Source organism: Taudactylus pleione, unplaced genomic scaffold (assembly GCF_031769625.1).
Source record: "Taudactylus pleione unplaced genomic scaffold, aTauple2 ptg001096l, whole genome shotgun sequence".
NCBI lineage: Eukaryota > Metazoa > Chordata > Amphibia > Anura > Myobatrachidae > Taudactylus > Taudactylus pleione.
Window position 1 is genome coordinate 706,801 of NW_028285497.1, and position 144,179 is coordinate 850,979.

At 48.0% G+C, this 144,179-nt stretch overlaps 2 protein-coding genes across 5 annotated transcripts; both read right to left on the reverse strand.

Annotated features, from left to right (window-relative positions):
- Positions 1 to 18,612: 18,612 nt before the first annotated feature.
- MST1R (macrophage stimulating 1 receptor) lies at positions 18,613 to 89,972 on the reverse strand. Its single transcript, XM_088461782.1, has 22 exons — positions 89,839 to 89,972; positions 66,972 to 67,895; positions 65,717 to 66,062; positions 64,123 to 64,311; positions 63,821 to 63,943; positions 63,571 to 63,741; positions 49,276 to 49,454; positions 49,058 to 49,196; positions 41,510 to 41,649; positions 40,267 to 40,434; positions 38,398 to 38,476; positions 37,766 to 37,990; positions 33,161 to 33,307; positions 30,600 to 30,759; positions 30,424 to 30,510; positions 30,050 to 30,247; positions 26,936 to 27,016; positions 22,816 to 22,997; positions 21,135 to 21,244; positions 20,616 to 20,781; positions 20,300 to 20,436; positions 18,613 to 19,901 (listed from the first exon to the last, which is right to left on the reverse strand). Exons 2-22 carry the CDS (start codon positions 67,841 to 67,843, stop codon positions 19,658 to 19,660), a joined length of 4,143 nt encoding a protein of 1,380 aa, XP_088317908.1. The 5' UTR covers positions 67,844 to 67,895; positions 89,839 to 89,972; the 3' UTR covers positions 18,613 to 19,657.
- Positions 89,973 to 116,622: 26,650 nt separating this feature from the next.
- MON1A (MON1 vesicular trafficking associated A) lies at positions 116,623 to 143,691 on the reverse strand. 4 transcript variants are annotated; one of them, XM_088461779.1, is made up of 7 exons: positions 143,665 to 143,691; positions 141,637 to 141,763; positions 125,267 to 125,389; positions 124,730 to 125,182; positions 122,162 to 122,927; positions 119,023 to 119,170; positions 116,623 to 118,741 (listed from the first exon to the last, which is right to left on the reverse strand). In XM_088461779.1, exons 3-7 carry the CDS (start codon positions 125,382 to 125,384, stop codon positions 118,601 to 118,603), a joined length of 1,626 nt encoding a protein of 541 aa, XP_088317905.1. In that variant the 5' UTR covers positions 125,385 to 125,389; positions 141,637 to 141,763; positions 143,665 to 143,691; the 3' UTR covers positions 116,623 to 118,600. The 4 variants fall into 4 exon arrangements, with proteins under 4 accessions (XP_088317905.1, XP_088317904.1, XP_088317906.1 ...); XM_088461778.1 differs by lacking the exon at positions 143,665 to 143,691 and adding an exon at positions 143,565 to 143,639; XM_088461780.1 differs by lacking the exon at positions 143,665 to 143,691 and adding an exon at positions 143,565 to 143,639 and having other exon boundaries at positions 141,614 to 141,763.
- Positions 143,692 to 144,179: the final 488 nt, after the last annotated feature.

Below are 144,179 nucleotides of genomic sequence, written 5' to 3' on the forward strand. Positions count from 1 at the left end.
CATCCCTGCACGCCCTCATCCCTGCACTTCCTCATCCCTGCGCGCTCTCATCCCTGCGCACCCTCACCCCTGCACCTCCTCACCCCTGCACCTCCTCATTCCTGCACCTCCTCATCCCTGCACCTCCTCATTCCTGCACGCCCTCATCCCTGCACCTCCTCATTCCTGCACGCCCTCATCCCTGCACCTCCTCATCCCTGCGTGCCCTCATCCCTGCACCTCCTCATCCCTGCACCTCCTCATCCCTGCACCTCCTCATCCCTGCACCTCCTCATCCCTGCACGCCCTCGTCCCTGCACTTCCTCATCCCTGCACCTTCTCATCCCTGCACTTCCTCATCCCTGCACTTCCTCATCCCTGCGCGCTCTCATCCCTGCGCACCCTCACCCCTGCACCTCCTCATTCCTGCACCTCCTCATTCCTGCACCTCCTCATTCCTGCGCGCCCTCATCCCTCCATGCCCTCACCCCTGCACGCCCTCATCCCTGCACGCCCTCATCCCTGCACCTCCTCATCCCTGCACGCCCTCATCCCTGCACGCCCTCATCCCTGCACCTCCTCATTCCTGCGCGCCCTCACCCCTGCACCTCCTCATCCCTGCACCTCCTCACCCCTGCACCTCCTCATCCCTGCACGCCCTCATCCCTGCACCTCCTCATCCCTGCACGCCCTCATCCCTGCACGCCCTCATCCCTGCGTGCCCTCATCCCTGCGTGCCCTCATCCCTGCACCTCCTCATCCCTGCACCTCCTCATCCCTGCACCTCCTCATCCCTGCACGCCCTCGTCCCTGCACTTCCTCATCCCTGCACCTTCTCATCCCTGCACTTCCTCATCCCTGCACTTCCTCATCCCTGCGCGCTCTCATCCCTGCGCACCCTCACCCCTGCACCTCCTCATTCCTGCACCTCCTCATTCCTGCACCTCCTCATTCCTGCGCGCCCTCATCCCTCCATGCCCTCACCCCTGCACGCCCTCATCCCTGCACGCCCTCATCCCTGCACCTCCTCATCCCTGCACGCCCTCATCCCTGCACCTCCTCATTCCTGCGCGCCCTCACCCCTGCACCTCCTTATCCCTGCACCTCCTCACCCCTGCACCTCCTCATCCCTGCACCTCCTCACCCCTGCACCTCCTCACCCCTGCACCTCCTCATCCCTGCACGCCCTCATCCCTGCACCTCCTCATCCCTGCACGCCCTCATCCCTGCACGCCCTCATCCCTGCACGCCCTCATCCCTGCACCTCCTCATCCCTGCACCTCCTCACCCCTGCACCTCCTCTTCCCTGCACCTCCTCTTCCCTGCACGCCCTCACCCCTGCACCTCCTCATCCCTGCACCTCCTCACCCCTGCACCTCCTCATCCCTGCACGCCCTCACCCCTGCACCTCCTCATCCCTGCACGCCCTCATCCCTGCACCTCCTCACCCCTGCACCTCCTCACCCCTGCACCTCCTCATCCCTGCACCTCCTCACCCCTGCATGCCCTCAAAACTGACAAGCCCCATTGCCGCACAGTAACAGCCACTCAGCCCTATGTAAGAAGCGACCAACTCAAAATTGCTAATCAGTGTCGTCATAATCTATCAAGTGGAAGTAGCGGCACAGAAGTGGGACGGCTCAGACCATCAACAGCGCGGCACGGGACGTATGGCATATATACGGAGGAACGTAGCGAGATCTCATAGACGTAGTACCAGCTCCATCTCTCAGCAGCTGCAGTGTGACGTAAGACGGTTCTGCTCTCCTGTTTATCACTAACGATCTGGCTAATTGACATTCTGTTGCTTGAGCGTTTGCCATATTCCATTACGTAACCCAAGCCCGCAAGCTTTCCCCACGTCCTCAGATATATATGTGTTTTAGCATAAATGCTCTCTAATCAGCGAACGTTACGGCACACTTTATATTTGTGTCTGGGCAAGTTCCCAGCTCCCAGTGGGAATAACGCTGTAAATTTAGCCTCAGGCTTGAGGTGTCCCTGTAGGCCACAGTTTGTTGTCACATCAACTACTACAAAATGTGACATTGCGTTTTCCTGCGGTCGGATCTGCCTTCCCTCCCTCAGGAAGCACAGGCGTCTTCTCTGCGAGAACTGAAAGAACTTAGAGATGAAAGATAAATAAAACTTCTCAGACAGCAGAGGACCAAGAGAAACAAATGGAGGTCACGCTATGTAGTAATCTGCAGATTGTGCAGACATCGTGGTCATGGCGCTTCAACACCTACAGTAAGCTAAGGCGGCCATTCAGCTGGTATTTCACCTTTGGACCTGGAACCAATAATAAATCTACAGTAACAGCAGAGCCCACAAGTGCTGATCCCTCCGAGTTATCAAATCAAACAGAAACCCAGCTCCCAGCAGATCCCTACATCCCTGAGGACCAATAGGATCAGCTGTGACAGCTGAGCGAGAGCGGAAGCTGGGAACACAGGGGAGACAAATGGAGGTCACGGTACAACCGATGCAGTATAATATACGCTCACACACACCCCCCCCCCCCCCACACTGGTTTCTACATCTACACTATTAGCACTTTTCTAATAAATATTTGTTCCTTGTTGGTTTAGGAACTGCACTAATTATACTTATTGTTTATGTGTGTGCGCCCCAACGACTCCCACTGCCCGGGAGATGGGACAGACAGCTTAGGATGAGGACCCAGCCGGCCGACAGGAATGGGGTAAGTAGGGGAGCGGGGAAAGGGGGGGCAATGCAGTATAGAAGGGTTGGACGATAGAGCAGACAGTACTGCCCCTTATACACAGTGCCTCTAGTAGTAATACCCCTTACATGCAATGCCCAGGGCTGGCTCTAGGTGTGTTCGACCAGTGCGGTCGCACAGGGGTACCACCCGTAGAGGGCGCACCCCTCCACAGCATCCCGACAGTACCGTCCCGCTGTTCCACCCATGGGCCGAAGTGGCCACGGGTGGTCAAATCGGGAGGCTGGGGACGCCCGCTGCCTCAGCTGTGCCGGACCTCTGGAGTGTGAATGGATGCAGCGCGCCTCATCCATTCACTGACGGGAGAGGGCTGGGGAAAGCCCAGCCAGTAACAGGCACGCCTCCAAATAACATCATGTAGGGGGCGTGACCTATGGTAATTAGGCCATTCCCCCAATTTCTGGTACCGGCGCCTTATTAAGGGCCGACACAGGGTGCTCTGACCCCTGGAGCCTGCCTAGCCCCTTACACATAATACCCATAGTATTACACCTTATATATGTCGTGCCCCCACTATGGTGTAGTGTGAGGGGAGATGGCGGGAGGTGCAGCGTGTGAGGGGAGTTGACGGGTGGTGCAGCATGTGAGGGGAGTTGACGGGTGGTGCAGCATGTGAGGGGAGTTGGGGGGAGGTGCAGCATGTGAGGGGAGTTGACGGGTGGTGCAGCATGTGAGGGGAGTTGACGGGTGGTGCAGCATGTGAGGGGAGTTGGGGGGAGGTGCAGCGTGTGAGGAGAGTTGGCGGGAGGTGCAGCGTGTGAGGGGAGTTGGGGGGAGGTGCAGCGTGTGAGGGGAGTTGGGGGGAGGTGCAGCATGTGAGGGGAGTTGGGGGGAGGTACAGCATGTGAGGGGAGTTGGGGGAGGTGCAGCGTGTGAGGGGTGTTGGGGGGAGGTGCAGCGTGTGAGGTGAGTTGGCGGGAGGTGCAGCGTGTGGGTGGTGTTGAGGGAGGTGCAGCGTGTGAGGGGAGTTGGCGGGAGGTGCAGCGTGTGAGGAGAGTTGGGGGAGGTGCAGCGTGTGAGGAGAGTTGGGGGAGGTGCAGCGTGTGAGTGGAGTTGGCGGGAGGTGCAGCGTGTGAGGGGAGTTGGCGGGAGGTGCAGCGTGTGAGGGGAGTTGGCGGGAGGTGCAGCGTGTGAGGGGAATTGGGGGAGGTGCAGCGTGTGAGGGGAGTGACGGGAGGTGCAGCGTGTGAGCGGAGTTGGCGGGAGGTGCACCGTGTGAGGGGAGTGACGGGAGGTGCAGCGTGTGAGGGGAGTTGGTGGGAGGTGCAGCGTGTGAGGGGTGTTGGGGGTAGGTGTACCGTGTGAGGGGAGTGATGGGAGGTGTAGCATGTGAGGGGAGTGACGGGAGGTGCAGCGTGTGAGGGAAGTTGGTAGGATGTGCAGCGTGTGAGGGGAGTTGGCGGGAGGTGCAGCGTGTGAGGCGAGTTGGGGGGAGGTGCAGCGTGTGAGGGGAGTTGGGGGAGGTGTACCGTGTGAGGGGAGTGACGGGAGGTGTAGCGTGTGAGGGGAGTTGGGGGGAGGTGCAGCGTGTGAGGGGAGTTGGGGGGAGGTGCAGCGTGTGAGGGGTGTTAGGGGGAGGTGTAGCGTGTGAGGAGAGTTGGGGGGAGGTGCAGTGTGTGAGGAGAGTTGGCAGGATGTGCAGCTTGTGAGGGGAGTGACGGGAGGTGTAGCGTGTGAGGGGAGTTGGGGGGAGGTGTAGCATGTGAGGGGAGTGACGGGAGGTGCAGTGTGTGAGGAGATTTGGCAGGATGTGCAGCGTGTGAGGGGAGTGATGGGAGGTGTAGCGTGTGAGGGGAGTTGGGGGGAGGTGCAGCGTGTGAGGGGAGTTGGGAGGTGCAGCGTGTGGGCGGAGTGACGGGAGGTGCAGCGTGTGAGGAGAGTTGGCAGGATGTGCAGCGTGTGAGGGGAGTTGGCGGGAGGTGCAGCGTATGGGCGGAGTTGGCGGGAGGTGCAGCGTGTGAGGGGAGTTGGCGGGAGGTGCAGCGTGTGAGGGGAGTTGGGGGGAGGTGTAGCGTGTGAGGGGAGTGACGGGAGGTGCAGTGTGTGAGGAGAGTTGGCAGGATGTGCAGCTTGTGAGGGGAGTGACGGGAGGTGTAGCGTGTGAGGGGAGTTGGGGGGAGGTGTAGCATGTGAGGGGAGTGACGGGAGGTGCAGTGTGTGAGGAGATTTGGCAGGATGTGCAGCGTGTGAGGGGAGTGATGGGAAGTGTAGCGTGTGAGGGGAGTTGGGGGGAGGTGCAGCGTGTGAGGGGAGTTGGGAGGTGCAGCGTGTGGGCGGAGTTGGCGGGAGGTGCAGCATGTGAGGAGAGTTGGCAGGATGTGCAGCGTGTGAGGGGAGTTGGCGGGAGGTGCAGCGTATGGGCGGAGTTGGCGGGAGGTGCAGCGTGTGAGGGGAGTTGGCGGGAGGTGCAGCGTGTGAGGGGAGTTGGCGGGAGGTGCAGCGTGTGAGGGGAGTTGGCGGGAGGTGTAGCGTGTGAGGTGGTTAGCGGCAGGTGTACCGTGTGAGGGGAGTTGGCGGGAGGTGTACCATGTGAGGGGAGGTGTAGCATGTGAGGGGGTTGGCGGGAGGTGTACCGTGTGAGGGGAGTTGGCGGGAGGTGTAGCTTGTGAGGGGAGGGAAGATGCCATGGACGTCCTGGGGGAGGCGGCAGCCATGTAAAAGAGCTTAAGGCTGCCACCCCCCAGGTGAAGGTGCAGAACAATAGTATATTAAAACAAACAGGCAGGGATCCCCGGCCTGGGCTGACTAGCAGTCAGGATTGATGCTTTGGCCAGGGGACCCGGTGAAAGGGCTCCCCTGGCTGTTGCATTAACCCCCCACTAGAAAAAGTCTGGTGCTGGTTCTGGATTTTTTCCCCCTGTATTTCCAGGAAGGGCGCAGAGCCCAGTGCTGGTTGCGCTGAATACGGGAGACCCCTATGTCATTTGTCCCTCATATTTTGGCAACCAGGACAGGTTCTGAATAGCCCAGTGCTGGTTGTGCTTAATACGGGGGACCCCTACGTCATTTGTCCTCATCACTCTGTTCTCCCAAACCGTATCTCTGTCTCTCCTGCATCTGCACCTCTGATTTACACCCATCTGCATCACTTTGGCTCCTTCCCACCAGTGCTGCTTAATCTTTCCCCCCTCTCCATGTACATCTGCCCCCATCCACACTGCTGTGTCTCTTTGCCCCATCCACTCCACTCTTATCCCATCTGTGCAGCTCTATCTTCTGCTCAGACCTCAGTTGCATAGACTGCATGTGTGTATTCCAATGAGCACACAATTAGCAGCTCCACCATTTTGTGAATGACAGCAATCTCACTCTGTGAGAGTGCTGAATCTGCAGTTAACCACAGGGTGTGGTGTCATGGCATACCATATCTGTATTACACAAGGAACACGTCCTTTCGGAATTTCATTGCTTTTTGAAGTTTGAGTGGCAGAAATTCTATAGGTTTTGTGATATTTCAGATCAAGTCTAAAAAACCTTAATGGGACATGTGAAACCTTAAGGTGTTTTGTCTAAAATATAATTATATATATATATCATATTGTGCTTCAGACTTTAGGGAAGTATCAATGAGGGCAAAATAATAGGGCCAGATAGATGAAATTAAAGGAGAAATGGAAAAAGTGAGAGCATGAGACAAATAACGGTTTATTTTTTACCAAGAACCACTGCTCAGTACATTGTATAATTACTTCTAATTATTTCCCTGGAAGGTACATGGTGAGTATAACTAGTATGTACCTTAGTTATCTAATAACTAACCATTTATACCTGCTGGAAAAATCCACCGAAGGGATCTGAGTATTTTTATTCTGTCCTGTTACTGAGCCACAAGTCCTGTGAGTGTGCGCCACCTGCTGGAGACTTAGGGGTAGCACTGCAGCAGCTAAGCCACCAGACCCTCCTCACACACCAGCATACTATCATTATTATTAAACTTAATTATTTTAGGTAAAATGTTATATAAATAAACTATAAATAATTAACTAATTTACATCAATCCCTGCTCCAGGTACGTAGCGAGATGGGAACACTACCAGGTACTAAACGACCTCCCTTCCTATAAGAAGACACCAATGTGGGGAAACTACTGAGGGAGAGATTTGGAAACTAAAACAATTATCAGCTTGTGCTGCTGAATGCGCCTGTGCGGCTGAATGCGTCTGTGATAGGCTTGTTAGTAAATGGAGACAATTTCATAATCACCCACAATAAGATATTGGAACATCTCTGTGATCTCCAACATTTCAATATAGTGCAAGAACCACAAGTCCCAGAATACAAATTGCAGCATCCCCTCTATAATGGGAAAATAAACCAATAATTGCACTCAGCAACTTTATCTTCATGGTAAAAGGCCAGAGTTCATACAGTAAGATACATGTCACAACTCTTGTACAAATGAAATGTATGATCTAGAAATAGGGGGAGAACTTATGAGGGGCCAGTTTTCCCAGTGGGTCTGAAATCGCCGGCAATTTTACATCAAGATCTCTAGCAATGTGCTTGGATTTCACCCCCTAAATCATCAGCAGTTTAAGCAGAGCCAATAAGGAGGCAATTGGGGCCCGGATTAAGAGGTTGGGGTAAGAAGACATGTATCGCTGGCCATCACCTGCTGCATTGTCTCTAGGCATCAGAGGAGCTCAGCACAGGCTGGTCAGAGGAGCTCAACACCGGTGGGTCAAATGAGCATGTGCTGAGCCTTGATTGGAGGAGCTCAGCACAGGCTGATCAGAGGAGCATGTGCAGAGTCCTGATTGGAGGAGCTCAGCACAGGCTATTCAGAGTTCAGAGTAGGCTGATTGGAGGAGCTCAGCACAGGCTAGTCAGAGCTCAGAGCAGGCTGATTGGAGGAGCTCATGTGTGCCTCTACCCCTCTTCCCATGTCTGCCTCTACCCCCCTTCCCATGTGTGCCAGCATTTACATGTGCACCCTTGACCCCACAATTACTCTTTAGCCACTAGGGGGCATATTCAATTACCCGCGGGACTTCTCCCGTGAGTAATTGAGGGGTGAAAGTCTTGCGGCGCGGGGTTAAGCTATTCAATAGAATAGCTTTTTCCCCGCGTCAAAAAACAGGACTTCCACGCGAGAACACACTGATTCCGCGAGAATTGCGGAATCTGTGTTATTCATGCTCGCGCGAGGCCGAATAGGGCGGCCTCACGCTGATTTTACCTCGCACCTACATGAGGTGCAAGGTAAAATCAAACAGCAGAGGACTCGCACGCGGGGTCTCAGGGACACCCGCGCGTGGAATCCCCGCTAAATGAATCCCGTCCAGCGCGCTAATTAGCCGTGGGGTAAACCCCACGGCTAATTGAATATGCCCCTAGGTGTGTGTTTCCTGAGCACCTCTCCTCTGTCTTCCTTAATTGTTATGCTGCCAACTTTCTGATCCCCCATGCTCCCATGTGTATGTCTCTATCACCCCCCCTGACTCGGTCTCTCCCTTTCTGTTTGTCTCTCTGGCACCAATTGTGTGTACATCTTTCCCTCCATGTGTGCCTCTGCCCTCCACTCACTATCCCAATGTTTGCCTCTGCTGCTCCCCTTCCCGTGTGTGCCTCTATCCCACCCCTTCCCATGTTTTCATCTACCCTCACCCTCCCATGTGTGCCTCTGCCCTCCCTATCTTCCCATGTGTGCTACTGCCCCTCCCCTTCTCCTTCCCATGTGGCCTCTGACCTCTCCTTCCCATGTGTGCCTGAGCCATCCATTTCACGTGTGCCTCTCTCCTCCATGTGTGCCTCTGCCATGCCTTTCACATGTATCTCTGCCCATCCCTATCCATGTATGCCTCTGCCTGAGCCATGTGTGCCTTTGCCCTGCCCTCCCCATGTGTGCCTCTGCCATCCCTTTCATGTGTGCCTAGGACCCTCCATATGTGTGCCTCTGACCTCCCCTTCTCATGTGTGCCTGACCCTCCCCATGTGTGCCTCTGACCTTCTCCATCTCATGTGTGCCTGACCCTCCCTTCTCATGTGTGCCTTTGACCCTCCCTTCTCATGTGTGCCTCTGACCTCCCCTCCCCATGTGTGCCTCTGACCCTCCCCATGTGTGCCGATCTGTCTCCACTTTGAGCATAATTTTGTATGTACTTTATGCCCTCCCACCTACTCCTCTTCTGTTGGTATCTGACAATCAGACAGAACTGAATAAAGGAAGGCAGGTAAGCACAATCAGACAGAACTGAATAAAGGAAGGCAGGTAAGCACAATCACACAGAACTGAATAAAGGAAGGCAGGTAAGCACAATCAGGCAGAACTGAATAAAGGAAGACAGGTAAGCACAATCAGACAGAACTGAATAAAGGAAGGCAGGTAAGCACAATCAGACAGAACTGAATAAAGGAAGGCAGGTAAGCACAATCAGACAGAACTGAATAAAGGAAGGCAGGTAAGCACAATCAGCCAGATCTGAATAAAGGAAGACAGGTAAGCACAATCACACAGAACTGAATAAAGGCAGGTAAGCACAATCAGCCAGATCTGAATAAAGGAAGGCAGGTAAGCACAATCAGACAGAACTGAATAAAGGAAGGCAGGTAAGCACAATCAGACAGAACTGAATAAAGGAAGGCAGGTAAGCACAATCACACAGAACTGAATAAAGGCAGGTAAGCACAATCAGCCAGATCTGAATAAAGGAAGGCAGGTAAGCACAATCAGACAGAACTGAATAAAGGAAGGCAGGTAAGCACAATCAGGCAGAACTGAATAAAGGAAGACAGGTAAGCACAATCAGACAGAACTGAATAAAGGAAGGCAGGTAAGCACAATCAGACAGAACTGAATAAAGGAAGGCAGGTAAGCACAATCAGACAGATCTGAATAAAGGAAGGCAGGTAAGCACAATCAGACAGAACTGAATAAAGGAAGGCAGGTAAGCACAATCAGACAGAACTGAATAAAGGAAGGCAGGTAAGCACAATCACACAGAACTGAATAAAGGCAGGTAAGCACAATCAGACAGAACTGAATAAAGGAAGGCAGGTAAGCACAATCATAAATGATTTAATGAAAATAAATGCTGAGTTATTGAAAAGAAAACGCTTGATAAAGTCTTATTATATAAGCTCAATACCCTATTAGCAAAGACGCTAATGAGGTTTAGAGACGCTGGCGGTCAGAAATTCCTAATTGAGGAGACATACATTAAAAGGTTGATATAGCAATAGGATAAAGGCTGAATCACTGCCAAAACAGGTTTGGGGGCCGCTGTAGGTATCTTACCTATGGCCCTATGAGGTCTAAATCTGGGTTTAAGGCAAACCGCAGTTTATGGAAAACCGTTGCCGGTCTAGAAGGGGGTGAGGGCACCTAGTGATGCCTGGGAAAAAGCAAAGTATCCTGGTACTGATATATGTCAGCGTTATAAAGAAAACGCAATGTTTAAAAAAACTCATTTGTGCCCTCATCAAATAATAGCCCATACCAGTGCCCACTTAGTAAGAATAACTATTGTATGTGCCCCTTTCCTTTATTAAAAATTTTTAGTGCACTTTTATTTTTATTAGTACCCCTTATTAATTAAAAATAAAATTAGTGCCTAGTTTATTTTTAATAATATTCTTTCTCCTGTTAACACAGTAATATCGAATGTAGCCCCATATATTCTATAATGTAATGTTTATTACTTACCTTTGGGTTAAAGAGAAGATAAAACCCCTAGTACAATCGAAGTGGACCATTCGGTAAACCATCAAGTTGCAAATGAGTGAAGCTTTGGCAAGGTTGTCTACACTGTAGAAGTGTAGTGGTCTCCGCTCCTAATTGGCTACCCAAGTAGGTGGGCTTGCCAAAGAAACCCCAGTATATGCTCCCAGTATTGTGACATTTGGTGGCAGCTCTGTCAACCAGTTCTGGTTAGGTAAATCAGGAGGAATCGCTGAGCAGCATACACAATGTGGTTCTGGGCCTCTGGTACACAGCCACCATTCTCTATAGCTCACTGTATAAATCACACAGCCACCATTCTCTATAGCTCACTGTATAAATCACACAGCCACCATTCTCTATAGCTCACTGTATAAATCACACAGCCACCATTCTCTATAGCTCACTGTATAAATCACACAGCCACCATTCTCTATGCCTCTCTGTATAAATCACACAGCCAACATTCTCTATAGCTCACTGTATAAATCACACAGCCACCATTCTCTATAGCTCACTGTATAAATCACACAGCCACCATTCTCTATAGCTCACTGTATAAATCACACAGCCACCATTCTCTATAGCTCACTGTATAAATCACACAGCCACCATTCTCTATAGCTCACTGTATAAATCACACAGCCACCATTCTCTATAGCTCACTGTATAAATCACACAGCCACCATTCTCTATAGCTCACTGTATAAATCACACAGCCACCATTCTCTATGCCTCTCTGTATAAATCACACAGCCAACATTCTCTATAGCTCACTGTATAAATCACACCGCCACCATTCTCTATAGCTCACTGTATAAATCACACAGCCACCATTCTCTATAGCTCACTGTATAAATCACACAGCCACCATTCTCTATAGCTCACTGTATAAATCACACAGCCACCATTCTCTATAGCTCACTGTATAAATCACACAGCCACCATTCTCTATAGCTCACTGTATAAATCACACAGCCACCATTCTCTATAGCTCACTGTATAAATCACACAGCCACCATTCTCTATAGCTCACTGTATAAATCACACAGCCACCATTCTCTATAGCTCACTGTATAAATCACACAGCCACCATTCTCTATAGCTCACTGTATAAATCACACAGCCACCATTCTCTATAGCTCACTTTATAAATCACACAGCCACCATTCTCTATAGCTCACTGTATAAATCACACAGCCACCATTCTCTATAGCTCACTGTATAAATCACACAGCCACCATTCTCTATGCCTCTCTGTATAAATCACACAGCCACCATTCTCTATGCCTCTGTATAAATCACACAGCCACCATTCTCTATAGCTCACTGTATAAATCACACAGCCACCATTCTCTATAGCTCACTGTATAAATCACACAGCCACCATTCTCTATAGCTCACTGTATAAATCACACAGCCACCATTCTCTATGCCTCTCTGTATAAATCACACAGCCACCATTCTCTATAGCTCACTGTATAAATCACACAGCCACCATTCTCTATAGCTCACTGTTTAAATCACACAGCCACCATTCTCTATAGCTCACTGTATAAATCACACAGCCACCATTCTCTATGCCTCTCTGTATATAGCGCACATCCACCATTCTCTATGCCTCTCTGTATATAGCGCACAGCCACCATTCTCTGTGCCTCTCTGTATATAGCGCACATCCACCATTCTCTAGGCCTCTCTGTATAGATCACACAGCCACCATTCTCTATAGCTCTCTATATAAATCACAAAGCCACCATCTGTATAAATCACACAGCCGCCATTCTCTGTGCCTCTCTGTATAAATCACACAGCCACCATTCTCTGTGCCTCTCTGTATAAATCACACAGCCACCATTCTCTGTGCCTCTCTTTATAGATCACACAGCCACCATTCTCTATGCCCCTCTGTATAGATCACACAGCCACCATTCTCTATGCCCCTCTGTATAGATCACACAGCCACCATTCTCTATGCCCCTCTGTATAGATCACACAGCCACCATTCTCTGTGCCTCTCTGTATAGATCACACAGCCACCATTCTCTGTGCCTCTCTGTATAAATCACACAGCCACCATTCTCTGTGCCTCTCTGTATAAATCACACAGCCACCATTCTCTGTGCCCCTCTGTATAAATCACACAGCCACCATTCTCTGTGCCTCTCTGTATAAATCACACAGCCACCATTCTCTGTGCCTCTCTGTATAAATCACACAGCCACCATTCTCTGTGCCTCTCTTTATAGATCACACAGCCACCATTCTCTATGCCCCTCTGTATAAATCACACAGCCACCATTCTCTGTGCCTCTCTGTATAAATCACACAGCCACCATTCTCTGTGCCTCTCTGTACATAGCGCACAGCCACCATTCTCTATGTCTCTCTGTACATAGTGCACATCCACCATTCTCTGTGCCCCTCTGTATAAATCACACAGCCACCATTCTCTATGCCTCTCTGTACATAGCGCACATCCACCATTCTCTGTGCCCCTCTGTATAAATCACACAGCCACCATTCTCTATGCCCCTCTGTATAAATCACACAGCCACCATTCTCTGTGCCTCTCTGTATAAATCACACAGCCACCATTCTCTGTGCCTCTCTGTATATAGCGCACAGCCACCATTCTCTGTGCCTCTCTTTATAGATCACACAGCCACCATTCTCTGTGCCTCTCTTTATAGATCACACAGCCACCATTCTCTATGCCCCTCTGTATAGATCACACAGCCACCATTCTCTATGCCCCTCTGTATAGATCACACAGCCACCATTCTCTATGCCCCTCTGTATAGATCACACAGCCACCATTCTCTATGCTTCTCTGTATAAATCACACAGCCACCATTCTCTGTGCCTCTCTGTATATAGCTCACATCCACCATTCTCTGTGCCTCTCTGTACATAGCGCACATCCACCATTCTCTGTGCCTCTCTGTATATAGCGCACAGCCACCATTCTCTGTGCCTCTCTGTATATAGCGCACATCCACCATTCTCTGTGCCTCGCTCTCTATATTGCACAAATACCTAACACCGAGCCCTTTTCCCGCAGCAAACGCACGTTAATGTTAAGAAAGAAAATCTCTTTATTTACACATCTTTCCCGCGTCTCAACATGAGGGCAAGAAAGTATTTTAACCAAAGTAAATCTATATAAAAATATTCTCTGGTAACCAAGTCCGATATATACACACTCGGCCATATACAATTCAAGTATTAGCACAGCGGAGGGCGCACAACGCGTTCCTCCAGCATCATTTATATTGTGCTCACTGGAAATTCCTTAGAATGGAGATAAGAATATAAACCACAGGGGGACCTGCAGCCGACGAGCGGGGAATGAAAGCGCATCGTGTAATGAGCACAATGGAACGTATTCTCAGATACATCCGGCTACAGACACAGGCCCAGAGATGAAAGATAGACTGAAGGTTACATTTTCCTTTTCTCTCTTCCCAGCCGGTTTCTGACTGCAGTACTGTCCGAGAGAGAGGGAGAGAGAGAGAGACACAGAGAAAGAGGGAGACAGAGAGAGACCGCTGCAGTACTGTCCGAGAGAGAGGGAGAGGGAGAGAGAGAGAGACACAGAGAGGGAGACAGAGAGACCGCTGCAGTACTGTCCGAGAGAGAGGGAGAGGGAGAGAGAGAGAGACACAGAGAGAGAGGGAGACAGAGAGAGACCGCTGCAGTACTGTCCGAGAGAGAGGGAGAGGGAGAGAGAGAGAGACACAGAGAGGGAGACAGAGAGACCGCTGCAGTACTGTCCGAGAGAGAAGGAGAGGGAGAGAGAGAGAGACACAGAGAGAGAGGGAGACAGAGAGACCGCTGCAGTACTGTACGAGGGAGAGGGAGAGAGAGAGAGACACAGAGAGGGAGACAGAGAGACCGCTGCAGTACTGTCCGAGAGAGAGGGAGAGAGAGACACACAGAGAGAGAGCGAGACAGAGAGAGACCGCTGCAGTACTGTCCGAGAGAGAGGGAGAGGGAGAGAGAGAGAGACACAGAGAGGGAGACAGAGAGACCGCTGCAGTACTGTCCGAGAGAGAGGGAGAGAGAGACACATAGAGAGAGAGCGAGACAGAGAGAGACCGCTGCAGTACTGTCCGAGAGAGAGGGAGAGAGAGACAGAGAGAGACCGCTGCAGTACTGTCCGAGAGAGAGGGAGAGAGCTGCAGTACTGTCCGAGAGAGAGAGAGCTGCAGTACTGTCTGAGAGAGAGGGAGAGGGAGAGAGCTGCAGTACTGTCCGAGAGAGAGGGAGAGAGAGACCGCTGCAGTACTGTCCCATAAAGAGAGAGAGAGTGCTGCAGTACTGTCCCATAAAGAGAGAGAGAGCTGCAGTACTGTCCGAGAGAGAGGGAGAGGGAGAGAGAGAGCTGCAGTACTGTCCGAGAGAGAGGGAGAGGGAGACCGCTGCAGTACTGTCCCATAAAGAGGGAGAGAGCTGCAGTACTGTCCGAGAGAGAGGGAGAGAGAGCTGCAGTACTGTCCGAGAGAGAGGGAGAGAGAGAGACCGCTGCAGTACTGTCCCATAAAGAGAGAGAGAGCGCTGCAGTACTGTCCCATAAAGAGAGAGAGAGCTGCAGTACTGTCCGAGAGAGAGGGAGAGAGAGCTGCACTACTGTCCGAGGGAGAGGGAGAGAGAGCTGCAGTACTGTCCGAGGGAGAGGGGGAGAGAGAGAGCTGCAGTACTGTCCGAGGGAGAGAGAGAGCTGCAGTACTGTCCGAGAGAGAGGGAGAGAGAGAGGGAGAGAGAGAGCTGCAGTACTGTCCGAGAGAGAGGGAGAGGGAGAGAGAGCTGCAGTACTGTCCGAGAGAGAGAGGGAGAGGAAGAGAGAGACACAGAGAGAGAGCGAGACAGAGAGAGACCGCTGCAGTACTGTCCCATAGAGAGAGAGAGAGCACTGAAGTACTGTACGAGAGAGAGAGCTGCAGTACTGTCCGAGAGAGAGAGCGCTGCAGTACTGTCCCTTAAAGAGAGAGAGCGCTGCAGTACTGTACCATAAAGAGATAGAGAGAGAGCGCTGCAGTTCTGTCCGAGAGAGAGATAGAGAGAGCGCTGCAGTACTGTCCCAAAAAGAGAGAGAGAGCGCTGCAGTACTGTCCCATAAAGAGAGAGAGAGCGCTGCAGTACTGTCCCATAAAGAGAGATAGAGAGAGAGCGCTGCAGTACTGTCCAAGAGAGGGAGAGGGAGAGAGAGCGCTGCAGTACTGTCCGAGAGAGAGGCAGGAGAGAGAGAAAGGAGAGAGAGCTGCAGCACTGTCCCATAGAGAGAGAGAAAAAGAACTGCAGTACTGTCCCAGAGAAAGAGAGAGAGGAGAGAGGGCTTCAGTACTGTCCGAGAGAGAGGGAGAGCTGCAGTACAGTCTAGGGGACCTAGCATCAAATCCAAATATAACAGCATACTTACAAGCTGCACGCAGGGAAGTCAGGCATTTTGTTCAGCCTTTCTATGCTAGAGAAAATAGAGACATCACTGAGCAAGAGGCTTCTGGTGGCTCATGCCTCAGCAATTTCTCAAGCTCCTAGGAAATACGATAGGCTGCATTATCATGACTATTGGAACATCCCACAAAATGCCTCAATAGTGTACAGTTTGTGCCATTTAGTTCACTGTAAAAAGTATAAAACTAAAACTGAGCTGATCTGTAATGTTCAGTCAGTTAAAATTTTAACATATTAAAAAATATCTTTGTGAGCGTTTACCTATGAGCAGGGGAACAATACTCCCCCGAGGTCAGAAAGAATAGGAAGCATTACTGCTAGATTCCCCTGTAGCCAATACCTGCACAGTCCTGCCTGGTGTCTGCTTCCTATAGGCTCCCAATATCATTGCTGCTAGATTCCCCTGTAGCCAATACCTGCACAGTCCTGCCTGGTGTCTGCTTCCTATAGGCTCCCAATATCATTGCTGCTAGATTCCCCTGTAGCCACTACCTGCACAGTCCTGCCTGGTGTCTGCTTCCTATAGGCTCCCAATATCATTGCTGCTAGATTCCCCTGTAGCCAGTACCTGCACAGTCCTGCCTGGTGTCTGCTTCCTATAGGCTCCCAATATCATTGCTGATAGATTTATAGCCACTACCTGCACAGACCTGCCTGGTGTCTGCTTCCTATAGGCTCCCAATATCATTGCTGCTAGATTCCCCTGTAGCCACTACCTGCACAGTCCTGCCTGGTGTCTGCTTCCTATAGGCTCCCAATATCATTGCTGCTAGATTCCCCTGTAGCCACTACCTGCACAGTCCTGCCTGGTGTCTGCTTCCTATAGGCTCCCAATATCATTACTGCTAGATTCCCCTGTAGCCAATACCTGCACAGACCTGCCTGGTGTCTGCTTCCTATAGGCTCCCAATATCATTGCTGCTAGATTCCCCTGTAGCCAATACCTGCACAGTCCTGCCTGGTGTCTGCTTCCTATAGGCTCCCAATATCATTGCTGCTAGATTCCCCTGTAGCCAATACCTGCACAGTCCTGCCTGGTGTCTGCTTCCTATAGGCTCCCAATATCATTGCTGCTAGATTCCCCTGTAGCCAATACCTGCACAGTCCTGCCTGGTGTCTGCTTCCTATAGGCTCCCAATAACATTGCTGCTAGATTCCCCTGTAGCCAGTACCTGCACAGTCCTGCCTGGTGTCTGCTTCCTATAGGCTCCCAATATCATTGCTGCTAGATTCCCCTGTAGCCACTACCTGCACAGTCCTGCCTGGTGTCTGCTTCCTATAGGCTCCCAATATCATTACTGCTAGATTCCCCTGTAGCCAATACCTGCACAGTCCTGCCTGGTGTCTGCTTCCTATAGGCTCCCAATATCATTGCTGCTAGATTCCCCTGTAGCCAATACCTGCACAGTCCTGCCTGGTGTCTGCTTCCTATAGGCTCCCAATAACATTGCTGCTAGATTCCCCTGTAGCCAGTACCTGCACAGTCCTGCCTGGTGTCTGCTTCCTATAGGCTCCCAATATCATTGCTGCTAGATTCCCCTGTAGCCACTACCTGCACAGTCCTGCCTGGTGTCTGCTTCCTATAGGCTCCCAATATCATTGCTGCTAGATTCCCCTGTAGCCAATACCTGCACAGTCCTGCCTGGTGTCTGCTTCCTATAGGCTCCCAATATCATTGCTGCTAGATTCCCCTGTAGCCACTACCTGCACAGTCCTGCCTGGTGTCTGCTTCCTATAGGCTCCCAATATCATTGCTGCTAGATTCCCCTGTAGCCAATACCTGCACAGTCCTGCCTGGTGTCTGCTTCCTATAGGCTCCCAATATCATTGCTGCTAGATTCCCCTGTAGCCACTACCTGCACAGTCCTGCCTGGTGTCTGCTTCCTATAGGCTCCCAATATCATTGCTGCTAGATTCCCCTGTAGCCAGTACCTGCACAGTCCTGCCTGGTGTCTGCTTCCTATAGGCTCCCAATATCATTGCTGATAGATTTATAGCCACTACCTGCACAGACCTGCCTGGTGTCTGCTTCCTATAGGCTCCCAATATCATTGCTGCTAGATTCCCCTGTAGCCACTACCTGCACAGTCCTGCCTGGTGTCTGCTTCCTATAGGCTCCCAATATCATTGCTGCTAGATTCCCATGTAGCCACTACCTGCACAGTCCTGCCTGGTGTCTGCTTCCTATAGGCTCCCAATATCATTGCTAATAGATTTATAGCCACTACCTGCACAGTCCTGCCTGGTGTCTGCTTCCTATAGGCTCCCAATATCATTGCTGCTAGATTCCCCTGTAGCCACTACCTGCACAGTCCTGCCTGGTGTCTGCTTCCTATAGGCTCCCAATATCATTGCTGCTAGATTCCCCTGTAGCCACTACCTGCACAGTCCTGCCTGGTGTCTGCTTCCTATAGGCTCCCAATATCATTGCTGCTAGATTCCCCTGTAGCCACTACCTGCACAGTCCTGCCTGGTGTCTGCTTCCTATAGGCACCCAATATCATTGCTGCTAGATTCCCCTGTAGCCACTACCTGCACAGTCCTGCCTGGTGTCTGCTTCCTATAGGCTCCCAATAACATTGCTGCTAGATTCCCCTGTAGCCACTACCTGCACAGTCCTGCCTGGTGTCTGCTTCCTATAGGCTCCCAATATCATTGCTGCTAGATTCCCCTGTAGCCACTACCTGCACAGTCCTGCCTGGTGTCTGCTTCCTATAGGCTCCCAATATCATTACTGCTAGATTCCCCTGTAGCCACTACCTTCACAGACCTGCCTGGTGTCTGCTTCCTATAGGCTCCCAATATCATTGCTGCTAGATTCCCCTGTAGCCACTACCTGCACAGTCCTGCCTGGTGTCTGCTTCCTATAGGCTCCCAATATCATTACTGCTAGATTCCCCTGTAGCCACTACCTGCACAGTCCTGCCTGGTGTCTGCTTCCTATAGGCACCCAATATCATTGCTGCTAGATTCCCCTGTAGCCACTACCTGCACAGACCTGCCTGGTGTCTGCTTCCTATAGGCTCCCAATATCATTACTGCTAGATTCCCCTGTAGCCACTACCTGCACAGACCTGCCTGGTGTCTGCTTCCTATAGGCTCCCAATATCATTGCTGCTAGATTCCCCTGTAGCCACTACCTGCACAGTCCTGCCTGGTGTCTGCTTCCTATAGGCTCCCAATATCATTGCTGCTAGATTCCCCTGTAGCCACTACCTGCACAGTCCTGCCTGGTGTCTGCTTCCTATAGGCTCCCAATATCATTGCTGCTAGATTCCCCTGAAGCCACTACCTGCACAGTCCTGCCTGGTGTCTGCTTCCTATAGGCTCCCAATATCATTGCTGCTAGATTCCCCTGTAACCACTACCTGCACAGTCCTGCCTGGTGTCTGCTTCCTAAAGGCTCCCAATATCATTGCTGCTAGATTCCCCAGTAGCCACCACCTGCACAGTCCTGCCTGGTGTCTGCTTCCTATAGGCTCCCAATAACATTGCTGCTAGATTCCCCTGTAGCCACCACCTGCACAGTCCTGCCTGGTGTCTGCTTCCTATAGGCTCCCAATATCATTGCTGCTAGATTCCCCTGTAGCCACCACCTGCACAGTCCTGCCTGGTGTCTGCTTCCTATAGGCTCCCAATATCATTGCGTTATGTCCTCTAGCTGTGACGATGGGGACAGTACAAGCTCAGGGGATCTCATCGTGTCCAGAACAAGGGGCCGAGGAATAAAACATGGGCTGGCCATTTCCAAGCTGTCCGTGTCCCTGTGTAATACTTAGCGCCAGTTCTGTGCCCATGTTCACAGGACGAGACCCTCACAATGTTCCCTTAGACTCCTCCTCATCGGAGGTTGCGGACTCGTCCTCCAGCTCATCCTCAGAAGCTGGGGGCGCGGGTGGGAAGGGCTGGTCCTGATCCAGGTTTATGTAAGTAATATTCAGATTGATGTAGTGATCTCCCCATAGGGAGTTGGCGATGACCTCCATCTCACTGACCAGCTGGGTGAAGGACGGACGCTCCTCAGGATGAGGCTTCCAGCTTTGCAGCATGAGAGTATAGCTGTGGGAACATATAGATCATGGATTATGGAACATTTATGTGAAGCTCAGACATCAGTCTGTCTGTCTGCCTGTATGTACTCTGGGAGAGCTCCTGTAATGCTGCCAATAATGGATGTGAGGCATGCCTCCTGGGCAGTCCTCAGGTTTAGAGTGTATCTGATTCCTAGTTCATTTACCCTATTATTTAATGGTATTTCCTAATTTCCTCACATTGTTTCCTTCATGTCCCCTAATCTACAACAAGTTGGCTGGAAAATACTGTCCTTCATTTTCTGCTGCCTTATGAAATGTACTTTGCAGAGAGGTGATTGGAGCAATGCTGCCCCATAGTGGTCATTACTGTTATAGCACAGTGGTATATAGCAGAATGGCACAGATCATGGTATGCAAACTCACAGTGGGTCCGGGCAGTACTCGGGCTGGGGGAGACGTCGTCCCCTGGACAGGTATCGAGCAATGTCATAGGGATCCACATCTGGATAAGGAGGGGCCCCTCGGGTCATCAGCTCCCACAACAACACCCCAAAAGACCACTGAGGAGAAAGTTATATAAGTGAGTAATTAATGTTTAATCTGATTAACGTTAATTTACATCTCTGTAACCAATTCAGACATCACGGGAAGCCGATTCCTCACAACTCTCTAGGTCACCCACTGACCCATCTCCTATTAATTATAAATCTGAATGTCCGTCAGCCCCCCGTCATCTCACCACGTCGCTCTTTGTGGTGAATTTCTGGGTCTGCAGGCTCTCCAGTGCCATCCACTTGACGGGTAGCCGGGTGTTTTTATGACGCCGGACACTATAATACTCCTTATCGAACACATCTCGGGCCAGACCGAAGTCTGCCACCTTCACCTGGAAGGTCTCATCGAGCCTGAAAGACAAAGAGTCACAGCGATTGATCAAATGGCGACACATTACGGAGGCTGGAACACGCTTAGGGGCTGACACTGGCGGGCACTTTGCACCTAATATGGGGAGTAATGCAGGAATACAGTCAGGGAACCTGGGAGCGCACATAAGACAGATTCTCACTGCAGTATAAGATGGAGACAGCTCCCAAAAAGACCCAACCTACAGCGAGCGGTGCCAAGTATACTGTAATCTGCACATGGCTCTGCGCAAATGTCCAGAATAGCGATAGACATCCAGCATGTGGCTGTCACATCTACCCATGCAGCGCTATATAACGGGGGAATACCCAACATTATCCCTGTGGGTACTCACATGCAGTTCCGGGCAGCCAAATCCCTGTGCACAAACTTCATCTGTGCCAGATACTCCATCCCGCGGGAGACCTGCAGACCAAACCCAACCAGGTCCTTCACTGTGGGGTTCTGCAGCAGAGAGAGGGACACAGGATGTGTGTAAGTATCACCGTTACATTTGTTATTCCCTGACTGACACCGGTGCACACTGACGGCCAGAGTCCAGGTCTAAGTAAGACATGAATATAGCGAAATGCTTCTATAAGCTCCTCCTACCCCATAGTGCCAGCTTTGCAAGGAATGGCATTGTAGTGACTGTTCATGATGTCGGAGCTTGAGAAGAATACATTTCTGAGGGCTCAGCACCCATTGCAAGGAATGGCATTGTAGTGACTGTTCATGATGTCCGAGCTTTGAGAAGAATACATTTCTGAGGGCTCAGCACCCATTGCTGGGAAAGGTATTGTAGTGACTGTTCATGATGTCCGAGCTTTGAGAAGAATACATTTCTGAGGGCTCAGCACCCATTGCAGGGAAAGGCATTGTAGTGACTGTTCATGATGTCCGAGCTTTGAGAAGAAGACATTCTGAGGGCTCAGCACCCATTGCTGGGAATGGCATTGTAGTGAATGTTTATGATGTCCGGGCTTTGAGAAGAAGACATTTCTGAGGGCTCAGTAACCATTGCTGGGAATGGCATTGTAGTGACTGTTCATGATGTCCGGGCTTTGAGAGGAATACATTTCTGAGGGCTCAGCACCCATTGCTGGGAATGGCATTGTAGTGACTGTTCATGATGTCCGAGCTTTGAGAAGAATACATTTCTGAGGGCTCAGCACCCATTGCTGGGAAAGGCATTGTAGTGACTGTTCATGATGTCCGAGCTTTGAGAAGAAGACATTTCTGAGGGCTCAGCACCCATTGCAGGGAATGGCATTGTAGTGACTGTTCACGATGTCCGAGCTTTGAGAAGAATACATTTCTGAGGGCTCAGCACCCATTGCAAGGAATGGCATTGTAGTGACTGTTCATGATGTCCGAGCTTGAGAAGAATACATTTCTGAGGGCTCAGTACCCATTGCTGGGAAAAGCATTGTAGTGACTGTTCATGATGTCCAAGGTTTGAGAAGAATACATTTCTGAGGGCTCAGCACCCATTGCTGGGAATGGCATTGTAGTGACTGTTCATGATGTCCGAGCTTTGAGAAGAAGACATTTCTGAGGGCTCAGCACCCATTGCTGGGAATGGCATTGTAGTGACTGTTCATGATGTCCGAGCTTTGAGAAGAATACATTTCTGAGGGCTGAGCACCCATTGCTGGGAATGGCTTTGCTGATGCTGTTACTTGTTTACTAGTTTTTTTCTTAAGCCAATTCAACACCAGAGTCTGTACCTGCTATAGGTGCTATAGGGAGAATGTGTGCAACACCCCTATGCAATGGTGGAGAGGAGGCCTGAGCTACAGGGAGCACCCATAATGGGCCCCTGTTCTCCTGATGGGTCCAGGGTGAATGCTTCTCTCTCCCATTAAGTAAAGCAGTCCAGGCTGTGCGTGTGCTGTCAGCAGGGCAATGAGAACAGTCATGTTGGCTACGATTATTGCGTACTGTACACAGGTGGATCTATAGGCCGGAATTAATATAATCTAATATATAGAAGATAGTGTTATAGGATGAAGGGACCAGCTCTATAGACTCACCCTGTCCTCACTGCGTATGAAATGTCGCAGGTCCCCATGTGACATGTACGGGAGGACGACCAAGGGTAGACCTTCTTTTGGTAGGAAAATCCCAATGAGAGAGAGCACGTGGTGGTGGTGGAAGCTCTTCATCAGGATCCCTTCCCGTAAAAACTCCTCAACCTCCTCAACATCCGTAATCCCTGCAAGACAAACATTCACTCAGAGAGACCCCTCCAACAGCGCTGCAGCTTCTAAAGAGTATAATTCACCATCACCCATGTCCTCGCCGATGCCCCTTCAGCAAGTAATTCCCAAACCATGGCAAAGGTATTTCCAACAGGAACGTCCCCTCAGAAATTGACTCAATGGAGGTCGGTATGACCAAAATTACCGATATCGTTATCGTTTTCTTACACCAGAAATGTGAACAATTATCTCTTTCCCTACAGAGTCTCTTTCTATGTGATCATACGGACGTGCCATTTGCTCTGTGTACTAATAATGATCTCTTTCTGTGTGATCATACGGACGTGCTGTGTGTACTAATAATGATCTCTCTATGTGATCATACAGACGTGCTGTGTACTAATAATGATCTCATTCTATGTGATCATATGGACGTGCTGTGTGTACTAATAATGATCTTTCTATGTGATCATACAGACGTGCCGTGTACTAATAATGATCTCTTTCTATGTGATCATACGGACATGCTGTGTGTACTAATAATGATCTCTCTCTATGTGATCATACAGATGTGCTGTGTGCACTAATAATGATCTCTCTATGTGATCATACGGACGTGCCGTGTGTACTAATAATGATCTCTTTCTATGTGATCATACGGTCGTGCCGTGTGTACTAATAATGATCTCTGTCTATGTGATCATACGGTCGTGCCGTGTGTACTAATAATGATCTCTGTCTATGTGATCATACAGACGTGCCGTGTGTACTAATAATGATCTCTGTCTATGTGATCATACGGACGTGCTGTGTGTACTAATAATGATCTCTGTCTATGTGATCATATGGACGTGCTGTGTGTACTAATAATGATCTCTCTCTATGTGATCATCCGGACGTGCTGTGTGTACTAATAATGATCTTTCTATGTGATCATACAGACGTGCCGTGTACTAATAATGATCTCTTTCTATGTGATCATACAGATGTGCTGTGTGTACTAATAATGATCTCTCTCTATGTGATCATACGGACGTGCTGTGGGTACTAATAATGATCTCTTTCTATGTGATCATACGGACGTGCCGTGTGTACTAATAATGATCTCTTTCTATGTGATCATACGGACGTGCCGTGTGTACTAATAATGATCTCTGTCTATGTGATCATACGGACGTGCCGTGTGTACTAATAATGATCTCTCTCTATGTGATCATACGGACGTGCTGTGTGTACTAATAATGATCTCTGTCTATGAGATCATACAGACGTGCTGTGTGTACTAATAATGATCTCTGTCTATGAGATCATACAGACGTGCTGTGTGTACTAATAATGATCTCTGTCTATGTGATCATACGGACGTGCTGTGTGTACTAATAATGATCTCTGTCTATGTGATCATACGGACGTGCTGTGTGTACTAATAATGATCTCTGTCTATGTGATCATATGGACGTGCTGTGTGTACTAATAATGATCTCTCTCTATGTGATCATCCGGACGTGCTGTGTGTACTAATAATGATCTTTCTATGTGATCATACAGACGTGCCGTGTACTAATAATGATCTCTTTCTATGTGATCATACAGATGTGCTGTGTGTACTAATAATGATCTCTCTCTATGTGATCATACGGACGTGCTGTGGGTACTAATAATGATCTCTTTCTATGTGATCATACGGACGTGCCGTGTGTACTAATAATGATCTCTTTCTATGTGATCATACGGACGTGCCGTGTGTACTAATAATGATCTCTGTCTATGTGATCATACGGACGTGCCGTGTGTACTAATAATGATCTCTCTCTATGTGATCATACGGACGTGCTGTGTGTACTAATAATGATCTCTGTCTATGTGATCATACGGACGTGCTGTGTGTACTAATAATGATCTCTGTCTATGAGATCATACAGACGTGCTGTGTGTACTAATAATGATCTCTGTCTATGAGATCATACAGACGTGCTGTGTGTACTAATAATGATCTCTGTCTATGTGATCATACGGACGTGCTGTGTGTACTAATAATGATCTCTGTCTATGAGATCATACAGACGTGCTGTGTGTACTAATAATGATCTCTGTCTATGTGATCATACGGACGTGCTGTGTGTACTAATAATGATCTCTGTCTATGAGATCATACAGACGTGCTGTGTGTACTAATAATGATCTCTGTCTATGTGATCATACGGACGTGCTGTGTACTAATAATGATCTCTCTCTATGTGATCATACGGACATGCTGTGTGTACTAATAATGATCTCTGTCTATGTGATCATACGGACGTGCCGTGTGTACTAATAATGATCTCTGTCTATGTGATCATACGGTCGTGCCGTGTGTACTAATAATGATCTCTCTCTATGTGATCATACGGTCGTGCCGTGTGTACTAATAATGATCTCTCTCTATGTGATCATACGGTCGTGCCGTGTGTACTAATAATGATCTCTCTCTATGTGATCATACGGACGTGCTCTGTGTACTAATAATGATCTCTCTCTATGAGATCATACAGACATGCTGTGTGTACTAATAATGATCTCTGTCTATGTGATCATACGGTCGTGCCGTGTGTACTAATAATGATCTCTGTCTATGTGATCATACGGTCGTGCCGTGTGTACTAATAATGATCTCTGTCTATGTGATCATACAGTCGTGCCGTGTGTACTAATAATGATCTCTGTCTATGTGATCATACGGACGTGCCGTGTGTACTAATAATGATCTCTCTCTATGTGATCATACGGACATGCTGTGTGTACTAATAATGATCTCTGTCTATGTGATCATACGGACGTGCTGTGTGTACTAATAATGATCTCTGTCTATGTGATCATACGGTCGTGCCGTGTGTACTAATAATGATCTCTCTCTATGTGATCATACGGTCGTGCCGTGTGTACTAATAATGATCTCTCTCTATGTGATCATACGGACGTGCTCTGTGTACTAATAATGAGCTCTCTCTATGAGATCATACAGACATGCTGTGTGTACTAATAATGATCTCTGTCTATGTGATCATACGGTCGTGCCGTGTGTACTAATAATGATCTCTGTCTATGTGATCATACGGTCGTGCCGTGTGTACTAATAATGATCTCTGTCTATGTGATCATACGGTCGTGCCGTGTGTACTAATAATGATCTCTGTCTATGTGATCATACGGACGTGCCGTGTGTACTAATAATGATCTCTGTCTATGTGATCATACGGTCGTGCCGTGTGTACTAATAATGATCTCTCTCTATGAGATCATACAGACGTGCTGTGTGTACTAATAATGATCTCTGTCTATGTGATCATACGGACGTGCCGTGTGTACTAATAATGATCTCTCTCTATGAGATCATACAGACGTGCCGTGTGTACTAATAATGATCTCTCTCTATGTGATCATACGGACGTGCCGTGTGTACCAATAATGATCTCTCTCTATGAGATCATACAGACATGCTGTGTGTACTAATAATGATCTCTCTCTATGTGATCATACGGACGTGCTGTGTGTACTAATAGTGATCTCTGTCTATGTGATCATACGGACGTGCCGTGTGTACTAATAATGATCTCTCTCTATGTGATCATACGGACGTGCCGTGTGTACTAATAATGATCTCTCTCTATGTGATCATACAGACATGCCGTGTGCTGTGTGTACTAATAATGATCTCTTTGTACAGGTTAGCAGTATATTTAATAATAACTATTAAATTTTATTTCCCCCCGCACGTCAGTAGAAATAAGAAGTATATTCAGATCAGTGCAGGTAATTCTGAATATCCGTATTAGAATGCTCAGGGGGAATTATAGCGACAATTTCCCATCATGCCCCGGGAGCAGAGGGTTCCCTCAATATCGGGCACCTCAGCTACATGGTTCTAAGCTGGTAAACGCTGCCTGTCTACGGTAACAGACGGTTATGTTCTTACGGTTGAGGGATTTGACAGCGCAGTGTATCTGCCGCTCGTCGTCATCTATGTACGTTCCGTGGTAAACGCTTCCGAAGTGACCTGTCAGGGAGGAGAATGAGAAGTCACACAAACCAGACTGGGGATAGAACTGGCGCTCTAACAGACACCTCAGTACCCATCCGGGCACAAGTGTGGTGTTCCCATCTCCGCTCGCTGTGTGCCCATCTCCCTGCATGCTGTATAACCCCATCCCCGCTCGCTGTGTGCCCATCTCCCCGCATGCTGTATAACCGCATCCCCGCTCGCTGTGTGCCCATCTCCCTGCATGCTGTATAACCGCATCCCCGCTCGCTGTGTGCCCATCTCCCCGCATGCTGTATAACCGCATCCTCGCTCGCTATGTGCCCATCTCCCCGCATGCTGTATAACCCCATCCCCGCTCGCTGTGTGCCCATCTCCCTGCATGCTGTATAACCGCATCCCCGCTCGCTGTGTGCCCATCTTCCTGCATGCTGTATAACCCCATCCCCGCTCGCTGTGTGCCCATCTCCCTGCATGCTGTATAACCACATCCCCGCTCGCTATGTGCCCATCTCCCTGCATGCTGTATAACCCCATCCCCGCTCCCTGTGTGCCCATCTCCCCGCATGCTGTATAACCCCATCTCCGCTCGCTGTGTGCCGATCTCCCTGCATACTGTATAATTCCATCCCCGCTCGCTGTGTGCCCATCTCCCCGCATGCTGTATAACCGCATCCTCGCTCGCTATGTGCCCATCTCCCCGCATGCTGTATAACCCCATCCCCGCTCGCTGTGTGCCCATCTCCCTGCATGCTGTATAACCGCATCCCCGCTCGCTGTGTGCCCATCTTCCTGCATGCTGTATAACCCCATCCCCGCTCGCTGTGTGCCCATCTCCCTGCATGCTGTATAACCACATCCCCGCTCGCTATGTGCCCATCTCCCTGCATGCTGTATAACCCCATCCCCGCTCCCTGTGTGCCCATCTCCCCGCATGCTGTATAACCCCATCCCCGCTCGCTGTGTGCCCATCTCCCTGCATGCTGTATAACCGCATCCCCGCTCGCTGTGTGCCCATCTCCCCGCATGCTGTATAACCGCATCCTCGCTCGCTATGTGCCCATCTCCCCGCATGCTGTATAACCCCATCCCCGCTCGCTGTGTGCCCATCTCCCTGCATGCTGTATAACCGCATCCCCGCTCGCTGTGTGCCCATCTTCCTGCATGCTGTATAACCCCATCCCCGCTCGCTGTGTGCCCATCTCCCTGCATGCTGTATAACCACATCCCCGCTCGCTATGTGCCCATCTCCCTGCATGCTGTATAACCCCATCCCCGCTCCCTGTGTGCCCATCTCCCCGCATGCTGTATAACCCCATCTCCGCTCGCTGTGTGCCGATCTCCCTGCATACTGTATAATTCCATCCCCGCTCGCTGTGTGCCCATCTCCCCGCATGCTGTATAACCGCATCCTCGCTCGCTATGTGCCCATCTCCCCGCATGCTGTATAACCCCATCCCCGCTCGCTGTGTGCCCATCTCCCTGCATGCTGTATAACCGCATCCCCGCTCGCTGTGTGCCCATCTTCCTGCATGCTGTATAACCCCATCCCCGCTCGCTGTGTGCCCATCTCCCTGCATGCTGTATAACCACATCCCCGCTCGCTATGTGCCCATCTCCCCGCATGCTGTATAACCCCATCTCCGCTCGCTGTGTGCCGATCTCCCTGCATACTGTATAATTCCATCCCCGCTCGCTGTGTGCCCATCTCCCCGCATGCTGTATAACCGCATCCCCGCTCGCTGTGTGCCCATCTCCCTGCATGCTGTATAACCGCATCCCCGCTCGCTGTGTGCCCATCTCCCCGCATGCTGTATAACCGCATCCTCGCTCGCTATGTGCCCATCTCCCTGCATGCTGTATAACCCCATCCCCGCTCGCTGTGTGCCCATCTCCCTGCATGCTGTATAACCGCATCCCCGCTCGCTGTGTGCCGATCTCCCTGCATGCTGTATAATTCCATCCCCGCTCGCTGTGTGCCCATCTCCCTGCATACTGTATAACCTGGCACAAAAACAGACAAATCTCAGGTGCACAACTCCAAATTATTAATAATATATAAATGCAATAAAATTTTGCAATCAATAGAGGTTTTTAGCATAATCTTGGCCAAGGTTATGGGCCTACCCACCATATCCAGGTAACCTCTTTCAGGTAGGTTCCTAACATGCTACGATTCAAATCCAGACCGCAGGATACCCCCAAACTAGCCCAGCTAAGTCAACCCAGGGCACCGCCATAGTAAGAAAAGTGCAGTGTGAAAGAGATAGTTAGGAGCAGCTACTGCTGCATATAAAGAATGAAAATAAAAAGTGAGGTACATATATAATAAACACACAGTGAAGGGTTAAAATGTGTTATAAAAGAAAAATGTGTTATAATGCGGTGCCCTGAAACAGATCAACCAAAGGCAATCCAGGGGGACCCACGCCCCAAAAATGAACCAAAGTTGCACTACAGCATATAACTTGTAGGACTTACCTAGAATTGTGCCTAATACAGTGTGCATATACATTACCATACTCCATGCTTTTAAACCAATAAGGTAGGGGTGCTAATTCAGACTGAGGGCGTCTCCTTTCCCTCAGGTGTGCAATAAAGCACATTAAATGGAGTATATGGGAAAGATTTCTGGACTGCACACCCTAAATATATATATAATGGGAGGTGCTACCTGATGAGACTAATTGCAGGCACAGAAACAGACAAATCTCAGGTGCACAACTCCTAATTATTAATAATATATAAATACAATAACATTTTGCAATCAATAGAGGTTTTTAGCATAATCTTGGCCAAGGTTATAGGCCTCCCTGTGCTCCTGTTGATAAGTTCCTGCATTCAGACAATAAACATCTATTTGGAAAATCCCCGTCTCCTTCAGTTCTGATTCGACTCCCTCTACATCCCATCTCCCAGAAGTATCTGCAGGCTATTGCACCTTAATGAGATGTATCGTTCAATCTTGTATTTGTTAGGCTAGGTCTTTGGTTTTGTTCTAGATACAATTGGGTTCTAGACTCTGTGTAATGTGACCATGTGAGACCCGACCTTTCCCGATTATCCGGTCACGGTGTGTAGTCAGACGGCTGTCCGGGATCAGGACGTCCTTCACTTCGTCCAACAGTTCTGGTCGTAGATTGTCCAGTAAGCTGGTGAGGAGAAGTGGCATGGAACTTGTCCCAATGCTGCCGCCAGAATAAATTCCACCGCGGAGGGACAATCCCCCGGAACTACTGCTAGGGACATCTGTAAGGGCAGAAAATGCCCAGTGTTACTTAGGCCACTGGATGGCACAGAGCTGGCTGTGGAGCCAGTGTCAGGCAGAAGAGCAGAGAGAGAAGAAGAAGATGAGGCCCTGAGGAACACTGGGAGGTACAATGAATAGAAGGATTTGGTGATGAAATAAAATATTGGCCTCTTACAAGACTCTCTGTAGTCACCAAAGTGAACGTGGATGGGTGACAAGACGGGGTCTCTGTTATTCACCAGTAATTCCAAATTCTCCGTTACTGAAAACAAGAGAGAGACTGGTTATACAAAGGTGCTTTCTGGTCACCTCCCTCCTGTGCTTACGGTTCTATGAGGGACACGATCTTACCCTTTCTCTTCTTAGGTTTATATTTTCTCAGGACGATGAAGATTAAAACGGCACAAACCAACAGGGCCGCCACAGTTCCCAAAACTATGCCCACGACAGGATCCAGCAAATTGACTATGACCACATGGCCCAGCTCGGTGCAGAACCCATCTACACACACCTTAGAACAAGGGAGGTTCATGGTAAGTACATCTGAGGACAATGCAATAAACCTGCACTAGGCAGAAGGTATATACACCTGAGGACAAGGTAATGCAATTACCAGCATTAGGCAGAAGGTATATACACCTGTGGACAAGGTAATGCAATAAGCCAGCACTAGGCAGAGGGTATATACACCTGAGGACAAGGTAATACAATACGCCAGCACTAGGCAGAGGGTATATACACCTGAGGACAAAGTAATGCATTACGCCAGCACTAGACAGAGGGTATATACACCTGAGGACAAGGTAATACAATACGCCAGCACTAGGCAGAGGGTATATACACCAGAGGACAAGGTAATGCAATATGCCAGCATTAGGCAGGGAGTATATACACCTAAGGAGAAATAATATATTGAAACAAACTATCATAAACACGGAACAAGTGAAGACGAGGCTGATGAAGGAACGGAGACAGATGGTAGAGGAGAGCTTGCTCCTGACAGCCTACAGCATAGAGGAAGAAGGTGATGCTGAGACTGGACAGGGCATTCGTGCCAGACATAGGAGCCAGCTCTGTGGGTACCCCCCTATTTGTGCTGCCACTCATTCCTATGCATGCCATTTTTCAGTCATATGGCTGTAGTAATGAGTATGTGGGGGCAAGAATGGCTATAATAATGAGCTGTGTGTTCAGAGAGGGGGCTTGCTCAGGCGAGGATGGGTGCAGGACACAACAAGTCTGGGAGGTGGGGGCAAGAATCGGATATCAGAGATGAAGGAGGAGATAGTGGAAGAAAGGAGAGGGAGGAGATAGTGGGAGAAAGGAGAGGGAGGAGATAGTGGGGGAAAGGAGAGGGAGGAGATAGTGGGGGAAAGGAGAGGGAGGAGATAGTGGGGGAAAGGAGAGGGAGGAGATATTGGAAGATAAAAAGAAGGGTTGTAGTAATGTACACAGTGAGAAAGTTAATATTTAGGATGAAGTATCGTAGAGACTGATGTGCAGAGGACACGAAAGCAGTGAGTTGGAGAGTGAGGGAGGAGAGTTACTGATACTCAGTAGGGAGATGAGCTCTGTTTTTTTTATAATAAGTTTTAAATAGTGTTGGTTTACGCAAGTGCAGATGGCAAAGAAGCAATTAGTCACATGGGATAATAGAGACTGTTCAGTGCCCCTCGCATAGAGGTGGTAGAGGAGGATGATGGGTATTAGTTTACACAGAGATAAGGTATACAGAGAAGGCAGAGGGAGAAGAACAGAGCATTGCAGGGAAAGCCAAAGGATGAAGGGGTCAGCAGGAGAAGTGGGTGGTTATCTGTATGGCAAACGGCCGGGAGGTCCAGCAGGAGGAGCAAGGAGAAGTGACCCTTATCTCTGAGTAGATGTTGGTCAGTTAGTGAGGGCAGTGCCAGCGGGTGTAACGGGAGAAAACCCTTATTGCAGAGGGTCAGAGAGAACGTGGGTCAGGCAGTTGTATAAAAGTCACTCAAGTATTTTGGAAGCAAATGGGAAAAGAGCAATGGGGTGAGGGCAGAGAGAGCAACAGGGGCACGAGATGGCACCGTGAGTAAATCAGATGTGAGTGTGAGTGTGTGCTGCAGACAGGGACGGCGGGGGAGTGTGCCAGTGCAGGGGCAGCTGGGAGAGGGGAGCTTAGTGCAGGGGAAGTCAGGGCAGGAGGGAAGCTACAAGCACACATGTACTGATACCACGTGCGCACAGGATGACATGTACTGATACCACGTGTGCCCGGGATGACATGTACTGATATCACGTGTGCACAGGATGACATGTACTGATACCACGTGTGCACAGGATGACGTGTGCACAGGATGACATGCACTGATAGCACGTGTGCACAGGATGACATGCACTGATAGCACGTGTGCACAGGATGACATGTACTGATAGCACGTGTGCACAGGATGACATGTACTGATACCACGTGTGCACAGGATGACATGTACTGATACCACGTGTGCACAGGATGACATGTACTGATACCACGTGTGCACAGGATGACATGTACTGATACCACGTGTGCACAGGATGACATGTACTGATACCACGTGTGCACAGGATGACATGCACCGATAGCACGTGTGCACAGGATGACATGCACCGATAGCACGTGTGCACAGGATGACATGCACCGATAGCACGTGTGCACAGGATGACATGCACCGATAGCACGTGTGCACAGGATGACATGCACTGATAGCACGTGTGCACAGGATGACATGCACTGATAGCACGTGTGCACAGGATGACATGTACTGATACCACGTGTGCACAGGATGACATGTACTGATACCACGTGTGCACAGGATGACATGCTGTAATTACATGGTCTCTGGTGGATGGAACATGTGTCAGACATGTAGGAATACTCCCCCAGTATACATGTTCTGTACCTGCACCACAGCGCCTTGCTTCGGTATAACAATGTTGTCGGTAATCCTGCAGGTGATTTCATTCTGCAACACTTTAGGGCCACACTCTCTGCCCCCGATGGTCATGGAGACATTAAAACATTTGCTTGCTAAGTCCAGGCGTTTATGCTACAGGGGTAAAATCACAAAATTAGTCCTCAGACCAATGTATGAGAACCGTCGCACAGCGTTCCCTATAGCCATTAGTGACAATTATTCTGTATATGAGGACGGAAATGTTGCAGCGATCAGATTGTAACAGCTAAATGGTCTGTGCGTTGCGGTGAAGTCACAGAACCATGGCGCTTTGTGTCCGCCTTGCATTACATTTATCTAGCGGGCGCAATCATTTTTCGCTTTAAGATAAGTTGGAAAATGTCAGAATAACAGATTAATGCTATTTACGGGCATATTTGATAAACGGCAATAATTATATTTTTTTTAAATGCTGCAATAATAACAAAATCCCTCAGATCCAGATAGACGAGATTTCCACCATGAGACAATGAATAAATCAGTCACTAGGATGTACACAGGACGCAGATTTGGTAGAAAAATAGGCGAAAATTGAACAACAAAGCATGGAAACAGCGTTTGTGCGCCCACACGCAAGAATAACGCCTAATTTCCGATAAGTCAACTGTAGCAGGTGCAAAAGGTACAGCCATGGCCAAAAGTTATGAGAATGACACAAGTATTGGTTATCAGAAAGTCTGCTGCTTCAGTGTTGTTAGACCCATTTGTCAGATGTTACTATGGTATACTGAGGTAACATTACAGCATTACATAAGTGTCAGATGTTACTATGGTATACTGAGGTAACATTACAGCATTACATAAGTGTCAGATGCTACTATGGTATACTGAGGTAACATTACAGCATTACATAAGTGTCAGATGTTACTATGGTATACTGAGGTAACATTACAGCATTACATAAGTGTCAGATGTTACTATGGTATACTGAGGTAACATTACAGCATTACATAAGTGTCAGATGTTACTATGGTATACTGAGGTAACATTACAGCATTACATAAGTGTCAGGTGTTACTATGGTATACTGAGGTAACATTACAGCATTACATAAGTGTCAGATGTTACTATGGTATACTGAGGTAACATTACAGCATTACATAAGTGTCAGATGTTACTATGGTATACTGAGGTAATATTAGAGCATTACATAAGTGTCAGATGTTACTATGGTATACTGAGGTAGCATTACATAAGTGTCAGATGTTACCATGGTATACTGAGGTAACATTACAGCATTACATAAGTGTCAGATGTTACTATGGTATACTGAGGTAACATTACAGCATGACATAAGTGTCAGATGTTATTATGGTATACTGAGGTCACATTACAGCATAACATAAGTGTCAGATGTTACTATGGTATACTGAGGTAACATTACAGCATTACATAAGTGTCAGATGTTACTATGGTATACTGAGGTAACATTACAGCATTACATAAGTGTCAGATGTTACTATGGTATACTGAGGTAACATTACAGCATGACATAAGTGTCAGATGTTACTATGGTATACTGAGGTAACATTACAGCATGACATAAGTGTCAGATGTTACTATGGTATACTGAGGTAACATTACATAAGTGTCAGATGTTACTATGGTATACTGAGGTAACATTACAGCATTACATAAGTGTCAGATGTTACTATGGTATACTGAGGTAACATTACAGCATTACATAAGTGTCAGATGTTACTATGGTATACTGAGGTAACATTACAGCATTACATAAGTGTCAGATGTTACTATGGTATACTGAGGTAACAATACAGCATGACATAAGTGTCAGATGTTACTATGGTATACTGAGGTAACATTACAGCATGACATAAGTGTCAGATGTTACTATGGTATACTGAGGTAACATTACAGCATGACATAAGTGTCAGATGTTACTATGGTATACTGAGGTAACATTACATAAGTGTCAGATGTTACTATGGTATACTGAGGTAACATTACAGCATGACATAAGTTTCAGATGTTACTCTGGTATACTGAGGTAACATTACAGCATGACATAAGTGTCAGATGTTACTGTGGTATACTGAGGTAACATTACAGCATTACATAAGTGTCAGATGTTACTATGGTATACTGAGGTAACATTACAGCATGACATAAGTGTCAGATGTTACTATGGTATACTGAGGTAACATTACAGCATGACATAAGTGTCAGATGTTACTATGGTATACTGAGGTAACATTACAGCATTACATAAGTGTCAAAGGCTTTTATTGACAATTACATTAAGTGATGGACGCCCATTCTTGCCTAATCAATGCTTGGAGTTTGTCAGAATTTGTGGGGTTTTGTTTGTGCACCCGCCTCTTGAGGATTTGACCACAAGTTCTCAATGGGATTAAGGTCTGGGGAGTTTCCTGGCCATGGACTCAAAATTGCGATGTTTTGTTCCTCGAGTCACTTAGTTATCACTTTTGCCTTATGGCAAGGTGCTCCATCATGCTGGAAAAGGCATTGTGTTCATCACCGAACTGTTCTTGGATGGTTGGGAGAAGTTGCTCTTGGAGAATGTTTTGGTACCATTCTTTATTCATGGCTGTGTTCTTAGGCAAAATTGTGAGTGATCCCTCTCCCTTGGCTGAGAAGTAACCCCACACATGAATGGTCTCAAGATGCTTTACTGTTGGCATGACACAGGACTGATGGTAGCGATCACCTTTCCTTCTCCGGACAAGCGTTTTTCCAGATGCCCCAAACAATCTGAAAGGGGATTCATCAGAGAAAATAACTTTACCCCAGTCCTCAGCAGTCCAATCCCTGTACCTTTTGCAGAATATCAGTCTGTCCCTGATGTTTTCCTGGAGAGAAGTTGCTTCTTTACTGCCCTTCTTGACACCAGAAGACTCCAAAAGTCTTCGCCTCACTGTGCGTGAAGATGCATTCACACCTGCCTGCTGCCATTCCTGAGCAAGCTCTGCACTGGTGATGCCCCGATCCCGCAGCTGAATCAACTTTAGGAAACGGTCCTGGCACTTGCTGAACATTCTTGGGCGCCCTGAAGCCTTCTTCACAACTATCGAACCTCTCTCCTTGAAGTTCTTGGTGATCTGATAAATAGTTGATTAGGTGCAATCTTACTAGTAGCAATATCCTTGCTTGTGAAGCCTTTTTTGTGCAAAGCAATGATGACTGCATGCGTTTCCTTACAGGTAACCATGGTTAACAAAGGAAGAATAATGATTTCAAGCTCCACCCTCCTCCAGCTTCCAGTCTGTTATTCTAACTCAATCAGCATGACAGAGTGATCTCCAGCCTTGTCCTCGTCAACACTCTCACCTGTGTTACGAGAGAAATCACTGACATGTCGTCAGCTGGTTCTTTGGTGGCAGGGCTGAAATGCAGTGGAAATGTTGTTTTGGGGATTACGGTCATTGTCATGGCAAAGAGGAACTTTGTAATTAATTGTAATTCATCTGATCACTCTACATGACATTCTGGAGTAAACGCAAATTGTCATCATAAACACTGAAGCAGCAGACCTTGTGACAACCAATACTTGTGTCATTCTCAGAACCTGTATCCATGGTTGTACATCTTACAGTAGGTATATCCTACATGTGTGCCTGAGCCACACAGTGGAGCCTATTCTGGGTGCAGGTGTGTGCACCAAAATCCCCCCTGACCAGGTGTAGCGCAGACACCACACTCATTATAGAGAAGCCCCATCTGTGAATAGTCAGGAATCTCAGTAACCTCCACTATATGCAGAGAAAGCAGAGTGTAAGCTATTGCTCTCTGTTAGCAGTCATTGTATGTACGAGGCAGCTCCAGTGTCCTTCAACAGGATTTACTGACAGGACATGGTGTGCGCCCATAATGCCCCTTATACTGGTCTACATAGAGAGTTTATAAGCCGCGCTTTCCTATGGTAACAGATGCCAGCGCCCAGCCCCCTCCTGAAGTAACAAGACGGCCCAAGACTTCTAGCTGCTTCCACACTACGGAAAAGTATTTTCTTCATTTGTGAAATAACGTTACAGATTTCTTGCTGTTTACGGATTTAGTATTAAAAAATTGTAATAAAAAAGTTGCCTGTCCTGCACCCGATTAGCTGGAGCCAATCAGAGCTCAGGACAAGGTAACAAACGTCCCCCAGCACCTGGATAACCCAATTACAGGGGCTCACGATTTCAGTGACTTTACCATTGGCAATTTTTCCCATAGATTCCATCAGTAGCAAAGGCCGAAGGCCGTTCCTGACCCTCATCACTCAGGGACCCTGCACGGTCCCTGCTTCCCTCACAGTGTCAGGGTCTCTGATCCCCTCTGTCTGCCCTTCCCAGGTACCGGGTCACCAATTGCTCCTCACATGACAGGATCACATTTTGGTGTCTCATGGTTTCACTCTGTGGTTTTTTTACCCCTCTAATATCTGTTTGATCCCATTTTATATTTAATATTCCTTTGTTTGTTTATCCAGTTGTATTCCCCTTGTACAGCGCTACGATCACATTGTGGCAGATTATAGGACAATAACCTCCCTCACTATACAAAGCGCTCACACCCCCATCGTCTTACATGCGCCTCGATCTCAGTCTCCCCTTTCTTCAGCGTGAATCGCTTTTGCTCATTTTCAAAAGGAATAACGTCATAGTTCGGGATATAATCAAAGTTTTTAGGAGTGGTGTACATATATCCGTCCAGTTGCAGACTCAGCGTCCTCGGTAATCTGTCTCGCTCAGTACTATATAACGCTGGCGTGCCGCAGACAATGCGATCTGAGGAGAAGACCCCGTCACAGACCTGGGAGACAGAGGAGGTTTATTGAAAATATATATTTATTATACAGATTTACGGGCACTATGCAGACAAAACTACAAATCTGGGGGTGGGGGGGGACCAGGGTTACATTTGGGGGGATCCGGAGAAATGGGTGGAGTAGCAGACCAGGGTTGGCCGGTAATACTTAAAAAATGCTAAATGACATTAAGGAGGGGGGGGCCTGGAAAAGCGGACGCTGCGTAAGTTAAATTATTGCACCTGTCGGCCTGGACTCAACACGTGTCTCCTGCAATAAAGGCCCTGTCATCCCTGCTCTCTGGGGGCAATGTACATGGCCTAAAAAGCCATTAAATGATGTATGTAGGGGACCGGTGATCACTATAGAGTTAATTGAAAGATTTAAAGCAGACGGACAAAGGAGTACCGACCTTCTTCATGCCTTTATATGAAACCGTTATACTGGACACTGAATCCAGGTTGGACCCCTGAATGGTGATGGAGGATCCGCTGTAGGAGAGAAGGAGTAAATATGAGTCGCTTTGCTCCTGCTGGAAGAACAAGTGAGAGTTCCCCATCCGTCTGGGATTCTCACAACTTTTGTTTTCACTACTGAAGTCTGATCCACGTGTCTGACCCAACCAGTCCAGACATCTCCTGATCTTAGGGCCTGATTCAGACCCACTCGTGAGCGGCTGTCCGCTCGCAAGTGGGTCGATGGTGCGCATGCGCGAGACGCGACGAGCGAAGGACTTTCCTTCGCTCGTTGTGTCTGATCAAAGGGGGCGTGCTGTCGATGTTGATTGACAGCACGCCCCCTTTGGTGGGCGTGCCGGGGGCATGCCTGCCAGACAGAGGCGTTCCCAAGGGAACGCCTACCGTCAGAAGCCGGCCCCACTGACATCACTAGTGATGTCAGTGGGAGTGATTTTGGCTCTGATAGAGCCAAAATCACTCCGGGCCTTGCGGTTGAGAAACTCAACCGCAGGCTTCGGCTCGCAGTGGCGATGGTCGCGATGGTCAAGACCATCGCGACCATCATCCTGCACGCTCGTATAGGCTGTGGGTGGTGACCCACAGCTATACGAGCGTCCAGGAGGACGCTCCATAATTATGGAGGTGGGCCCTGATTCAGAGCGAGCGCTCTGGTCAGAGCGTCCGGCTCTGAATCAGGGCCTTAATCCCTTCTAAGGGAACTTCTCATGGTCCAACGTCTCTAGAACAATCTCCAGGGTCAGATCAACCTCCTCACCTGACCCGAAGGCCCATCGCGGCCCAACCATCTGTACAGAATTTCCTGTAGGATATTTACACTAGAACTTTGTCTAAATATAAAAACAAAAATCTGTGCAGCGATGAAACACAAGAAGCTAAAATAAAAAGTTTAACAGAGATAAATGAATGGAGGTTATAAGCTGGTGATGGAGCGATGCCTGTACCCACTGGTGCCCAATATCTTTGGTGCACTGGTTGATGTTATGCTGCTATTGGTGCCTATGAAACACAACAATTGGTACATATCTATTGTCTCGTCCTACTCCGTTATATGATTGCGTACACAGTCCAGCAGTTTCCGACACCAGCTTCTGAGCCACGTAAGTCCCCAGGATATGGCACTGAGCGCAGCGTGTCAGAGCCCGTTCTGTGCGACGTGCGCTCATTGCATCTGTCCCCCCCAGTACAAAGGGATATATGGCCTGATTCAGACCCGGTCGCAAGCGCTGAGTGCTCGCAACCGGGTCGATGGTGGCCCAGAGCGCATGCGCACGACGGAGCCGGCTCGATCGTGCGCAATCCATCGCTCTGGGTCTCGCACCAAAGGGGGTGTGCTGTCGATGTTGAGTGACAGCACGCCCCCTTTGGTGGGCGGGTCGGGGGGGTGGCTGCCCAGACGGAGGCGTTCCCATGAGAACGCCTACCATCTGGGGGCGGCCCCACTGACATCGCAAGTGATGTCAGTGGGAGAGATTTCGGCTCTGTTTGAGCCGAAAGCTCTCTGGGGCTTGCGGCCAGGAGACCCTACCACAAGGGTCTCGTCGCAAGCCCGATGGTTGTGATGGTCTTGACCACCGCGACCATCATCATGGCCACTCTCATTAGCTGTGGGTGGCAACCAACAGCAATGCGAGCGGCCAGGAGGCCGCTCCATTAAAAAAATAAAAAAAGACGCCCTGATTCAGAGGGAGCGCTCTGTCAGAGCGTCCGGGTCTCAATCAGGGCCATAGACCTGACGTAGACATCAGTACGGTCAGATACTGACACACTAAAGCCCCAAAACCCCCAGCAAGTACGTTTCTCACCGAAACAAGCCGCACAGGGGCTGGATGCTGTCAACCCGGGGGTCAGGTTTGTAAATGAACGGTTGGGGGTAGTAAGTCTGGACTCCATCCAACCACAAGCTGATATTCGTGGGTCCAAGGGAACTGGCCGAGGGTGAAACACAGCAAAGGTCGCCTTTGGGACAAGACCTGAGGGAAAGAGACAGAGGTTTAGGTCTAGACACCAATAAAGTCACATAGACCTACCGAGCAACCCCAAATAGAGCCTCCGACACCTCACCACCCAAATATGATCTTCCCCTCCACCACTTATAGGGCCTGATCCATGACGGTTCCCCATATGCGACTGCCCATACGACAGATCATTTGTATGCGTCTGAATGGCCAGCCCCCAGCGCACTTCACCATGCGTGCATTCAGAAACGCAACTGCGACTTAGGGCCAGGTTCAGTTAGCGCCGAAATTGTTAAATTTTCACCCCCCAAAAAATGAAAACAGACGTTTTTTGCCAAAAAACAGAAGAGACGTTTTCACCATCTCAGACCAGGTGAAAAAAAAAATCCCTATTTTTGACTTAAAACGTGGGGATTTCTTTCAGAACCCTTTGGACACCCCCCATCCCCCTAATGATAAAGTACCCCAAAAATGTTTCACACGTTGCATACTTTGGCGAAAAATGACCGGTCAAATTTTTAGAGCAAAAAAAAAATATGTTGAAAATGGGTTTAACGTATTGGGTCTGGTTTTTCGGGGGGCGGTATGGATGCGTCAAGTACTTTAAACATTGCACCTGGCTGCAGCAGGTGCTTTTTTAACGGTTATTAAAATTGCGCTTTCACGTCACAAAATATACTTGCACCCATTTAACGTACCCCCAATTTACGTGGAACAGTAATTTTCTGGGGAAAAAAATAGCTTTCTATAATTTTTTTATGTTTTTCTGTATACACAAGTTACTGCCAACCGACGCAAGTCCCCAAAATACTTTGATTACAGCCAATCGTACACTTCTAAAATAATTTCCGGTGTATGTCAGCCTTTTTTTGGGGTACAGAGGCAATTTCCTAACTTTTTCGCTTATTCTTTTTTGCCTGTTTTTTGGCAAAAATCGTCCGATTTCACCCCTAATTGAATCCGGCCCGTAGTAGGAACACAATCAGGATGCACGCACAATAAAAGCAACATCGCTCAACTCTGTGAACATTGCAACAGTTTCAGAATAAGGCCTGTAACTACTACCGAATACCAAACCACAAGTCCTCACTCATAGTCCATCCTGCATTCCAAGTCTCCTAAATACACCTGCTGGGTCTCTCCCGCAACCAGATTGCGTCCTCTCAGCGTCAGTCTAGATCCTCCAACCAAAGGTCCAAAAGACGGAGACACGGACATGAGAACTGGCTCCTGTGAGGAAACATAGATGAGGCGCCGTCAGGGACAGCGCAAGCTCCGCGTCTGTCCTACGTTATTAGTAGATCTGTGTGTAGCGCGTATCACGCCGTGTCATCTAAAAGATTAGTCTCGGACGCTCATCTCCTGCCCAGATACAGCATCAGGGCCCTAATATACAGTTACTTATACACTGCAAACAACAACAAACTAATTCTAATTGTAATGTCTATAATTACTGTATCGTGTGCCCTGATCATGTCCCATTATAGCTATATACCTGCGTTCCCTGATCATGTCCCATTATAGCTATATACCTGCGTTCCCTGATCATGTCCCATTATAGCTATATACCTGCCTGCCCTGATCATGTCCCATTATAGCTATATACCTGCGTTCCCTGATCATGTCCCATTATAGCTATATACCTGTGTGCCCTGATCATGTCCCATTATAGCTATATAACTGTGTGCCCTGATCATGTCCCATTATAGCTATATACCTGCGTACCCTGATCATGTCCCATTATAGCTATATACCTGTGTGCCCTGATCATGTCCCATTATAGCTATATACCTGCCTGCCCTGCACTCTCCCATTATAGCTATATACCTGTGTGCCCTGATCATGTCCCATTATAGCTATATACCTGCGTGCCCTGATCATGTCCCATTATAGTTATATACCTGCGTTCCCTGATCATGTCCCATTATAGCTATATACCTGCGTTCCCTGATCATGTCCCATTATAGCTATATACCTGCGTGCCCTGATCATGTCCCATTATAGCTATATACCTGCGTGCCCTGATCATGTCCCATTATAGCTATATACCTGCCTTCCCTGCACTCTCCCATTATAGCTATATACCTGTGTGCCCTGATCATGTCCCATTATAGCTATCTACCCGCGTGCCCTGCACTCTCCCATTATAGCTATATACCTGCCTTCCCTGATCATGTCCCATTATAGCTATATACCAGCCTGCCCTGATCATGTCCCATTATAGCTATATACCTGCCTCCCCTGCACTCTCCCATTATAGCTATATACCTGCGTGCCCTGATCATGTCCCATTATAGCAATATACCTGCCTGCCCTGCACTCTCCGATTATAGCTATATACCTGCGTTCCCTGATCATGTCCCATTATAGCTATATACCTGCCTGCCCTGCACTCTCCCATTATAGCTATATACCTGCGTTCCCTGATCATGTCTCATTATAGCTATATACCTGCGTTCCCTGATCATGTCCCATTTTAGCTATATACCTGCGTTCCCTGATCATGTCCCATTATAGCTATATACCTGCGTGCCCTGATCATGTCTCATTATAGCTATATACCTGCGTTCCCTGATCATGTCCCATTATAGCTATATACCTGCGTTCCCTGATCATGTCCCATTATAGCTATATACCCGCGTGCCCTGCACTCTCCCATTATAGCTATATACCTGCGTTCCCTGATCATGTCCCATTATAGCTATATACCTGCCTGCCCTGCACTCTCCCATTATAGCTATCTATATACCTGCGTTCCCTGATCATGTCTCATTATAGCTTTATACCTGCGTTCCCTGATCAGGTCCCATTATAGCTATATACCTGCGTTCCCTGATCATGTCTCATTATAGCTACATACCTGCGTTCCCTGATCATGTCCCATTATAGCTATATACCTGCGTTCCCTGATCATGTCCCATTATAGCTATATACCTGTGTGCCCTGCACTCTCCCATTATAGCTATATACCTGCGTGCCCTGATCATGTCCCATTATAGCTATATACCAGCCTGCCCTGATCATGTCCCATTATAGCTATATACCTGCCTCCCCTGCACTCTCCCATTATAGCTATATACCAGCGTGCCCTGATCATGTCCCATTATAGCTATATACCTGCCTGCCCTGCACTCTCCCATTATAGCTATATACCTGCGTTCCCTGATCATGTCTCATTATAGCTATATACCTGCGTTCCCTGATCATGTCCCATTATAGCTATATACCTGCGTTCCCTGATCATGTCCCATTATAGCTATATACCTGCGTTCCCAGATCATGTCTCATTATAGCTATATACCTGCGTTCCCTGATCATGTCCCATTATAGCTATATACCTGCGTTCCCTGATCATGTCCCATTATAGCTATATACCTGTGTGCCCTGCACTCTCCCATTATAGCTATATACCTGCGTGCCCTGATCATGTCCCATTATAGCTATATACCTGTGTGCCCTGATCATGTCCCATTATAGCTATATACCTGCGGGCCCTGATCATGTCCCATTATAGCTATATACCTGCGTTCCCTGATCATGTCCCATTATAGCTATATACCTGCGTGCCCTGATCATGTCCCATTATAGCTATATACCTGCGTGCCCTGATCATGTCCCATTATAGCTATATACCTGCGTTCCCTGATCATGTCCCATTATAGCTATATACCTGCCTGCCCTGATCATGTCCCATTATAGCTATATACCTGCGTTCCCTGATCATGTCTCATTATAGCTATATACCTGCGTTCCCTGATCATGTCCCATTATAGCTATATACCTGCATTCCCTGATCATGTCCCATTATAGCTATATACCTGTGTGCCCTGCACTCTCCCATTATAGCTATATACCTGCGTGCCCTGATCATGTCCCATTATAGCTATATACCTGTGTGCCCTGATCATGTCCCATTATAGCTATATACCTGCCTGCCCTGATCATGTCTCATTATAGCTATATACCTGCATTCCCTGATCATGTCCCATTATAGCTATATACCTGCCTGCCCTGCACTCTCCCATTATAGCTATATACCTGCGTGCCCTGATCATGTCCCATTATAGCTATATACCTGCGTGCCCTGATCAGGTCCCATTATAGCTATATACCCACGTTCCCTGATCATGTCCCATTATAGCTATATACCTGCCTGCCCTGATCATGTCCCATTATAGCTATATACCTGCGTGCCCTGATCATGTCCCATTATAGCTATATACCTGCGTTCCCTGTTCATGTCCCATTATAGCTATATACCTGTGTGCCCTGATCATGTCCCATTATAGCTATATACCTGCGTGCCCTGATCATGTCCCATTATAGCTATATACCTGCGTGCCCTGATCATGTCCCATTATAGCTATATACCTGCGTTCCCTGATCATGTCCCATTATAGCTATATACCTGCGTTCCCTGATCATGTCCCATTATAGCTATATACCTGCCTGCCCTGCACTCTCCCATTATAGCTATATACCTGAATGCACTGCACTCTCCCATTATAGCTATATACCCGTGTGCCCTGATCATGTCCCATTATAGCTATATACCTGCGTGCCCTGATCATGTCCCATTATAGCTATATACCTGCGTTCCCTGATCATGTCCCATTATAGCTATATACCTGCGTTCCCTGATCATGTCCCATTATAGCTATATACCTGCGTTCCCTGATCATGTCCCATTATAGCTATATACCCGTGTGCCCTGATCATGTCCCATTATAGCTATATACCCGTGTGCCCTGATCATGTCCCATTATAGCTATATACCTGCGTGCCCTGATCATGTCCCATTATAGCTATATACATGCGTGCCCTGATCATGTCCCATTATAGCTATATACCTGCGTGTCCTGATCATGTCCCATTATAGCTATATACCTGCGTGCCCTGATCATGTCCCATTATAGCTATATACCTGCGTGCCCTGATCATGTCCCATTATAGCTATATACCCGCGTTCCCTGATCATGTCCCATTATAGCTATATACCCACGTTCCCTGATCATGTCCCATTATAGCTATATACCTGCCTGCCCTGATCATGTCCCATTATAGCTATATACCAGCGTGCCCTGATCATGTCCCATTATAGCTATATACCTGCGTTCCCTGATCATGTCCCATTATAGCTATATACCTGCGTTCCCTGATCATGTCCCATAATAGCTATATACCTGCCTGCCCTGCACTCTCCAATTATAGCTATATACCTGCGTTCCCTGATCATGTCCCATTATAGCTATATACCTGTGTGCCCTGATCATGTCCCATTATAGCTATATACCTGTGTGCCCTGATCATGTCCCATTATAGCTATATACCTGCGTTCCCTGATCATGTCCCATTATAGCTATATACCCGCGCGCCCTGCACTCTCCCATTATAGCTATATACCTGCCTGCCCTGCACTCTCCCATTATAGCTATATACCTGCCTGCCCTGCACTCTCCCATTATAGCTATATACCTGCATGCCCTGATCATGTCCCATTATAGCTATATACCTGCGTGCCCTGATCATGTCCCATTATAGCTATATACCTGCGTTCCCTGATCATGTCCCATTATAGCTATATACCCGCGCGCCCTGCACTCTCCCATTATAGCTATATACCTGCCTGCCCTGCACTCTCCCATTATAGCTATATACCTGCCTGCCCTGCACTCTCCCATTATAGCTATATACCTGCATGCCCTGATCATGTCCCATTATAGCTATATACCTGCGTGCCCTGATCATGTCCCATTATAGCTATATACCCGCGCGCCCTGCACTCTCCCATTATAGCTATATACCTGCCTGCCCTGCACTCTCCCATTATAGCTATATACCCGTGTGCCCTGCACTCTCCCATTGTAGCTATATACCCGCGTGCCCTGCACTCTCCCATTATAGCTATATACCCGCGTGCCCTGCACTCTCCCATTATAGCTATATACCCGCGTGCCCTGCACTCTCCCATTATAGCTATATACCCGTGTGCCCTGCACTCTCCCCATTATAGCTATATACCCGCGCGCCCTGCACTCTCCCCATTATAGCTATATAACCGCGTACCCTGCACTCTCCCATTATAGCTATATACCCGCGTGTCCTGCACTCTCCCATTATAGCTATATACCCGCGTGCCCTGCACTCTCCCATTATAGCTATATACCCGCGTGCCCTGCACTCTCCCATTGTAGCTATATACCCGCGTACCCTGCACTCTCCCATTGTAGCTATATACCCGCGTACCCTGCACTCTCCCATTGTAGCTATATACCCGCGTGCCCTGCACTCTCCCATTATAGCTATATACCTGCCTGCCCTGCACTCTCCCATTATAGCTATATACCCGCGTGCCCTACACTCTCCCATTATAGCTATATACCCGCGTGCCCTGCACTCTCCCATTATAGCTATATACCGCGTGCCCTGCACTCTGTGTCTGGTTCCCTTTCCATATAACAATAACCTGCTATATACCCGTGTGCCCTGCACTCCCATTATAGCTATATACCCGCGTGCCCTGCACTCTCCCATTATAGCTATATACCCGTGTGTCCTGCACTCTCCCATTATAGCTATATACCCGCGTGCCCTGCACTCTCCCATTATAGCTATATACCCGCGCACCCTACACTCTCCCATTGTAGCTATATACCCGCGTGCCCTGCACTCTCCCATTATAGCTATATACCCGCGTGCCCTGCACTCTCCCATTATAGCTATATACCCGCGCGCCCTACACTCTCCCATTGTAGCTATATACCCGCGTGCCCTGCACTCTCCCATTATAGCTATATACCCGCGTGCCCTGCACTCTCCCATTATAGCTATATACCCGCGTGCCCTGCACTCTCTCTCCATTATAGCTATATACCCGCGCGCCCTGCACTCTCCCCATTATAGCTATATACCCGCGTGCCCTGCACTCTCCCATTATAGCTATATACCCGCGTGCCCTGCACTCTCCCATTGTAGCTATATACCCGCGTACCCTGCACTCTCCCATTGTAGCTATATACCCGCGTACCCTGCACTCTCCCATTGTAGCTATATACCCGCGTGCCCTGCACTCTCCCATTATAGTTATATACCCGCCTGCCCTGCACTCTCCCATTATAGCTATATACCCGCGCGCCCTGCACTCTCCCATTATAGCTATATACCCGCGCGCCCTGCACTCTCCCATTATAGCTATATACCCGCGCGCCCTGCACTCTCCCATTATAGCTATATACCCGTGCGCCCTGCACTCCCATTATAGCTATATACCTGCGTGCCCTGCACGCTCCCATTATAGCTATATACCCGCGCGCCCTGCACTCTCCCATTGTAGCTATATACCCGCGTGCCCTGCACTCTCCCATTATAGCTATATACCCGCGTGCCCTGCACTTTCCCATTGTAGCTATATATCCGCGTACCATGCACTCTCCCATTGTAGCTATATACCTGCGTACCCTGCACTCTCCCATTGTAGCTATATACCCGCGTACCCTGCACTCTCCCATTGTAGATATATATACCCGCGTACCCTGCACTCTCCCATTGTAGCTATATACCCGCGTGCCCTGCACTCTCCCATTGTAGCTATATACCCGCCTGCCTTGCACTCTCCCATTATAGCTATATACCCGCGTGCCCTGCACTCTCCCATTATAGCTATATACCCGTGTGCCCTGCACTCTCCCATTATAGCTATATACCCGCGTGCCCTGCACTCTCCCATTATAGCTATATACCCGCGTACCCTGCACTCTCCCATTATAGCTATATACCCGCGTGCCCTGCACTCTCCCATTGTAGCTATATACCCGCGTACCCTGCACTCTCCCATTGTAGCTATATACCCGCGTACCCTGCACTCTCCCATTGTAGCTATATACCCGCGTGCCCTGCACTCTCCCATTATAGTTATATACCCGCCTGCCCTGCACTCTCCCATTATAGCTATATACCCGCGCGCCCTGCACTCTCCCATTATAGCTATATACCCGCGCGCCCTGCACTCTCCCATTATAGCTATATACCCGCGCGCCCTGCACTCTCCCATTATAGCTATATACCCGTGCGCCCTGCACTCCCATTATAGCTATATACCTGCGTGCCCTGCACGCTCCCATTATAGCTATATACCCGCGCGCCCTGCACTCTCCCATTGTAGCTATATACCCACGCGCCCTACACTCTACCATTATAGCTATATACCCGCGTGCCCTGCACTCTCCCATTATAGCTATATACCCGCGTGCCCTGCACTTTCCCATTGTAGCTATATATCCGCGTACCATGCACTCTCCCATTGTAGCTATATACCTGCGTACCCTGCACTCTCCCATTGTAGCTATATACCCGCGTACCCTGCACTCTCCCATTGTAGATATATATACCCGCGTACCCTGCACTCTCCCATTGTAGCTATATACCCGCGTACCCTGCACTCTCCAATTGTAGCTATATACCCGCCTGCCCTGATCATGTCTCATTGTAGCTATATACCCGCCTGCCCTGATCATGTCTCATTGTAGCTATATACCCGCCTGCCCTGATCATGTCTCATTATAGCTATATACCCGCGTGCCCTGCACTCTGTGTCTGGTTCCCTTTCCATATAACAATAACCTGCAGTTTGGTTCCGTACCACAAAGTTGAAGCCTGTGGCTGCGCTGCTGCCTGCGATATAGTAGTTGAAGTCTTTTAGATTTTCATTGATTGTTACGGTGATGTTGGCGGGTGACGCAGCGTCCGGGGGTCCGTCCGTCTGTAAGGTGCAGACCAGGCTGCAGGGAGAAGAGATCCAGTTAGAGCGTGGCGGCCACGGAGCTCGGCGCCTGACACGTGGGCTCTGTCTGTCACTACCTTCTGCTGTGGCTCCTCTTTGGGTCCACGACACATTCTCGCGGTCCCACAGTCACTTTGTGGGTCTGCGCGGTGATCTGCGCATTGGCGGGCTGATTGTACACCTTATGAGACTGGAAATCAATCCCACAAATGGTGATGTTGGTAGAACCGCGCAGCGGAGCCATTCTAGGATAAAACTGCATTACAGATAAAGAGGTTACATGATGTACGAGCTGGTGCCAGACTGCAGAACACAACGTGACGGGAGAACAATCTCACACCTGCCGTGACCCCTACATCTCTGCCAGGAGCTGCAGCCCCTATAGGATTATATGGGGGATGTGACGCGGTCAGATTTACAACGCTCCGGAATGGGACGACGATTGGTCATTTACATAGCTCCTAATAATGTCACTAACAAATGGAGCCACTTTCTGTATCAGGTTTTCGAAACGTTCTCACACCTTATTGTTACAGGTCACCTCCCCGATCACCCCATGAGCCTTTCCCCTCCTCCATCTTGTTCTCCCACCTTATTGTTACAGGTCTCCTCCCCGATCGCCCCATGAGCCTTTCCCCTCCTCCATCTTGTTCTCTCACCTTATTGTTACAGGTCTCCTCCCCGATCGCCCCATGAGCCTTTCCCCTCCTCCATCTTGTTCTCCCACCTTATTGTTACAGGTCTCCTCCCCGATCACCCCATGAGCCTTTCCCCTCCTCCATCTTCTTCGCCCACCTTATTGTTACAGGTCTCCTCCCCGATCGCCCCATGAGCCTTTCCCCTCCTCCATCTTGTTCTCTCACCTTATTGTTACAGGTCTCCTCCCCGATCGCCCTATGAGCCTTTCCCCTCCTCCATCCTGTTCTCTTCCTCCATCTTGTTCTCCCACCTTATTGTTACAGGTCACCTCCCCGATCGCCCCATGCCTTTCCCCTCCTCCATCTTGTTCTCCCACCTTATTGTTACAGGTCTCCTCCCCGATCACCCCATGAGCCTTTCCCCTCCTCCATCTTGTTCTCCCACCTTATTGTTACAGGTCTCCTCCCCGATCGCCCCATGAGCCTTTCCCCTCCTCCATCTTGTTCTCCCACCTTATTGTTACAGGTCTCCTCCCCGATCACCCCATGAGCCTTTCCCCTCCTACATCTTGTTCTCCCACATTATTGTTACAGGTCTCCTCCCCGATCGCCCCATGAGCCTTTCCCCTCCTCCATCTTGTTCTCTCACCTTATTGTTACAGGTCTCCTCCCCGATCGCCCCATGAGCCTTTCCCCTCCTCCATCTTGTTCTCCCACCTTATTGTTACAGGTCTCCTCCCCGATCACCCCATGAGCCTTTCCCCTCCTCCATCTTCTTCGCCCACCTTATTGTTACAGGTCTCCTCCCCAATCGCCCCATGAGCCTTTCCCCTCCTCCATCTTGTTCTCTCACCTTATTGTTACAGGTCTCCTCCCCGATCGCCCCATGAGCCTTTCCCCTCCTCCATCCTGTTCTCTTCCTCCATCTTGTTCTCCCACCTTATTGTTACAGGTCACCTCCCCGATCGCCCCATGCCTTTCACCTCCTCCATCTTGTTCTCCCACCTTATTGTTACAGGTCACCTCCCCGATCGCCCCATGAGCCTTTCCCCTCCTCCATCTTGTTCTCCCACCTTATTGTTACAGGTCTCCTCCCCGATCACCTCATGAGCCTTTCCCCTCCTCCATCTTGTTCTCCCACCTTATTGTTACAGGTCTCCTCCCCGATCACCCCATGAGCCTTTCCCCTCCTCCATCTTGTTCTCCCACCTTATTGTTAGAGGTCACCTCCCCGATCGCCCCATGAGCCTTTCCCCTCCTCCATCTTGTTCTCCCACCTTATTGTTACAGGTCTCTTCCCCGATCGCCCCATGAGCCTTTCCCCTCCTCCATCCTGTTCTCCCACCTTATTGTTACAGGTCTCCTCCCCGATCACCCCATGAGCCTTTCCCCTCCTCCATCTTGTTCTCCCACCTTATTGTTACAGGTCTCCTCCCCGATCGCCCCATGAGCCTTTCCCCTCCTCCATCTTGTTCTCCCACCTTATTGTTACAGGTCTCCTCCCCGATCACCCCATGAGCCTTTCCCCTCCTCCATCTTGTTCTCTCACCTTATTGTTACAGGTCTCCTCCCCGATCGCCCCATGAGCCTTTCCCCTCCTCCATCTTGTTCTCCCACCTTATTGTTACAGGTCTCCTCCCCGATCACCCCATGAGCCTTTCCCCTCCTCCATCTTCTTCGCCCACCTTATTGTTACAGGTCTCCTCCCCGATCGCCCCATGAGCCTTTCCCCTCCTCCATCTTGTTCTCTCACCTTATTGTTACAGGTCTCCTCCCCGATCGCCCCATGAGCCTTTCCCCTCCTCCATCCTGTTCTCTTCCTCCATCTTGTTCTCCCACCTTATTGTTACAGGTCACCTCCCCGATCGCCCCATGCCTTTCCCCTCCTCCATCTTGTTCTCCCACCTTATTGTTACAGGTCTCCTCCCCGATCACCTCATGAGCCTTTCCCCTCCTCCATCTTGTTCTCCCACCTTATTCTTACAGGTCTCCTCCCCGATCACCCCATGAGACTTTCCCCTCCTCCATCTTGTTCTCCCACCTTATTGTTAGAGGTCACCTCCCCGATCGCCCAATGAGCCTTTCCCCACCTCCATCTTGTTCTCCCACCTTATTGTTACAGGTCTCTTCCCCGATCGCCCCATGTGCCTTTCCCCTCCTCCATCTTGTTCTCCCACCTTATTGTTACAGGTCACCTCCCCGATCGCCCCATGAGCCTTTCCCCTCCTCCATCTTGTTCTCCCACCTTATTGTTACAGGACACCTCCCCGATCGCCGAATGAGCCTTTCCCCATCTCCATCTTGTTCTCCCACCTTATTGTTACAGGTCACCTCCCCGATCGCCCCATGAGCCTTTCCCCTCCTCCATCTTGTTCTCCCACCTTATTGTTACAGGTCGCCTCCCCGATCGCCCCATGAGCCTTTCCCCTCCTCCATCTTGTTCTCCCACCTTATTGTTACAGGTCACCTCCCCGATCGCCCCATGAGCCTTTCCCCTCCTCCATCTTGTTCTCCCACCTTATTGTTACAGTTCACCTCCCCGATCGCCCCATGAGCCTTTCCCCTCCTCCATCTTGTTCTCCCACCTTATTGTTACAGGTCACCTCATCGATCGCCCCATGAGCCTTTCCCCTCCTCCATCTTGTTCTCCCACCTTATTGTTACAGGTCTCCTCCCCGATCACCCCATGAGCCTTTCCCCTCCTCCATCTTGTTCTCCCACCTTATTGTTACAGGTCTCCTCCCCGATCGCCCCATGAGCCTTTCCCCTCCTCCATCTTGTTCTCTCACCTTATTGTTACAGGTCTCCTCCCCGATCGCCCCATGAGCCTTTCCCCTCCTCCATCTTGTTCTCCCACCTTATTGTTACAGGTCTCCTCCCCGATCACCCCATGAGCCTTTCCCCTCCTCCACCTTCTTCGCCCACCTTATTGTTACAGGTCTCCTCCCCGATCGCCCCATGAGCCTTTCCCCTCCTCCATCGTGTTCTCTCACCTTATTGTTACAGGTCTCCTCCCCGATCGCCCCATGAGCCTTTCCCCTCCTCCATCCTGTTCTCTTCCTCCATCTTGTTCTCCCACCTTATTGTTACAGGTCACCTCCCCGATCGCCCCATGCCTTTCCCCTCCTCCATCTTGTTCTCCCACCTTATTGTTACAGGTCACCTCCCCGATCGCCCCATGAGCCTTTCCCCTCCTCCATCTTGTTCTCCCACCTTATTGTTACAGGTCTCCTCCCCGATCACCTCATGAGCCTTTCCCCTCCTCCATCTTGTTCTCCCACCTTATTGTTACAGGTCTCCTCCCCGATCACCCCATGAGCCTTTCCCCTCCTCCATCTTGTTCTCCCACCTTATTGTTAGAGGTCACCTCCCCGATCGCCCCATGAGCCTTTCCCCTCCTCCATCTTGTTCTCCCACCTTATTGTTACAGGTCTCTTCCCCGATCGCCCCATGAGCCTTTCCCCTCCTCCATCTTGTTCTCCCACCTTATTGTTACAGGTCTCCTCCCCGATCACCCCATGAGCCTTTCCCCTCCTCCATCTTGTTCTCCCACCTTATTGTTACAGGTCTCCTCCCCGATCGCCCCATGAGCCTTTCCCCTCCTCCATCTTGTTCTCCCACCTTATTGTTACAGGTCTCCTCCCCGATCACCCCATGAGCCTTTCCCCTCCTCCATCTTGTTCTCCCACCTTATTGTTACAGGTCTCCTCCCCGATCGCCCCATGAGCCTTTCCCCTCCTCCATCTTGTTCTCTCACCTTATTGTTACAGGTCTCCTCCCCGATCGCCCCATGAGCCTTTCCCCTCCTCCATCTTGTTCTCCCACCTTATTGTTACAGGTCTCCTCCCCGATCACCCCATGAGCCTTTCCCCTCCTCCATCTTCTTCGCCCACCTTATTGTTACAGGTCTCCTCCCCGATCGCACCATGAGCCTTTCCCCTCCTCCATCTTGTTCTCTCACCTTATTGTTACAGGTCTCCTCCCCGATCGCCCCATGAGCCTTTCCCCTCCTCCATCCTGTTCTCTTCCTCCATCTTGTTCTCCCACCTTATTGTTACAGGTCACCTCCCCGATCGCCCCATGCCTTTCCCCTCCTCCATCTTGTTCTCCCACCTTATTGTTACAGGTCACCTCCCCGATCGCCCCATGAGCCTTTCCCCTCCACCATCTTGTTCTCCCACCTTATTGTTACAGGTCTCCTCCCCGATCACCTCATGAGCCTTTCCCCTCCTCCATCTTGTTCTCCCACCTTATTGTTACAGGTCTCCTCCCCGATCACCCCATGAGACTTTCCCCTCCTCCATCTTGTTCTCCCACCTTATTGTTAGAGGTCACCTCCCCGATCGCCCAATGAGCCTTTCCCCTCCTCCATCTTGTTCTCCCACCTTATTGTTACAGGTCTCTTCCCCGATCGCCCCATGTGCCTTTCCCCTCCTCCATCTTATTCTCCCACCTTATTGTTACAGGTCACCTCCCCGATCGCCCCATGAGCCTTTCCCCTCCTCCATCTTGTTCTCCCACCTTATTGTTACAGGTCACCTCCCCGATCGCCGAATGAGCCTTTCCCCTCCTCCATCTTGTTCTCCCACCTTATTGTTACAGGTCACCTCCCCGAACGCCCCATGAGCCTTTCCCCTCCTCCATCTTGTTCTCCCACCTTATTGTTACAGGTCGCCTCCCCGATCGCCCCATGAGCCTTTCCCCTCCTCCATCTTGTTCTCCCACCTTATTGTTACAGGTCACCTCCCCGATCGCCCCATGAGCCTTTCCCCTCCTCCATCTTGTTCTCCCACCTTATTGTTACAGGTCACCTCCCCGATCGCCCCATGAGCCTTTCCCCTCCTCCATCTTGTACTCCCACCTTATTGTTACAGGTCACCTCATCGATCGCCCCATGAGCCTTTCCCCTCCTCCATCTTGTTCTCCCACCTTATTGTTACAGGTCACCTCCCCGATCACCCCATGAGCCTTTCCCCTCCTCCATCTTGTTCTCCCACCTTATTGTTACAGGTCTCCTGCCCGATCTCCCCATGAGCCTTTCCCCTCCTCCATCTTGTTCTCCCACCTTATTGTTACAGGTCTCCTCCCCGATCTCCCCATGAGCCTTTCCCCTCCTCCATCTTGTTCTCCCACCATATTGTTACAGGTCTCCCCGATCGCCCCATGAGCCTTTCCCCTCCTCCATCTTGTTCTCCCACCTTATTGTTACAGGTCTCCTCCCCGATCGCCCCATGAGCCTTTCCCCTCCTCCATCTTGTTCTCCCACCTTATTGTTACAGGTCTCCTCCCCGATCGCCCCATGAGCCTTTCCCCTCCTCCATCTTGTTCTCCCACCTTATTGTTACAGGTCTCCTCCCCGATCACCCCATGAGCCTTTCCCCTCCTCCATCTTGTTCTCCCACCTTATTGTTACAGGTCTCCTCCCCGATCTCCCCATGAGCCTTTCCCCTCCTCCATCTTGTTCTCCCACCTTATTGTTACAGGTCTCCTCCCCGATCGCCCCATGAGCCTTTCCCCTCCTCCATCTTGTTCTCCCACCATATTGTTACAGGTCTCCTCCACGAGCGCCCCATGAGCCTTTCCCCTCCTCCATCTTGTTCTCCCACCTTATTGTTACAGGTCTCCTCCCCGATCTCCCCATGAGCCTTTCCCCTCCTCCATCTTGTTCTCCCACCTTATTGTTACAGGTCTCCTCCCCGATCGCCCCATGAGCCTTTCCCCTCCTCCATCTTGTTCTCCCACCTTATTGTTACAGGTCTCCTCCCCGATCACCCCATGAGCCTTTCCCCTCCTCCATCTTGTTCTCCCACCTTATTGTTACAGGTCTCCTCCCCGATCTCCCCATGAGCCTTTCCCCTCCTCCATCTTGTTCTCCCACCTTATTGTTACAGGTCTCCTCCCCGATCGCCCCATGAGCCTTTCCCCTCCTCCATCTTGTTCTCCCACCATATTGTTACAGGTCTCCTCCACGAGCGCCCCATGAGCCTTTCCCCTCCTCCATCTTGTTCTCCCACCTTATTGTTACAGGTCTCCTCCCCGATCTCCCCATGAGCCTTTCCCCTCCTCCATCTTGTTCTCCCACCTTATTGTTACAGGTCTCCTCCCCGATCGCCCCATGAGCCTTTCCCCTCCTCCATCTTGTTCTCCCACCTTATTGTTACAGGTCTCCTCCCCGATCGCCCCATGAGCCTTTCCCCTCCTCCATCTTGTTCTCCCACCTTATTGTTACAGGTCACCTCCCCGATCGCCGAATGAGCCTTTCCCCTCCTCCATCTTGTTCTCCCACCTTATTGTTACAGGTCACCTCTCCGATCGCCCCATGAGCCTTTCCCCTCCTCCATCTTGTTCTCCCACCTTATTGTTACAGGTCACCTCCCCGATCGCAACATGAGCCTTTCCCCTCCTCCATCTTGTTCTTCCACCTTATTGTTACAGGTCACCTCCCCGATCGCCCCATGAGCCTTTCTCCTCCTCCATCTTGTTCTCCCACCTTATTGTTACAGGTCTCCTCCCCGATCGCCCCATGAGCCTTTCCCCTCCTCCATCTTGTTCTCCCACCTTATTGTTACAGGTCACCTCCCCGATCGCCTCATGAGCCTTTCCTCTCCTCCATCTTGTTCTCCCACCTTATTGTTACAGGTCTCCTCCCCGATCGCCCCATGAGCCATTCCCCTCCTCCATCTTGTTCTCCCACCTTATTGTTACAGGTCTCCTCCCCGATCGCCCCATGAGCCTTTCCCCTCCTCCATCTTGTTCTCCCACCTTATTGTTACAGGTCTCCTCCCCGATCTCCCCATGAGCCTTTCCCCTCCTCCATCTTGTTCTCCCACCATATTGTTACAGGTCTCCTCCCCGATCGCCTCATGAGCCTTTCCCCTCCTCCATCTTGTTCTCCCACCTTATTGTTACAGGTCTCCTCCCCGATCGCCCCATGAGCCTTTCCCCTCCTCCATCTTGTTCTCCCACCTTATTGTTACAGGTCACCTCCCCGATCGCCGAATGAGCCTTTCCCCTCCTCCATCTTGTTCTCCCACCTTATTGTTACAGGTCACCTCCCCGATCGCCCCATGAGCCTTTCACCTCCTCCATCTTGTTCTCCCACCTTATTGTTACAGGTCTCTTCCCCGATCGCCCCATGAGCCTTTCCCCTCCTTCATCTTGTTCTCCCACCTTATTGTTACAGGTCACCTCCCCGATCGCCCCATGAGCCTTTCCCCTCCTCCATCTTGTTCTCCCACCTTATTGTTACAGGTCACCTCCCCGATCGCCCCATGAGCCTTTCCCCTCCTCCATCTTGTTCTCCCACCTTATTGTTACAGGTCACCTCCCCGATCGCCCCATGAGCCTTTCCCCTCCTCCATCTTGTTCTCCCACCTTATTGTTACAGGTCGCCTCCCCGATCGCCCCATGAGCCTTTCCCCTCCTCCATCTTGTTCTCCCACCTTATTGTTACAGGTCACCTCCCCGATCGCCCCATGAGCCTTTCCCCTCCTCCATCTTGTTCTCCCACCTTATTGTTACAGGTCTCCTCCCCGATCGCCCCATGAGCCTTTCCCCTCCTCCATCTTGTTCTCCCACCTTATTGTTACAGGTCTCCTCCCCGATCACCCCATGAGCCTTTCCCCTCCTCCATCTTGTTCTCCCACCTTATTGTTACAGGTCTCCTCCCCGATCTCCCCATGAGCCTTTCCCCTCCTCCATCTTGTTCTCCCACCTTATTGTTACAGGTCTCCTCCCCGATCGCCCCATGAGCCTTTCCCCTCCTCCATCTTGTTCTCCCACCATATTGTTACAGGTCTCCTCCACGAGCGCCCCATGAGCCTTTCCCCTCCTCCATCTTGTTCTCCCACCTTATTGTTACAGGTCTCCTCCCCGATCTCCCCATGAGCCTTTCCCCTCCTCCATCTTGTTCTCCCACCTTATTGTTACAGGTCTCCTCCCCGATCGCCCCATGAGCCTTTCCCCTCCTCCATCTTGTTCTCCCACCTTATTGTTACAGGTCTCCTCCCCGATCGCCCCATGAGCCTTTCCCCTCCTCCATCTTGTTCTCCCACCTTATTGTTACAGGTCACCTCCCCGATCGCCGAATGAGCCTTTCCCCTCCTCCATCTTGTTCTCCCACCTTATTGTTACAGGTCACCTCTCCGATCGCCCCATGAGCCTTTCCCCTCCTCCATCTTGTTCTCCCACCTTATTGTTACAGGTCACCTCCCCGATCGCAACATGAGCCTTTCCCCTCCTCCATCTTGTTCTTCCACCTTATTGTTACAGGTCACCTCCCCGATCGCCCCATGAGCCTTTCTCCTCCTCCATCTTGTTCTCCCACCTTATTGTTACAGGTCTCCTCCCCGATCGCCCCATGAGCCTTTCCCCTCCTCCATCTTGTTCTCCCACCTTATTGTTACAGGTCACCTCCCCGATCGCCTCATGAGCCTTTCCTCTCCTCCATCTTGTTCTCCCACCTTATTGTTACAGGTCTCCTCCCCGATCGCCCCATGAGCCATTCCCCTCCTCCATCTTGTTCTCCCACCTTATTGTTACAGGTCTCCTCCCCGATCGCCCCATGAGCCTTTCCCCTCCTCCATCTTGTTCTCCCACCTTATTGTTACAGGTCTCCTCCCCGATCTCCCCATGAGCCTTTCCCCTCCTCCATCTTGTTCTCCCACCATATTGTTACAGGTCTCCTCCCCGATCGCCTCATGAGCCTTTCCCCTCCTCCATCTTGTTCTCCCACCTTATTGTTACAGGTCTCCTCCCCGATCGCCCCATGAGCCTTTCCCCTCCTCCATCTTGTTCTCCCACCTTATTGTTACAGGTCACCTCCCCGATCGCCGAATGAGCCTTTCCCCTCCTCCATCTTGTTCTCCCACCTTATTGTTACAGGTCACCTCCCCGATCGCCCCATGAGCCTTTCACCTCCTCCATCTTGTTCTCCCACCTTATTGTTACAGGTCTCTTCCCCGATCGCCCCATGAGCCTTTCCCCTCCATCTTGTTCTCCCACCTTATTGTTACAGGTCACCTCCCCGATCGCCCCATGAGCCTTTCCCCTCCTCCATCTTGTTCTCCCACCTTATTGTTACAGGTCACCTCCCCGATCGCCCCATGAGCCTTTCCCCTCCTCCATCTTGTTCTCCCACCTTATTGTTACAGGTCACCTCCCCGATCGCCCCATGAGCCTTTCCCCTCCTCCATCTTGTTCTCCCACCTTATTGTTACAGGTCGCCTCCCCGATCGCCCCATGAGCCTTTCCCCTCCTCCATCTTGTTCTCCCACCTTATTGTTACAGGTCACCTCCCCGATCGCCCCATGAGCCTTTCCCCTCCTCCATCTTGTTCTCCCACCTTATTGTTACAGGTCACCTCCCCGATCGCCCCATGAGCCTTTCCCCTCCTCCATCTTGTACTCCCACCTTATTGTTACAGGTCACCTCATCGATCGCCCCATGAGCCTTTCCCCTCCTCCATCTTGTTCTCCCACCTTATTGTTACAGGTCACCTCCCCGATCACCCCATGAGCCTTTCCCCTCCTCCATCTTGTTCTCCCACCTTATTGTTACAGGTCTCCTCCCCGATCTCCCCATGAGCCTTTCCCCTCCTCCATCTTGTTCTCCCACCTTATTGTTACAGGTCTCCTCCCCGATCTCCCCATGAGCCTTTCCCCTCCTCCATCTTGTTCTCCCACCATATTGTTACAGGTCTCCTCCCCGATCGCCCCATGAGCATTTCCCCTCCTCCATCTTGTTCTCCCACCTTATTGTTACAGGTCACCTCCCCGATCGCCCCATGAGCCTTTCCCCTCCTCCATCTTGTTCTCCCACCTTATTGTTACAGGTCACCTCCACGAGCGCCCCATGAGCCTTTCCCCTCCTCCATCTTGTTCTCCCACCTTATTGTTACAGGTCTCCTCCCCGATCGCCCCATGAGCCTTTCCCCTCCTCCATCTTGTTCTCCCACCTTATTGTTACAGGTCACCTCCCCGATCGCCGAATGAGCCTTTCCCCTCCTCCATCTTGTTCTCCCACCTTATTGTTACAGGTCACCTCTCCGATCGCCCCATGAGCCTTTCCCCTCCTCCATCTTGTTCTCCCACCTTATTGTTACAGGTCACCTCCCCGATCGCCCCATGAGCCTTTCCCCTCCTCCATCTTGTTCTCCCACCTTATTGTTACAGGTCACCTCCCCGATCGCCCCATGAGCCTTTCTCCTCCTCCATCTTGTTCTCCCACCTTATTGTTACAGGTCTCCTCCCCGATCGCCCCATGAGCCTTTCCCCTCCTCCATCTTGTTCTCCCACCTTATTGTTACAGGTCACCTCCCCGATCGCCTCATGAGCCTTTCCTCTCCTCCATCTTGTTCTCCCACCTTATTGTTACAGGTCTCCTCCCCGATCGCCCCATGAGCCTTTCCCCTCCTCCATCTTGTTCTCCCACCTTATTGTTACAGGTCTCCTCCCCGATCGCCCCATGAGCCTTTCCCCTCCTCCATCTTGTTCTCCCACCTTATTGTTACAGGTCTCCTCCCCGATCTCCCCATGAGCCTTTCCCCTCCTCCATCTTGTTCTCCCACCATATTGTTACAGGTCTCCTCCCCGATCGCCCCATGAGCCTTTCCCCTCCTCCATCTTGTTCTCCCACCTTATTGTTACAGGTCTCCTCCCCGATCGCCCCATGAGCCTTTCCCCTCCTCCATCTTGTTCTCCCACCTTATTGTTACAGGTCACCTCCCCGATCGCCGAATGAGCCTTTCCCCTCCTCCATCTTGTTCTCCCACCTTATTGTTACAGGTCACCTCCCCGATCGCCCCATGAGCCTTTCCCCTCCTCCATCTTGTTCTCCCACCTTATTGTTACAGGTCTCTTCCCCGATCGCCCCATGAGCCTTTCCCCTCCTCCATCTTGTTCTCCCACCTTATTGTTACAGGTCACCTCCCCGATCGCCCCATGAGCCTTTCCCCTCCTCCATCTTGTTCTCCCACCTTATTGTTACAGGTCACCTCCCCGATCGCCCCATGAGCCTTTCCCCTCCTCCATCTTGTTCTCCCACCTTATTGTTACAGGTCACCTCCACGAGCGCCCCATGAGCCTTTCCCCTCCTCCATCTTGTTCTCCCACCTTATTGTTACAGGTCTCCTCCCCGATCACCCCATGAGCCTTTCCCCTCCTCCATCTTGTTCTCTCACCTTATTGTTACAGGTCACCTCCCCGATCGCCCCATGAGCCTTTCCCCTCCTCCATCTTGTTCTCCCACCTTATTGTTACAGGTCTCCTCCCCGATCACCCCATGAGCCTTTCCCCTCCTCCATCTTGTACTCCCACCTTCTTGTTACAGGTCTCCTCCCCGATCTCCCCATGAGCCTTTCCCCTCCTCCATCTTGTTCTCCCAACTTATTGTTACAGGTCTCCTCCCCGATCGCCCCATGAGCCTTTCCCCTCCTCCATCTTGTTCTCCCACCTTATTGTTACAGGTCTCCTCCCCGATCGCCCCATGAGCCTTTCCCCTCCTCCATCTTGTTCTCCCACCTTATTGTTACAGGTCACCTCCCCGATCGCCGAATGAGCCTTTCCCCTCCTCCATCTTGTTCTCCCACCTTATTGTTACAGGTCACCTCTCCGATCGCCCCATGAGCCTTTCCCCTCCTCCATCTTGTTCTCCCACCTTATTGTTACAGGTCACCTCCCCGATCGCCCCATGAGCCTTTCCCCTCCTCCATCTTGTTCTCCCACCTTATTGTTACAGGTCACCTCCCCGATCGCCCCATGAGCCTTTCTCCTCCTCCATCTTGTTCTCCCACCTTATAATTACAGGTCTCCTCCCCGATCGCCCCATGAGCCTTTCCCCTCCTCCATCTTGTTCTCCCACCTTATTGTTACAGGTCACCTCCCCGATCGCCCCATGAGCCTTTCCTCTCCTCCATCTTGTTCTCCCACCTTATTGTTACAGGTCTCCTCCCCGATCGCCCCATGAGCCTTTCCCCTCCTCCATCTTGTTCTCCCACCTTATTGTTACAGGTCACCTCCCCGATCGCCCCATGAGCCTTTCCCCTCCTCCATCTTGTTCTCCCACCTTATTGTTACAGGTCACCTCCCCGATCGCCCCATGAGCCTTTCCCCTCCTCCATCTTGTTCTCCCACCTTATTGTTACAGGTCACCTCCCCGATCGCCCCAAGAGCCTTTCCCCTCCTCCATCTTGTTCTCCCACCTTATTGTTACAGGTCTCCTCCCCGAGCGCCCCATGAGCCTTTCCCCTCCTCCATCTTGTTCTCCCACCTTATTGTTACAGGTCACCTCCCCGATCGCCCCATGAGCCTTTCCCCTCCTCCATCTTGTTCTCTCACCTTATTGTTACAGGTCACCTCCCCGATCGCCCCATGAGCCTTTCCCCTCCTCCATCTTGTTCTCTCACCTTATTGTTACAGGTCACCTCCCCGATCGCCCCATGAGCCTTTCCCCTCCTCCATCTTGTTCTCTCACCTTATTGTTACAGGTCACCTCCCCGATCGCCCCATGAGCCTTTCCCCTCCTCCATCTTGTTCTCCCACCTTATTGTTACAGGTCTCCTCGCCGAGCGCCCCATGAGCCTTTCCCCTCCTCCATCTTTTTCTCCCACTTTATTGTTACAGGTCACCTCCCCGATCGCCCCATGAGCCTTTCCTCTCCTCCATCTTGTTCTCCCACCTTATTGTTACAGGTCTCCTCCCCGATCGCCCCATGAGCCTTTCCCCTCCTCCATCTTGTTCTCCCACCTTATTGTTACAGGTCACCTCCCCGATCGCCCCATGAGCCTTTCCCCTCCTCCATCTTGTTCTCCCACCTTATTGTTACAGGTCTCCTCCCCGAGCGCCCCATGAGCCTTTCCCCTCCTCCATCTTGTTCTCCCACCTTATTGTTACAGGTCACCTCCCCGACCGCCCCATGAGCCTTTCCCCTCCTCCATCTTGTTCTCTCACCAACAGCAGCAATAAATAGAACCTAAATTCTTGCTCTATGGACTCCCTGCGCCAGCCGTTATGACGATGCCTTTCCTCTCTTTCCATAGCTATACTGTGTATTAGGATATAGGTCCTGTCTCTGTACGTATACCTTTATGTATGAATGCTGTATACATGGATCATTCATTACAGTATAACATGATTTGCAAACCAGGTAACGTGACTGTAACATGTACTACTAACACCACCCAGGGGCCCATTCATCAATAATCGTATACTCAATGCGATCTGGGTGCGATATCAGCCACCATGATGGAATTGCAGTATGTGCAGTAATAGCACCCGAATGTAAGAAATAGCAAATGCAGGAACAAGGTCTCCGAAAGGAACTCGTCCCTGCGCTGTGCTCGGAGTGTAGTGACCGCATTGTGATCGCGGTCTACTGAATGTCGGCCAACTGAACACCCGTGTGCGGTGGCCAATCTTGAGGAGCATTCTGTAGGAACCCCCCTCGTAGTCAGTTTTGCGAAGTATCGCCCATAGAGTACAGCGGCATAATGCCGCCATCTTTAGCTGCGGGGACCAAACTTTGCATTCCGGAACTTGGTACATCCGACAGCATCACATTCCCCCATAGAGAACTATGGGGGGTTCTATGGGGGTTGCTACAGCCATCGGAAATGGAGGGGCCGCAGCAGATATCGGAGATGGCGCGACTAGAATATAACGAGCCAGGAGGCAGGATGTAGGAGGAATGTTTGGCCCGTTATTTGGGTTACACAATAGGAAACAGAGAAATTCCTACTTCATTAATTCTTGGAGGGCAGATGTTTTGGTTCCACTCCCCTTGACATTCGTTCTCCCGAGAGCAGCCGTTCCGACACCATCCACACCCCATGAAGGTCGGAGCGCGCAGGCAGCGTCTACAGGAAAGGAGGTGACGACACCCGGGACCCGCCACATTGACCTTTGTCACCTGTAGGGAAAGTCAGACATTGACAGCTGTCTCCTTCATTACCCCCTTCTAGTAAAGTCCCCAATATATTCCCACTCACCTGGTTCCCGGTGACAAACAGTAAGTCGTTCCCGATGCGGGTGACCTCAGGTGACACCGACTGATTGGTACTCAGGGAGAAGTTGGAGAGAATTAGTGGGTTATCGTTGTGTTGCAGGATGACCTACAGAGGAAAGGAGAATACACAACGTAACAACGTCACACTATATACTGACGCAATATACCAGTGACCGTAACAGAAGCAGAAAACGCAGCAATGTTGCTACATTGTATATAACACACAAATCAGAAATGCAAATATAAATATACAGATCTTTATATGTTTTCTGCTTCCCGGCTCACCTGTATCATTCTCCCTTCGGAGGTGCCAAGGAATACAATGGTTAAAAGCTCCTCGGTGGTGGCGTAGAGAGAGGTGAGGAGAGTACCGTTCATGCGTCCACCAAACAAATCCACGCGCGTCAAGGGTGGGTTTGTCAGAGTGGGTACATTCCAGCAGCTGCGGTCTGGGACCAGAGCAGATTCATTCACCTAAAGGGGAGAGATGTCTGTATAAAGATTTGTAAGCAGTCGCTGTCCTGACACTCTGTGCGCCGCGAGGCTACTACGGATTTATGTTTATGCGCACGTTATTGGCAATTACGGTAATGAAAACAGAGCTTAATATTGATGACGCCCCTATGTATGTGCCAGCATTGATGAGCGAAGGTCATTACCCGAACATCAGCGGACACATAACGGATGATGCGACGGCCGGAACCTCGCGGTTATTTGCGTCAGCCAATACTTGTCCGTCGTATATATCATGTTCTGTCACTGGAATATATCTGGGCATTTAGGTGACAATAGTGACTGATATCCAGTAACCTCACAGGAATCTGCTGTCATCTCATTTTATATACGCCTTATATTTAGTACATGAATATTAAGTATATAAGTAGCCGGGTCTGATGGAGAAGCCTGAAATTCAGAGCTAGAAGCCGCCGTCTTTTATTCTCTGCTGTGGCAGCAATGTCTTTCCTATACAATGTTTACATGACCCACTATATCTATACTTGTTTGACAGCCCTGTTAGAGTCACCTTGGGCATCTGTAGTGTTCATTCTAGCACCCTGCACCTGTCACAGCCCGAGCAGTTCCTCTAGCCTGCCTGGGGTGTCGCTCTCTGTTCTGGTGCTTCCAGCACACAAACTGCTGAATCTCAGCAGTTTCTTGCATCAGATGAGCGTGCTAGAAGCACCAGAGCAGAGAGCGACACCACAGGCAGGATAGAGGAACTGCACGGGCTGTGACAGGTGCAGGGTGCTAGAATGACGACTCCATCTGCAATCATTGTACCCGTCCAGAGCTCGCTTCTCTCTCCAGACTTCGGGGCTGATTCAGAGGTGGGCGCATTGACGATGTCGGACGTAGCTGAGGTTTTTTTTGCTACAGCGCATGCGTCCTGATGGTGTCCGTGCGGAGTCGCAGTTCTATTTCAGGTGTACGCAGGGAGAAAATATGGCGGGTGTTCCTGGCCGGTGCCTTGGCGCCGCCTTATGGGAGCGACGCCGGTTATCGGGTGAAATGTGTACAGACGCACTCACATAGGAGGTCGTACTAGGACAGAGACGCCTGCACCTGCTATTGGGCTGGTGCAGGTTCCGATGCTGCGACAGACGGTGACGTCTAACGATGCGTCAATCGTTTTACAGCATCTACGGATGCGGACAGTGGGCGTCTCAGTCCTTGCGCATTCGGAAGCAGAGAACTACACCAGGGAAGGACTTTGTAGTGGCGTTTTCAGTAAGTCCCAGACGGGTGGGCGCCAACAGACGCAGTGCTTCTGTGCCCACTACTGAATCAGGTCCCGCTACTCTAATTCTTCTTGCTCTATTTTTTTACTTAGGACTCCTGCCTTTACCCATAACATCTTCCCCTTGGCCGTGGCACTTACATTTTGGGGGCAGTAGGTCTCTGTTTGGTAGTAGCGAAGTCCTCTTTGGAGTTTTTCCTTAGCCTCAATGCTGCAGCAATCTCTCATCCCGTCGCTGATGGACAAGTCAATGAACTTCAGGGGGAAGGCGCAGAGGGCGGACTTCTTGTGGGGTTTTGTACTTTGGGGCTCACTCTGAGCAAAGGTCGCTAACAGCACCAGTTCATTAGGGTCCAAAGACAGTTCAGAAGCAAAGTCGTCTCCTACACGCACTACGTGAGCGGCCTGCACAATGTTGAACGTTTGCGGTTCTGACCTCCGCCGGCGCTTCCGTTCTGCCCGACAGTCCAGAACCAGTTCCCGATAACTAGAAGAGACCACCCAGAAAAAGAGCCATTAATACCAGAAAGATGCAGATGTACAGAGCACGGATCATTCAATGTTCAACAGGAAGCCCTACAGGTCTACGGCCACCACGTTTTATAATATCTTCATCAAGCATTTATTATTTTTATTATTAGTGATCTCCATATTCAAATAGAAGCTTTTTCTACAATACATCTTCTGTCCACCCACAACTATATTATAATAGACGGAGGAAGCTCTAACCGTCTCCAATAACCAGCTTTCTATCTAATTGGCTTCATCTCTTCTGTAGGACCCTCCAAGTTTACCTTCTCTGCCAACATATCCCCAAAGCCAATGTAACCTCAGACTCGCCCATGAACTAGCTGCCATGTCCATACCACACTGCCGAGGATCAAACGCCCATCGCCCATGGAGAACTTTACAAGACTCGCCCACTGCACGGAACAAGTCTTTGACTCATGCAAAGCTGCTCATGTTTGTGCTCATTGAAAGATAATATTCATTGAAGCCTAATGGTATAGAGGCACGCGTGTGCGTGTATGTTTATGCGTACGTTTGCGTGTGTGTGTGTGTAATTAGGCAGCATCCATGCTCGGCTTAATTTACTCCATTTCCAACATGCGGATTACTTACGCAGCTCGTTTGTCTAGCTTTATAGGGGTCCTTTAGCAATGAAAGTGCGTCCTTTGAAGATGGCTGAACACATGGTCTAACCTGTCTAAACGGCGATAATTAAATGATAACATTTTGATATTTTGGAGAGTACAGAGCTGAAATGTTATATGTGGAATCACGGTGTCAGCACCGGGTCTCATCAAATCGCAGCAGTGTTTCATTACGGTTTTACACGACCTCTCTGACCCTTCAACAAGTCTTCAGTAAGCTCTATAACAGACATTGCGCTCACCTTCTCAGCTCCTCCTCCTTCGCGCTTAGACGTATAATCCTGCTGTGGTAATTTTTGCTTTCTGTACTTTCCAGCTGTACTGTCAGGAAGTAGACATAGTCTGAAGTGTTGAAGGTGTAAACATAATGGATGGGGTAGGTGTTCATATACGGCGGGAGAACCGTCAGCGAGTGGAAGTTGCCAGCAAAACCATCCTGAGATGTGCGGAGCCTCCTAATGGACACGGACGTTGTGCCGTATTTCCCGGTTACACGTGAATCTAACGTAGATGCCACAAAAAAGTAGACATTATTTATGTGCACCATCACCTTGACCTTCGTCCCAAGGGAGCTAGCTATACAGTCCCTGCACGAAGAAGGGTAGTTGTCCTGCATCCGGAAGAGGCAGCAGGAGTCCGTGATTTCAAAGTCTTCAATATCATGCAGGAAGCAAAGTCCACGGAGAGAAGAGCCACAGCTGTACAAAATGTTTTCCACTGGATCCACCACTAAGACTTTGCTGTCAGTATCTTCCGCCTGGTCCGGGAGGGCACTGCCCATCTTGCATTTGGAGCAGAGGTCACACTTGGAGCTGTTGGTGGGGCCAGTGATGAGGTCCTGCATAAGTTGGAGGTCTGTGCCCCTGAGAAGGTAAAGGTGGTTGGTGGTGGCAAGGAAAAGCAGTGGGTCTTTAGCTGCCAGATTCTGTATAGGCCTTGGCGCGGTGAAGCTGGCCAGCTGGTAATGGACATCTGGGTCCAGAGTAGAGTAGGATGTGACCGGGCACTGCCATGTGGAAGCCAAGGTGCCCCGTACAAGAAAGAGGAGGAACAATAGCCCAGAATGGTTCGACATGATGGATATATGGGGAAGACACACAGGAGGGACCTGCATTCACCTCAGGGGAGGGCAAAGCGAAAACCACACAGCATCCATATTATGGTACCTGAGGAAGAAAGAACAGTATATGGTCAATATATATGAAGATGTTCCTACATGTATGTACCCACACAACAGGGTGGTGCTGTCTGGGGAGGCTGAGCCTCCCCTGTCATACTCCTGAGATTTGATATAAAAATGATTAGAATCATACAAAGAAGGTATTTATAACTTATAAACATCTTCTTTGTTTATTGTAATCATTTTTATAGGTAACACTCACCAGCTTTGTGGAGCTCCCTGGCACTGCAGGGAGACAAGAGATGAGGCAGCAACGGCTCTGCCTCACTTCTGTATAGTCAGACACTGCTTGCAGAGCTGGGGGCGGGGCCACACTACGGACAGTAAGCTGCACGGTGACAGCCCTATTTATCAAAATCCGCAATTTAATTGCGATAATCAAAGTTATCACACGAATGTATCAACATCCGCACGCAGACACATTCCTTGCGATCCTCACCAGAGACTTCTCACCATATTTTCCGTAAAAAAAAAAAAATGTAAACTGAGATGCCTGTTTAAAGCACAGCTGACCAGGGTCACAGTGCAGGAGCCGGGAGACCAGTTGACCAGGGTCACAGTGCAGGAGCCGGGAGACCAGCTGACCAGGGTCACAGTGCAGGAGCCGGGAGACCAGCTGACCAGGGTCACAGTGCAGGAGCCGGGAGACCAGTTGACCAGGGTCACAGTGCAGGAGCCGGGAGACCAGTTGACCAGGGTCACAGTGCAGGAGCCGGGAGACCAGCTGGCCGAGCCCCAGAGGACCTCACCAGAGCACCGATCACCGGTCCCTGGAATCAGATAAGTGTTTTGGTTATTTTTAACAATTTTTTTTTTTCCGCAGTGATCCGCTTGTGGTTTATTTAGACCACACATCTGATCACAGGAGCCGGCTCCCGACTCTGCTGGAGTCTGGGACCGGAGGAAAGCCCTGATGACGCCATCTGAAAATGGTGTTATTATCACAGGGCTTTCCCAATTATTTTTTTTACAATTTATTTTTAGTAAATCTCAGGCAGATCACATTTCATATTTTATACAGGAGAATACCAGCGCCAACTTAGAAAGTTTTAAAGCGGATTCTCTATAAGTATGTCAATATACGTACTCACTTCAGATAAAAGGGTGTCTGCTAGACCCAGAGTAGTAGGATTTTGGTGAAACCCTTAAGTGTAAATATTTCACTATACACTTGAAATAAGATCACATTTCATATTAACAAGTATGGGAAATGCGATCTGCATTCTAAAAATATGCGAATTAAAGGGCATAGTGTGTCTTTTTTATGAAAACTACTCTAATTGCTCTTTAATAAATTTATGTGATACTAAAATAATGTGAAAATGGTGTGAAAAGACCCTTTTTCACATTTTTTTTTTTGCAAAAATAATATTGATAAATAGGCCCTAAAGAGAGCTAATAGAGGCCTCCAAGTAAGGGCGGCGTGGCTTCAGCACTTGCCTTGGAAGTGTCATGTGACTAGGAAGTACACTGCAGTGTTTAGAAATCGGAGCTCAGTTAGCAGCTGCAAAAGAAGACACAGTGATGCAGGTAGGAGAATCAATGGATACTGAAGCTTAGTGTAGTGAGGGGAGAGTTACATTGAGGCTCCCAGCACTCAGACCCATCTCCATGTGTGCCCCCCCAGTACGTCACTGCCTCACACCGTACATCTGCAGTGTCAGCAGCAGGGAAGGATCTCTGGGGCGGATAATAGTAAAAGTAGATAAGACGACGAGAGATGAGATAATGGGAGGAGTGGGGTATATACAGCCATCGGGGAGTGGGGTATATACAGCCAGCGGGGAGTGGGGTATATACAGTACAGCCAGCGGGGAGTGGGGTATATACAGGACAGCCATCGGGGAGTGGGGTATATACAGTACAGCCAGCGGGGAGTGGGGTATATACAGTACAGCCAGCGGGGAGTGGGGTATATACAGTACAGACAGTGGGGAGTGGGGTATATACAATACAGCCAGCGGGGAGTGGGGTATATACAGGACAGCCATCGGGGAGTGGGGTATACACAGTACAGCCAGCAGGGAGTGGGGTATATACAGCCAGCGGGGAGTGGGGTATATACAGTACAGCCTGCGGGGAGTGGGGTATATACAGTATAGCCAGCGGGGAGTGGGGTATATACAGTATAGCCAGCGGGGAGTGGGGTATATACAGGACAGCCATCGGGGAGTGGGGTATATACAGTACAGCCAGCGGGGAGTGGGGTATATACAGTACAGCCAGCGGGGAGTGGGGTATATACAGTACAGACAGTGGGGAGTGGGGTATATACAATACAGCCAGCAGGGAGTGGGGTATATACAGGACAGCCATCGGGGAGTGGGGTATACACAGTACAGCCAGCGGGGAGTGGGGTATATACAGCCAGCGGGGAGTGGGGTATATACAGTACAGCCTGCGGGGAGTGGGGTATATACAGTATAGCCAGCGGGGAGTGGGGTATATACAGTATAGCCAGCGGGGAGTGGGGTATATACAGTATAGCCAGCGGGGAGTGGGGTATATACAGGACAGCCATCGGGGAGTGGGGTATATACAGCCAGCGACAGACCAGGAGTCATGTGACTGAAGGACAGGCGAGGACAACAAAATAGAGGCAGAGCCACAATTGGAAGAGTCTCGGCAGCAGAAGGCGCACGGCCTGGGCACAGACATCTAGCTGACGGTTATAACTAAATGAGTAATGAGTGAGGTTGCTGTGAAATTTTGCCGCGGGGAGGAGCGAAACACGAAAGTGTGCGCAATTTTCTGTCTCTCACTCTGTAACATGAACTAGATGCGTCCAATATCGCGGGTCTCTCTGGCTACTACGGCTCTTCCCCCTCTCGGCTGGGTACAGCGTCCACAGGAGACTCACGGACAAGTCGCTACATGTGTGTCAGAGGCTCAGACGTTGCATCCTCCCTGCACAACACGCTGTCATAATACTGGAAATGATACACATTTTTCCACTCATAGAACATGTTTCACAATCCTGGACAAAAATAATCCCACACTCATCGTAACCCTTCGTATATTAACCAGAGATTCATCTCCCGGGGACATGAGCCCATAAACAGCGATGTGATCAGCTGACAAGTGTACGACATGAGAAGGCAGCTCAGCCCGGGACTGGACGGACAGGCCTAGAATAAAGAAGCTTCTTACTGATTGAGGGGTCTATTTACTAAGCAGTGTTAGGAGATAGTGAAAAGTGATAAGAAAGTGATAAGGTAGTGTTTACGCCGGAGCTAGAGAAGACACTTCCGCGCGCACCCGAAAAGGGGGCATGGCCATTGAAAAGGGGACTTGTCTATAAGACGCGTCACCCTTTTCGTCACTCTTGGGGGCGTGCCTGGCACTTACGGACACGCCGGGCAACCCCCAAGCGCTGCTGACAGGGAGACTAGATGCCGGGCGCATGCACCCAGCGTCTATTCACCGGCGGTGACCGGGTCACTGCACATTTCCGCACCTGCGGGACACTGCGACCCGCGGGTGAAGACGGCACCCGCAGGCTGTGAGGGAAGGGTGCTTTTGCCCTCCTTCTGGAGGGTAGGGTGCCGCGCCCTGCTAAAACAGCCTAGCGGGAACGCTAATAAGGTGCCAACCAATCAGCTCCCAACTGTCATCTCACAGGCTGTGTTTGAAAAATGACAGTTAGGAGTAGATTGGCTGGCACCTTATCACTTTTCACTCTGTCTCCTAACACTGCTTAGTAACTAGACCCCTATGTTCCAATCGCTGCTTCTGACAACTGTAAAACATCCCGGCACTGAGCTATTAACTAGTGTAACATCTGGAACTTCATACCAAATATCATATTACAGGCAATTGTCCACATCCCGCACCGCCGCGCCCGGGTCTCCTGGCTTCTGCATTGGTAGAATTTGCTGCCTCTTACAGGGAAAATTTATGAATGGGCATAAAGCCATCTTCAGATTCCCTGACATATAGTACCCGCCCGGACACCGCAGAGCGTTAACGTGTCAGTAACCATGTCTTTCCACACAGCATGGCCGTATAGGGAACAAGCTGGCAATTCGTGATAAAACAGACAGGGTAATCTCCTCCCTGGGGGTACCAGAGTTCATCCACTTAAAATACATATCCACTCCTCTAATTGCCAAGAGAAGCACTTAGGATCTGCATAAATCAGAGGCACAGTGGGCACGGCTCCAGCTGCACATGTAGCACAACCTGGCACTATGCCCGACACAAATTCCAGTGAACCACACTGGCACAAAGCACAACCACACTGGTAATCTGATAAACCTACACTGTGACTGAATGCGGGCAGATAGTGAGAAGGGTTTCCCCTGGGAGAAAAAGGGGGTCTTACTCCAAGTCTGGCAGCATATAGAGCGTCACACCTCCGTCTACGCCTGGACATGAGCATACACCTGTGGGCTGGGTACAATATCCAGACGGTCACAATACCGGCAGCAGAATCCGACTATTACGATACAGAGGAATTTTAGTGAGTTTTCTAACCACAACCAACCGCTCCCGCAGACCAACCCTAACCGTCCCCTACCGCAGCCCAACCATTACTGACTCCTTCAGCAGCCCAACCCTAACCCACGCCTCCTGCAGTCCAACCTTAACCCACCCCTCCCGCAGCTCAACCATTACAGTCTCCTTCAGCAACCCAACCCTAACCCACGCCTCCTGCAGCCCAACCCTAACCGTCCCCTACCACAACCCAACCCTAACCGTCCCCTACCACAGTCCAACCCTAACCGTCTCCTTCAGCAACCCAACCCTAACCGTCCCCTTCAGCAACCCAACCCTAACCGCCCCCTACCGCAACCCAAACCTAACCGTCCCCTACTGCAGCTCAACTATGACCATCCCCTACCAAAGTCCAACCATAACCGTACCCTCCCGCAGCCCAACCATTACTGTCCCCTTCAGCAGAACTTTACCGTCCCCTATCGAAGCATAACCCTAACCGTCCCCTACCGCAGCCCAACCATAACCATCACCTTCAGCAGCCCAACCATATCCGTCCCCTACAGCAGAACAACCATAACAGTCCCATCCCGCAGCCCAACCATTACTGTCCCCTTCAGCAGCCCGACCCAAACCGTCCCCTTCAGCAGCCCGACCCAAACCGTCCCCTTCAGCAGCCTGACCCGAACCATCCCCTTCAGCAGCCCGATCCTAACCGTCACCTTCGGCAGCCCGACCCTAACCGTCCCCTTCGGTAGCCCAACCCTATCCATCCCCTACAGCAGCCCAACCCTAACCGTCCTCTACCGCAGCCCAACCATAACCATCACCTTCAGTAGCCTGACCCTAACAGTCCCCTACAGCAGCACAACCCTATCAGTCCCGTCCAGCAGAACAACCATTACCGTCCCCTACCGCAGCCCAACCCTAACCGTCCCATATCGCAGAACAACCATTACCGTCCCCTACCGCAGCTCAGCCATGACCGTCCCCTACCGAAGTCCAACCCTAACCATCACCTTCAGTAGCCCAACCCTATCCATCCCCTACAGCAGCCCAACCCTAACCGTCCTCTACCGCAGCCCAACCATAACCATCACCTTCAGTAGCCCGACCCTAACAGTCCCCTACAGCAGCACAACCCTATCAGTCCCGTCCAGCAGAACAACCATTACCGTCCCCTACCGCAGCCCAACCCTAACCGTCCCATATCGCAGAACAACCATTACCGTCCCCTACCGCAGCTCAGCCATGACCGTCCCCTACCGCAGCCCAACCATAACCATCACCTTCAGTAGCCCAACCCTATCCATCCCCTACAGCAGCCCAACCCTAACCGTCCTCTACCGCAGCCCAACCATAACCATCACCTTCAGTAGCCCGACCCTAACAGTCCCCTACAGCAGCACAACCCTATCAGTCCCGTCCAGCAGAACAACCATTACCGTCCCCTACCGCAGCCCAAACATTACTGTCCCCTTCAGCAGCCTGACCCTAACCGTCCCCTTCAGCAGCCCGACCCGAACCGTCCCCTTCAGCAGCCCGACCCGAACCGTCCCCTTCAGCAGCCCGACCCGAACCGTCCCCTTCAGCAGCCCGACCCGAACCGTCCCCTTCAGCAGCCCGACCCGAACCGTCCCCTTCAGCAGCCCGACCCGAACCGTCCCCTTCAGCAGCCCGACCCTAACTGTCCCCCACAGCAGAACAACCATTACCATCCCCTACCGCAGCCCAACCCAAACCGTCCACTACAGCAGAACCATTACCATCCCCTACTGCAGCCAACCATAACCATCACCTTCAGCAGCCCAACCCTATCCGTCCCCTACAGCAGCCCAACCCTAACCATCATCTTCAGTAGCCCAACCCTAACAGTCCCCTACAGCAGCACAACCCTATCCGTCCCCTACAGCAGCACAACCCTAACCATCATCTTCAGTAGCCCAACCCTAACAGTCCCCTACAGCAGCACAACCCTATCCGTCCTCTACCGCAGCCCAACCCTAACTATCATCTTCAGTAGCCCAACCCTAAGTCCCCTACAGCAACACAACCCTATCTTTCCCCTACAGCAGCACAACCCTATCCGCCCCCTACAGCAGCACAACCCTATCAGTCCCGTCCAGCAGAACAACCATTGCGTCCGCTACCGCAGCCCAACCATAACCGTCCCCTACCGAAGCCTAACCCTAAATCTCTCCCCCCCACACCCCAAGTGCCTAACCCTAATAATCACCGACATGATTCATCTGTATCTTAACCATTGGGATTCTGCTGTCGGTATTGTGGCCGTTGGGTTGGTCACCGCCGGGATCCTGACTATATCCCTATACCTGTACGGCAGACAATATAGGAACGCCGATCCCTGGAGGAGATTGCGTACACTGCAGAAATAAAGGATCTCTGAGGCAGAAGTTACATATTTCTAAATGTCCCGAATTCGTCCTGATGTGGGGGCTCTGTCCTGTTCTCCCGATCAGCTCAGCAGGTGGGAGAGGGGGGTCTGTAGAGCAGCACCTGCCATGGGGTGTGCGGTGTTCAAAGGGAAGACAACAAGACGTGGGGCGCTTTACCTGTGACATGTGGCCCCATATTATCGCGAGTATGCCGCCATTTTGTGCGTGTTCTTATCCCGTTTCCAACCGGCAATGTTGGGAGCTAGGTCACTATGTAATTAGGAATACTGTTAATGCTGATGTCTGAGGACACCGATAGCTGACGGGATGAGGAAACTCGTTAGGAGATAGCGGTGCAGCGTCAGCTGTTCTGCACGGCAGATGGGACGATGCAATGAATGACGCAGTGCAGATACATCGCACATGTAACAATACACTGCGCTGTCATACACCGGATCGTGCAGTGTGTACGCCGCGCTTGATGTATCGTTACATCGCTAAAAGGCTCATTCCTTCTGTCCCTTTCACTGCGGAGGACCAGCATCAAAATTGTACCAAAGGGGAGATGTATCAAACCTTGGAGAGATAAAGAGGAGATCAGCTTCTAGCTATCCTCTATCTAGCCCAGTCTATAAAATGGCAGAAGCTGATCGGTTACCATGGCAACTCCTCCACTTTATCTCCCTCCAAGGCCTGATACATCCCACCCCAAGAGACCGACTGATAGGGAACCCAATCCTGCTCGTCCCGCAATAGTCACCTGTGGTCTTTCCCGGATAAGGAGCGTAATAGTCACCTGTGGTCTTTCCCAAATAAGAAGCGCTATAGTCACCTGTGGTCTTTCCCGGAAAAGAAGCGCAATAGTCACCTGTGGTCTTTCCCGGATAAGAAGCGTAATAGTCACATGTGGTCTTTCCCGGATAAGAAGCGTAATAGTCACATGTGGTCTTTCCCGGATAAGAAGCGCAATAGTCACATGTGGTCTTTCCCGGATAAGAAGCGCAATAGTCACATGTGGTCTTTCCCGGATAAGAAGCGCAATAGTCACATGTGGTCTTTCCCGGATAAGAAGCGCAATAGTCACATGTGGTCTTTCCCGTATAAGAAGCGCAATAGTCACATGTGGTCTTTCCCGGAAAAGAAGCGCAATAGTCACATGTGGTCTTTCCCGGATAAGAAGCGTAATAGTCACATGTGGTCTTTCCCGGATAAGGAGCGTAATAGTCACATGTGGTCTTTCCCAGATAAGGAGCGCAATAGTCACATGTGGTCTTTCCCAGATAAGAAGCGCAATAGTCACATGTGGTCTTTCCCGGATAAGAAGCGTAATAGTCACATGTGGTCTTTCCCGCATAAGAAGCGTAATAGTCACCTGTGGTGAAACACTCGTCTTATCAATTAGCCAGCTCACCACAGGTGACGGCAGTCATACATTAGTAGGGAAGTCCAGGAACAGAGCGCTGTGTCCCTCCTGGATTGGGTCATGTTGGGAGGTATGAAGAAGGGACATTGTACCCTTCTGTGCCGCCTTTACATTTCCCTGGTCAGCTGGAGGCAGACATTTTTTTTGTGCTGAATAATTCTGAAAATACACCCAATCACTCCCCTTGGAACACATGACATCATTGAGGCAAATTCCGCCTCATACCTCAGTGAGGTCACCGGTTGCTAGTGAAATGATAGGGGGAGAGGGAGAGAGAAAGTACCAACCCATCAGCTCCTAACTGCTACTGTATGTTACAGGCTGTGTTTGAAAAATTAGTTAGGAGCTGCTTGGTTGGTACTTTCTCTCTCTCCAAAGCTTAGTACATAGACCCCAGGGTGTATTGTCATCAATGTTGGTTGTGCACATAGAATATCTGCCTCCTCGGGGTATAGGTGACACTTTATCTGTGTGATGGGGCTGGAGGAGATCTCTGCGCTGAGGAACCCGGCAGGACTTGTTGCTTATGAAGATTGCGCAGTACATTGGCTCGCCGGTACAGCTGAGCCATTCCCCTGTTTTCTCATGCACAGGACGTTTCCATTAGCAACATGTAAACAGACGTGTATTGGCTTGCCTTCCTCCTCTGTGTACAAACACACAGCACCACACATGAATAACGGCGGCCATGACAGACACCGGGCCATGAAATAACACATCTCAGAAAGTAGAAGATGGCTTCCCTGATTCACACAATGTGCTCTGCCGCAAAGTCTTCATCAAAATCAAATACTATTGTGTAAGTACCCCCATTCCCTCGCCGAAGAGGACCCCACAATATCTCGGGTAACGTGCTTATTTACAGTAACTGCAAACTCCGTCGACCGCTGCACAGCCGCCCTAAGACGTCATCTAGCAGCAGGACGCGGCGGCGCTCACAGCCACAAAGACTCTATGGTGGCCGGCAGGACCAGTCAGCGGCGTCTCCCCTGCTGACATGATCTGTGTAATACTGGGTGAGAAAAACTACGTGCAGGGCGGGGGAACTGGAGCCTGTTAATGTAACAGGGGTGGGGGACTAGGCTATTAATTTATTGGCGAGTTGCGGTCAATAATATAATGTAATGGGTGGTGGGGGCTGGGTATTTAATGTATTGGTCTGGTGATGGTTAATCATTTCATAGTGGGTGGAAAGTATTGGTGGAGGCACCAATAAACTAACAGTGGCAACTTGGCGCTGGTTATTCATTGAAGGTGAGGTGATGCGACTATATATATATATATATATATGTAATATTGTGTGATTTGGGGGCTATTCATGTTGTTTATACTGGAATACCCTTAAACCATGTTACATCCACAGGAACAAACCGCAGCATTTCTCAACTTTAACATTTCTGTTCCCTAAAATATTCCATTATTATTATTATTATTTGCATCCGTTTAATCATGTGACCTCTGCAGTTTCTGCGTTCACTACGCTCTGCCTGTACGGAACACACCTCTGTGTGCACAACCTGGATGAATAATGTCTGGTAACTGGCAGATTCCTGTCACCTGCGGGCACGGCCCTTCCTGCATTCCTGGCTTCTCAGCACAATAACATCTGCGTTCTCATGTCCTCAGGGTGGGGCTGGACCTGCAGGAGCTTTGGGGAACGTGAAAATCCCCCACTTTGATGTTAGTCCTTGCTGAGAAGAACCATAAAGCCTTAACCCTAAGGGCTGGTTCACATAGAACATTCTCTGAGAGCACTAAACGCAACAGACAAGGCTTTAGATTAGAGCGTCTGCTGAGCGCGCGATCACATGTCCGTTCTGTTGCTGCAGGCTTCTCTCGGACTTTCCTGGAGACTCCCGAATTTCAGGACATCCCCTTGGAAGACCACCCTCCTGGATTCACTTTCTTGGCGACAACTAATCGCCATTGCGTAACCTTGCTCCTCGCACCTGACCATTGGTCTATTTGGACTTCCATAGCTGAAGAGCCCAGCAGAGAGGTCCGAAACGTAGGTAGATATTCTCTATGGTAATGTTACACCCTTCCGTGTGTGAAGTAGCCGTCAGCAAATCCATTTCACTACTTGTTGGACTTTCAACGTCCTAATCCGTCTTTACGCGCCTTGACAACATCCAGGACAAAAAACAACAACACACACTTCCATTCACAGCGCTGAGGTAAATTCTGCTCAATATATTTTTCAATGTGGATTACGGGTTTTTTAGCTGCTTCCCATTGGAATGGGTATGAAATACCACGGCGGTTCGATTCCCGTCAGCGGCAGCCCGACAGGAGCAGAGTGCGATGCAGCGGAAGCCCGACAGCGCTGGAAATCCCGATCGTGGATAGATAAGTATCCACTAACCTAACCCCCCTAACCCTAACCCTCCTTAGGGATGCCTAACCCTAACTTCCCCCCCAAGTGCCTAACCCTAACCACCCCCTTCCCCGCTACCTAGACCTAAGTCCCCCGGGGGGGTGCCTAACACTAAGTCCCCCCCAGGGGTGCCTAACCCTAATCCTCCCTCCCCCTAGCCTAACCCTACCCCTCCCGGGGGGGTGCCTAATCCTAAGTCCCCCCCATGAGCCCTAAACCTAACCCTCCCCCCCCCCCGCGGCTGTCCGCTCGCGGCGCCCGGCATCACGATCGTAGTCTCCCGGCGTCTACATCTAGACGCCCGGCATTTCACCCTTGCCGGGATAAGACAGTCGGGAAGCCGGCTGCCGGTATATAGGCAGTCGGCTTCCCGATTGCTTCCCTTCCCATCTTATTTTATTAATTAAAAAGCAATTTGTGACCTCGTTCCCTGTGTGTCCTCTGCTCCTCCTGTCACAGCGATCACAGTCTTTCCTGTTATGCAGCTTTGAGGGGACATAAAGGAGATTTGTTATATGAGGCTCTAAGAGATGGACGCTAATGACCCTGCTGTGAATTTGTTCGCAGCGGCTGTAAGAAAACGTTGAAATGCCACAGTCGCCGGCATTCATATTAAAAACACCCAACAGTCGCTTCGCAAATTCAAGCGACCGCATAGAAAGACGCAGCTCGGCCGCAGACCAGACAATTATAGAACTTCTGAGTCACCCATTGGTCGCACAGAATGAGCGTGGAAACAGATGCTGGAGCCATTTTCACTGCGAACGGGATTGCGAGTTGAGCCACGCCCTGAAAGCGGTCTGCGACATGTCTGCGATTCAGTCTCCAGCTCACTGTTGCCGCCCACAAACAGACCCTGACCTGTCAATCACTTTGCAAATAAATCCCTCTCTGCGAGCGACAACGATAATCACACTTGACGCAAGCGCTGTGCGACTTATACACACGCACAGATTATCGATAATCGTCCAACTGCGTAATCCTCAACATAGCCGCAATCTCTGGCTCAGGCCCCAAAAAAACGCTCATCTCAACCAATAGCGGCAGCAAATCTGTGGATTGCACAAAATTCAGGGAGCGCAGCAAAGTCCTGTGTGAAACGCGTCTCATACGAGGAAGGGGGGATTCCACGCCGAACACGCCCAGAGATACATGCAGCAATTCTGCACCCAGAAGCAAAAGGCGGCAAAAACATTGTGAATTACTTCAGAAAATCCATCTTACCAGTACAACAGCCCAGTGTACAGTATAGGCAGCATTATGGCGGGCATAGAAGTACTCAGTATCTGCCCAGATAAGATCCAAAGTTCACAAATAGTTTATGAATAGAGCCAGTGTGTCGCTGAGATTGCACTGGCATCAGCTTAACAGCGGCCAGCGACAGGTACACATTTGAGGAAGGTGGATCCAGTTGCCCATGAACCCTAACCCCCAACCCCTCACTTGAATGACATCAGCCACCCATTCCCATTCTATTGGTTGTGAAGTTCGGCTTCAATAAAATGGCCGCTGTTACTGTTCTTTATTTTATGTCGTCTATAGAAGAAAATGCAGAAACTACATCACCTGTCATCCTCTGCGGATTTGTGGCCGCTGAGAGTGATGTCAGAATGGTGTAACCGAAGATCTGTAGACTGCGCCGGGAACCGGATACATTGTGGTTTGTGGTAACAGAATACAGTTAATAAGTTGTATATGAGGATGAGGAGTGCTGTAAATGCAACCACAATACTACGGGCCAAATGGAATAGAGAGAGCGCTCGGAGAATGTGAGAGGAAACTCGGAGAACAGGGAAACTCGCAGGTTTTTCAGACTAAAATAACTCTCACGATTTAAACCCTCATCCAGATATTTTCCCATTTTGAAGATACAACTCGACCAATGTAATAAATAGTGTTACTGCTAAACGCCCACATTTTCTAATCTCTCACCCAATTACATTGGCCCTAAATATCTGTTCTCTCTGCTTGTGGACATGGAGGCTGCCTGCGTCCCAGCCACCAGCAAAACAGGACAGTACCCGCGCTCGGCGCCATATCACACCTCCGCGAGTCAGAACAAATCGCTGTCTTGCCGTTATCGGAAAGTATGGAAAAGGTTATGGAATCGGCACCACAATGGCTAGTGCCACCAGGTAACCAGGGACAGCGGCAAACTCCGAGCCTGATAGAGGAGAAGATGATGCCACCTACACAAGATAGTAAGAGGTTGGGCATGGCAGTGCCAGGGTGTGGAGCTCGAGGAGGTGGCACCTGCTATGGCCCTCTCTATGACAGTCCCAAACTTCATACTTGCCCTGGGCCCCTTCTTCATACCAACGCTTGTTTCATGCTCCGACAGTTCCCAATCACATACAGGGGCATAATTATTAATTAGCGGGTTTTACACCCAATAATCATCATTATATCTTCTCACGTCAATAAGAAATAAAAGATCACCAGAATGTATCATAAAAACACATCCAGGGGCTGATGCAATCGCTATACTTTCTAGCTCAGGTGCCTGTCGCGCTACTGTGCACATACGGTCAGCTGACCGCGCAGGTACATGTGGCCATTCCTACGTACCCCTCTCTGTAACACCTCTGCGGTAAGTGGCTTATAGGGTACAATGGCGTTAGCTACCGGGGACAAGCTCTGCAAAGCTTCACAGAAGAGAAGAATGTCCCAAGGGCCATGAGAATCGAGAGGTCAGAGTGTAATGGCAAGATGGAGACAGTGGCCCTGATTCAGACCTGCTCGCTGCCGCAGGCAGCTCGCAGGGTCTGTGGCCGTTTTTATTTATTTTTTACTCCAGGCCTGTCGCAAAGCTGTGGGTCTCCACCCACAGCTTGTGCGAGCGGGCTGGAGACCGTTGCGATTATCGCGACCATCGGGCTTGCGATGAGACCCTGGGGTAGGGTCTCGGCTGCCGCAAGCCCGAGTGGACTCCCTGCTCTAATAGAGCAGGGAGTCCACTACTGACATCACTAGTGATGTCAGTAGGTCCTCCCACAAACGCCAGGCGTTCCTAGGGGAACGCCTGCGTTTGTGCAGCCACCCCCCTACCCGCCCACAAAACGGGGTGAGCTTTCACTCACCTTCGTCAGCCCCATGGTACGATGTGAGGTTCCCGAGCACAAGGCAGAGATCCAAGAATACAAGAGTGACGACGACAGACTGCCAGATAATGATGGTCCTGAGAGTCAGATGCTGAGAGACTGGGTGCGTGTGGCAATAATGCGTCAGTCAGGATGGACAGAGCTCTGCAAGTGAGGTATTAGTAAGCAGGCATTCACCAAAGAGCATCAGCAGGGGAATGTCAGGTGACACATTCCCACCACAAATCACCTGTAACAAGGGGTTATACTAGAAACTAGTGACATCACTGAGAATGCAGCCTATCCAGCCACTAAGAGCCAGTGACCTCATTGAGAATGCAGCCTATCCATACACTAGGAGCCAGTGACATCACTGAGAATACAGCCTATGCAGTCACTAGGAGCCATGCAGCCTGTCCAGCCACTAGGAGCCAGTGACATCACTGAGGCTGCAGCCTATCCAGCCACTAGGAGACAGTGACATCATTGAGGATGCAGCCTATCCAGCCACTAGGAGCCAGTGACCTCATTGAGAATGCAGCCTATCCATACATTAGGAGCCAGTGACATCACTGAAAATACAGCCTATGCAGTCACTAGGAGCCATGCAGCCTGTCCAGCCACTAGGAGCCAGTGACATCACTGAGAATACAGCCTATCCAGTCACTAGGAGCCAGTGACCTCACTGAGGCTGCAGCCTATCCAGTCACTAGGAGCCAGTGACCTCACTGAGAATGCAGCCTATCCAGTCACTAGGAGCCAGTGACCTCACTGAGAATGCAGCCTATCCAGTCACTAGGTACCAGTGACATCACTGAGAATGCAGCCTATCCAGTCACTAGGAACCAGTGACATCACTGAGAATGCAGCCTATCCAGTCACTAGGAGCCAGTGACATCACTGAGAATGCAGCCTATCCAGTCATTAGGAGCCAGTGACATCACTGAGAATGTAGCCTATCCAGTCACTAGGAGCCAGTGACATCACTGAGAATGTACTAGCAATTCGTAAACTTTCTTTTTAAGCCTCTCTATCTAGCACAAAAGCCCCTGTTTTATAATCAACAAGACTCTGGGTGAGTGCATCTTAACGCTTAACCCATGACAGGAATAGGCCCAGCTATCCACAGGCCTTGGTAGAGCTAATGACAGGCCTGGGCCCAGCAATCCAGAATATACGCTCATTCCTGTACACGTGATAATAGGCGTCACCTTCAGTTTGCAACATAATAGTTGTTCTTACAAAGAGGGTGCTGGTGGGAAATAGGGCCTGATTCAGAGATGCTCGCTGTTTGCGATCGCTCGCTCTGAATCACGCCAGAGGCGACACGTGCTGCGCGCTCGCGAGCGGGTCTGAATCAGGCCCTTAGACTATATGGAAGCTCATCGCTCTGCTCTCACCATCTAAGGACTGTGGTGATCATTCTAGCACCCTGCGTCTGTCACAGCCCGTGTAGTTCCTCTATCCTACCTGGGTGTAGCTCTCTGCTCTGGTGCTTCTAGCACACACACACTGGTCTGTATATCAGAAGTTTGTTGCAATAGCTGAGTGTGCTAGAAGCACCAGAGCAGAGAGCGACACCCCAGGCAGGATAGAGGACCTGCACGTGGTGTGACAGATGCAGGGTGCTAGAATGAACACTAGACTGGGCCAATGCTTTATTCTCCTATTATCACACACGTTGCTGTACACCTATAAAACCTGTTCTTCTACCTAATAGGATTAGTTCTGAGCCTGATCTATATCATTGGCTGAGATTCAGGTTTGTGCTGCAGGTGGCCACAATCTGATCCAATGCTCATATTTCATGTATAACCTCAGCTGACATGAAATATCTAACGAAGCTCCGCCGTGGAATATCGCATCGCTGGTGCCGGCTACCTGTATGTTACATATCTAATAATTAGGGCCCCATTTATCAATGATCGCTATCGCATGTCATTACCGCCCATGATCACATTGTAATATGCGACCGAATGTATCATCCGCACGTGCGATGTGCCCGGAGAGCCGCCGCATCCCACCCTGCACATGCACGGCTGCCATAGCTGGGGACGCGGCTGCCTGCGGGAATGGAGGGATCACAGTAGATATCAGAGTTACCTGCTGCGCTCCCTCCTTAATACATCCGCGGGGAAACTTAATATTTGTGTTTTCAGGGATTATACCTCAGATATACGATGATAAATAAGCCCCATATCAGACAGCCGGAGTGTTACAGACCGTGTACCGGAGTTCTCGCGGCAAGCCGCAGCCTGTCTGTAGCCCATAGCGGACAATGCAGATACAGGGATTATACAATGATAAATAAGCCCCATACCAGACAGCCGGAGTGTTACAGACCGTGTACAGGAGTCCTCGCGGGAAGCCGCAGCCTGTCTATAGCTCATAGCGGACAATGCAGATACAGGGATTATACGATGATAAATAAGCCCCATATCAGACAGCCGGAGTGTTACAGACCGTGTACCGGAGTTCTCGCGGCAAGCCGCAGCCTGTCTGTAGCCCATAGCGGACAATGCAGATACAGGGATTATACAATGATAAATAAGCCCCATATCAGACAGCCGGAGTATTACAGACCGTGTACAGGAGTCCTCGCGGGAAGCCGCAGCCTGTCTATAGCCCATAGCGGACAATGCAGATACAGGAATTATACAATGATAAATAAGCCCCATATCAGACAGCCGGAGTATTACAGACCGTGTACCGGAGTCCTCGCGGGAAGCCGCAGCCTGTCTGTAGCCCATAGGAGCGGACAATGCAGATACAGGGATTATACAATGATAAATAAGCCCCATATCAGACAGCCGGAGTATTACAGACCGTGTACCGGAGTCCTCGCGGGAAGCCGCAGCCTGTCTGTAGCCCATAGGAGCGGACAATGCAGATACAGGGATTATACCTCAGATATACAATGATAAATAAGCCCCATATTAGACAGCCGGAGTATTACAGACCGTGTACCGGAGTCCTCGCGGGAAGCCGCAGCCTGTCTATAGCCCATAGGAGCGGACAATGCAGATACAGGGATTATACAATGATAAATAAGCCCCATATCAGACAGCCGGAGTATTACAGACCGTGTACCGGAGTCCTCGCGGGAAGCCGCAGCCTGTCTGTAGCCCATAGCGGACAATGCAGATACAGGGATTATACAATGATAAATAAGCCCCATATCAGACAGCCGGAGTATTACAGACCGTGTACCGGAGTCCTCGCGGGAAGCCGCAGCCTGTCTGTAGCCCATAGGAGCGGACAATGCAGATACAGGGAGAGCGTCTTCCAGGAGGCGAGCTTGGAACCGGCAGACGGGAAGCAGTTACTTGTCAGCGTGTTGTACATGAGCCAGCTGCAGCTCTATCACACAGCATAAATCACCCATGTATCCCTGACACGCCAGGCGGCTTACACGGGATTCCTTCCACTTCATAGCTCCGCCTGACTACGGAATATTATATAATGTTATATCGCCGGCCGCCCCTTCCCCGCAGTCTAAACCTAAGTCTCCCTCAGGAGCTCCTAACCTAACACTCCCCCCCCCCCGCGCGGCTGTCCGCGCCCGCCTTCGATCGGAATGCCGGGTGTCGGGCTCCCGGTGCAGGTTTTAATGACAGGCGTTGGGATTTCGACGCCTGTCATTTGTACCTTGCCGGGATTTGACAGTCGGGAAGCCGGCAGTCGGCATTGCGTCCGTCGGCTTCCTGACTGCATCCCCGGCCTGATTACAGGTATGTATTACTAGTGTCAGTCTATACACATTTGGTCACAGATTGCTAGCTCTTGAGCCGTGCAGTATTGCTAGTGAAGTGGTTCTGTACAATCCGCCACGTCTATAAATGTTCATTTCCTCACGGTGAAAGTAAACACAGAGCGCGACCTCTCACTTCCCTCATACGCTGCACAATCTGAGGAGTGTTTCAGGGTTATTATCTTCTCATTTCCCCCTGGTGAGTCCACGTTCTCGCTCTCTGAGGACTGATGAGGCTGCGGTTACTCCCTGAGCAGACACGTGCCTCAAGTCGGGCATTTACACAGCACACGCTTAAACACGTCATCTGTTTGTGGAACTACAAATTCCAGCACACCCAAACAGTACTACAGCCTTGTGGAACTACAAATTCCAGCACACACTAACAATACTACAGTACAGCCATTCTGTTCCACTGGAGGTTTCTGTCCTCCCTGAGCTCACCTGCATTACGGTTTGACAGGTGTACCGCCCCAATCAAAATCCCCATTGAGGAACTACAGCTCCCAGCACACCATGACAGTGCTAAAGCCCGGTGGAATTACACCCCTCCAGCATTCCTGTTTCTGTGGAACTACAAGTCGAAGCACAACCTTCGTTCTATTTAGAAGTACAAGTGAAGTGAGCTGCAAGTTGCAGCTTGGCTGTCAGGGCCTGCTGGGACTTGTAGTGCCCCCATTTCAGTGACCTCTGCTGGGTTGCTAGGAATGTGGTGACTGTAATTACGTAATAACAACATCTGCTGTTCAGGCACTTAGCGTCCAGGAAATAAGGCGAGTAAATAAAGGAGTGTCTGGTTACCGATGAGGTGACAGAAATGTTATTACATAAAGCACATATTGCATAGCGGCTGGGGACTCTCCGGGTGGTCCGCAATCCTACCCACCCCAGCAGCCCCGGTGCCAGCAGGTACCAGGGATAGCAGAGCGCACATGCCAGGGAGATGCTGCAGCGTAACCGTATAACACTCACATCAACATTACAGCTCCCATAATGTGTGCCAGGCCAAATAATACAGCGTTTTACTGCAGCTCCGGTGGTACTGCAAGGCCCAGCACACCCCGACAGCTCTCAACTATTGAAGAACTACAACTGATAGTTCCAAGGTTAAATAAGACTACCAATTATGTGCAATATATGATTATTTCACAGTGGATAAGGGATTAAGGGGGTCATTCAGACCCACTCGCGAGCGGCAGTACGCTCGCAAGTGGGTCGATGTTCCCCACTGCGCATGCGCACGACGGGCTTTCCATCGCTCGGGGTCTCGATGTTGATTGACAGCACGCCCCCTTTGGTGGGCGTGCCGGGGGCGTGGCAGTCAGACGGAGGCGTTCTCATGGGAACGCCTACCGTCTGAAGCCGGCCCCACTGACATCACTAGTGATGGTGGGAGTGATTTTGGCTCTGATAGAGCCAAAATCACTCCTGGCCTTGCGGTTGAAAAACTCAACCGCAGGCTGTTGCTCGCAGTTTCGATGGTCGCGATGGTCAAGACCATCGCGACCATCATCCTGCACGCTCGTATAGGCTGTGGGTGGTGACCCACAGCTATACGAGCGTCCAGGAGGACGCTCCATTTTAATGGAGGAGGGCCCTGATTCAGAGCGAGCGCTCTGGTCAGAGCGTCCGGCTCTGAATCAGGGCCTATATCGGCTTTTCCACGAGTGGTTTAATAACGTTGTGTGATCTGTTTAATATCTGCTGATATAGACAACAGGTGATTTGGAATATTTTTTATGTGGATCTGATTATGTTTTTTTAATTTTTATTTTATGTATCATGTTGTGAGAATTTTTTATGTGGGATCTCCCTGTTTTTTATCAACCAACAATGTTTAAATAAACCGTATCTATAAATTGTGGATAGCGCTCCTTGTGTTTTCTCTTCTCTTAAGTCCTAGCACTGGTTTAACTTGCAGAGAGCACCAATGGGCTCCATAGAGAGCGGAGATTTACACATAACAGAAGGATGTCCTACAGGTGGTCAGATATATCCCTGGGTGGTAGCTGCACCCCGAAGACGGGGCAATTACATGACCAGCTGCATCATTGTAATAACGGGGAACCTACCACCGTAGGATGGACGCACACATGACAAGCTGCAGCCATTACTGTATCTCTAATCTTGTGTGGCCCAGAACTTGCTGCACCTGCAGCCATGACCGCATCATCATGGCGCCAGTCATGTGACACCGATGCCATATAGCTGCCAGCGTGCCATACAGCATTGTCCATTCCCAGGCCACAGGACCAGTACAACAGCCCACCGCCGATGTACACTTCTGCTACATAACACAGATCCAACACATCAACCTATGGTCTACAGAGGATCCCCCGACCTGCAGTTAGCGGGACCCCCAGCTCACACCCCACCCGTCTCTTACAGAACCAATGTCATGTTTTTGTGGCTTCCAACCCAGAATATCGCAGATTTGTTGTAAACTCCAATGTATTAAATTAACCATTGAGATGTAACTTTATAGAGAATCTCTCTCTGGAAGGAGGGGGGGGGGCAGAATCACAGCTGGTCATTGGGCCCATCATTCGGGGGTCCTGCCTACACCTCTTCCTCTAGAGCTGCATAAATCTAAAGGAAATGTTGGAGATTTGAAATAAATTATTATGGGGCAATTCTATTCCGCACTATGGGCCTGATTCAGAGCCGCTCGTAAGCGGCAGTACGCTCGTTCCGAGCGATGTTTGCCCAACTGCGCATGCGTACAGATCGTAATACGCATGCGCTAACCAGTCAGTGCGGCCGAAAATCGTTTGTTCGCTAAATAGCGAATGCCTGCTATTTTGAGTGACAGAATGAGGCGTATGTGGGTGGTAACAGGGGAAGGTGCTTGAAAACGGGGAGTGGAGATCCGATCGCAGGCGTGCTTAAAGGTCAAAACGGGCGTTTTATGGGTGTGCATAATTAATACAGCAGCGTCATTGACCACGTCACTGGGTTATTTTATAGTCAGAACTGCTCGCAAAATTGTGGTAGCAAAAACCAACCACAAGAATAGCGAGCAGTTCATACGCTGGTCGATGTACTCGATTAATCTAATAAATAGCGGACATGACGTAGGATGCGAGCGGCCAGGGGGACGTATTTATCCAAAAAACGACCACAAGTTTTGTTCGCTCGTTCAGACATAGAGGCGTGAACAGACCGCAAAGAGCGAACGGTTCATTTGAATAGCCACCCCTATTTTTTGGACAAGCGAGCGCTAATTGCGTCCGGCACTGAATCAGGCCCTATGTGTCTACGGAACAATGGCAGCATCACTGCGCGGCGATGGATCTTCGCTCATTCATCGGCACACCCCACAGAGATGTGCAGGAAAGTGAGTAAAGATTCCTCGCCATAATAAGTGCGCAGTAATGTGCGCAGCAAAATATCGCGGTGATGATCAGTGGTAGTTTCCAAACTTCTGTTCCCGAAATCTAAAACGAGGGGCTAATCAATTCAGCACAATAGACGTTATTTCTCATTCCGAAACGCCAAATCGCGTTCATCTACAACTCAGGTTTTGCCTCCCAAAAGTGACGCTTGCGAAGCAGAAGCTCCTGTAACTGCCGGATACGTGAGCAGTGGCAACAACTGAAATGAACCCAAGATAACTCAACACTAAAGCTGGGGACACACTGGAGCGATGTTGGGACGATTTGCCGTTTCGTAACATCAAATCGCCTGCATCGCCCAGTGTGTAGCGGCGTTAGCGCACTCCTGCGGCCTCTAGGCTTGATGTGCTCAGTCTGACGACATTGATAGTGACCTGTAGTAAGATAAAGGACAGAACAGCGATCGTTCCGATATTCATTAACTCATTTAAAGCTGCAGACACACATAAAAGTTTTCTGTCCAAGCAGCCAACTAGGTGATTGGTTGGAATGAGAATCTGGTAACGTATGGGAGTAACTGATGATCAGCAATTTGCTCCTAAATGCCAGAAAACAGATGAAAATGGCGTCAGACAAGTTTGTTAAATGTTTGATCTAAATAATTTGTTCAAACAGTTTTTGTCCATTCTCCGGTGTTTGGGAGCAAATTGCTGATTGTCATTTACTATCATACGTTACCAGATTCTCATTCCAACCAATTAACTAGTCGGCTGGTTGGACAGAAAATCTTTACGTGTGTACCCAGCTTAAGTGTGGACGGACAATCCCCGATGTCGCAAGGAATGGCCATCGCTCCAGTGTGTACTCAGCTTAACAGAAACAACCCAGGGGTCAGATAGCACAGGACAGCAGCCACCATTAACCACAGCTGCTGTCGGTACTCCAGCCACTGGGAGTAACTGATTTCATGTTATGCAGTTGTATGAGCAGGGAGCAGCCTCAGGGCATTGCATTCCTCCTTATCACATATACTGTCAGTGTAGCAGCAACTGGGCAACATCCCAAAGCAACAAACCAGACACAGACAAGCGTCCAAACCAAACGTCAGCACAGGCCATGGGGGCACTTACCTGGGCAGTCCAGGTGCAGGGGGACCCGGGGTCTGGCTGCAGATTCTCACACTCACACTGGAACTTCTGGTTAGACTGGGATAGGGGACTGGGGAGGAGGTGGGGACTCTTCCCTGTGGCTCCAGTAAGGAAAGTATCAACTGAGACAGAGAGGGAGAGATCAGCTGCAGCAGCTCCACCCATAGCCCCAGGCTGCTCCTACATTGCACAATCTGCTGTACACTACTATGTATGTATGGGCCCAGCTCTACCTGCCCCACCTATACCCTGTACAGACTGTACCCCGTGCCTCCCTCTATCTGTATATTACAGTATATCAGTGCCTCCTTCCCTATAATACATTGCACAATCTGCTGTACACTACTATGTATGTATGGGCCCAGCTCTACCTGCCCCACCTATACCCTGTACAGACTGTACCTCGTGCCTCCCTCTATCTGTATATTACAGTATATCAGTGCCTCCTTCCCTATAATACATTGCACAATCTGCTGTACACTACTATGTATGTATGAGCCCAGCTCTACCTGCCCCTCCTATACCCTGTACAGACTGTACCCCGTGCCTCCCTCTATCTGTATATTACAGTATATCAGTGCCTCCTTCCCTATAATACATTGCACAATCTGCTGTACACTACTATGTATGTATGGGCCCAGCTCTACCTGCCCCACCTATACCCTGTACAGACTGTACCCCGTGCCTCCCTCTATCTGTATATTACAGTATATCAGTGCCTCCTTCCCTATAATACATTGCACAATCTGCTGTACACTACTATGTATGTATGGGCCCAGCTTTACCTGCCCCACCTATACCCTGTACAGACTGTACCCCGTGCCTCCCTCTATCTGTATATTACAGTATATCAGTGCCTCCTTCCCTATAATACATTGCACAATCTGCTGTACACTACTATGTATGTATGGGCCCAGCTCTACCTGCCCCTCCTATACCCTGTATAGACTGTACCCCGTGCCTCCCTCTATCTGTATATTACAGTATATCAGTGCCTCCTTCCCTATAATACATTGCACAATCTGCTGTACACTACTATGTATGTATGGGCCCAGCTCTACCTGCCCCTCCTATACCCTGTACAGACTGTACCCCGTGCCTCCCTCTATCTGTATATTACAGTATATCAGTGCCTCCTTCCCTATAATACATTGCACAATCTGCTGTACACTACTATGTATGTATGGGCCCAGCTCTACCTGCCCCACCTATACCCTGTACAGACTGTACCCCGTGCCTCCCTCTATCTGTATATTACAGTATATCAGTGCCTCCTTCCCTATAATACATTGCACAATCTGCTGTACACTACTATGTATGTATGGGCCCAGCTCTACCTGCCCCACCTATACCCTGTACAGACTGTACCTCGTGCCTCCCTCTATCTGTATATTACAGTATATCAGTGCCTCCTTCCCTATAATACATTGCACAATCTGCTGTACACTACTATGTATGTATGGGCCCAGCTCTACCTGCCCCTCCTATACCCTGTACAGACTGTACCCCGTGCCTCCCTCTATCTGTATATTACAGTATATCAGTGCCTCCTTCCCTATAATACATTGCACAATCTGCTGTACACTACTATGTATGTATGGGCCCAGCTCTACCTGCCCCACCTATACCCTGTACAGACTGTACCCCGTGCCTCCCTCTATCTGTATATTACAGTATATCAGTGCCTCCTTCCCTATAATACATTGCACAATCTGCTGTACACTACTATGTATGTATGGGCCCAGCTCTACCTGCCCCACCTATACCCTGTACAGACTGTACCCCGTGCCTCCCTCTATCTGTATATTACAGTATATCAGTGCCTCCTTCCCTATAATACATTGCACAATCTGCTGTACACTACTATGTATGTATGGGCCCAGCTCTACCTGCCCCACCTATACCCTGTACAGACTGTACCTCGTGCCTCCCTCTATCTGTATATTACAGTATATCAGTGCCTCCTTCCCTATAATACATTGCACAATCTGCTGTACACTACTATGTATGTATGGGCCCCGCTCTACCTGCCCCACCTATACCCTGTACAGACTGTACCTCGTGCCTCTCTCTATCTGTATATTACAGTATATCAGTGCCTCCTTCCCTATAATACATTGCACAATCTACTGTACACTACTATGTATGTATGGGCCCAACTACTGTACCTGCCCCACCTATACCCTGTACAGACTGTACCCCGTGCCTCCCTCTATCTGTATATTACATTATATCAGTGCCTCCTTCCCTATAATACATTGCACAATCTGCTGTACACTACTATGTATGTATGGGCCCAGCTCTACCTGCCCCACCTATACCCTGTACAGACTGTACCCCGTGCCTCCCTCTATCTGTATATTACAGTATATCAGTGCCTCCTTCCCTATAATACATTGTACAATCTGCTGTACACACTGTATGTATGGGCCCAGCTCTACCTGCCCCACCTATACCCTGTACAGACTGTACCCCGTGCCTCCCTCTATCTGTATATTACAGTATATTAGTGCCTCCTTCCCTATAATACATTGCACAATCTACTGTACACTACTATGTATGTATGGGCCCAGCTCTACCTGCCCCACCTATACCCTGTACAGACTGTACCCCGTGCCTCCCTCTATCTGTATATTACATTATATCAGTGCCTCCTTCCCTATAATACATTGTACAATCTGCTGTACACTACTATGTATGTATGGGCCCAGCTCTACCTGCCCCACCTATACCCTGTACAGACTGTACCCCGTGCCTCCCTCTATCTGTATATTACAGTATATCAGTGCCTCCTTCCCTATAATACATTGCACAATCTGCTGTACACTACTATGTATGTATGGGCCCAGCTCTACCTGCCCCACCTATACCCTGTACAGACTGTACCTCGTGCCTCCCTCTATCTGTATATTACAGTATATCAGTGCCTCCTTCTCTATAATACATTGCACAATCTGCTGTACACTGCTATGTATGTATGTATGGGCCCAGCTCTACCTGCCCCACCTATACCCTGTACAGACTGTACCCCGTGCCTCCCTCTATCTGTATATTACAGTATATCAGTGCCTCCTTCCCTATAATACATTGTATCAGTACTCCGTGCCTCTCTCTATCTATATGTTACAGTATATCAGTGCCTCCTTCCCTATAATACATTGTATCAGTACACAGTGCCTCCCTCTATCTGTATATTACATTATATCAGTGCCTCCTTCCCTATAATACATTGTATCAGTACCCCGTGCCTCTCTCTATCTGTATATTACATTATATCAGTGCCTCCTTCCCTATAATACATTGTATCAGTACACAGTGCCTCCCTCTATCTGTATATTACATTATATCAGTGCCTCCTTCCCTATAATACATTGTATCAGTACACAGTGCCTCTCTCTATCTGTATATTACATTATATCAGTGCCTCCTTCCCTATAATACATTGCACAATCTACTGTACACACTGTATGTATGGGCCCAGCTCTACCTGCCCCACCTATACCCTGTACAGACTGTACCCCGTGCCTCCCTCTATCTGTATATTACAGTATATCAGTGCCTCCTTCCCTATAATACATTGCACAATCTGCTGTACACTACTATGTATGTATGGGCCCAGCTCTACCTGCCCCACCTATACCCTGTACAGACTGTACCCCGTGCCTCCCTCTATCTGTATATTACAGTATATCAGTGCCTCCTTCCCTATAATACATTGCACAATCTGCTGTACACTACTATGTATGTATGGGCCCAGCTCTACCTGCCCCACCTATACCCTGTACAGACTGTACCTCGTGCCTCCCTCTATCTGTATATTACATTATATCAGGGCCTCCTTCCCTATAATACATTGCACAATCTACTGTACACTACTATGTATGTATGGGCCCAGCTCTACCTGCCCCACCTATACCCTGTACAGACTGTACCCCGTGCCTCCCTCTATCTGTATATTACAGTATATCAGTGCCTCCTTCCCTATAATACATTGCACAATCTGCTGTACACTACTATGTATGTATGGGCCCAGCTCTACCTGCCCCACCTATACCCTGTACAGACTGTACCTCGTGCCTCCCTCTATCTGTATATTACAGTATATCAGTGCCTCCTTCCCTATAATACATTGCACAATCTGCTGTACACTACTATGTATGTATGGGCCCAGCTCTACCTGCCCCACCTATACCCTGTACAGACTGTACCTCGTGCCTCCCTCTATCTGTATATTACAGTATATCAGTGCCTCCTTCCCTATAATACATTGCACAATCTACTGTAACTACTATGTATGTATGTATGGGCCCAGCTCTACGTGCCCCTCCTATACCCTGTACAGACTGTACCCCGTGCCTCCCTCTATCTGTATATTACAGTATATCAGTGCCTCCTTCCCTATAATACATTGCACAATCTGCTGTACACTACTATGTATGTATGGGCCCAGCTCTACCTGCCCCACCTATACCCTGTACAGACTGTACCCCGTGCCTCCCTCTATCTGTATATTACAGTATATCAGTGCCTCCTTCCCTATAATACATTGTACAATCTACTGTACACTACTATGTATGTATGGGCCCAGCTCTACCTGCCCCACCTATACCCTGTACAGACTGTACCCCGTGCCTCCCTCTATCTGTATATTACAGTATATCAGTGCCTCCTTCCCTATAATACATTGCACAATCTGCTGTACACTACTATGTATGTATGGGCCCAGCTCTACCTGCCCCACCTATACCCTGTACAGACTGTACCCCGTGCCTCCCTCTATCTGTATATTACCGTATTCAGTGCCTCCTTCACTATAATACATTGTATCAGTACACAGTGCCTCCCTCTATCTGTACATTACATTATATCAGTGCCTCCTTCCCTATAATACATTGTATCAGTACACAGTGCCTCCCTCTATCTGTATACTACATTATATCAGTGCCTCCTTCCCATACAGTGTGTACACAATCTGCTGTACACACTGTATGTATGAGCCCAACTACTGTACCTGCCCCACCTATACCCTGTACAGTGCCTCCCTCTGTATACTACATTATATCAGTGCCTCCTTCCCTATAATACATTGCACAATCTGCTGTACACTACTATGTATGTATGGGCCCAGCTCTACCTGCCCCACCTATACCCTGTACAGACTGTACCCTGTGCCTCCCTCTATCTGTATATTACATTATATCAGTGCCTCCTTCCCTATAATACATTGTACAATCTGCTGTACACTACTATGTATGTATGGGCCCAGCTCTACCTGCCCCACCTATACCCTGTACAGACTGTACCCCGTGCCTCCCTCTATCTGTATATTACAGTATATCAGTGCCTCCTTCCCTATAATACATTGCACAATCTGCTGTACACTACTATGTATGTATGGGCCCAGCTCTACCTGCCCCACCTATACCCTGTACAGACTGTACCTCGTGCCTCCCTCTATCTGTATATTACAGTATATCAGTGCCTCCTTCCCTATAATACATTGCACAATCTGCTGTACACACTGTATGTATGGGCCCAGCTCTACCTGCCCCACCTATACCCTGTACAGACTGTACCCCGTGCCTCCCTCTATCTGTATATTACAGTATATCAGTGCCTCCTTCCCTATAATACATTGTATCAGTACACAGTGCCTCCCTCTATCTGTATATTACATTATATCAGTGCCTCCTTCCCTATAATACATTGTATCAGTACACAGTGCCTCCCTCTATCTGTATATTACAGTATATCAGTGCCTCCTTCCCTATAATACATTGCACAATCTGCTGTACACACTGTATGTATGGGCCCAGCTCTACCTGCCCCACCTATACCCTGTACAGACTGTACCCCGTGCCTCTCTCTATCTGTATATTACAGTATATCAGTGCCTCCTTCCCTATAATACATTGTACAATCTGCTGTACACTACTATGTATGTATGGGCCCAGCTCTACCCTGTACAGACTGTACCCCGTGCCTCCCTCTATCTGTATATTACAGTATATCAGTGCCTCCTTCCCTATAATACATTGCACAATCTACTGTACACTACTATGTATGTATGGGTCCAGCTCTACCTGCCCCACCTATACCCTGTACAGACTGTACCTCGTGCCTCCCTCTATCTGTATATTACAGTATATCAGTGCCTCCTTCCCTATAATACATTGCACAATCTGCTGTACACTACTATGTATGTATGGGCCCAGCTCTACCTGCCCCACCTATACCCTGTACAGGCTGTACCCCGTGCCTCCCTCTATCTGTATATTACAGTATATCAGTGCCTCCTTCCCTATAATACATTGCACAATCTGCTGTACACTACTATGTATGTATGGGCCCAGCTCTACCTGCCCCACCTATACCCTGTACAGACTGTACCCCGTGCCTCCCTCTATCTGTATATTACAGTATATCAGTGCCTCCTTCCCTATAATACATTGCACAATCTGCTGTACACTACTATGTATGTATGGGCCCAGCTCTACCTGCCCCACCTATACCCTGTACAGACTGTACCCCGTGCCTCCCTCTATCTGTATATTACAGTATATCAGTGCCTCCTTCCCTATAATACATTGCACAATCTGCTGTACACTACTATGTATGTATGGGCCCAGCTTTACCTGCCCCACCTATACCCTGTACAGACTGTACCCCGTGCCTCCCTCTATCTGTATATTACAGTATATCAGTGCCTCCTTCCCTATAATACATTGCACAATCTGCTGTACACTACTATGTATGTATGGGCCCAGCTCTACCTGCCCCACCTATACCCTGTACAGACTGTACCCCGTGCCTCCCTCTATCTGTATATTACAGTATATCAGTGCCTCCTTCCCTATAATACATTGCACAATCTGCTGTACACTACTATGTATGTATGGGCCCAGCTCTACCTGTCCCACCTATACCCTGTACAGACTGTACCCCGTGCCTCTCTCTATCTGTATATTACAGTATATCAGTGCCTCCTTCCCTATAATACATTGCACAATCTACTGTACACTACTATGTATGTATGGGCCCAGCTCTACCTGCCCCACCTATACCCTGTACAGACTGTACCCCGTGCCTCTCTCTATCTGTATATTACAGTATATCAGTGCCTCCTTCCCTATAATACATTGCACAATCTGCTGTACACTACTATGTATGTATGGGCCCAGCTCTACCTGCCCCACCTATACCCTGTACAGACTGTACCCCGTGCCTCCCTCTATCTGTATATTACAGTATATCAGTGCCTCCTTCCCTATAATACATTGCACAATCTGCTGTACACTACTATGTATGTATGGGCCCAGCTCTACCTGCCCCACCTATACCCTGTACAGACTGTACCCCGTGCCTCCCTCTATCTGTATATTACATTATATCAGTGCCTCCTTCCCTATAATACATTGTACAATCTGCTGTACACTACTATGTATGTATGGGCCCAGCTCTACCTGCCCCACCTATACCCTGTACAGACTGTACCCCGTGCCTCCCTCTATCTGTATATTACAGTATATCAGTGCCTCCTTCCCTATAATACATTGCACAATCTGCTGTACACTACTATGTATGTATGGGCCCAGCTCTACCTGCCCCACCTATACCCTGTACAGACTGTACCTCGTGCCTCCCTCTATCTGTATATTACAGTATATCAGTGCCTCCTTCTCTATAATACATTGCACAATCTGCTGTACACTGCTATGTATGTATGTATGGGCCCAGCTCTACCTGCCCCACCTATACCCTGTACAGACTGTACCCCGTGCCTCCCTCTATCTGTATATTACAGTATATCAGTGCCTCCTTCCCTATAATACATTGTATCAGTACTCCGTGCCTCTCTCTATCTATATGTTACAGTATATCAGTGCCTCCTTCCCTATAATACATTGTATCAGTACACAGTGCCTCCCTCTATCTGTATATTACATTATATCAGTGCCTCCTTCCCTATAATACATTGTATCAGTACCCCGTGCCTCTCTCTATCTGTATATTACATTATATCAGTGCCTCCTTCCCTATAATACATTGTATCAGTACACAGTGCCTCCCTCTATCTGTATATTACATTATATCAGTGCCTCCTTCCCTATAATACATTGTATCAGTACACAGTGCCTCTCTCTATCTGTATATTACATTATATCAGTGCCTCCTTCCCTATAATACATTGCACAATCTACTGTACACACTGTATGTATGGGCCCAGCTCTACCTGCCCCACCTATACCCTGTACAGACTGTACCCCGTGCCTCCCTCTATCTGTATATTACAGTATATTAGTGCCTCCTTCCCTATAATACATTGTATCAGTACACAGTGCCTCTCTCTATCTGTATATTACAGTATATCAGTGCCTCCTTCCCTATAATACATTGTATCAGTACACAGTGCCTCCCTCTATCTGTATATTACAGTATATCAGTGCCTCCTTCCCTATAATACATTGCACAATCTACTGTACACTACTATGTATGTATGGGCCCAGCTCTACCTGCCCCACCTATACCCTGTACAGACTGTACCCCGTGCCTCCCTCTATCTGTATATTACAGTATATCAGTGCCTCCTTCCCTATAATACATTGCACAATCTGCTGTACACACTGTATGTATGAGCCCAACTACCTGCCCCACCTATACCCTGTACAGTGCCTCCCTCTATCTGTATATTACATTATATTAGTGCCTCCTTCCCTATAATACATTGTATCAGTACACAGTGCCTCCCTCTATCTGTATATTATATTATATCAGTGCCTCCTTCCCTATAATACATTGTATCAGTACACAGTGCCTCCCTCTATCTGTATATTATATTATATCAGTGCCTCCTTCCCTATAATACATTGTATCAGTACACAGTGCCTCCCTCTATCTGTATATTACAGTATATCAGTGCCTCCTTCCCTATAATACATTTCACAATCTGCTGTACACACTGTATGTATGAGCCCAACTACCTGCCCCACCTATACCCTGTACAGTGCCTCCCTCTATCTGTATATTACATTATATTAGTGCCTCCTTCCCTATAATACATTGTATCAGTACCCCGTGCCTCCCTCTATCTGTATACTACATTATATCAGTGCCTCCTTCCCTATAATACATTGTGTCAGTACACAGTGCCTCCCTCTATCTGTATATTACATTATATCAGTGCCTCCTTCCCTATAATACATTGTGTCAGTACACAGTGCCTCCCTCTATCTGTATATTACATTATATCAGTGCCTCCTTCCCTATAATACATTGTATCAGTATACAGTGCCTCCCTCTATCTGTATATTATATTATATCAGTGCCTCCTTCCCTATAATACATTGTGCCAGTACACAGTGCCTCCCTCTATCTGTATATTACATTATATCAGTGCCTCCTTCCCTATAATACATTGTATCTGTACCCAGTGCCTCCCTCTATCTGTATATTACATTATATCAGTGCCTCCTTCCCTATAATAAATTGCACAATCTGCTGTACACACTGTATGTATGGGCCCAGCTCTACCTGCCCCACCTATACCCTGTACAGACTGTACCCCGTGCCTCCCTCTATCTGTATATTACAGTATATCAGTGCCTCCTTCCCTATAATACATTGCACAATCTGCTGTACACTACTATGTATGTATGGGCCCAGCTCTACCTGCCCCACCTATACCCTGTACAGACTGTACCCTGTGCCTCCCTCTATCTGTATATTACAGTATATCAGTGCCTCCTTCCCTATAATACATTGTATCAGTACCCCGTGCCTCTCTCTATCTGTATATTACAGTATATCAGTGCCTCCTTCCCTATAATACATTGTATCAGTACACAGTGCCTCCCTCTATCTGTATATTACATTATATCAGTGCCTCCTTCCCTATAATACATTGTATCAGTACCCCGTGCCTCTCTCTATCTGTATATTACATTATATCAGTGCCTCCTTCCCTATAATACATTGTATCAATACACAGTGCCTCCCTCTATCTGTATACTACATTATATCAGTGCCTCCTTCCCTATAATACATTGTATCAGTACCCCGTGCCTCTCTCTATCTGTATATTACAGTATATCAGTGCCTCCTTCCCTATAATACATTGCACAATCTACTGTACACACTGTATGTATGGGCCCAGCTCTACCTGCCCCACCTATACCCTGTACAGACTGTACCCCGTGCCTCCCTCTATCTGTATATTACATTATATCAGTGCCTCCTTCCCTATAATACATTGTATCAGTACCCAGTGCCTCCCTCTATCTGTATACTACATTTTCTACTTCAGGGTCCATAGGGGTCCACAGGGTGACCTTGGGGTATAGCTGGATCCTGGATCCTCGGGCACAACGGAGTTAAAGCTTTTAGCTGCTCCCAGGATGCACTTGGGTCCAACCTCCCCTATACCCCGCCCCCGAGCCACAGGCACCTCAGTTTTAGATGGTGCCCGGCCGGAGTCGGGTCACCCTGCGGGGTGGGCTGCAGGAGCAGCCCCCTAAAGCTTTTAATTTTTTTATTTAACTTAGTTAAATTTATTTATTTTTTACTATTAGTTTTTTTCTCTAGAGCAGCAGCGCTGGGCTGTCTGTACAGACGCCCACGCTGCCGCTCCTTCTCCCTGCTGGCGCCGCGACGCCAGCACTGAACTGGGGATCGCGGCGGGGGAAGCCAGAGTCTGTACTAGCCGGACTCTGGCTTCCCCCGGGACTGCTGCCGGAAGACGCCGGGCAGATCAGGTAAGCCGCGCACCGCTGATTAGCGGCGGTGCGCGGGTTCCTTTTAAATGCAGTCCCATGCCCCCGGTCTAGGGGACAGACCGGGGGCGCTAGCGGTGGCGGCGGGCCCCCCCTCCAGCGGAGGCATACCCCGCCAGACCACTAGACCACCAGGGTTAATATCGCGGCAAGCGGGATGCCGGCAACCCGGGGGTTAATATGCTAGCCAGGGGAGGAAGCCTTCCCTGTCAGCGGCTCCTCCCCTCAGCTCAGCGCGCCTTTCAGCCCGTAGTCTGGCGTCGCTGAGCTGCAGCTACTCGGCCACTCCTCCTCTGAGGTCTCCAGCGGCCATTTTCTCTGTGGCAGCGTGGATACTCTCAGGGAGCACGCGGACCGGTCCCCCTGTGTACCTCTCCCCTGCAGAAGGACAGTGTACACAGCACTATAGCCCTCCCAGACACTGAATCTGGGAGGTTGATTGTAGTGGAAAGGTGCAGTGAGTATATCTTCCTGCATGGTATGTGACTTTTGCTAGTGCTGCCTGTCTGTGTCTTTTTTCTACTTACTGTCAGCCTGTACCTATCCCTTTCCTTCTCCTACAAGCCCTACAGGTGTGCGGGGGAAGGGTGTTTCTACTGACCTCACCTATATAGATCACGTATTTGTGAGGTCCGTCACATACAGTTGTGTGCTACACGGTGCCATATTGTGGGCTGTTGTTCAGCACACTGGTGAGTGCGCACGTTTTCTTCCTAAGTCATGTCTGAGGAGGAGATTGAGCACTCCGGGGCTCCGGTATTGTTCTCCTGCAGGCGCTGTTCTGCAGGAGTGGATAGGGAGGATTTGTCACAGGACGGCCTGTGCGGACGGTGCCAGGCGGTCCCTGGTACGTCTAAACCTCCCATTTCGCAGGAGCCACCATGGGCGATGTTTTCCCAGGTGCTGGTGTCCATCGCGGACCGTCTGTCGGTCCCGACTGCCGCCCCTACTAGGGCGTTGCCCCAGCCTGCCATCCCCCATTCCCCGGGTGTCCCACAATTATTGCAGACTCCCCCGGGGTCTCAGCCTGTTGGTCCCTATGCGGGGTTGCCAATGTATATTCAGTCCACCCCTGTGGCACAGCCGGCTGTGGTGCCGTTTCAGGCTCCTGTGACAGCTCCTCCACCCTGGGTGGATGCGCTTTCCCACACTGTCCAAGATTTGGCGGCAGCATCTTCGGCTTTTCAGTCGATGTTGCGCAGTGACGTGCCCTCCAGGGCGTCTAAACGCTCAGTCATGGCACAGGCTGCGCATCTTTCGGATTCTGAGGGGTTCTCGGATGATGGTGAGGTACAGGATGACTCAGCCTCAGATGCCTCAGTCCAGGAGGTAGACACTAAGTCTTCCATCAATGTGCGGGCTCTGGTTAAGGCGGTGCGGGCTATTCTTCTGATTGAGGATGAGGCACCCGCTCCCAAGTCAAGGTATCCTAGTTTTAAAAAGGCTAAGGTTACTTCTACAGCGTTACCCTTGTCTGATCAGTTGACTGATCACATGGCGGTGGCCTGGCAGACGCCCAGTAAGCGTTTCCTGCCACAGAAACGCTTGGCGTCCAATTATCCATTCCCGGAAGCGCATTGTAAGAAATGGGAAACTCCGCCTGCAGTCGATTCCCATGTAACACGCCTCATCAGGAGTGCTACTTTGCCATTGCCGTCTATATCCTCACTGAAGGATCCTACGGACAGGAAGGTGGAGACTTGTCTAAAGTCTATTTATTCTCTCTCAGGGGCTGTAGCCCGGCCGTCCATGGCCATCTCCTGGGTGGCCAAGGCCATTGAGGGGTGGGCCAACGCCTTGGAGGACACGTTTACGGATGAATCTCCGGACGTCCAGAGGGCGTTGTTAGGACAGATGAGAGATGCCGCCTCCTACATTGGAGAAGCATCTTTGGATGCTAGCCTGTTGACCTCTAGGGTTTCGGCGGCAGCAGTGTCTGCTCGTAGATCCTTGTGGTTGCGGTCTTGGAGAGCAGACGCGGATTCAAAGAAAGGCTTGGAGGCCTTACCTTTTAATGGGGAATTACTATTTGGTCCGGACCGGGACAAAATAGTAGATACCCTGGCAAAATCCAGGTCAGCCTTCCTCCCTTCAGCTACTACACCTGCTAAGGTCCGGAGCTCGGCGTTTCGTTCCTTTCGGGTTCAGGGCAAGGCAAAGGGTCAGTCCTTCCCGAGGCAGTCCGCACCCAAGACCGCCTCAAAGCCAAAGAAGCAAGCCTGGAGTGCTAGGCGCCCTTCTTCCAAGCCAGAAGATAAGCCTTCTGCGTGATGGGACTGGGGCCTCCCTCTGGGGGACCCCAGAGTGGGAGGCCGACTTCTTCAATTCGCCCAGTGCTGGCACAATACCACCACGGATGCCTGGGTGCGAGAAGTGGTCTCCCAGGGGTACGCCCTGTCTTTTCGGCACAGGCCGCCTTGCCAGTTTTTTTGCACAAGTCCTTCTCAGGACAAAACCAAGGCCTTGCAGGTTCAGGAAGCCATAGAGGCCTTGCTGACGGCGGGGGTCATTATACCCGTACCACAGTCTCAACGTGGGATGGGGTATTACTCTACGCTGTTTCTGGTGCAGAAACCCAATGGCTCTCATCGCCCCATCCTCAATTTGAAGTCCCTGAACAGGTTTCTCAGGGTTCCCAAATTCAGGATGGAAACTTTGCGTTCCATCATACTGGCGATGGAACCGGGGGATTATATGGTCTCCCTGGATATCCAGGACGCCTACCTCCATGTGCCTATAGCAACATCGCACCAACGTTTTCTGCGGTTTGCTATTCTCCACAACCACTACCAATTCAGGGCTCTACCCTTTGGTCTCTCCACGGCACCAAGGGTATTTACCAAGGTGATGGCGGTCATGGCGGCTCACCTTCGGAGCCAGGGGATACGGTTGCTACCGTATCTAGACGACCTCCTCTTGCTGGCAAGCTCCCCGGAGGTACTGATCCAGCATCTCCACCTGACGGTCGCTTGTCTACAGGCGCACGGCTGGTTGATCAACTGGAAGAAATCCTCCCTCATCCCATCACAACGGATGGTTCATTTGGGGGCCCTGCTGGACTCTCGTCAGCAACGGATTTTTCTGACTCCAGAGAAGGTCTCCTCCTTACAGCTGCGGATTCACAGTTGTCTGAGCAGTGGCAGAGTGTCGGTGCACTCAGCGATGAGAGTTTTGGGGTCCATGGTGTCGGCATTCGACATGGTGGAGTTTGCCCAGTTCCATTCCAGGCCCCTGCAGGGGCTGATTCTTTCAGAATGGAACGGATTGCCACACAGGATCCGCTCTCAGATGCTGGTGTTGTCCTCGGAGGTGCGTCTGTCCCTAGCCTGGTGGCTGCAGACAGCGCATCTCCTGGAGGGGCGCCCCTTTTGGATCCCGGAATGGGTTCTGCTCACGACAGATGCCAGTCTCCGGGGTTGGGGGGCGGTGACAGGCTCCTTGTCACTTCAGGGTCGTTGGTCGGCGGAGGAAGCGATTCTTCCCATCAACATCCTGGAACTGCGGGCAGTATACAGAGCCCTGCAGTCGTCCGGCACCGCTCTTCACGGAAGGGCCGTTGAGGTGCAGTCAGACAACGCCACCACGGTGGCGTACATCAATCACCAGGGAGGGACTCGCAGTCGAGCTGCGATGTCGGAGGTGTCCCGCGTCCTGGCTTGGACGGAGCGCTATCTTCCAGCTCTCTCTGCAGTTTTCATCCCAGGAGTCCTCAATTGGGAGGCAGACTTCCTCAGCCGTTACGATGTGCATCCCGGGGAATGGTCGCTTCATCCAGAGGTATTCCAACTACTCGTGGACAAGTGGGGGCTGCCAGAACTGGACCTGATGGCGTCCCGTTACAATCACAAGCTGCCTGTGTACGGGTCAAGGACAAGGGACGCAGGCGCAAGTCTGATAGACGCGCTGTCGGTGAAATGGCTGTTTCAACTGGCTTACTTGTTCCCTCCGATATCTCTGCTGCCTCGGGTCCTGCGCAAGTTCAAACGGGACGGAGGCACACTGATCCTGGTGGCCCCAGCGTGGCCCAGAAGGCCGTGGTACTCCGATCTGCGGAGCCTGTCCATCGACGCTCCGTACCTCCTACCTCAACGGCGGGACCTGTTGTCTCAGGGGCCCTGTCTTCACTCGGATCTGGGTCGACTATCTTTGACGGCGTGGCTCTTGAGACAGCCGTCCTGAGGTCTCGGGGCTTTTCTAGCTCCGTTATTACCACCATGCTGAGGGCGCGCAAGCCTGCTTCCGCGAGGATCTATCACAGAGTGTGGCACACTTACTTTCAGTGGTGCGAGGCCAGAAACTATGATCCCCAGGTGTTCCGAGTTTCGCGTATTCTGGCTTTCCTTCAGTCCGGTTTGGACTTAGGATTACGTCTTTCTTCACTGAAGGTACACGTGTCTGGTCTGTCGGTGTGGTTCCAGCGCAGGATCGCTGCTATGCCGGACGTACACACCTTTTTCCAGGGTGTTTTGAGAATCCAGCCTCCCTTTGTGCCACCTGTGGCCCCGTGGGATTTGGCGGTGGTTCTTAGGGCCTTACAGGGTCCTCCTTTTGAGCCCTTGGAGTCAGTGGAGCTCAAGTGGCTAACTTTTAAAACTGTTTTCCTCTTGGCAATTGCTTCTGCCAGGAGGGTTTCAGATTTGGGGGCGCTTTCTTGTCGTCCCCCTTTTCTGATTTTTCATCAGGACAGAGCGGTGCTTCGCACTCGTCCTGATTTCCTGCCTAAGGTGGTTTCCAGGTTCCACATTAATCAGGAAATTGTTGTACCAGCCTTTCAGTCACCTGATCTTTCGGCTGGGGAGACTTCCTTAGACGTTGTAAGGGCACTCCAGGTTTATGTGGACCGGACTAGTTCTGTGAGGAAGTCGGATTCTTTGTTTATCCTCTTTGGTTTTCACAAGAGGGGTTGGCCTGCCAACAAACAGACTCTAGCCCGTTGGCTTCGTTCTGTTATTATTGAGGCTTATATGCAGGAGGGTTTACCTGTTCCAGCCTCGGTTAAGGCTCATTCCACTCGGTCCGTGGGCCCTTCTTGGGCTGCTAGCCGTGGCGCCTCTGCTGTTCAGCTCTGTAAGGCGGCCACCTGGTCTTCCATTCAGACCTTTTTGAGGTTCTATGCGTTTGACACCTTTGCCTCTCAGGATGCATCCTTTGGGCGCCGGGTTCTCCTATCAGCACAGGAGCGTCCCCGCCCTTAGTTGGACTGCTTTGGGACATCCCCAAGGTCACCCTGTGGACCCCTATGGACCCTGAAGTAGAAAATAGATATGGTAAGAACTTACCTTTGTTATCTCTGTTTCTACGAAGTCCATAGGGTCCACAGGGCACCCGCCCTGACGCACCTGGCTTCATATGGGCTCTGTGACTGGTCACCGGTTTTCCGTCTCCCATTTCTGTGAGTATGGTTCTTGTGTGTTCCAGTCTTCCTTCTCTCTGTTTCGTCTCCTCCTCCGGCCTGGGCTGCTTACCAACTGAGGTGCCTGTGGCTCGGGGGCGGGGTATAGGGGAGGTTGGACCCAAGTGCATCCTGGGAGCAGCTAAAAGCTTTAACTCCGTGGTGCCCGAGGATCCAGGATCCAGCTATACCCCAAGGTCACCCTGTGGACCCTATGGACTTCGTAGAAACAGAGATAACAAAGGTAAGTTCTTACCATATCTCTTGTTATATCAGTACCTCCTTCCCTATAATACATTGTATCAGTACACAGTGCCTCTCTCTATCTGTATATTACAGTATATCAGTGCCTCCTTCCCTATAATACATTGCACAATCTGCTGTACACACTGTATGTATGAGCCCAACTACCTGCCCCACCTATACCCTGTACAGTGCCTCCCTCTATCTGTATATTACATTATATTAGTGCCTCCTTCCCTATAATACATTGTATCAGTACACAGTGCCTCCCTCTATCTGTATATTATATTATATCAGTGCCTCCTTCCCTATAATACATTGTGCCAGTACCCAGTGCCTCCCTCTATCTGTATATTACATTATATCAGTGCCTCCTTCCCTATAATACATTGTATCAGTACCCAGTGCCTCCCTCTATCTGTATATTACATTATATCAGTGCCTCCTTCCCTATAATACATTGCACAATCTGCTGTACACACTGTATGTATGGGCCCAGCTCTACCTGGCCCACCTATACCCTGTACAGACTGTACCCCGTACCTCCCTCTATCTGTATATTACAGTATATCAGTGCCTCCTTCCCTATAATACATTGCACAATCTGCTGTACACTACTATGTATGTATGGGCCCAGCTCTACCTGCCCCACCTATACCCTGTACAGACTGTACCCCGTGCCTCCCTCTATCTGTATATTACAGTATATCAGTGCCTCCTTCCCTATAATATATTGTATCAGTACCCCGTGCCTCTCTATCTGTACATTACAGTATATCAGTGCCTCCTTCCCTATAATACATTGTATCAGTACACAGTGCCTCCCTCTATCTGTATATTACATTATATCAGTGCCTCCTTCCCTATAATACATTGTATCAGTACCCCGTGCCTCTCTCTATCTGTATATTACATTATATCAGTGCCTCCTTCCCTATAATACATTGTATCAGTCCACAGTGCCTCCCTCTATCTGTATATTACATTATATCAGTGCCTCCTTCCCTATAATACATTGTATCAGTACACAGTGCCTCTATCTGTATACTACATTATATCAGTGCCTCCTTCCCTATAATACATTGTATCAGTACCCCGTGCCTCTCTCTATCTGTATATTACAGTATATCAGTGCCTCCTTCCCTATAATACATTGCACAATCTACTGTACACACTGTATGTATGGGCCCAGCTCTACCTGCCCCACCTATACCCTGTACAGACTGTACCCCGTGCCTCCCTCTATCTGTATATTACATTATATCAGTGCCTCCTTCCCTATAATACATTGTATCAGTACCCAGTGCCTCCCTCTATCTGTATACTACATTATATCAGTACCTCCTTCCCTATAATACATTGTATCAGTACACAGTGCCTCTCTCTATCTGTATATTACAGTATATCAGTGCCTCCTTCCCTATAATACATTGCACAATCTGCTGTACACACTGTATGTATGAGCCCAACTACCTGCCCCACCTATACCCTGTACAGTGCCTCCCTCTATCTGTATATTAGATTATATTAGTGCCTCCTTCCCTATAATACATTGTATCAGTACAAAGTGCCTCCCTCTATCTGTATATTATATTATATCAGTGCCTCCTTCCCTATAATACATTGTGCCAGTACACAGTGCCTCCCTCTATCTGTATATTACATTATATCAGTGCCTCCTTCCCTATAATACATTGTATCAGTACCCAGTGCCTCCCTCTATCTGTATATTACATTATATCAGTGCCTCCTTCCCTATAATACATTGCACAATCTGCTGTACACACTGTATGTATGGGCCCAGCTCTACCTGCCCCACCTATACCCTGTACAGACTGTACCCCGTGCCTCCCTCTATCTGTATATTACAGTATATCAGTGCCTCCTTCCCTATAATACATTGCACAATCTGCTGTACACTACTATGTATGTATGGGCCCAGCTCTACCTGCCCCACCTATACCCTGTACAGACTGTACCCCGTGCCTCCCTCTATCTGTATATTACCGTATTCAGTGCCTCCTTCACTATAATACATTGTATCAGTACACAGTGCCTCCCTCTATCTGTATATTACAGTATATCAGTGCCTCCTTCCCTATAATACATTGCACAATCTGCTGTACACACTGTATGTATGAGCCCAACTACCTGCCCCACCTATACCCTGTACAGTGCCTCCCTCTATCTGTACATTACATTATATCAGTGCCTCCTTCCCTATAATACATTGTATCAGTACACAGTGCCTCCCTCTATCTGTATACTACATTATATCAGTGCCTCCTTCCCATACAGTGTGTACACAATCTGCTGTACACACTGTATGTATGAGCCCAACTACTGTACCTGCCCCACCTATACCCTGTACAGTGCCTCCCTCTGTATACTACATTATATCAGTGCCTCCTTCCCTATAATACATTGCACAATCTGCTGTACACTACTATGTATGTATGGGCCCAGCTCTACCTGCCCCACCTATACCCTGTACAGACTGTACCCTGTGCCTCCCTCTATCTGTATATTACATTATATCAGTGCCTCCTTCCCTATAATACATTGTACAATCTGCTGTACACTACTATGTATGTATGGGCCCAGCTCTACCTGCCCCACCTATACCCTGTACAGACTGTACCCCGTGCCTCCCTCTATCTGTATATTACAGTATATCAGTGCCTCCTTCCCTATAATACATTGCACAATCTGCTGTACACTACTATGTATGTATGGGCCCAGCTCTACCTGCCCCACCTATACCCTGTACAGACTGTACCTCGTGCCTCCCTCTATCTGTATATTACAGTATATCAGTGCCTCCTTCCCTATAATACATTGCACAATCTGCTGTACACACTGTATGTATGGGCCCAGCTCTACCTGCCCCACCTATACCCTGTACAGACTGTACCCCGTGCCTCCCTCTATCTGTATATTACAGTATATCAGTGCCTCCTTCCCTATAATACATTGTATCAGTACACAGTGCCTCCCTCTATCTGTATATTACATTATATCAGTGCCTCCTTCCCTATAATACATTGTATCAGTACACAGTGCCTCCCTCTATCTGTATATTACAGTATATCAGTGCCTCCTTCCCTATAATACATTGCACAATCTGCTGTACACACTGTATGTATGGGCCCAGCTCTACCTGCCCCACCTATACCCTGTACAGACTGTACCCCGTGCCTCCCTCTATCTGTATATTACAGTATATCAGTGCCTCCTTCCCTATAATACATTGTATCAGTACACAGTGCCTCCCTCTATCTGTATATTACATTATATCAGTACCTCCTTCCCTATAATACATTGTATCAGTACACAGTGCCTCCCTCTATCTGTATATTACATTATATCAGTGCCTCCTTCCCTATAATACATTGCACAATCTGCTGTACACACTGTATGTATGGGCCCAGCTCTACCTGCCCCACCTATACCCTGTACAGACTGTACCCCGTGCCTCCCTCTATCTGTATATTACAGTATATCAGTGCCTCCTTCCCTATAATACATTGTATCAGTACACAGTGCCTCCCTCTATCTGTATACTACATTATATCAGTACCTCCTTCCCTATAATACATTGTATCAGTACAGAGTGCCTCCCTCTATCTGTATATTACAGTATATCAGTGCCTCCTTCCCTATAATACATTGCACAATCTGCTGTACACACTGTATGTATGAGCCCAACTACTGTACCTGCCCCACCTATACCCTGTACAGTGCCTCCCTCTGTATACTACATTATATCAGTGCCTCCTTCCCTATAATACATTGTATCAGTACACAGTGCCTCCCTCTATCTGTATACTTCATTATATCAGTGCCTCCTTCCCTATAATACATTGTATCAGTACCCCGTGCCTCTCTCTATCTGTATATTACAGTATATCAGTGCCTCCTTCCCTATAATACATTGCACAATCTACTGTACACTACTATGTATGTATGGGCCCAGCTCTACCTGCCCCACCTATACCCTATACAGACTGTACCCCGTGCCTCCCTCTATCTGTATATTACAGTATATCAGTGCCTCCTTCCCTATAATACATTGCACAATCTGCTGTACACTACTATGTATGTATGGGCCCAGCTGTACCTGCCCCACCTATATCCTGTACAGACTGTACCCCGTGCCTCTCTCTATCTGTATATTACAGTATATCAATGCCTCCTTCCCTATAATACATTGCACAATCTGCTGTACACACTGTATGTATGTATGGGCCCAACTACCTGCCCCACCTATACCCTGTACAGTGCCTCCCTCTATCTGTATACTACATTATATCAGTGCCTCCTTCCCTATAATACATTGTATCAGTACACAGTGCCTCCCTCTATCTGTATATTACATTATATTAGTGCCCCCTTCCCTATAATACATTGTTTCAGTACACAGTGCCTCCCTCTATCTGTATATGACATTATATCAGTGCCTCCTTCCCTATAATACATTGTATCAGTACACAGTGCCTCCCTCTATCTGTATATGACATTATATCAGTGCCTCCTTCCCTATAATACATTGTATCAGTATGACATTATGTTATAGTAGTGCCCCTTATTCACATTATGCCTTATACAGAGATCACTGCGTCCTTGCTGGGGGCGTGGTGTGGGTGGAGCCACAAGTGCCGCTCCGTCCACACCATGCCCCTTTTCGGGAAGCACTGATCTCTTTATGTGTTTCATGCTCAGCTCAGCAGGTGCTCTGCCCTTCATTAGCTGGCTGATGTCCAGCGCCCTGGCCAGAGCAGGCGCCTGGCGCAGGTGCTCCACTGGAGCAACCCTCGCTACTCCCCTGCCTCTATCAGTGTATGATATAATATCAGTGCCGCCTTCCCTATAATACATCTATCTCTCTTGTATCAGTACACAGTACCTCCCTCTATCTGTATATTATATCAGTGCCTCCTTCCCTATAATACATTATAACAGTACACAGTGCCTCACTATCGGTATATTACATTATATCCATGCCTCCTTCCCTATAATAAATTATAACAGTACACAGTGCCTCCCTCTATCTGTATATTACATTATATCAGTGCCTCCTTTCCTATAATAAATTATAACAGTACACAGTGCCTCCCTCTTGCTGTGTATTACATTATATCAGTGCCTCCTTCTATATAATACATTATATCAGTACACAGTGCCTCCCTCTATCTGTATATTACATTATATCAATGCCTCATTCCCTTTAAAACATTGTATCAGTACACAATGCCTCTGTCACATTTGGCTTAGTGAAATCCCATACTGAGGGGATGGAAGTTCAGGTCCATGGAGGAGAGAGAAGCCGGAGGCATGGGGCCTGTATATATGATCTCATCATCCACGAATATCAAACGTTGGTGAGACCTGTCTAAAGGCGCGGAGTATAACCAGCTGGGAGGTGTTCACCAGTGACCCCTCCAAGCGGGATATGGGTTTAAGCTGCACCCAGCAGGCAGGTCACAGCCCTTTGGACAGGTGTCTGATACCGTGGGAATAGAGACAATATAACAATGACCCAAGAGATATACTTCTGAAAGAAGTATCCTTGTACTGGAAACTGGTACTTGTACTGGTATGTAGGCAAGTTCTTGATGCACTGTTGTGCCAAAGAGTGGCACTTGTAACTGTACACTGGAAAGGGGTCTTTGATGCAAAGTTGCGTCAAGAGGTGGTACTTGTATCGCACACAGACAAGATGTTCGGACGCACTGTTGCACAAGGAGTTGGCACTTGTATCGCACAGAGGCAAGATGTTCAGACGCACTGTTGCACAAGGAGTTGGCACTTGTATCGCACAGAGGCAAGATGTTCAGACGCACTGTTGCACAAGGAGTTGGCACTTGAGACTCAAGGAAATCATGTAGGGAACCTGGACCAAGGCAACAGCAAGTATACACAAGGTAGCGACAACGTTGCACAGGCAACTTCCTGCTGTCCGGAGACTGGCTTTATACCCAGCAGTAGCAGATCATTGGAGGACAGCGTCAGCTGACTACCACCATGCTACCATTGAGTAATGGTTAGTCAGGTGATGTAAACTATCATGGCTACGTCCATGACGGCGATCGCGGTAACCAAGGCACGGCGGAGCTCATGGATGTCTACATGGCTCTAAGTATAATACTCAATGCGTCACCCTCCGCCACTGTTAAGGGATACTTCTATTCCCTTTATACTGTTCCTTGCTTTATAAATCCTTATCCCCACTATATAAATCCTATCACCACATGAAATAATGTAAAACATACAGAGTTCTCTGTATAATATTAGTTTACCGCAGTAGGATTACACAGTGACAGTACATATATATATCCCTGAATGATTGATACTTATGTACTTGGAGATCACAGGCCTGGCTTAGATGTTGTTCGGCCAGCAGTCTCAACACGTGTGTGCTCACAGTCTTTGTTCATTCATTCATAAGAGTCTGGCTGTAACTTGACCCAGGAAGCGGGGGACGTAATCTCTATTCAAAAGCTGATAGTGTGTGACAGTGGCTAGGTCTTAGTGGAAACAAGTAAAACTGGTTTCTATTCACGAAATGACCAGTATCTGTGAGTCCTAAATGGTGAATAATAGATTTCCCCTTTAACAAGTCCCCCTGATGGCAGCTGCTGCCTGTTCTCAACAGATAAACTGACATATGTATATTATGTCACCATTTTAACATCTGATCAAAGAAGGTGGATTATGGCAATGTGCTTTTTACAGATCAAAGTAAGAAGTAATGAAGAGATGAGAAGCAGCGTTTCTCTCCTATGACATAGGTAGATGGAATAAAAACTGGTTATTTGTATTTATGCAAGGACAAAACAAATCTTCCTATGTAAGCAGCAGGCCCTTTCCTAATGCCCGTTAACATTTGAAACTAAGGGTCTATAGCTGTTTCTTCGATGTCATAATCTTCGTCAAATGAGGTGGGGGGCACTTCTGGGGTGTAGTCAACTTGGACATCTGTTTTGGATCATCTATGTCCCTGTCCTTTCCAATCTGTGTTCTGTCCGATCATCTTAGGGTCCATGCAGACATCTGCCAGAAATATTGTCTGTCTACAACTGGGTCTCATCACCATCTAAATAAGAAATTAAGAGATATCAGTACTTTTGAATGTCTCCACCTTTCCTACCAAATCGGACGTCTTCTCTTCCATCCGATCTGCCTGCAGTCTTCAGATATCCTCTTTTTGACTTGATTTCCCTATATGGACGATAAAACAGATTCTCCGAGCATTAGCTGTCCCTCCCCACCCTCTATGATAATTTATCATTAACATTGCGAGTGTTACAGACTGAACTTTACATTGCTTTCTCCACTAGGTGGCATTCAAGTTCCTACAATGCTTTTGCTTTTCACATTTTTCTAATTTCCAATAAAAAATCTCCAAATTATCCCTAATCTTTGAAGTCCTAAATTTTCATAATTCAAATAGTCATATAACAACCATCCTTTTTCTCCTGTCAATAATCTGTGTATTAATTGGCAAGGAGAATCAGATAAGTCTTAGGCTCTTTGATCCACTTTAGCCTGCTTTTCAATGTACTGCGAAAATAGAAAGAAACGTTAGTATACATAATGCAGGTATGTCAATATGTAACTTCTTCCTATCCATTTCCAAACACACAAACTAGGTGTACCCTATCAATTAATAAACCTGTGGAACCTTTTTAAATATTAGAACATTTTTAAAACAACCTGCTCTCATTGGCCTGTAGGATAGACAAAACAAAAAAAATATGAGTATACAGATTTGTTTCAAAAATGTATTTACAACAAAATAGACAAAAAAAAAATGTTTCCTTGTTTTTTTTTTTAATAAGGTGTGTGAACTCTATGGAGTGGAAACAGCACATGTGGTTTTTACCTGATCAATATGTGCCCACAATACCTTGCGCCTCCTTCAAGATTCTTTTTTAGTTGTCAATGGTCTTTGCACTTTTAGCATAGTGTCACCCATGACTTCAAGAACTTGATATGGCCCTTCCCAGTTTGCATCCTAAGCACCTGCTTTATGGAAAACTTTAACCATTACTAAATCACCTACAAGGGGCATAGGTGTCTCCCCCTGTAGATAGGGTTTACGCAGCTGCATAAGGCAAAAGTCCCTTGAGACTATCTTGCACCTGTTGCAGGAACACATCTCTTGCGACAGCATTTTTAATGTGATTTGACAATTGTGGCTCATTAGGGAAATAATGTGGCATTTTTGCACCTGTCATGAGCTCAAACGGAGTGATCCCTGTGGTGGATGCTTCCGTAGCCCTAATACCCATGAGTATTGAGGGAAAGGCTGTTACCCAAGAAGAGCCCTCCTGCAACAGTGCCTTGATGGTCCGATTAATTCGTTCCACAATCCCAGCTGACTGGGGATGATAAGAAACATGGAAGCGCTGCTTTTTGTCCAGAAGTTCACAAAAGGCTTTCATGACCTTGCCAGTGAAATGGGTTCCTCGATCAGATTCTATGATCCTAGGGATACCCCAGTGTGACAAAATCTGTTCCCATAGAACCCGTGCTGTAGTGGCCGCTGAGTTATTCGTTGTAGGAATGGCTTCTACCCACTTTGAGAACATGTCAACTACTACCAAGGCATAGCGACAATTTCGGCTGCCTGCTGGTAGTGGCCCTATGAAGCCTGTTTGTAAGGTTGACCAGGGCCCCTGTAACACTAGCTTAAGTGCTGGTGCCCGAGGGTTGATTTGGGCACACACCAAACACTGTTGGGTGACATTTTCTTCTGTTTTGAACATTACTGACCAGTATAATTTGCTCTTTAAAAGAGAAAAAAGTTTATCCCAGCCAGGGTGTTCAAGGAGCTGATGATTGAGCTCTGTCAGTTCCACTTGAAGATGTGAGGGTACTGCAGGGAGTGGTTCTAATCCTTCTCCTGGTGAGTGGCACAGTATACCCTGTCTGAGAGACCAGGGAGCTTGTGGTGAAATTCTGTAAGTCATAAGAAAAGAGTATTTTGTCTGTTCCTCGTCAAGTGACACTGGTCCTTCTTCAAAGACTTTTCTACTTACTGCCACCTGAACTGAGGGCAAAGTTTCAGCATCTGGATTCTGAAAGATCCCAGATACTGCTGCCATTTTTGCTGCTTCATCTGCTGCATTGTTACCCAAGATTAGGGGATCGCTCCATTTTTGGTTTGCAGGCACTTTGATGATAGCTGCATCATCAGCCATCGCCGTGGATGTAAACAGAGACGTGAGTACAAAGATGGCTGCGGGTGTATTCATCACTGAGAGCACCAAGATGGCCACGGTTGATGACTGAGGGGGGAAGTGAACTTGGCGGAGGTGACGCGCTACCCACCTAGGCGGCCGGAAGTCACGTGACGCCGGGATCGGAGGAAGGGCAGAAGCGAGGTCGTAGGAAGCCCTGTCTGGGCATGCCATTAAGAAACAATATTTACTTATTATTTATTTACAGAAGACGGAGGTGATGCGCTACACACGGAAGTGGGCGGAAATGACGTGACGCTATGCTGAGCTAAGGGCGGAAGTGATGTTATGAGAGGCCTCGATCATGTTTGTTAATTTTGGACTCTTTTTGACTACAAAGAGTTCATAATCATATAATGCCTATAGGCATGGGCATTTAATTAAAACAGAAACCAGCACCTTAGTAAACTGAGGGATTTCTTCTAGATGTAAATACACATTGCAGTCAGGAAACCGGAAGTGATGTCATAGTTAATTACAATCATTACCTGTTTGTCCTTAAGAAGGGGCTATAAATACCAGATACCCCACAGGAGCTCCCATATCCCTTGAAGAAGTCCAAGACACGGACGAAACGCGTTGGGTGCTCCTGCTCTCTACCTTCTCACAAACTTTCCACTTTTTATGACCAGATAAGCCAATTTTATCCCTATTTTTATTTAAAAAAAAAATATTTTTTTATTTCTCTATAGCTAAACATTTTTATATTTGTGTATTTATTTATGGATTTCATGTATACTATCCCCCTTGCATTGGGATAGTGTCTCTGTTGTTTTGAATAAAAATTGTACATATATTTTATACACAATTTTATGATTATCATTTTTTGCACATATTTATAATACTGGTATATATTTATATAAATTTATTACATATACGGAGGTGATCCATAAATACTATTCACAAGGTTCTGTATTAAATTGGCGCTGTAATCATCCTTTGCACATATATATATATATATATATATACATATATATTGATAAAGTTAGCGAGTGGCGAAATGTGTCAGAGAGAGAAGAGACTGCCCCCACCACCCCCAGGCAGAATATCCAATTTATACAACATGCAGGAACATGAAACCAGTAAGACAACGCGCGCTCACAGCGTATTATGTGCAAAAATGTTTATTCAGTCATAATAAAAAAAACACCAGGAGGTGCATTTGCATAATAAGAAAAGCCTCTGCTATAATCGGCAGCATAAATCTGGCTCATAGAAACAAACAGACTTTATAAGGTATACATTGAATGGGAAACACTGATTCCCAATAGAAGAGCTGCAGTGGTAGCGAGTACTACTGTCCCTACTCTGATAATATTGTTACTCCGAGTCCTAACACAAAAACTACCACTATACTGTGTCCCCTATGGATAGGTGAAGAAGAGATCATTGTTTGTACACAGGCGTCCTGTACAAGAGGTGATCATTGCACTGGGTATGATTAGACTGCAATAATATAACATTGAAATCGCTTCTCAATTAATCCTAAATACTACAACATGCAACATAATAAACAGATGCTGAGTATTACGATGACAAACGCCCCCCCGCACCTTTGGTCAGTTTGGAATGTTGTTGCAAACTTGGGTCATTTATAAGTTATAGTGTAAAGGTGGAGGAGGGTCTGGAACCAGAGAACCGCAAGAGAGGAGATATGGAGGAAATATACCCGCCCAGGAATAATACAGTATGTCATTGCTATGGGGAATGGCCAGAGAACCATTGGGCCTTAATGTTGTGTAATCCCTTATTACCATCACATAGACCGAGTGGTATAGAGTTTATCCTTATTCAGGTTCTGGAAGTAATGGATATATTGTGTAGTGTTTATCCTTATTCAGGCTCTGGAAGTAATGGATATATTGTGTAGTGTTTATCCTTATTCAGGTTCTGGAAGTAATGGATATATTGTGTAGTGTTTATCCTTATTCAGGTTCTGGAAGTAATGGATATATTGTGTAGTGTTTATCCTTATTCAGGCTCTGGAAGTAATGGATATATTGTGTAGTGTTTATCCTTATTCAGGCTCTGGAAGTAATGGATATATTGTGTAGAGTTTATCCTTATTCAGGTTCTGGAAGTAATGGATATATTGTGTAGTGTTTATCCTTATTCAGGCTCTGGAAGTAATGGATATATTGTGTAGTGTTTATCCTTATTCAGGTTCTGGAAGTAATGGATATATTGTGTAGTGTTTATCCTTATTCAGGTTCTGGAAGTAATGGATATATTGTGTAGTGTTTATCCTTATTCAGGTTCTGGAAGTAATGGATATATTGTGTAGAGTTTATCCTTATTCAGGTTCTGGAAGTAATGGATATATTGTGTAGAGTTTATCCTTATTCAGGTTCTGGAAGTAATGGATATATTGTGTAGTGTTTATCCTTATTCAGGTTCTGGAAGTAATGGATATATTGTGTAGTGTTTATCCTTATTCAGGTTCTGGAAGTAATGGATATATTGTGTAGAGTTTATCCTTATTCAGGTTCTGGAAGTAATGGATATATTGTGTAGTGTTTATCCTTATTCAGGCTCTGGAAGTAATGGATATATTGTGTAGTGTTTATCCTTATTCATGCTCTGGAAGTAATGGATATATTGTGTAGTGTTTATCCTTATTCATGCTCTGGAAGTAATGGATATATTGTGTAGAGTTTATCCTTATTCAGGCTCTGGAAGTAATGGATATATTGTGTAGTGTTTATCCTTATTCATGCTCTGGAAGTAATGGATATATTGTGTAGTGTTTATCCTTATTCAGGCTCTGGAAGTAATGGATATATTGTGTAGTGTTGTGTGTTCCACGTGTTTATACATCAGGCTCAGCCTGTAAGGATCAGCGTATACTATACACAAGAGACCAGAGAACTGTTTGTATCCTCAGTGCTGTATGGCTGATACACTGGATATTAGTATATACTATGTATCTCAGTACTGTATGCATGGAAATACTGCTGGATAGAGGTAGTGATACATATTGCACTGCAGAGGATTCTGGGAATTTATATCTGCTCTTATTCTCTTTCCCCGCTCTATCTTTGGTCATTGTTTGGCGAGTTTTTGTGTCACATCCGTAGGGTGTTATCATCACAGTGTTAGTATGTAGGAGAGCTCAGGATAAACAGCCGCTCCTCTTCCTTGCGGATCCAGCGCAACAGGCGGGAGACGCCGCTTACAGCTGATGACTTTGTCCCCAGTGGGCTGAAACATACGTAGAGTTCAAATGCCTCTGTCACCTGCAAAGAGCGCAATAAGGATAAAATGCACAATGTTTCCTGAGACAGACCCATACCTGACAAAATGGAGAAATGTAGCAGTGCTCCTGGCTCCATCCTACACCTGACACTTTACTATTCCCCAATTAGTGATTGTAACTTGATGTACTTATGGCTGTCTCCATATGCAGCACATGAGCTTCCCTCTAATCTTCTAATTGGTGGATTGTTCTAACCAATGTGATGCCTCATGACACCAGTTACCTCCTGTCTCTCCCAGTGTGCATATCACTGGTACTCACCCAGGCCAATATGTTCTCATGGGATCCTATGTGGTAGATGGTTGTGAGTGGATGAGAGCTGCAATGCGCCCTGCCATGCAGATACTTGTATAAAGCCACCAGCCGCCTCCTTTCTTCATCTTTGTCATAGGGAGCAGCCATCACCGGACTGCGGAAACATCAAATAATAACCAGATCTATAACTAACATTTATGTAAAATTAGTCCAAAGGAAGAGCTGAGCATATGAGGAAATCTGTAGAGGAGAAGCTGCGGGGATGAGGACAGACTGTAGAGGGGAAGCTGCGGGGATGAGGACAGACTGTAGAGGGGAAGCTGAGGGGATGAGGACAGACTGTAGAGGGGAAGCTGCGGGGATGAGGACAGACTGTAGAGGGGAAGCTGCGGGGATGAGGACAGACTGTAGAGGGGAAGCTGCGGGGATGAGGACAGACTGTAGAGGGGAAGCTGCGGGGATGAGGACAGACTGTAGAGGGGAAGCTGCGGGGATGAGGACAGACTGTAGAGGGGAAGCTGCGGGGATGAGGACAGACTGTAGAGGGGAAGCTGCGGGGATGAGGACAGACTGTAGAGGGGAAGCTGCGGGGATGAGGACAGACTGTAGAGGGGAAGCTGCGGGGATGAGGACAGACTGTAGAGGGGAAGCTGCGGGGATGAGGACAGACTGTAGAGGGGAAGCTGCGGGGATGAGGACAGACTGTAGAGGGGAAGCTGCGGGGATGAGGACAGACTGTAGAGGGGAAGCTGCGGGGATGAGGACAGACTGTAGAGGGGAAGCTGCGGGGATGAGGACAGACTGTAGAGGGGAAGCTGCGGGGATGAGGACAGACTGTAGAGGGGAAGCTGCGGGGATGAGGACAGACTGTAGAGGGGAAGCTGCGGGGATGAGGACAGACTGTAGAGGGGAAGCTGCGGGGATGAGGACAGACTGTAGAGGGGAAGCTGCGGGGATGAGGACAGACTGTAGAGGGGAAGCTGCGGGGATGAGGACAGACTGTAGAGGGGAAGCTGCGGGGATGAGGACAGACTGTAGAGGAGAAGCTGCGGGGATGAGGACAGACTGTAGAGGGGAAGCTGCGGGGATGAGGACAGACTGTAGAGGGGAAGCTGCGGGGATGAGGACAGACTGTAGAGGGGAAGCTGCGGGGATGAGGACAGACTGTAGAGGGGAAGCTGCGGGGATGAGGACAGACTGTAGAGGGGAAGCTGCGGGGATGAGGACAGACTGTAGAGGGGAAGCTGCGGGGATGAGGACAGACTGTAGAGATGAAGCTGCGGGGATGAGGACAGACTGTAGAGGGGAAGCTGCTGGGATGAGGACAGACTGTAGAGGAGAGGCTGCTGGGATGAGGACAGACTGTAGAGGGGAGGCTGCGGGGATGAGGACAGACTGTAGAGGGGAAGCTGCAGGGATGAGGACAGACTGTAGAGGAGAAGCTGCAGGGATGAGGACAGACTGTAGAGGGGGAGCTGCAGGGAGCAGTTTACTTTAAACAGTAATGTAGCTTGTCCTTGGTTAGAAGACACACATGACTGAACTGATGCAAATACACACTATGATTGACCCTTGCTATTAAACCTAGAAGACTGACATTAATCTGCATTCACAATTGTCCTTTTCTCCTCTATAACCTCACATAACAATATAGATGAACAACTTTTTCCACTACTGATGCTGAGCTATATCTCTTTACATCATACATGGACTCCCAAATATTGGACATTAATGTCTATTGATGCACACACTGCATGGCCAAAAGTATGCCGACACCTGAACATCACACCCATATGTGCTTGGTGAACATTCCAAAACCAGGGGCATTAATATGAACTTGGTACCCCATCTGCCACTATAACAGATGCCACTTGTCTGGGAAGACTTTCCATTAGAATCTGGAACATGGCTTTTGGCATCCAAACAACCATGAGAGCATTAGTGAGGTTGGCAACTGATGTTGGGAGATAAGTCTGGGCTCTCAGTCTGCATTCCAATTCATCCTAAAGGTATCTGATGGGGCTGAGGTCAGGACTCTGTACAGGGCAGGCAAGTTTCTTCCACACCAAACTTGGCGAACCATTGTTTGATGGACCTCACATGGAGCACTTTCATGCTGAGAGAGGAGAGGGACCTTCCCCAGTCTGTTGCCACTAAGCTTTAAGCACATAACATTCTAAAATGTAATTGTATGCTATAGAATTAATATTTTCCCTCACTGGATCTAAGGGGCTGAGGCCAAACCATGAAATACCACCCAAAACCGTTATTCATTTTCCACCAAACTTAACAGATGGCTGTACGCATTCGGCAGGAAACCTTCTCCTGGCACCCACCAAACCCAGGTTTGCCAGATTGCCAGGTGGTGACGTGTGACTCCAGTTTCCAAAAAACGTGTTTCTACTGATCTAGTGGCTGAGCTGTTCTTGTTCCTACATCTTTCCACTTACAACTCCACTTCAAATAACAATTGACCATGGAACAGTATCAGGGCAGAAATTAGACAAGCTGACTTATTGGAAAGGTGGCATTCTAAGGAAGTGCCATGGTGTCAGTCACTGATCTCTTCACTAATGGAGCGTACACACTAGACGATATGCTCCCTGAGCGATATCGACTAGTGTGTCCCCGGCAGGGTGTGCTCAATGTCGTTCATGACATTGAGCACACCCGCTGAACGATATCATTAATGATATCGTTCTGCGCCGGGCTCTCTCCCCCATTCCATAACATGCAGCAACCTGACGACATTGTCAGGTTGGTCTGCATGTTAACCCGATGAACGATAATGGCGAACGACCCGCGGGAACGCGCGTCGTCGTTATCCTTCATCGTTTTTGTGTTAAAAATGGACGATAAAGTGGACGACTGAACGATAACGATATCGTTATCGTTCAGTCGTCCACTTTAATCGCCCAGTGTGTACGCACCTTAAGTCCATGTTCTGCGGCTAATATGTGACTATGGAGATGACAGGACTGTATGCTGGATTTTATGCACTGTTATCCATGGCTGTGGCTGAAATAGCCAAACACACTAAGCGGAATGAGCTGTCAACATACTTTAAGCCATGTACTATTTAGAGATCACTGCACTGTACCTTCTCCTATCTGGACTTTTGTGTATCATTAGTTATCCATCTCACCTAGTGAAGAGACCTGAACTCTTTGATTTGTAGAGAAAATGTCTCAGTTCTGGGATACCAACTTGTGCAACATCATAAAATGGGTTTTGCAGCACTTCTTTCAATGATCCCCAACTTCCCCGCTTCTCCAGTCTCTCTACTATCTTTCTCTTGCAGTCAGAGGCCGTGAAGAAGTCCTCCCGATCAGTGGACACCATCAGGAGGCAAAGTTCAGGGTTATGGCTCAGATATGAGATATGAGCATGGAAGAAGCCAGATGGGTTGAATTTAGGGAGACAGACAGGGGTCCATGCTTCACCTTCCCTAAAGGAGCTGGATGATGTCACCAGGTTGAAGAGCAGGTGGAGGTCAATTGGGTGGAGATATTGATCTTTCTTCCTTACTAATGTCACCAGCTGGTTCCTAGACATTAGGATTGAGAAGACCAGACTCTTGGCCTTTGCATGCTGGAGACAGTTTGTAGCAGAGTCCCGCAAGCCTGACGACAGAGACAGGCAGCGCACCGCGCCCAGAAGGAAACTGGGGTCAATTTCCATAGAATCCAACAAGTTGTCAGTGATGCGCTCTGAACCAGAGAGCAACCGGCGCAGGTCGTAGCTGGGTCGTTCCTGGAATAGGTGGTGGAGTTGAGCCCCGGTGACTAGGCTAAGAATCTGATAATAAACATAGAGCAATTCCTGCATAATCTCCTGCTCTGACTGACGGGTGTGCGACACTGAGACTAAGACCAGAGGGGTACGATGCACAAACACCACTTTATACCCATCTGCAAAAGAGAAAGCGGTTATTATACAGTGCCGGGGCACTATCTCATATCTGAAAGAGAACATTGTGGCCCCCATTAGTCGTCTTCTCCCATAATAAGCACACTAATGTATAGCGAAAAGTGGGGGTCATCTCCAGAATACCAGCCTGATATCTTAAGCTAGACGTGGCCAGTATCATGGCTCTTGGCACTGGAGGCACTTAGGAGCTCATTCAGACCTGATCGCAAGTTGCGGCCGCTCGCTGGCAAAAAGGGTCCGGACATTTAAATGAAGTGCTCGCACTGCATCACGCAAGGACGCCCACTATGTTTTAGCGAGCTACGGAACTGAGCGCTCGCAAATGTATAAAGACGCCCCCTTGTCACTTGCAACACACGTCATCTGCGGGAAATGTAGGCTTAATCGGGACCATCGAGAGCCATCGGAGCTGCTCGCAGCCCTTGAGGTTGCCTTAACCCACCGCAAGCACAGCGATCAGTGCGGCCTGAATTACATGCAGGTGACGTGTACAATGATGCTACTTTGCTAATTATGCACGCCGTTTAAACAGAATTTTGGCGACCTGACACGCCGGCGTTCGCAAGACCACTCCCCCATTTACAAGTACCTTCCCCTGTTACCTCCCACCAACGGCGCTATCTGTCACTCAAAGTAGCGACCTGAAAGTGGCTTATCAGCAATCAAAATCACAACGCAAAGACAGGCTTGCGCATGCGCACTGCGAATTATACGCATGCGCAGACCGTCAAAAATCGCTCAGAGCAAGCGAGCGCTACTTAGCGACCGGGTCTGAATCAGGTCCTTAGTGTGGCTTTGCAGTACACTAAAACAAGCATAATGACATATAGGGGTAAAAGCACCGTATGTATTTTCTATATGGTGGGGACTTATTTGATAAAGGAGGGGTCTACTAAAGTTAGAGATAATATATAGATGTGCAAAAAAGCCAGGGTAAGAAATTAGTTGGCTAGGACTTTGGGGCTCTCGATTAGAGAGGTGGTCACTCTTGGGACCACTACCCATTTGCAGCCTCTGCTCACTTCCTAGTAACAGGAGGGGAAGCGGAGACCACGCACTGCCGGAGAACGTCACATGTTCTGGGCACTCTAGCAGTTAGCGCTGGATTAGAATGCTGCGTTCCCTGTGCAGTAAGTGCTGCGTTCCCTGTCCAGTAAGTGCTGGATCTGTTACAGTGGTGGGAGAAACAAGGTGGACAGACCCTTTAAAGTCACAGTCCAGGACAAAAGCTAAAAAAAAAGCTACAATATTTGAAACCAAAATATATATTATATATATACAGTCAGGTGCATAAATATTGGGACATTGACAGATTTTTCATATTTTGGCCTCTATTCACCACCACAATGGCTTTGAAATGAAACAAACAAGATGTGATTTACCTGCAGACTTTCAGATTTAATTTGAGGGTAATTACATCCAAATCAGGTGAACGGTGTAGGAATTACAATGGTTTCTATATGTGCCTCCCACTTTTTAAGGGGCCAAAAGTAATGGGACAAACTAAACAATCCTAAATCTAACTTTCACTTTTTAATACTTTGTTGCAAATCCTTTGCAGGCAATTACAGCCTGAAGTCTGGAACGCATAGACATCACCAGACGCTGCAGGTAAATCACATCTTGTTTGTTTCATTTCAAAGCCATTGTGGTGGTGATTAGAGGCCAAAATATGAAAATTCTGTCAATGTCCCAATATTTATGCACCTGACTGTATATATATAACCATCTAATGGAAGCCCCTGAATTAAGCCAACTCAAACATGACTTCTATTTGCGGCACCTGCGTGGATTGACCGGATGGCATTCTTGTCCGTCTCCAGAAAGGACACAAGCGCCATCATCACTCCGGCTGTGCTCGAGAGCGCCTCCTCTGACCGGTAGCGGGAATACACCGGCTTTCCGGCTTCGCTCAGAACAAAGACGTGTTTTTGGTGCTGGTACCAGTCTTCCAGAGCCCTGAATCCCCCATCGCCATCTCCTTCTAGGCTTAAAGCGCGTGGGACGTCCTTCTGTCCCTGCTCAGGTGTCACTTCCCGGCTCTGCTCGTCGCTCTGCACAGAGCTTACACTCAGCTGAGTACTGAGCTTGCTGAAGTCTTCACTTATCTGCTCCATGCTACTGATCTCCATGTTGCCCTCTGGTCCAGGACTACCAGGGACACGTCCCTCCACCTCCCCCGTGAGATCTTCATAGGACTGAGCATGGACAAACATGGCATCATCCTGGATGGCTCCTGAGGATAATAAAGCAGACAGGAGATCAGTGTAGGTAGTGGTGGGTGCTATGTAGTGGCTGGGAGGAAGAGAGCTCCTCTCACCTGGTTCTGTTCCTTGTGTCAGTGCAGGGGCCGGGCTCTCAGGCCGCTCATTTTCCTGGGACGCTGCTGTGGACATTCCCATCTCCCATGGTGGCTTCTTCTCTCCATCAGAAGTCATGAGCTCTGCAGGTGTCACCACAATACACAGACAAGGGTAAATGTGGCATGGTGGTACAGTACATACCGCTGCACTGTCATCTACATTACAACTGCAACTGTGGTCTTCCCTCCATACCAGCTGTATATATGATACGCCCATGCAGTTACCTTGTAGGCTCTGTTAGAGCAGGAAGCTACCTGGGGCTTCCGGTAGACGAGAGCCTACCGCAAGGGTCTCGTTGCAAGCCGCGATGGTCTCGACCATCGCGACCATCACCTGCTCACTCACTAAAGCTGTGGATGGTCACCAACAGTTTAGCGAGCGGCCAGGAGGCCGGCTTTTAAAACAAAAGTGGCCGCCCTCATTCAGAGCGAGCGCTCGCTTTTAGCGAGCGGCTCTGAATGAGGGCCTATGTGTGCACTATATAAATAACTGGTAATAAGTAAATAATAGACATATAACGGTACCTGTTCTACATTTAAGATATTATAAGTATTGTGGACATAAACTGGGTAAACATTTGCAGACATAAGTGGGGTTACTGGTACATAGTGGGGTTACTAGTACATAGTGGGGTTACTGGTACATAGTGGGATTACTAGTACATAGTGGGGTTACTGGTACATAGTGGGGTTACTGGTACATAGTGGGGTTACTGGTACATAGTGGGTTTACTGGTACATAGTGGGTTTACTGGTACATAGTGGGATTACTGGTACATAGTGGGGTTACTGGTACATAGTGGGGTTACTGGAACATAGTGGGATTACTGGTACATAGTGGGGTTACTGGTACATAGTGGGGTTACTGGTACATAGTGGGATAACTGGTACATAGTGGGATTACTGGTACATAGTGGGATTACTGGTACATAGTGGGGTTACTGGTACATAGTGGGATTACTGGTACATAGTGGGATTACTGGTACATAGTGGGATTACTGGTACATAGTGGGGTTACTGGTACATAGTGGGGTTACTGGTACATAGTGGGATTACTGGTACATAGTGGGGTTACTGGTACATAGTGGGGTTACTGGTACATAGTGGGATTACTGGTACATAGTGGGGTTACTGGTACATAGTGGGATTACTGGTACAAAGTGGGGTTACTGGTACATAGTGGGGTTACTGGTACATAGTGGGATTACTGGTACATAGTGGGGTTACTGGTACATAGTGGGGTTAGTGGGGTTACTGGTACATAGTGGGGTTACTGGTACATAGTGGGATTACTGGTACATAGTGGGGTTACTGGTACATAGTGGGATTATTGGTACATAGTGGGATTACTGGTACATAGTGGGGTTACCGGTACATAGTGGGGTTACCGGTACATAGTGGGATTACCGGTACATAGTGGGGTTACTGGTGCATAGTGGGGTTACTGGTACATAGTGGGGTTATTGGTACACAGTGGGGTTACTGGTACATAGTGGGGTTTCTGGTACACAGTGGGATTACTGGTACATAGTGGGATTACTGGTACATAGTGGGGTTACAGGTACATAGTGGGATTACTGGTACATAGTGGGGTTACTGGTACATAGTGGGGTTACTGGTACATAGTGGGATAACTGGTACATAGTGGGATTACTGGTACATAGTGGGGTTACTGGTACATAGTGGGATTACTGGTACATAGTGGGATTACTGGTACATAGTGGGGTTACTGGTACATAGTGGGGTTACTGGTACATAGTGGGATTACTGGTACATAGTTGGGTTACTGGTACATAGTGGGGTTACTGGTACATAGTGGGATTACTGGTACATAGTGGGGTTACTGGTACATAGTGGGGTTACTGGTACAAAGTGGGGTTACTGGTACATAGTGGGGTTACTGGTACATAGTGGAGTTACTGGTACATAGTGGGGTTACTGGTACATAGTGGGATTACTGGTACATAGTCCTGGTGATGTAACAGGTAATTCCTCTTTATGCATGAACATCGCCGGCATGAAGGTGGTGACTATAAAATATAGTGACATGGACGTAGGATCGTCTGTTACTGACCTGTACATTAGTATATACCTGGTATGATGAACGTCTGTTACTGACCCGTACATTAGTATATACCTAGTATGATGAATGTCTGTTACTGACCCGTACATTAGTATATACCTGGTATGATGAACGTCTGTTACTGACGGTACATTAGTATATACCTGGTATGATGAATGTCTGTTACTGACCCGTACATTAGTATATACCTGGTATGATGAATGTCTGTTACTGACGGTACATTAGTATATACCTGGTATGATGAATGTCTGTTACTGACCCGTACATTATTATATACCTGGTATGATGAATGTCTGTTACTGACCTGTACATTAGTATATACCTGGTATGATGAATGTCTGTTACTGACCCGTACATTAGTATATACCTGGTATGATGAATGTCTGTTACTGACCTGTACATTAGTATATACCTGGTATGATGAATGTCTGTTACTGACCTGTACATTAGTATATACCTGGTATGATGAATGTCTGTTACTGACCTGTACATTAGTATATACCTGGTATGATGAATGTCTGTTACTGACCCGTACATTAGTATATACCTGGTATGATGAATGTCTGTTACTGACCCGTACATTAGTATATACCTGGTATGATGAATGTCTGTTACTGACCTGTACATTAGTATATACCTGGTATGATGAATGTCTGTTACTGACCCGTACATTAGTATATACCTGGTATGATGAATGTCTGTTACTGACCCGTACATTATTATATACCTGGTATGATGAATGTCTGTTACTGACCCGTACATTAGTATATACCTGGTATGATGATCGTCTGTTACTGACCCGTACATTAGTATATACCTGGTATGATGAATGTCTGTTAGTTACTGACCCGTACATTAGTATATACCTGGTATGATGAATGTCTGTTACTTACCCGTACATTAGTATATACCTGGTATGATGAATGTCTGTTACTAACCCGTACATTAGTATATACCTGGTATGATGAATGTCTGTTACTTACCCGTACATTAGTATATACCTGGTATGATGAATGTCTGTTACTAACCCGTACATTTGTATATACCTGGTATGATGAATGTCTGTTACTGACCCGTACATTAGTATATACCTGGTATGATGAATGTCTGTTAGTTACTGACCCGTACATTAGTATATACCTGGTATGATGAATGTCTGTTACTGACCCGTACATTAGTATATACCTGGTATGATGAATGTCTGTTACTGACCCGTACATTAGTATATACCTGGTATGATGAATGTCTGTTACTGACCCGTACATTAGTATATACCTGGTATGATGAATGTCTGTTACTGACCCGTACATTAGTATATACCTGGTATGATGAACGTCTGTTACTGACAAGTACATTAGTATATACCTGGTATGATGAATGTCTGTTACTAACTCGTACATTAGTATATACCTGGTATGATGAACGTCTGTTACTGACCCGTACATTAGTATATACCTGATATGATGAATGTCTGTTACTGACCCGTACATTAGAATATACCTGGTATGTGGAATGTCTGTTACTGACACGTACATTAGTATATACCTGGTATGATGAATGTCTGTTACTGACCCGTACATTAGTATATACCTGGTATGATGAATGTCTGTTACTGATCCGTACATTAGTATATACCTGGTATGATGAACGTCTGTTACTGACCCGTACATTAGTATATACCTGATATGATGAATGTCTGTTACTGACCCGTACATTAGTATATACCTGGTATGTGGAATGTCTGTTACTGACCCGTACATTAGTATATACCTGGTATGATGAATGTCTGTTACTGACCCGTACATTAGTATATACCTGGTATGATGAACGTCTGTTACTGACCCGTACATTAGTATATACCTGGTATGATGAACGTCTGTTACTGACCCGTACATTAGTATATACCTGGTATGATGAACGTCTGTTACTGACAAGTACATTAGTATATACCTGGTATGATGAATGTCTGTTACTGACCCGTACATTAGTATATACCTGGTATGATGAATGTCTGTTACTGACCCGTACATTAGTATATACCTGGTATGATGAATGTCTGTTACTGACCCGTACATTAGTATATATCTGGTATGATGAACGTCTGTTACTGACCCGTACATTAGTATATACCTGGTATGATGAATGTCTGTTACTGGCCCGTACATTAGTATACACCTGGTATGATGAATGTCTGTTACTGACCCGTACATTAATATATACCTGGTATGATGAATTTCTGTTACTGACCCGTACATTAGTACATACCTGGTATGATGAATGTCTGTTACTGACCCGTACATTAGTACATACCTGGTATGATGAATGTCTGTTACTGACCCGTACATTAGTACATACCTGGTATGATGAATGTCTGTTACTGACCCGTACATTAGTACATACCTGGTATGATGAATGTCTGTTACTGACCCGTACATTAGTACATACCTGGTATGATGAATGTCTGTTACTGACCCGTACATTAGTATATACCTGGTATGATGAATGTATGTTACTGACCCGTACATTAGTATATACCTGGTATGCTGAATGTCTGTTACTGACCCGTACATTAGTATATACCTGGTATGATGAATGTCTGTTACTGACCCGTACATTAGTATATACCTGGTATGATGAATGTCTGTTACTGACCCGTACATTAGTATATACCTGGTATGATGAATGTCTGTTACTGACCCGTACATTAGTATATACCTGGTATGATGAATGTCTGTTACTGACCCGTACATTAGTATATACCTGGTATGATGAATGTCTGTTACTGACCCGTACATTAGTATATACCTGGTATGATGAATGTCTGTTACTGACCCGTACATTAGTATATACCTGGTATGATGAATGTCTGTTACTGACCCGTACATTAGTATATACCTGGTATGAAGAATGTCTGTTACTGACCCGTACATTAGTATATACCTGGTATGATGAATGTCTGTTACTGACCCGTACATTAGTACATACCTGGTATGATGAATGTCTGTTACTGACCCGTACATTAGTACATACCTGGTATGATGAACGTCTGTTACTGACCCGTACATTAGTATATACCTGGTATGATGAACGTCTGTTACTGACCCGTACATTAGTATATACCTGGTATGATGAATGTCTGTTACTGACCCGTACATTAGTATATACCTGGTATGATGAACGTCTGTTACTGGTCCGTACATTAGTATATACCTGGTATGATGAACGTCTGTTACTGACCCGTACATTAGTATATACCTGGTATGATGTATGTCTGTTACTGACCCGTACATTAGTATATACCTGGTATGATGAATGTCTGTTACTGACCTGTACATTAGAATATATACCTGGTATGATGAACGTCTGTTACTGACCCGTACATTAGTATATACCTGGTATGATGTATGTCTGTTACTGACCCGTACATTAGTATATACCTGGTATGATGAATGTCTGTTACTGACCTGTACATTAGTATATACCTGGTATGCTGAATGTCTGTTACTGACCCGTACATTAGTATATACCTGGTATGATGAATGTCTGTTACTGACCCGTACATTAGTATATACCTGGTATGATGAATGTCTGTTACTGACCTGTACATTAGAATATATACCTGGTATGCTGAATGTCTGTTACTGACCTGTACATTAGTACATACCTGGTATGATGAATGTCTGTTACTGACCCGTACATTAGTATATACCTGGTATGATGAACGTCTGTTACTGACCCGTACATTAGTATATACCTGGTATGATGGATGTCTGTTACTGACCCGTACATTAGTATATACCTGGTATGATGAATGTCTGTTAGTTACTGACCCGTACATTAGTATATACCTGGTATGATGGATGTCTGTTACTGACCTGTACATTATTATATACCTGGTATGATGAATGTCTGTTAGTTACTGACCCGTACATTAGTATATACCTGGTATGATGGATGTCTGTTACTGACCCGTACATTAGTATATACCTGGTATGATGAATGTCTGTTAGTTACTGACCCGTACATTAGTATATACCTGGTATGATGGATGTCTGTTACTGACCCGTACATTAGTATATACCTGGTATGATGGATGTCTGTTACTGACCTGTACATTAGTATATACCTGGTATGATGGATGTCTGTTACTGACCCGTACATTAGTATATACCTGGTATGATGGATGTCTGTTACTGACCCGTACATTAGTATATACCTGGTATGATGAAAGTCTGTTACTGACCGGTACATTAGTATATACCTGGTATGATGAATGTCTGTTACTGACCCGTACATTAGTATATACCTGGTATGATGAACGTCTGTTACTGACCCGTACATTTGTATATACCTGGTATGATGAACGTCTGTTACTGACCCGTACATTAGTATATACCTGGTATGATGAATGTCTGTTACTGACCCGTACATTAGTATATACCTGGTATGATGAATGTCTGTTACTGACCCGTACATTAGTATATATCTGGTATGATGAATGTCTGTTACTGACCCGTACATTAGTATATACCTGGTATGATGAATGTCTGTTACTAACTCGTACATTAGTATATACCTGGTATGATGAATGTCTGTTACTGACCCGTACATTAGTATATACCTGGTATGATGAATGTCTGTTAGTTACTGACCCGTACATTAGTATATACCTGGTATGATGAATGTCTGTTACTGACCCGTACATTAGTATATACCTGGTATGATGAATGTCTGTTACTGACCCGTACATTAGTATATACCTGGTATGATGAATGTCTGTTACTGACCTGTACATTAGTATATACCTGGTATGATGAACGTCTGTTACTGACCCGTACATTAGTATATACCTGGTATGATGAACGTCTGTTACTGACCCGTACATTAGTATATACCTGGTATGATGAATGTCTGTTACTGACCCGTACATTAGTATATACCTGGTATGTGGAATGTCTTTTACTGACCGGTACATTTGTATATACCTGGTATGATGAATGTCTGTTACTGACCCGTACATTAGTATATACCTGGTATGATGAATGTCTGTTACTGACCGGTACATTAGTATATACCTGGTATGATGAATGTCTGTTACTGACCTGTACATTAGTATATACCTGGTATGTGGAATGTCTGTTACTGACCCGTACATTAGTATATACCTGGTATGTGGAATGTCTGTTACTGACCCGTACATTAGTATATACCTGGTATGATGAATGTCTGTTACTGACCCGTACATTAGTATATATCTGGTATGATGAATGTCTGTTACTGACCCGTACATTAGTATATACCTGGTATGATGAACGTCTGTTACTAACTCGTACATTAGTATATACCTGGTATGATGAACGTCTGTTACTGATCCGTACATTAGTATATACCTGGTATGATGAATGTCTGTTACTGACCTGTACATTAGTATATACCTGGTATGATGAATGTCTGTTAGTTACTGACCTGTACATTAGTATATACCTGGTATGATGAATGTCTGTTACTGACCCGTACATTAGTATATACCTGGTATGATGAATGTCTGTTACTAACTCGTACATTAGTATATACCTGGTATGATGAATGTCTGTTACTGACCTGTACATTAGTATATACCTGGTATGATGAATGTCTGTTACTGACCTGTACATTAGTATATACCTGGTATGATGAATGTCTGTTACTGACCCGTACATTAGTATATACCTGGTATGATGAATGTCTGTTACTGACCCGTACATTAGTATATACCTGGTATGATGAATGTCTGTTACTGACCGTACATTAGTATATACCTGGTATGTGGAATGTCTGTTACTGACCCGTACATTAGTATATACCTGGTATGATGAATTTCTGTTACTGACCCGTACATTAGTATATACCTGGTATGTTGAATGTCTGTTACTGACTCGTACATTAGTATATACCTGGTATGATGAATGTCTGTTACTGACCCGTACATTAGTATATACCTGGTATGATGAACGTCTGTTACTGACCCGTACATTAGTATATACCTGGTATGATGAATGTCTGTTACTGACCCGTACATTAGTATATACCTGGTATGATGAATGTCTGTTACTGACCCGTACATTAGTATATACCTGGTATGATGAATGTCTGTTACTGACCGTACATTAGTATATACCTGGTATGATGAATGTCTGTTACTGACCGTACATTAGTATATACCTGGTATGATGAATGTCTGTTACTGACCCGTACATTAGTATATACCTGGTATGATGAACGTCTGTTACTGACCCGTACATTAGTATATACCTGGTATGATGAATGTCTGTTACTGACCCGTACATTAGTATATACCTGGTATGATGTATGTCTGTTACTGACCCGTACATTAGTATATACCTGGTATGATGAATGTCTGTTACTGACCCGTACATTAGTATATACCTGGTATGATGAATGTCTGTTACTGACCCGTACATTAGTATATACCTGGTATGATGAATGTCTGTTACTGACCCGTACATTAGTATATACCTGGTATGATGAACGTCTGTTTCTGATCCGTACATTAGTATATACCTGGTATGATGAATGTCTGTTACTGACCCGTACATTAGTATATACCTGGTATGTTGAATGTCTGTTAGTTACTGACCCGTACATTAGTATATACCTGGTATGATGAATGTCTGTTACTAACTCGTACATTAGTATATACCTGGTATGATGAATGTCTGTTACTGACCCGTACATTAGTATATACCTGGTATGATGAATGTCTGTTAGTTACTGACCCGTACATTAGTATATACCTGGTATGATGAATGTCTGTTAGTTACTGACCCGTACATTAGTATATACCTGGTATGATGAATGTCTGTTACTGACCCGTACATTAGTATATACCTGGTATGATGAACGTCTGTTACTGACCCGTACATTAGTATATACCTGGTATGATGAACGTCTGTTACTGACCCGTACATTAGTATATACCTGGTATGATGAATGTCTGTTACTGACCCGTACATTAGTATATACCTGGTATGATGAATGTCTGTTACTGACCCGTACATTAGTATATACCTGGTATGATGAATGTCTGTTACTGACCCGTACATTAGTATATACCTGGTATGATGAATGTCTTTTACTGACCGGTACATTTGTATATACCTGGTATGATGAATGTCTGTTACTGACCCTTACATTAGTATATACCTGGTATGATGAATGTCTTTTACTGACCGGTACATTAGTATATACCTGGTATGATGAATGTCTGTTACTGACCTGTACATTAGTATATACCTGGTATGTGGAATGTCTGTTACTGACCCGTACATTAGTATATACCTGGTATGATGAATGTCTGTTAGTTACTGACCTGTACATTAGTATATACCTGGTATGATGAATGTCTGTTACTGACCGTACATTAGTATATACCTGGTATGATGAATGTCTATTACTGACCCTTACATTAGTATATACCTGGTATGATGAATGTCTGTTAGTTCCTGACCCGTACAGTAGTATATACCTGGTATGATGAACGTCTGTTTCTGACCCGTACATTAGTATATACCTGGTATGATGAATGTCTGTTACTGACCCGTACATTAGTATATACCTGGTATGATGAATGTCTGTTACTGACCCGTACATTAGTATATACCTGGTATGATGAACGTCTGTTTCTGATCCGTACATTAGTATATACCTGGTATGATGAATGTCTGTTACTGACCCGTACATTAGTATATACCTGGTATGATGAATGTCTGTTACTGACCCGTACATTAGTATATACCTGGTATGATGAACGTATGTTTCTGATCCGTACATTAGTATATACCTGGTATGATGAATGTCTGTTACTGACCCGTACATTAGTATATACCTGGTATGATGAATGTCTGTTAGTTACTGACCCGTACATTAGTATATACCTGGTATGTTGAATGTCTGTTAGTTACTGACCCGTACATTAGTATATACCTGGTATGATGAATGTCTGTTACTAACTCGTACATTAGTATATACCTGGTATGATGAATGTCTGTTACTGACCCGTACATTAGTATATACCTGGTATGATGAATGTCTGTTAGTTACTGACCCGTACATTAGTATATACCTGGTATGATGAATGTCTGTTAGTTACTGACCCGTACATTAGTATATACCTGGTATGATGAATGTCTGTTACTGACCCGTACATTAGTATATACCTGGTATGATGAACGTCTGTTACTGACCCGTACATTAGTATATACCTGGTATGATGAACGTCTGTTACTGACCCGTACATTAGTATATACCTGGTATGATGAATGTCTGTTACTGACCCGTACATTAGTATATACCTGGTATGATGAATGTCTGTTACTGACCCGTACATTAGTATATACCTGGTATGATGAATGTCTTTTACTGACCGGTACATTTGTATATACCTGGTATGATGAATGTCTGTTACTGACCTGTACATTAGTATATACCTGGTATGTGGAATGTCTGTTACTGACCCGTACATTAGTATATACCTGGTATGATGAATGTCTGTTACTGACCCGTACATTAGTATATATCTGGTATGATGAATGTCTGTTACTGACCCGTACATTAGTATATACCTGGTATGATGAACGTCTGTTACTAACTCGTACATTAGTATATACCTGGTATGATGAACGTCTGTTACTGATCCGTACATGAGTATATACCTGGTATGATGAATGTCTGTTACTGACCCGTACATTAGTATATACCTGGTATGATGAATGTCTGTTAGTTACTGACCTGTACATTAGTATATACCTGGTATGATGAATGTCTGTTACTGACCCGTACATTAGTATATACCTGGTATGATGAATGTCTGTTACTAACTCGTACATTAGTATATACCTGGTATGATGAATGTCTGTTACTAACTCGTACATTAGTATATACCTGGTATGATGAATGTCTGTTACTGACCTGTACATTAGTATATACCTGGTATGATGAATGTCTGTTACTGACCTGTACATTAGTATATACCTGGTATGATGAATGTCTGTTACTGACCCGTACATTAGTATATACCTGGTATGATGAATGTCTGTTACTGACCTGTACATTAGTATATACCTGGTATGATGAACGTCTGTTACTGACCCGTACATTAGTATATACCTGGTATGATGAATGTCTCTTACTGACCTGTACATTAGTATATACCTGGTATGATGAACGTCTGTTACTGACCTGTACATTAGTATATACCTGGAATGATGTATGTCTGTTACTGACCCGTACATTAGTATATACCTGGTATGATGAATGTCTGTTACTGACCTGTACATTAGTATATACCTGGTATGATGAATGTCTGTTACTGACCTGTACATTAGTATATACCTGGTATGATGAATGTCTGTTACTGACCCGTAGATTAGTATATACCTGGTATGATGAATGTCTGTTACTGACCCGTACATTAGTATATACCTGGTATGTGGAATGTCTGTTACTGACCCGTACATTAGTACATACCAGGTATGATGAATGTCTGTTACTGACCCGTACATTAGTATATACCTGGTATGATGAATGTCTGTTACTGACCCGTACATTAGAATATACCTGGTATGATGAATGTCTGTTACTGACCCGTACATTAGTATATACCTGGTATGATGAATGTCTGTTACTGACCTGTACATTAGTATATACCTGGTATGTGGAATGTCTGTTACTGACCCGTACATTAGTATATACCTGGTATGATGAATGTCTGTTAGTTACTGACCTGTACATTAGTATATACCTGGTATGATGAATGTCTGTTACTGACCGTACATTAGTATATACCTGGTATGATGAACGTCTATTACTGACCTGTACATTAGTATATACCTGGTATGATGAATGTCTGTTACTGACCCGTACATTAGTATATACCTGGTATGTGGAATGTCTGTTACTGACCTGTACATTAGTATATACCTGGTATTTTGAATGTCTGTTAGTTACTGACCTGTACATTAGTATATACCTGGTATGATGAACGTCTGTTACTGACCCGTACATTAGTACATACCTGGTATGATGAAAGTCTGTTACTGATCCGTACATTAGTATATACCTGGTATGATGAATGTCTGTTAGTTCCTGACCCGTACAGTAGTATATACCTGGTATGATGAACGTCTGTTTCTGACCCGTACATTAGTATATACCTGGTATGATGAATGTCTGTTACTGACCCGTAAATTAGTATATACCTGGTATGATGAATGTCTGTTACTGACCCGTACATTAGTATATACCTGGTATGATGAATGTCTGTTACTGACCCGTACATTAGTATATACCTGGTATTTTGAATGTCTGTTAGTTACTGACCCGTACATTAGTATATACCTGGTATGTTGAATGTCTGTTAGTTACTGACCCGTACATTAGTATATACCTGGTATGATGAATGTCTGTTACTGACCTGTACATTAGTATATACCTGGTATGATGAATGTCTGTTACTGACCCGTACATTAGTATATACCTGGTATGATGAATGTCTGTTAGTTACTGACCCGTACATTAGTATATACCTGGTATGATGAATGTCTGTTAGTTACTGACCCGTACATTAGTATATACCTGGTATGTGGAATGTCTGTTACTGACCCGTACATTAGTATATACCTGGTATGATGAATGTCTGTTACTGACCCGTACATTAGTATATACCTGGTATGATGAATGTCTGTTACTGACCCGTACATTAGTATATATCTGGTATGATGAATGTCTGTTACTGACCCGTACATTAGTATATACCTGGTATGATGAACGTCTGTTACTAACTCGTACATTAGTATATACCTGGTATGATGAACGTCTGTTACTGATCCGTACATGAGTATATACCTGGTATAATGAATGTCTGTTACTGACCCGTACATTAGTATATACCTGGTATGATGAATGTCTGTTAGTTACTGACCTGTACATTAGTATATACCTGGTATGATGAATGTCTGTTACTGACCCGTACATTAGTATATACCTGGTATGATGAATGTCTGTTACTAACTCGTACATTAGTATATACCTGGTATGATGAATGTCTGTTACTAACTCGTACATTAGTATATACCTGGTATGATGAATGTCTGTTACTGACCTGTACATTAGTATATACCTGGTATGATGAATGTCTGTTACTGACCTGTACATTAGTATATACCTGGTATGATGAATGTCTGTTACTGACCCGTACATTAGTATATACCTGGTATGATGAATGTCTGTTACTGACCCGTACATTAGTATATACCTGGTATGATGAATGTCTGTTACTGACCTGTACATTAGTATATACCTGGTATGATGAATGTCTGTTACTGACCTGTACATTAGTATATACCTGGTATGATGAATGTCTGTTACTGACCCGTACATTAGTATATACCTGGTATGATGAATGTCTGTTACTGACCCGTACATTAGTATATACCTGGTATGTTGAATGTCTGTTACTGACTCGTACATTAGTATATACCTGGTATGATGAATTTCTGTTACTGACCCGTACATTAGTATATACCTGGTATGATGAATGTCTGTTACTGACCCGTACATTAGTATATACCTGGTATGTTGAATGTCTGTTACTGACTCGTACATTAGTATATACCTGGTATGTTGAATGTCTGTTACTGACCCGTACATTAGTATATACCTGGTATGATGAACGTCTGTTACTGACCCGTACATTAGTATATACCTGGTATGATGTATGTCTGTTACTGACCCGTACATTAGTATATACCTGGTATGATGAATGTCTGTTACTGACCCGTACATTAGTATATACCTGGTATGATGAATGTCTGTTACTGACCCGTACATTAGTATATACCTGGTATGATGAATGTCTGTTACTGACCCGTACATTAGTATATACCTGGTATGATGAACGTCTTTTACTGACCGGTACATTTGTATATACCTGGTATGATGAATGTCTGTTACTGACCCGTACATTAGTATATACCTGGTATGATGAATGTCTGTTACTGACCTGTACATTAGTATATACCTGGTATGTGGGATGTCTGTTACTGACCCGTACATTAGTATATACCTGGTATGATGAACGTCTGTTTCTGATCCGTACATTAGTATATACCTGGTATGATGAATGTCTGTTACTGACCCGTACATTAGTATATACCTGGTATTTTGAATGTCTGTTAGTTACTGACCCGTACATTAGTATATACCTGGTATGTGGGATGTCTGTTACTGACCCGTACATTAGTATATACCTGGTATGATGAACGTCTGTTTCTGATCCGTACATTAGTATATACCTGGTATGATGAATGTCTGTTACTGACCCGTACATTAGTATATACCTGGTATTTTGAATGTCTGTTAGTTACTGACCCGTACATTAGTATATACCTGGTATGTTGAATGTCTGTTAGTTACTGACCCGTACATTAGTATATACCTGGTATGATGAATGTCTGTTACTAACTCGTACATTAGTATATACCTGGTATGATGAATGTCTGTTACTGACCCGTACATTAGTATATACCTGGTATGATGAATGTCTGTTACTGACCCATACATTAGTATATACCTGGTATGATGAATGTCTGTTACTGACCGTACATTAGTATATACCTGGTATGATGAACGTCTGTTACTAACTCGTACATTAGTATATACCTGGTATGATGAACGTCTGTTACTAACTCGTACATTAGTATATACCTGGTATGATGAACGTCTGTTACTTACCCGTACATTAGTATATACCTGGTATGATGAACGGCTGTTACTGATCCGTACATTAGTATATACCTGGTATGATGAATGTCTATTACTGACCCGTACATTAGTATATACCTGGTATGATGAATGTCTGTTAGTTACTGACCCGTACATTTGTATATACCTGGTATGTTGAATGTCTGTTAGTTACTGACCCGTACATTAGTATATACCTGGTATGATGAATGTCTGTTAGTTACTGACCCGTACATTTGTATATACCTGGTATGTTGAATGTCTGTTAGTTACTGACCCGTACATTAGTATATACCTGGTATGATGAATGTCTGTTACTAACTCGTACATTAGTATATACCTGGTATGATGAATGTCTGTTACTGACCCGTACATTAGTATATACCTGGTATGATGAATGTCTGTTACTGACCCATACATTAGTATATACCTGGTATGATGAATGTCTGTTAGTTACTGACCCGTACATTAGTATATACCTGGTATGTTGTGTCTCCAGGTAATTCGGTAACACAAGGTAACAATGTGTCCTTCCCCGCTCCCCGGTAAATGTAGGGTAGCGGATACAATGAAACAGTCCTATTATCACTGCTCAGACCATCTCTATGATCCGCAGTGTAACAGTATGTCATTATTGTGGACTATCATAGAGAGACACAAAATATACATGCTATACTGTATAATAATAGGGTATAATAGAGGACTAACACATATTAATAACATTCATCCCCTTACCTGGCCGTGTTCCCCTAGCTCACCTTAGTGACATTCATCCCCTTACCTGGCCGTGTTCCACTAGCTCACATTAGTGACATTCATCCCCTTACATGGCCGCGTTCCCCTAGCTCACCTCAGTGACATTCATCCCCTTACCTGGCCATGTTCCCCTAGCTCACCTCAGTGACATTCATCCCCTTACCTGGCCGTGTTCCCCTAGCTCACCTCAGTGACATTCATCCCCTTACCTGGCCATGTTCCCCTAGCTAACCTCAGTGACATTCATCCCCTTACCTGTCCGTGTTCCTCTAGCTCACCTTAGTGACATTCATCCCCTTACCTGGCCGTGTTCCCCTAGCTCACCTCAGTGACATTCATCCCCTTACCTGGCCGTGTTCCCCTAGCTCACCTCAGTGACATTCATCCCCTTACCTGGCCGTGTTCCCCTAGCTCACCTCAGTGACATTCATCCCCTTACCTGGCCGTGTTCCCCTAGCTCACCTCAGTGACATTCATCCCCTTACCTGGCCGTGTTCCCCTAGCTCACCTCAGTGACATTCATCCCCTTACCTGGCCGTGTTCCCCTAGCTCACCTCACTGACATTTATCCCTTACCTGGCCGCGTTCCCCTAGCTCACCTCAGTGACATTCATCCCCTTACCTGGCCGTGTTCCCCTAGCTCACCTCAGTGACATTCATCCCCTTACCTGGCCGTGTTCCCCTAGCTCACCTTAGTGACATTCAGGACAGCACGTTACAGCCTCTGCTCCATATACACACAATACAGCGAGTTGGTCACTGACGTAGCTGATGCATCGTGGGGATTGTAGTCATCAGCCCCGGCCACTGTTGGAAGCCTGTGATTATTGTGTGATATCAGGAAGTCAGTCAGACATATGTGAGGAACATATTACACAGTACTACAGGGATATATTACAGGGGTATATAAGATTCAACAAGTACTTCACCAAATAAACAGTTTAATGAGCAAATAATTATAAAACATTAATATTTACCAAACATATTATAATGGTTATTTTTAAACAGTTAAAGTTAGACTACATTCCACATATAAATATACACAATAGGGGGCACTAAGGATGGATGGATACACAATAGGGTTCACTAAGGATGGATGGATACACAATAGGGGGCACTATGGATGGACGTATACACAATAGGGGGCACTAAGGATGGACGGATACACAATAGGGGGCACTAGGGATGGATACACAATAGGGGGCACTAGGGATGGATACACATAGGGGGCACTAGGGATGGATACACAATGGGGGGCACTAAGGATGGATACACAATAGGGGGCACTAGGGATGGATACACAATGGGGGCACTAAGGATGGATACACAATAGAGGCACTAGGGATGGATACACAATAGGGGGCACTAGGGATGGATACACAATAGGGGGCACTAGGGATGGATACACAATAGGGGGCACTAGGGATGGATACACAATAGGGGGCACTAGGGATGGATACACAATGGAGGGCACTAGGGATGGATACACAATAGGGGGCACTAGGGATGGATACACAATAGGGGCACTAGGGATGGATACACAATAGGGGGCACTAGGGATGGATACACAATAGGGGCACTAGGGATGGATACACAATGGAGGGCACTAAGGATGGATACACAATAGGGGGCACTAGTGGTGTATACACAATAGGGGGCACTAGGGATGGATACACAATAGGGGGCACTAGAGATGGATACACAATGAGGGGCACTAAGGATGGATACACATAGGGGGCACTAGGAATGGATACACAATGGGGGGCAGTAGGGATGGATACACAATGGGGGGCACTAGAGATGGATACACAATGGGGGGCACTAGGGATGGATACACATAGGGGGCACTAGGAATGGATACACAATGGAGGGCACTAGAGATGGATACACAATGGGGGGCAGTAGGGATGGATACACAATAGGGGGCACTAGAGATGGATACACAATGGGGGGCAGTAGGGATGGATACACAATGGGGGACACTAGAGATGGATACACAATAGAGGGCACTAGGGATGGATACACAATGGGGGGCACTAGGGATGGATACACAATGGGGGGCACTACAGATGGATACTCAATAGGGGGCACTAGGGATGGATACACAATAGGGGGCACTAAGGATGGATACACAACGGGGGCACTAGGGATGGATACACAACGGGGGCACTAGGGATGGATACACAACGGGGGGCACTAGAGATGGATACACAACAGGGGGCACTAGAGATGGATACACAACAGGGGGCACTAGGGATGGATACACAACAGGGGGCACTAGAGATGGATACACAACGGGGGCACTAGAGATGGATACACAATGGGGGGCACTACAGATGGATACACAACGGGGGCACTAGAGATGGATACACAACAGGGGGCACTAGAGATGGATACACAACAGGGGGCACTAGAGATGGATACACAATGGGGGGCACTACAGATGGATACACAACGGGGGCACTAGAGATGGATACACAACAGGGGGCACTAGAGATGGATACACAATGGGGGCACTAGGGATGGATACACAATGGGGGGCACTAGAGATGGATACACAATGGGGGGGCTTTGCACTATGGGATATTATTACAGAGGGCAGTAATAGCATGCTGGGACCTGTAGTGCTGTAATACACAGAGCTGTGCTATAATAAGATCAGTGAGGGCTCTGGGGTTACATCTGAGCACAGAGAGAAACCACAACTCCCAGCATGCACCTCACAGCGTCTCCATTTCCTGTGCTGCGCTGAGACTACACTTCCCAGCAGTGACCGCGGCTCTCTCTTTGTACGGCGTGGCGAGGGGACTACATTACCCGGCGTGCCCTGCGCGGCCGATCTCATGACGTTCTTCCGGTATGAAGCGGAAGTCCGCATTCTCTTCTTCTGTGTGAGACGGAGGCGGCGGGAGGCAGCGGAGCGTTGTGCCCGGGACTGAGAGCTCTGTGCGGCCGCTGGGAGGTGAGTGTCCTGGGCTGGGGCGTGGATGGGGTCCCAGAGCGACTCATTCCTCATTCTGCCTGGGCGTCATAGCTGGGACTTGTGGTCCCACCTCTTCCAGAGGAGCAAAGGGAGTCTATGGCTGGCAGGGCATCCTGGGACTTGTGGTACCACCTCTTCCAAAGGGGGCCTACGGCTGGCAGGACATCCTGGGATTTGTGGTACCATCGGACTAAAATGTTAATACAGCTGGTAGGGCATCCTGGGAATTGTGGTTCCACCTTATCCTGCGG

What these genes read in the sequence shown, in the direction of transcription:
- MST1R (XM_088461782.1), bottom strand. Translation starts at nt 67,843, where the DNA reads ATGCAGGTCCCTCCTGTGTGTCTTCCCCATATATCCATCATGTCGAAC. An exon ending in TGTTTGTCACCGGGAACCAG is followed by an intron (nt 63,742 to 63,820) that starts GTGAGTGGGAAT and finishes CTTTCCCTACAG; the next exon opens with GTGACAAAGGTCAATGTGGC. An exon ending in TAAACCTAAGAAGAGAAAGG is followed by an intron (nt 30,511 to 30,599) that starts GTAAGATCGTGT and finishes TCTTGTTTTCAG; the next exon opens with TAACGGAGAATTTGGAATTA.
- MON1A (XM_088461779.1), bottom strand. Translation starts at nt 125,384, where the DNA reads ATGACTTCTGATGGAGAGAAGAAGCCACCATGGGAGATGGGAATGTCC. An exon ending in GACACAAGGAACAGAACCAG is followed by an intron (nt 125,183 to 125,266) that starts GTGAGAGGAGCT and finishes TATTATCCTCAG; the next exon opens with GAGCCATCCAGGATGATGCC. An exon ending in ATGAGAACATATTGGCCTGG is followed by an intron (nt 118,742 to 119,022) that starts GTGAGTACCAGT and finishes CGCTCTTTGCAG; the next exon opens with GTGACAGAGGCATTTGAACT.